The 143,563-nt window shown below is 45.4% G+C and overlaps 2 protein-coding genes across 6 annotated transcripts in view; one reads left to right on the forward strand and one right to left on the reverse strand.

The window, feature by feature from the left end:
* Positions 1 to 15,604, reverse strand: part of NIPSNAP1 (nipsnap homolog 1) — an 18,541-nt gene extending 2,937 nt beyond the window's left edge. Inside the window, exons 1-8 of the mRNA XM_056859049.1 lie at positions 15,149 to 15,604; positions 11,256 to 11,280; positions 9,803 to 9,973; positions 7,269 to 7,314; positions 4,730 to 4,824; positions 3,216 to 3,286; positions 2,435 to 2,575; positions 1,935 to 1,966 (exon numbers count right to left, since the gene is read on the reverse strand). Of these exons, the coding sequence (XP_056715027.1) occupies positions 1,935 to 1,966; positions 2,435 to 2,575; positions 3,216 to 3,286; positions 4,730 to 4,824; positions 7,269 to 7,314; positions 9,803 to 9,973; positions 11,256 to 11,280; positions 15,149 to 15,604 (1,037 nt within the window). The remainder of the gene's footprint in view (positions 1 to 1,934; positions 1,967 to 2,434; positions 2,576 to 3,215; positions 3,287 to 4,729; positions 4,825 to 7,268; positions 7,315 to 9,802; positions 9,974 to 11,255; positions 11,281 to 15,148) is intronic.
* An 11,562-nt stretch (positions 15,605 to 27,166) lies between these two features.
* NF2 (NF2, moesin-ezrin-radixin like (MERLIN) tumor suppressor) lies at positions 27,167 to 114,159 on the forward strand. 5 transcript variants are annotated; one of them, XM_056859417.1, is made up of 17 exons: positions 27,167 to 27,330; positions 43,297 to 43,422; positions 45,604 to 45,726; positions 48,110 to 48,193; positions 56,704 to 56,772; positions 57,786 to 57,868; positions 60,993 to 61,068; positions 61,440 to 61,574; positions 64,099 to 64,173; positions 66,424 to 66,537; positions 71,266 to 71,388; positions 73,405 to 73,622; positions 76,300 to 76,405; positions 87,280 to 87,410; positions 88,418 to 88,577; positions 94,057 to 94,116; positions 113,995 to 114,114. In XM_056859417.1, exons 1-16 carry the CDS (start codon positions 27,217 to 27,219, stop codon positions 94,090 to 94,092), a joined length of 1,773 nt encoding a protein of 590 aa, XP_056715395.1. In that variant the 5' UTR covers positions 27,167 to 27,216; the 3' UTR covers positions 94,093 to 94,116; positions 113,995 to 114,114. The 5 variants fall into 5 exon arrangements, with proteins under 5 accessions (XP_056715395.1, XP_056715397.1, XP_056715396.1 ...); XM_056859419.1 differs by having other exon boundaries at positions 87,283 to 87,410; XM_056859418.1 differs by having other exon boundaries at positions 94,057 to 94,101; positions 113,995 to 114,099.
* Positions 114,160 to 143,563: the final 29,404 nt, after the last annotated feature.

Below are 143,563 nucleotides of genomic sequence, written 5' to 3' on the forward strand. Positions count from 1 at the left end.
AACAAACACCCATCTATCTTTTGAGTAGTGTCTACAATGCTCAGATTGAGAGACTTCCCCAAGAACACACTGTGAAGTAGGGATTGCAATTGACACACTATCCACCAGGCTTGTGGACTCATGCCGGAATAATCCAATTACTTAACAGCTTCTACTAACACCTGCATCACATGTCAACACACAAGCTGGTGCCCATAGCAAGCCCCAGACAGCAGCCATTTGGATGGTTGTGCGAGCATGCCACCAACTGGCAGAAGTATCAGAAAAAAGGGGGGAAGCAGGTTCCTCCCTTCCCAGCGTTTGAATCCTGGATTAAACTCTAGTTTAGGACCCTGATACTATCCTGCTTTTCTCCTTGATTGGGGACCAAATGTGGTGGATGGGTGGGGGGAGAAGTGACAAATAAAATATATGTGCAACCCAGTTGTTATTGGGTTTGCTCCTTCCTCCACCCCATACTGAAAATCGCAATTAAATACCAATTGCAGTTGCACATAACTTAATGAAAGTTGCCATCATCCCAAATGATATCAAAATTCTGGATTAAATTATTAAACTCTACTTTAGGATCTTGGGGGGGGGGTGATGATGACAACTAACTCTGGTTAACCCACACATCTGGATTCATATGACCCTGGTAACCAGAATGTTTGACAATGATTCTCAGCATGAGAAGGGTGTGAAGTCTCAACAAAAAGCTAGGTTTTTGCCTTAGCTATAATGCAATGGCTGACTGCACTTTTTTGTTCATTTCATCTCACCCTTCCGCTTCCAGTTACAAACTGAAGCAATCCTGGGTTTTATTTTGTTTGCTTACGCAATGCAAAACTTGCATACATCCTAACCCTCCCGATAAAAGAAGTGAATTATACAAATTAATGTCCCTAGTAAATCTTGGTCTCATAAAGCTGATCTATGGTTGTCTCTTGGGAAAAGAAGAAGAGTTGGTTTTTATATGCCGACTTTCTCTACCACTTAAGGAAGAATGAAACTGGCTTACAATCGCCTTCCCTTCCCCTCCTCACAACAGACACCCTGTGAGATAGGTGGGGCTGAGAGATCTCTAAGAGAGCTGTGACTAGCCCAAGGTCGCTCAGCTGGCTTCATGTGTAGGAGTGGGGAAACCAACCCGGTTCTCCAGATTAGCATCATCCGCTCATGTGGAGGAGTGGGGAATCAAACCCTGTTCTCCAGATTAGAGTCCACCAAACGACCGCTCTTAACCACTGCACCACACTGGCTCTCTGTATCTCTTTCCTCTCCGAAGTGCACACATTCAGTTCATTTCTATGAGGGTATCTGGACACAGCAGACCCAGCAAAGTATTGGGATGGTGGCTTAAAGGGTCTTTCACACAGAGGTTTTGCTGTGGTTTGGGTGCCCAACTGCAGTGGTTTTTTTCCTCACAACATTGTTGACCATTTGTTGTCTTTTCCTTTCTGTTCCTGTGCGTTTTCTCAAAACTGGATCAACTATGGTGTGAGAAAGCACACAGAGATGGCAAAGAAAATATGGAGACAACAAATGGGAAACGGGGGGGGGCAGAGGAGAAACAACGCTGCAGGTCAGTATGCAAGCTGTGGTAAAAACCTCCATGTGAAAGACCCAAAATTTATCAAGCACAAGCAAATTGCCTTGTTGCAATCCCCCAGCACTATACAAATGGATAAAACAAGATATGGGAAATTGCTGCTTGTGCAGACAGACGCGGCTCACTGAAATGAGGAAAAGTGTAAGTTTGTAGAGGGGATGAGCTCCAGGGAATTTCAAAGTGGAGGAAAACTTAAAGCATAAATCATGGTATTGTTGCAAGTGTAGGGCAGCCCACAGTTCCGTCACAGACCACCAAGTGATGAATCCATCAGCATCTTCCTTTAACACATCTTCCAGGCAAAGGCGCTTTTAAAAAGTTACTCGAAAGATCCGGGGCTTACCAGTTGTTTCCCCACTCAATCATGGTTCCTGGCTGAAAGCAAGAAGAGAGAGAGCTACAGGTGGTATCTGGGGTTTCAAAAGGGCATCCCCCCTCCTTCCTAGAGTTGCAGCAAACTCAGCCAAACGTCAAGTGTTGGGGGACAGATTTAGGAGCTGGTCATTAGGAGTGCTTTCCCCACATGAGACCACCCAGTACCCAAATCTAAACTGCATTTGCAAAGACCATCCTGGGCTTCCAGGCCTCCACGCTCTGGGGCAAACATGCAGGCATCGCCACCACACACTAGAGGCCCATTCTGGAACCAAACTAGAGCCTGCATCTGCTCTCTGCCTCTCCATCCACCAGCCCAAAGAGGGTGCTGCTGTGGAATGGAAGCTCCCACTTGCTTGCTGTCCGGAGGCAGGTACCTCAAGTACCGCTTGCTCCTTTGTCTTTGGGATGGGTCCAGCCAACATCACCTCCAGCTCTGAAGCCTCGAGGCTAGCTGCCCCCACTCACCTTAAGCTTGTATGACCTCAGCTCGTAGATGTTGGGTCCAGCCCGTGGCAAAGGCTCATTCCAAAAACTGAATTCCAGCAGCAGCTGGTTCCTCCGGGAGAGCAGCATCTTACTCCTCTCCTTTTGAAAATCCCGGTATGACTATGGAAGGGAAGCGAAGAAGGCCTTAGAGGGGCAGGCACTGTGCAGACCCTGGACTTGTGTAACCTTGTAGCACACCAACTGGTCCATTTGATCCAGTATAGTCTAGTCTAGCAGGCAGCAGCTATCCAAAATCAGGAGAAGAAGAGTTGGTTTTTATGTGCCAACTGTTTCTGCCACTTAAGGAAGAATCAAACCGGCTTACAATCACCTTCCCTTCCCCTCCCCACAACAGACACCCTTTGAGGAAGGTGGAGCTGAGAGAGCTCTAAGAGACCTGTGACTAGCCCAAGGTCACCCAGATGGCTTCATGTGGAGGAGTGGGGAATCAAACCCAGTTCTCCAGATTAAAGTCCACTGTTCCAAACCACCGCTCTTAAACACTACACCACGCTGGCTCTCCATGCTGCCCTCTACGAGGGCAGAGGAAATGGGATAGAAGCCAGAGGATGATGGCCAGCCCTTGTAGCTTAATTCTGCTTAGGCAAACAGAAGAGATTAGCACAGAGCCGCTTAGGGACCAGGGGTACAAATACCACGTTGGCTGTAGCCACCAGAACATGCTGGCTCTTGTCAAAGAGCGCACCTGGCTGCCTGGTCATCTCCAGCATTTCGGGGAAAAGAAAATCACGCTAAATACCTGGTTCTGTCGCAGCTTGTTCATGCACTCCATGAGGGCTGGGTAGCCACCGCTGAATCGCCACAGGTGCACTGCAGTGAGAAAAGACAAGCCTTGTACTCTTGCAAAGCCAGACAAAGCCCCAGCTAAGCTCCCAGTGCCATCTCCAAGCTACATTCACTTAAATTGCCACTCAGAGGCAGCTCGAGACATCTGGAGGAAGAGTAGGAGTTGGTTTTTATATGACGACTTTCTCTACTACTTGAGGAAGAATCAAGCCGGTTTACAATCACCTACCCTCCCCTCCCCACAAAAGACACCTTGTGAGATAGGTGGGGCTGAGAGAGTTGTGACTAGCCAGCGTGGTGTAGTAGTTAAGAGCGATGGTTGGAGCAGTGGAGTCTGATCTGGAGAACTCCTCCACATGAAGCCAGCTGGGTGACCTTGGGCTAGTCACAGCTCTCTTAGAGCTCTCTCAGCCCCACCTACCTCACAGGGTGTCTGTTGTGGGGAGGGGAAGGGAGGGCAGTGTCTCTGGGCATGTACAGAGTGCCTCTCCCTTCAGCATTCTACACTTACCCAGGTAGCCAGCATGGTGTAGTGGTTAAGAGTTTGGAGCAGTGGACTCTGATCTGAAGAACCGGGTTTAATTCCCCACTCCACATGAGCGGCGGAGGCTAATCTGGTGAACTGGATTTGTTTCCCCACTCCTACACACGAAGCCAGCTGGATGACCTTGGGATAATCACACTCTCTCACCTCACCTACCTCACAGGGTGTCTGTCGTGGGGAGGGGAAGGGAAGGTGATTGTAAGCTGGTTTGAGTCTCCCTTAAGTGGGAGATAAAGTCGGCATATAAAAACCAACTCTTCTTCTTTTTCAAGGTCACCCAGCTGGCTTTGTGTGTAGGAGTGGAGAAACAAATCCAGTTCACCACATCAGCCTCCGCGAGTGGGGAATCAAACCCGGTTCTCCAGATCAGAGTCCACTGCTTCAAACCACCACTCTTAACCACTACACCACGCTGGCTCATCTGTGGATGCCCAAGGCAGAAAAGCGAAGTGCCGTGCTCCCCAGCTGGTAAAAACATAAACGATACAATCTGCTGACCTTCAGCGATACACCAAAGAGCTACTACGTGAGGCAGGTGACCGCCTGCTAAATGGAAAGGCTGTCCTTGATGCCACCTTTCTGGCCCCAGAGAACATCCAGGCCACTGGGCAGAGTTCAAGTACACAAGCCACTAGCAATTCACACACTACCCAGAACTGCCTTCACTCCTCACTACTTCCCATCCTGGGCAATAAAATGGAAAACTGAAAGAGTCTATCCAGCTAGCTAAATCCAAAGCTCTTGAAAAAAGGGGTATACCGCCTCTGTATAGACAGCTTCCACTTAGTTATTGTGGTTAAACAATTCCTGAAACTTTTTTTAAAAGCTACATTAACAGGCCTCAGGTTAGCCAATGAGCGTCCTGCCAAGGTGAAGTTAGAAGCACCTCAACCCAGCCCTGTTTGGTTGGCCCCTCCCCTCACCTGCCTGGTCCTGTTCGCCATACCAAGTATTCCAGTTCCCAACCAGGTCGCAGGGGTAATCCGGATCTGAGTGCAGCTTAGGAAGGACCTCCTCCCTGCAAAGGAGACATGGAATCAACAGGAAAATGTGGATTTGGCTGGTTGTCAATGCTCATGTGTAGCGGGGACTGGTGGGGTCCAAAGAGCCACAAGGGCTCCTCATTAGGCTCCTTCCCAAGATTGCAATATGCTGTTCTTCTCCCATGATCTGATAACAAGAGACGCTGCCCATTTTGCATCATGGGAAGAGCCCACATGAATGCCAGAAGAGGGCCACAATTTCATCCAGGTTAAAATACACTCAAGGTTACTATTATCAGGATAAGGGACAGCAGCTATATAGGTGTAAGAGGTGCCCTGCTGGATCAGACCAATGGTCCATCTAGTCCAGCATCCTGTTTCACACAGGGGCCAACCAACTGTCCTGGAGGGCCAACTGTCCTGGAGGGTACAGAGGCCAAGACTTTTCCCTAGAATCCTAGATGTTGCCTCCTAGCACTGGCATTCAGAAATTTACTGCCTTTGGATGTGCAGGTTCCCTATAGTCACCGATGGACTCATCATAAATCTTCCTAAAGGTAAAGGTCCCCTGTGCAAGCACCAGGTCATTCCTGACCCACAAGGTGATGTCACATCCCGACGTTTCTTAGGCAGGCTGTTTACGGGGTGGTTTGCCAGTGCCTTCCCCAGTCGTCTTCCCTTTACCCCCAGCAAGCTGGGTACTCATTTTACCAACCTCGAAAGGATGGAAGGCTGAGTCAACCTTGAGCCGGCTACCTGAAACCGACTTCCGTCGGGATCGAACTCAGGTCGTGAGCAGAGCTTTTGACTGCAGTACTGCAGCTTAACACTCTGCACCACGGGGCTCCTTTAAATCTGCCTAACCACCTTTTAAAGCTATCTATACTTATGACCATGACTATGTTCTCTGGCTACAAATTCCACAACTTAATTAAAACAATTCTCCGGAATTGAAATTTGTCCAATGCAGTCACAACACATCCTGGAAATTTCTAACTCACTTGAGAAAGTCATTGTCCCAAAGGTGTTTCTTTTCCCTATTGCTCTTGCTATGCCTGTTCAGGATCACTAGCTGTTAGTGGGGGATGGGTCATCTCCAGACCTACTGTATCTTGTGCTTTGCACCAGAATTTCTTTTAGGCCAAAAATAAAAAAGACTCTCAAAGATACATGTGTGCAAATAAGAACTTTAATATTTATTCACAAAATATAAGTAGTTTCTGCTTATTATTGTACCACTGGATCTTTTGATTTCTCTTTGGAAACCAGGCTATAGCTTTTCCTTCCTCTTTATGCACACACACACACACACACACACACTTACACTTCATGCATCTGGCAAAGTGATTCTGGCTATACAAGCTTAGGCCACAATACATTTGATAGTCACATGAACACATGAAGCTGCCTTATACTGAATCAGACCCGTGGTCCATCAAAGTCAGTATTGTCTACTCAAGACTGGCAGCAGCTCTCCGGAGTCTCAGGCAGAGGTCTTTCACATCACCTACTTGCCTAGTCCCTTTAACTGGAGGTGCTGGGGATTGAATCTGGGACCTTCTGCATGCCAAGCAGATGCTCTACCAGTGAGCCACAGCCCCTCCCCAAAAGCTGCCACAAGACTGCTGATTGCTTATATCACAAAACAAAGCAGCTCTGTGCATTTAAACCACACCTCCTTGCTAACCACTTTGTGTTGTCATCTTCTACAAGGCACCGATGACAGCAGACAAAAGATGGCCTACCCTCCATTGCCAATTTTTTTCTGACAAAGCCCGGGCTCAGTCAGATTCTAGAGCACCATGTCAACTGGTGCAGGGAAACAGTTGAGCCCTGCAAACTCTACCCTTCATGAGAGAGTGTGCACCCCCCCAAAAAAATAACTTAGCATATTGGGGGGTATTCCCTATTACTATGTATGGGTGTGAAAGCTGGACATTGAAGAAGGCTGATAGGAAGAAAGTAGATTCCTTTGAAATGGTGTTGGAGGAGAGTGTTACGGATACCGTGGACTGCCCCCCCCCAAAAGAAAAAAAACCAAATCAGTGGGTTCTAGATCAAATCAAGCCTGAACTGACCCTAGAAGCTAAAATGACTAAACTGAGGCATAGAATCATAGAGTTGGAAGGGACCACCAGGGCCATCAAGTCCAATGCCCTGCACAATGCAGGAAATTCACAACTACCTTCCCTCTATCTATCAGGCTATCCTATTTTGGTCACATTATGAGAAGACAAGAGTCACTGGAAAAGACAATAATGCTAGGAAAAGTTGAGGGCAGCAGGAAAAGAGGAAGACCCAACAAGAGATGGATTGACTCAATGAAGGAAGCCGCAGCCCTCAATTTGCAAGATCTGAGTGAGGCTGTCAAAGATAGGACATTTTGGAGGACTTTCATTCATAGGGTCGCCATGAGTCAGAAGCGACTTGACGGCACTTAACACATACACTGGGGGTGGGGGGGTTTGCAGGTACTTACGCCAGGCTGTTGTAGGCATCCAGACATTCAGGTTTCACATTGTGGACTGAAAGGAGAGAAAAAGAAGCTATGTCAGAAAAGTTGGAAGCCACCCGCAGCCTGCAGAGGAGAGAAACAGTGTGCAGTGGCTCAGCTTGGGCTGAAAAGTAACCTCAGGCCAGTCTAGCAGCTTCCCTCAACAGCACAGCTGGGGAACAGTAAGCTGGGAAATGGCGATGGTGTTGCACCAGCATTTTTTCTGCACACCAGCCCAAAGGCTGCTCAAAATCCAGATTCCAAGAAAAAAAATTACACAGATTGAGTGATGCAGTTTGCTTACCCAGCATACGCTTGCTCATCATCACATCTGAGTTACTAGAATCTGTACTTCAAGCAACAGCACTGGTGATAGCAAAAAGACATGGGCATTAGAGGGCCATGGAAGCTGGCTTGAGTAGTGGACAGGCAGCCAAGGAGAGGTTGTGCAAGCTCCACCCCTCGAACAATACAGGCACACCTCGTTTTATTGTGCTTCACTTTATTGCATTTTGCAGATATTACGTTTTCGAGCAAATTATCAGCGCCATTTCTCCAAAAGCATGGGCTCACCTCTGTATCAGATTGTGGCAATTCTTGAAATATTTCAAAAATTTGCATTATTATTGCAGTACATTTTTAGACATAATGCTGTTGCACACTTAATAGACCACGCTATATTGTAAACATAACCTTTATGTGCACTGGGAAACAAAACAAAAAATTCATGTGACTCACTTTATTGTCCTCTTATCCCGTGACTATAAAGTTTGCTTAGCAGTCTTTGGTGGGGGACTTTGTCAGAAGCTTTTTGGAAATCCAAATACACAATGTCCACAGGCTCATTCCTGTCCACATGCTTATTGACGTTTTCAAAAAACTCTAATAGGTTAGTGAGACAGGACCTACCTTTACAGAAGCCATGTTGGGTTTTGCTCAGCAGACCTTGCCCTTCTATATGCTTGACAATTTTATCTTTAATAATGCTTTCCATCAATTTACCCGGAACAGACATTAAGCTAACTGGCCTGTAATTTCCTGGATACCCCCTGGAACCTTTTTTTATAAATGGGTGTTACATTGGCCATTCTCCAGTCCTCTGGTAAAGAGGCTGATCAAAGGGACATATTACATATCTTTGTTAGAAGTTCAGCAATTTCCCATTTGAGTTCTTGAAGAACTCTAGGATGAATACTGTCTGGTCCCTGTGACTTGTTAGTTTGCAGTTTGTCTAGACCAGGGGTCGGCAAACTCATTAGTCAAAAGAGCCAGTACAACGATTGAGATTTCTTTTGAGAGCCAAATTTCTTAAACTTAAACTATATAGGTAGGTACACTGTTTATTAACTTAATAAACTTTAATTAAAGTTTTAAGTCTTAATTAAACTATAGGTACACTGAATAAAACTTGATATCATATTTAATAGTGATCTTATTTATTGATAAAAATTAAATTGTAAGTCCCTGCCATTTCCCCCTCCCCGTCCGGAGTCCTCGTCTGGAGGCCTGGCCTACCGCCATAAAAGCCTGTTGGTAGACCTGGCCTCCGGCTGAGTCCCATTGGGAGGCCAGGTCTACCCACTGGCTTTCTTGGCAGTAGACCTGGCCTCCGGAGGCCCATAGAAGCCAATTGGTAGACCTGGCCCCTGAAGGGGGACTTTTTCCCCTCCTCGGAGTCCAGGTCTACTGCCAAGAAAGCCAGTGGATAGACATGGCCTCCCAATGGGACTCAGCCAGAGGCCAGGTCTACCAAAGGAAGCCCACCCCACCCAACAGCTTATAGGCGGGGGGGGCCAGGAACCGCCGAGCTGCCCGCCCAGCAATCGCGCGGCTAGAGGGAAGGGGAGGCTTTAGCCTCCCAACCATTGAGGGCAAGGGAAAGGGGGACCCGGACATTCTCCATGGTGGGTGGGGGGGGGAAGACAGCGCGCCCGCTCTCTCTCTCTCAGGCGCGCCAGCTCCGCAACCCGGCTGCCGGCGCGAGCAGGCGCAAGAGCAGGGGCGCCGAACCAAGTTCGGAGAGCTGCACTCAACGGGCCAAAGACGTTCTAGGACTTCCTGCCTTTTTACCACTATTTGCCTCAGTTCTTCATTCTCCCCTCTCCAAAATCTCTGTTCAGGAGAAGGAATCTGCCCTGTATCTTCAACAGTGAAGACAGTAAATTCAGTTTTTTCCACAGTTGATTACTGTGAAGCAATTGCATAAGTATCAAACTTATTGATGATAAAAGTTGTTGAACTTAATGCTTTCAAAATAGTTGACCAATATTTGACCAGTCAACTGACCAAATCTTCCTCCAACATCCAACCCTAGTATGGACCATTCATCACCTCACCTGTACTCACAAGATGGGACAAGGTCACAGTACAGAAGACAAGGAATTCCTATCTTCTTGCAGCGGCTACAACCCTTGTGTACCCCAAGCCCTACATGGCAGATCCCTCCCCCAAAGCAACACAGTGGTTCACAGTAACCACAGAGGGGAAGGGAAGGATAAGGACATGCAGTGAAGGCTCACACTGGATCTTGTACAGGTGGTTGGTCTCTTTCTTGGACAGAAGATTGGAATGAGCATCTTTTCGGGGATCCACTTTGTGGACAAAGAGGGAGCGGAACCAGCTACTTTCGTTGTCTTTGGAGTAGCCCCTGGAAAAAGACACAGAAGTAAAAATGGTGGCACACAAGAGGACTAGGCATGGTAGGGAGGTGACTTCAGGTGGTCTTGGCACTAGAACATCTTTTTAAAAATAAAAATTAACTTATTTTATACCACAACTTTCTCCCCGATGGGAACCTAAAGCAGCTAACGTCGTTTTCCTCTCCTCCACTTTATCCTCACAACAGGCTGAGAGTGTGTCACTGGCCCAAAGGCACCCCGGGAGCTTCCATGGTAGAGTGGGGATTCATACCTGAGTCTCCCAGATCCTTGTTTGACACTGTAACCCAGGGGTGTCAAACATAAGTCCTGAGGGCCAGATCCAGCCCGTTGAGAGCTCTTATCCGGCCTGCGAGCCAGCCACACACCCCTCTCAAACTGGGCTGATGAGGCTTGGCCAAGTGACGTTTATGTCATATCCAGCCCTAGTAACAATTGAGTTTGACACCCCTGCTCTAACCACTACAAACCACTATGCACTTATTTACCTGGCTGCCTCTGGTGAGCTAGAACTACCTCCAGGTGACCAGGCATGAAAGTTTTGCAAAAGGTGATCTTTTCATTCTTTTAAGGCCTCAAGTGACTCTTCTAAGTACGCAGGTCAATATTTTTACAGGTTCGTGCCTTTTGTAAGACTTATTTGACCTAGTCCAGTGGTTTTCAAACTTTCCACTTTCAGGAACACCCTTCTCGGACAATCTTCCTCATTTTTTAAAAACTTACAATACTTTGCAAACTTTATTTTAAAAAGGAGTGAGCAAAATTAAGAATTAATAGCCTTGCCTGACCTCAGATGGCTCAAAAATAGGGGTGGACAGACTGTCCTGTGAAGTATTGGATATCAACCCTGGCTATTGCTATGGATCCAGTACTCTGCCAAACCATGATCTTCCTCTGTTTGAAGACAAAGATTAAAAACAGAGACATACTTTCTATGGATCAAGGCCTTCGCCCCAAAACTAGTCATTCATTAATCTCAGAAACAAATGGTAAACAACCCTTTGCAGAGGTTATCAAAGTTAACCCTGTACATTTTTCGCCCCTTGTGGGGTTCTGGTTGCTTGAACACCTATCATCCAACCAGCCAAGGGCTGCTTGGCATGTCTCTGCATGAATCACTGTTCTAGACTGGCTTCCTGGCCATTCCTCCGGAGTGGAAGAACACCAAGTCATACAAAATACAGACATTTCTGAGAGCAGAATTCTTAAAATGTCAGCTCTGTCAGAAGCCCATTTCCTGCATGCCTCACACAACCCATGAACTTAAATCTTCCCCCTTCTTCCCCCAGCTTCCAAATTTATTTTAATGCCCTACCTAGCACATCTACCAGCAGGTTCAGCTGCAGGACAGGACAAACTAATCTGGCATGAGCAGACTCTCACTCAGCCTGCCTGCCTTGCCCCCTGTCAAAGTCCCTCTGGGGCCAAAGTCTCTTAGCCAATATACATTCTGTCACACAGACACCCAATCATAGACAGCCTTGAAGCAAAACCCATCACTTATGCTCAATACCGAGACAGTACAAAGTAAAATCACTGGGTCCCTGCCCCCAAGCTATTACAGCTCATAACTAGTTTTTTCAACGGACTGTGTTCTTAGTACAAGCCGGGAATGATTAAAATACCCAGTCCCCATTTATACACAGCACACCCTTCCCCAGAAAAGAAGGATGAAGAGGCTTCATCCACCAAAGAGGCTTAAATGTCACTCCTAAGCCCATTGTCTTGTCACTTCTTAAATCCATTTTCTTGGCAGTCAAGTTCCACCAACGTCCAACGGAATTAACTTCTAAGGAAGAGTGAAGAAACACCCCCCTGTCGATAAAGACCCATTCTCCACCTCTGTCTCAGAACAAGGGGGAAAACATGTAAGGGTGGTGATGATACAAGGTCATAAGAACAGGCTGGCCTTGGCTAAAGGAGGTCCAGGCACAGAAGGATACGATGGCCAAGCCAGATGGGCATGCGCATAGCATGGGAGAAGGCATGGCAGCGGCAGAAGCACCAATTCATCGAGAGCCAGAACGGAGGCACACAAGCAGGAAAAGGGGTGAGGGGTGGGAGATTCAAACAGAGGGAAGCCCCATTCTCACAGGGCTGCTCTGTACTGCAGACAGGGACCCCACACGATGGAACGCTGCCCCATGGGGGTGAAATCCCCCATATTTGGAGAAAAGACTAGCTTAGTCTTCTCTTGGTCACAATAGCTTCCAAACTCAGGAAATTCCTGTGCATGGAGAATCCAGTCCTGTGAGCCCCTCGCCTGCTGTTTGAATTGGTAAAGCCCAGACAAAGTGGGGAAGACAACTCCAGTTTATTTAGAACATGTACATCCAACCTTTTGGGACACCTGCTTGAAGAGGCTTGAATTGCAAAGGTAGAAACACAGGCATTTGCGGGACATGTGGGCCTTGCTGAGTAACGGAGGGAAAGGTTACAGGCAGGGATAGAGGGGAAAAAAGGAAAAAGGGCCACAATCCCAAAATGGCACGTTGACTTGTATTCAAGTCCTACTTGCAATTCATGTCATTTAGAGGTTCGATAGCAGCAACTTTCACCTTGGCACTTCCACATGGGGTCATCCCCAATTAGACGCCCATGTACAATCGGGAGACTTCCCCCCCCCCCTTTCACTAACAGCAGACACCAGGTTTGACCCTCCTCATGCTTATGGATGGGGAAAAAACAGTGGCTGGCAAGAGGGAATAAGCGCCTGAGGAATAATTAACTTTTTTATTAAGCAGCGAATAAAATGGTATTATACAATGGTTAGAAAAGCCCTGCCCACAGGCATACAAGAAAATTATAGGTATTGAAAAGCACTTGATTTGATGCCTGGTTTTATGGCTGCTATGGTATTGTTTAGATTTAAGTGCCGCTGCTTTATTGGTTTTACGCCTTTAAATTGACTTATGTCACTTTGAGTGCCTTGGCACAGAGAAAGCGGCTCACCGAAATTGAATTAGGCAGTGAGCAAAAAAAGCAGGACAGAGAGGACACACGTGCGCACACACAGGCACAACTACTACTAGAGGCCCCGGGGCCTAATCCAGCCCCCACCGCCAAGGCAGTACTTCCCCTCCCCAGTGGTCAACGTAGAGGCACAAAAGGCATGTAGAAAGTTTCCGAAGCTGGTTAGGATGGCAGCTGCGACATAAGGACCTGGTGGCACTCCTCAAGAGGCAGATTTGGCCCAAGTGTGGACCAGTGATCTGATCTCTAAGAATGAGTTAATGAAGTCTTTAAAAGTGAGAAGGTACCGCCCCCCGCCCCTGAAGAATCATAGAGTTGGACGGGACCACCAGAGTCATCTAGTCCAACCCCCTGCACAATGCAGGAAACTCACAACTACCAGAGAGCCAGCGTGGTGTAGTGATTAAGAGCGGTGGTTTGGAGCGGCGGGCTCTGATCTGGAGAACCTGGTTTGATTCCCCACTCCTCCACATGAGCGGCGGAGGCTAATCTGGTGAACTGGATTTGTTTCCCCACTCCTACACATGAAGCCAGCTGGGTGACCTTGGGCTAGTCACACTCTCTCAGTCCCACCTACCTCCCAGGGTGTCTGTTGTGGGGAGGGGAAGGGAAGGTGATTGTAAGCCGGTTTGATTCTCCCTTAAGTGGCAGAGAAAGTCGGCATATAAAAAACTAACTCTTCTTCTTCTACCAACCTCCCACACCCCCAGTGACCCCCCCTCCATGCCCAGAAGATGGCCAAGATGCCCTCCCTCTCATGATCTGCCTAAGGCCATAGAATCAGCATTGCTGACAGATGGCCATCTAGCCTGTGCTTAAAAACTTCCAGGCAAGGCGCGCTCACCACCTCCCGAGGAAGCCTGAGAAGAAACCACCTGAGGCAGGGAGGCAAGGCGCTCCAGACTTGGATATGGGAAGGTGCGGCAGAGGAGGGGCAGGCCTGTTTCTGCGCCAGAACCGGGACCATTGCCAGGCCTGGGGCCTTGAGTACAGGAACAAGCAGTAAAGGCCAGAGCCAGAATGGAGGCACCCAAGCAGGAAAAGGGGACACAGGGTGAGGGGATGCAAACAGAGGGACGCTTGTGCAACTTTGCCTCCTCGCAAAAAAAGTCACAGGCCATTTATGCCTGGGAGGTTTTGCCTTGGATTTGCTGCTGTCTAGATGCACATTTTCCCCATCTGAATTCTCAGATCTCGACAATAAGCCCCCCCAAATGCACAGTTCTTTTAAAACATTTTTTTTATTTTTCATCATTTAATATATCCATAAAAACAATATAGTAATGATAATTAAAAAAAACTAATATTATTCTAGTTTAACAATCAAATGACTTCCCCCTCTCCCGTCTAAAATTAAATTGTATAATCTTTTGCTAACAGGACTAATCCCAATATTATTGTAATTCATCGATTCTTATCATATCCAACATTATGAAATCAATACCTAATATAAAAGTTAACACAGAATATGAATAAGGGATTAATGTGTGTGTGTTAAGTGCCGTCAAGTCGCTTCTGACTCATGGCGACCCTATGAATGAAAGTCCTCCAAAATGTCCTATCTTTGACAGCCTTGCTCAGATCTTGCAAACTGACGGCTGTGGCTTCCTTTATTGAGTCAATGAGTATCCTTTAAATCAGTGGTTCCCAACCTTTTTTTGACCAGGGACCACTAGGACTTTTTTGTTCGGTGCAGGGACCCCAAGGTTCAAAATAAAAATTCAGAGAATTTGAAAATAAACTTTAATCATAACTGTTAAACATTAAACTTAGAATAATATTTGAATATATATATTTTAGAATAGAAAACTTTTAATTGAAAATATTGATTTATTATGGGTTTATAACTTTGTTTCGCGGACCTTAATTTAGTTCTCGCGGACCCCTGGGGGTCCATGGACCCCCGGTGGGGAACCGGTGCTTTAAATGGTCCCATTAAAAAATAATTTTCACAATACATTCTCCAAGCCTCCCATTCCCCCCCCAAAATTGTTCATTCTCATTTACCAAAGCCGTAAGTTTCACCATCTCAATCAATTCCAGCACTTTTTTTTTTAATCCAGCCTTTTTTTACCTGGCGTCTCAACTGCCTCCCCTTGAGCTGCAGGTATCAACCGAGCAGCCGGGGCGGCTCCCCCATGCAGTTTCGAGAACCCAGGTGGGACCGATCTGCACCTGGACAGCGGCCAACCCAAGGCAAAACCTCCCCGGCAGAAACGGCCACCGACTCCCCACCCGCCTGCCCCAGGTGGGAGGCTGGAACTTGCGGGCAGGGTTGAGCCCCGGGCCCCTCTCCGCGGGCGGGAAAAGCCCCGCCTTTGCAAAGAGACCCTGGGCATCCGCGCAGAGAGGGGCCCGGGAAGGGAGCGCAGGCTCCAGCCGAGCCCCCGACTGCTCACCTGGCGCCGTCGAATCCTCCGCCCCGCACCAGCTGCAAACCCCGCGCTGGGATCCGGCACGCCCGCGCCGCCATTCCTGCTCTGCAGCCGCCCGACTCCTGCAAGGCGGGACGAGCCGCGGGACTGGGCGGCTCTCCGCCGCCGCCGCCGCGCCCAGCTCCGCCCCACGGACGAGCTTCCCCTGCGCGCTCAGTTCGAGCCCCGCGCTGAAGTTTCCCACTGGAGCCTCCCGGAAGGCCTCGTGCAGAGCGACCTCGCCGGGCTGGCTCTGCAATAGGGAAATGGTCTGCATTATTGTATTAATGTCCAATGGCAATAATATAGTAGGGGGTTGCGAGTTCAAAGCAGTCTGTTTATTAAGCCCAACCTGTGTGTGTGTGTGTGTGTTAAGTGCCGTCAAGTCGCTTCCGACTCATGGCAACCCTATGAAAGTCCTCCAAAATGTCCTGTCTTTGACAGCCTTGCTCAGATCTTGCAAATTGAAGGCTGTGGCTTCCTTTATTGAGTCCATCCATCTCTTGTTGGGTCTTCCTCTTTTCCTGCTGCCCTCTACTTTTCCTAACATGACGGTCTTTTCCAGTGACTCTTGTCGTCTCATGACGTGACCAAAATACGACAGCCTCAGTTTAGTCATTTGAGCTTCTAGAGTCAGTTCAGGCTTGATTTGATCTATAACCCACTGATTTGTTTTTTGGCAGTCCACGGAATCCGTCACACTCTCCTCCAACACCACATTTCAAAGGAATCTATTTTCTTCCTATCAGCTTTCTTCATTGTCCAGCTTTCACACCCATACATAGTAATAGGGAATATGATGGCATGAATTAATCTAGTCTTGGTGGCCAGAGTCACATCGTTACACTTCAAAATCTTTTCTAACTCCTTCACGGCTGCCCTTCCCAGTCTCAATCTCCTTCTAATTTCTTGGCTGCAGTCTCCCTTTTGGTTGATGGTGGAGCCAAGGAATAGAAAGTCTTGAACAATTTCAATTTCCTCATTGTCAACCTTAAAGTTGTGTAAGTCTCCTGTAGTCATTACTTTTGTTTTCTTGATGTTCAGCTGCAGTCCTGCTTTGGCACTTTCTCTTTTAACTTTCAGCCCAACCTACAACCTGTTTATTAAGCCCAACCTACACATTGCCCCAAATGCGCAGGACAATTCGCGCACTAGAACAAAGGATGGCAACAACATACTGTCTTTTCTTTTCTTTTGCAATTTTTAAAAAATTTTTTCACATATTGTATACAAGCAATTAACATTATCTATTGGTCTGTTCCAAGTCTAATTTAACCTACGATATATATTTCTCATATCCTCTTCTTCTGCTGTGACTTCCCCTCTTCCTTCATCTATCGCTAATTTATCTTCATAACCCTCTTTGCATTTATTTTCTAATTCTATGTATAACATTCAGTTATTTAAAAAAATGTATATATAACTAATTAGAATTAGTCTAGGTCATAACCTTTAACATTTTGCATATTAAGTTCATACAATCCATGCCTCCCACTCCTTAATATATTCATCTTTGTCTGTTTGATTTACTAATGCAGTCAGGCAACAACTTATTGTCGATGGCTTTCACGGTCAGAGTTCATTGGTTCTTGTGGGTTATCCGGGCTGTGTGACCGTGGTCTTGGTATTTTCTTTCCTGACGTTTCGCCAGCAGCTGTGGCAGGCATCTTCGGAGGAGTAACACTGAAGGACAGTGTCTCTCAGTGTCAAGTGTGTAGGAAGAGTAATATATAGTCAGAAAGGGGTTGGGTTTGAGCTGAATCATTGTCCTGCAAAGTATTAAAGGTAATGTGCAGATCATTGTCCTGTAAGTATCAAGATAATGTGCTAATGAGGGTGTGGTATGTTAATATGGAACTATTGTATCCTGAAGTGATCTGTTAATGTGTGAAATCCAAAGCTAATCTGCATGGCTATTGTTGACTGTAGAGACACTGTCCTTCAGTGTTACTCCTCTGAAGATGCCTGCCACAGCTGCTGGCGAAACGTCAGGAAAGAAAATACCAAGACCACGGTTACACAGCCCGGATAGCCCACAAGAACCAATGATGGCAACAACGTTTATAACTTCTGGTCAGGGTTGTAGATTCACTGCACATTGGTTGTCTACTTCACTCTAATTAGCATAGCGTATTAGATATTGGCTGAAGCTGTCTCTAAGCAAGCACTAGGTCTTGTGATCTAGAAACCACATTCCTAAGGATGAAGGTAAGATACTGTTTTTCTCTACTGGTGAAAGGCCGTACCAGGCAAGCAATGTAGTCTTTTGTTCTGGCCGCTCATAATGGCGTCTGCCAGACTTATGCTAACTTAAATGATTACAATAGGTCACCCCTTATACCTTTGGGCTGCATGTCAATTACATACATGTGCTCTCACATGGTATTGTGCTAGATGCTAATCCTTATATCCTGGGCTTAGCATCTTTATAAGTGCGAGTATGCGGACTGAGCATAAAAACATACATTTCCCATAGTATTTAATGATTTCAGGCATTACAATAACACACCCTTCAGACAGCGTGTATACCCAGCGACCCCTTAACATGGTTTAACATGGGGTAGCAATTGCCCTGACCTGGATGGCCCAGGCTAGGCTGATCTCGTCAGATCTCAGAAGCTAAGCAGGGTCAGCCCTGGTTAGTATTTGGATGGGAGACCACCAAGGAAGTCCAGGGTTGCTGTGCAGAGGAAGGTACTGGCAAACCACCTCTGTTAGTCTCTTGCCATGAAAACCCCCAAATGGGTCGCCATGAGTCGGCTGCGACTTGACGGCACTTTACACACACAGCAATTCTGTAAGGCCATTTATGCATGGGAGGTTTTGCCGCTCTGTAGATGCACATTTTCCCCATCCAAGTTCTCAACACTCAACAATAAGTTCCCCATGAGAATTTGGACGGAGCGGCAAATCCAAGGCCTTACAGAATTGCTACCCCCATGTTAAGGGGTCGCTGGTATACACACTGTCTAAAGGGCGTCTTACTGCATAAATGGCCTAAGAGAGCCAGGGTGGTGTAGTGGTTAAGAACGGTGGACTGTAATCTACAGAACCAGGTTCGATTCCCCCCACTCCTCCATATGAAGCCTGCTGGGTGACTGAGCCAGTCACAGTTCTCTCAGAACTCTCTCAGCCCACATGGACGCAGTCTACGGCAAACCACCTCCAAACATCTCTTGCCTTGAAAACCCTACGGGGTTGCCATAAGTCAGCTGTAACTTGATGGCGCGCGCACACAGCAATTCTATACAGGCGATCACCACCACGCTCATTGCATTCCCTTTCTAGTCTATTGAAATCAGGGAAGAGAAATATGCATTTATTTATTCATTCCCGGACATCCAGGGATTTGGAGAGAGCCACCACCAATAAGGAGGCTGAAGTTGATTCCCAGTTTTTAAATTGTCCTCAATATCATTCAGGAAATAGGAAACGTGAATAAGGAACTGGGAATAGGGAACGAACTGGGAACCAACTTCAGCCTCCTCCACCAATATGTGGGTGACACCCAGCTCTGGTTCTCCTTAACAGCAAAGCCAAGTGGGACGGTGGAAATCCTGAATTAGAGGCAGGTCTAATGAAGACCTGCCTCTCAAGCCCTGCTCTCTGTGTCCCCACCTTCAGAAGTGAGGTGGGAGGTGACTAGAGGCAGGGCATTTTCGTTGGTGGCCCCTCACCTTTGGAATGCCCTTTCCCTTGAGGCTCACCTGGCACCAAACACATCTTTTAACCCAGGCTTTTAATGAGGGGCTTTATCTTAGCAGAATTGTAACAGTCTGCTGTGTTTAATGGACAGTTTTTATGTTGTATAGGTCTAATGGCTCGTTTTTAAATTGTAAGCTGCCTCAAGCAAGACCCTGAAGAACTGGGACAGAAATATTCTAAATAAATACATAAATTTATTTGTGTAGAACTGGGAAAAGGCCATACAAACTTTGTAGAGACAAAGTAATGGTAAATCAGGAGGGGCAACTACGACTTCTAATTATCTCTTACATCTTATGCCATAGGGTCTAGGGCAGGGGGAGATATGTAGTTACCGTGGAGTCTCTGGAATTCTGCTGCCCTCGGCAGTTTCCTGTATTTTTATAGCCTTCACCTGGCCCTGATTATATTCATTTTACTTAGGACTAATTTAGATGCCACTGTGTGGCTGCACCCAGACCCAATTATTTAAAAATCCAAAACTGTAGTTTGGTCCTAAAGCCCATCTAACTAAGTGTATTTAGAAAGGCATAACCCTGTTTAAGGTTGCACTATAGAACGTCCAGCACCTCACCTGATATGTTGAAAAGGAGACAAAGTTGATCTTTAATATACTGTTAGCCTCCTTAGGGATCCTCGTATGGGAATAGAAGGAATGTTTTTACATAAGTAAACTCAAAGATAAATAGTTGGAACTAAAAGGTCTTTAGTGAAGCCTGAAATATTTGTTGGGAGGGAGGAATCAGCACGTAGGCACCGAGATTTGAAAAATGCAGTCTGGCCAAACAACTGCATTTTAATTTAAACAAGAGCAAAAGGATGTCTGGGTACCGGGAATAAGTCTGACATTGATGCATCTTATTTCTTTGCTTTCCTGAGAACAGAAGTGTTTCAATTTCTCCAGCCAAGCTCATGAGAAAATGAATTATCTTTCTTCCTACAGAAGGTGACCTGCATTGAGTGATCGGCCAGCAAGGCAGGAGGAGTCTGACCCTGCAAAGACTGGCGCTTGTATCTAGGACTCTTATGAGTTTGCAGAATCTTGACAACTTAAATCCAGCTATTAACTCCCCTATTTGAAGGAGAAGAGACTCGCAGCTCAGTATCCTATCATGCCTGTACCATGTCCTTACTAATGTTTTGTTTTTATTAGTGTTTCTGTTTGTTTTTAAATTGGTATTGATTGCTTTCGGTCTCTAACCTGGAGAACTGGGTTCAATACCCCACTCCTCCACTTGAAGCCTGCTGGGTGACCTTGGGCCAGTCACAGTTCTCTCAGAACTCTCTCAGCCCATGCAGAGAAGAAGGAGGAGGAGGTTGGTTTTTATATGCCTTTCTCTACCACTTAAGGCAGAATCAAACTGGCTTACAATCACCTTCCCTAACCCTCCCACAACAGACACCCTGAGAGGTAGGTGGGGCTGAGAGAGCTCTTAATAGAACTGTGACTAGCCCAAGGTTACTCAGCTGGCTTCATGTGTAGGAGTGGAGAAACCAACCTGGTTCACCAGATTAGCTTCCGCCGCTCATGTGGAGGAGTGGGGAATCGAACCTGGTTCTCCAGATCAGAGTCCACCGCTCCAAACCACCGCTGTGAACCACTACACCATGCTGGCTCTTGAGGCAGGCAATGGCAAACCATCTCTGAATGTCATAAGTCAGTTGCGATTTGATGGCACTTTACACACACACACACACTCACTCACTGGCTGCTTTGGGAACTCATTTTAGGGGGTTAGAAGTGTGGAAAATATCTTGAATGAAATATAAGAGAATATGACAACAACAAAGCAAGTGCAAAATCCTTCTTGAGTATTTTGGGTGGGAGGGTTGTTCCCTATAAATAGTGACATATGAATGTATACGCTGTCGAGTTGCTACTGACTTCTGGTGATCCCACAAGGCTTTCAAGTCATGAGAAGCAGAGGTGGTTTGCCATTGCTTTCCTCTGCAGAGTCTTCCTTGGTGATGCCCCATCCAAGTACCAACCCTGCTTAGTTGAGACTGATGAGACTGGGCTATACCATATGATTCCACATTTCAGTCGTGACATAGTATATCCAAAATGATGTAAATTAGTCTTGCTAATTAAAACTGGCCTTCGCTGATTGGCTAAATGTCCATTTGATTAAGACCACGATCCTGTGTTTCCTCTTATCTGGGAGTAAGTACCATTGAATGCGGTGGGATTTATGTCTCTCAACTTTCAGTATAATCCTAAACACACTTTCCTGGTAGTGATCCCATTAAATAGACCTGAGTGGAATGAGTATACCTGCTTAAGATGAGAGTGTTTGCCGTCCTGTAGCCCATAGAGACTTCTGATACAAAAATAGAGGTGGTAAGAGGCTTTTAAAGAAAGTTTTCATCCTCTCTTTATGTCCCCCATAAAAGCAGGAAAAATGAGAAGCACAAAGTCATATTTTATCTTTAGAGGTTACCTTTTAAGATGATTCACTTTGATACAGAGACAGGCCATGGTTTATAATAATGCTTAAAATCATATATTTGGTTTCATGCCAGGCAACAGAACTTTACAATCTGGAGGAGCAATGATGCATGGTTAAAAAAACCAAAATCTGCATTCTTCATGGTTAGGGGTAGGTAAAAATTGACTTGGCAGCATCTTCCCTAAAACTCTAGTTCTTTGCGCATGGCACTGCACAACATAAAGAGGGCTCAGGCAATGGTTGCCAGCAGGCCTGGAGAACAATTTCCTGCCCCTTTAATCAAGACTTTCTCCATCACTTCAGGAAGAATCAAACCTGTTAACAATCACCTTCCCCTCCCCACAACAGACACCCTGTGAGGTAGGTGAGGCTGAGAGGGCTCTAAAAGAGCTGTGGCTAACCCAAGGTCACCCAGCTGGCTTCATGTGGAGGAGTGGGGAATCAAACCCCATTCTCCAGATTAGAGTCCACTGCTCTTATCCACTATACTACGACCCCATGGAAGCTTTTAATCTCTTTGATTCTCAGGTTTTTAAATGACCCAAGATGACAATTTGGAGGACAGAGTGCCACTTTATAGGCTTATAGAGCTGCATGTTTTCTAGATATCAAGAACGTGTTCTATTAGCAGGTGACAGATGAAAGAGCTATAGACAAACCAGGGATATCATTGGATTAGTTCCCTTGAGCCAGGTTTAGGGAAGGGTTGGCTTGAAAGTAGGCCAAGCCCAATTCTGCAAAGAATCTCAGACGTTCTCACCATGATTTGTACGCAGAATTGGTAAAACTAATACGTTGGGCAAACTTGAGTGACTTAAAGCAGTTCAACTTTGTGAACTTGGGGAGCTATTTAAAGATTGTGTAGCCAATGTCTGTCTCTCTGATTAAGAGCCAGGTTATGGAAAGGGATTAAATTAATCTTGGAGCATGTGGTGGATATATGCAGAGTAAACATTTCCAAAGTAGTTAGAGTTGCAGGCAACTGGATTTACTATGTACGGGCGTGAAAGCTGGACATTGAAGAAAGCGGATAGGAAGATAGATTCCTTTGAAATGTGGTGTTGGAGGAGAGTGTTACGGATACTGTGGACGGCCAAAAAAAAAAACCAAATCCGTGGGTTCTAGATCAAATCAAGCCAGAACTGACCCTAGAAGCTAAAATGACTAAACTGAGGCTGTGATTACAAAGGCATGTAATCACTGTTGCCAATGAAAGTCATCGGAATGCTGCTCTATGAGGGGGGAATTTACCACTTCAGAGGGAAACCCAGTTCTCCAATAGTTAGCTCTGGCAGAGAAAATTGTCAGGTAGGATACCGTGGACTGCCAAAAAAACAAATCAGTGGGTTAGAGATCAAATCAAGCCTGAACTGACTCTAGAAGCTCAAATGACTAAACTGAGGCTATCGTATTTTGGTCACATTATGAGAAGACAAGAGTCACTGGAAAAGACAGTCATGCTAGGAAAAGTTGAGGGCAGCAGGAAAAGAGGAAGATCCAACAAGAGATGGATGGACTCAATAAAGGAAGCCACAGCCCTCAATTTGCAAGATCTGAGCAAGGCTGTCAAAGACAGGACATTTTGGAGGACTTTCGTTCACAGGGTTGCCATGAGTCAGAGACGACGGCATTTAACACACACACTCAACTGGATGCCGTAAAGGAAAAAAATATCTTTACAGCTTGATCTGATTCAAACTTACTTGGAAGTCCCACTTAAGACAGTAAATTGGCATAAGAGTGCAATGTTAAAAAGTTAAGCAAACAAAAAATGTTGACCTAGGAGGGGATTACTCATGGAGGATAGATGTCAGCGACTGTTAGCCATGACCTCCATGTTTAGAGTCATAGACTGTTGGACATGTATTTTTCCAGTACTTTTAAAAAGCCATTTAAACCAGTAATAGCTGTTTTAGGGTTAAAGAAGTTGGTCCAAAATAAAAATTAAAAAACCCAGAACACAAGCCAGGTAATACCTTTTATTAAGACCAACCAAATGATATATAACAGTGGGCAATCCTTTGAGTTCTCTAGAACTCTTCTTCAGGCTGTATGTTAACAATAAAAAAATTAAAAAAGGAAAATGAAGACACTTTAGGGCATGGTGTAAAATCCTGGTGTAGTGTGCATTGTGTTGTAGATGTTAGATGCAAAGTTGACACTGGTATTTACAGGGCAATCCTATGCAGAGTTACTCTGGTATAAGCTCATTTAAATGAATGGCCTTAGAGTGGAGTAACGCTTCTTAGGATCACAGTGACCCCGAGCTTTTTGTGAGCAAAAGGCCATAAAATGGTTACATTCCACACAAAAAACAGAACAGGAAATGGTCCTTATGCCTCCCTCCGAGTCCCTAGAGAGAAGTGAACTAGACCACAGTGGCTTTGTTACCGTCTGATGTGCATGTGTTAAGTGCTGTCAAGTTGCTTCCGACTCATGGCGACCCTATGAATCAGTGTCCTCCAAAATGTCCTATCTTTGACAGCCTTGCTCAGGTCTTGCAATTGAGTGCTGTGGCTTCCTTGATTGAGTCCATCCATCTCTTGTTGGGTCTTCCTCTTTCCCTGCTGCCCTCCACTTTTCCTAGCATGACTGTCTTTTCCAGTGACTCTTGTCGTCTCATGGCGTGACCAAAATACGACAGCCTCAGTTTAGTCATTTGAGCTTCTAGGATCAGTTCAGGCTTGATTTGGTTGTGGTTTTTTTTTTGGCCGTCCACGGTATCGTAACACTCTCCTCCAACACCACATTTCAAAGGAATCTACTTTCTTCCTATCAGCTTTCTTCAATGTCCAGCGTCCGATAGGAGACTTAAAAAAACCACGCAACAACACCACAGGTGTGTGTGTGTGTGCGTGTGTTAAGTGCCGTCAAGTCGCTTCCGACTCATGGCGACCCTATGAAGGAAAGTCCTCCAAAATGTCCTATCTTTGACAGCCTTGTTCAGATCTTGCAAAGTGAAGGCTGTGGCTTCCTTTATGGAGTCCATCCATCTCTTGTTGGGTCTTCCACCACAGATAGGATCCGCTTTTGCAATTTGGCCCACTTCCGCCTTTTCTGGTTGCGCTAGTTACACTAGTCGAGAATGTCCCTCATTCGTCCACTAGTGGGCGCACAGCCCTTCCCTCCAAGCCCAACCTCATGCTTGCTTTCTGGCGGCTAATCTTTTTCGCTAGCGGAAAGGCGGGAGGCGCTCTAGCTGTACTCTATGGTCAGCGGCTCGGCCCAAGAAAGACGCGCCGGACGAGAATGGCGACTGCGGGGGCCAATGAGAGGCCGAGAAGAGGCGCGCGTCGAGGAATTCCCGACCTTGGTGCCAAAGGGGCAAACTCCGTAAAACACCGTAACACTTCCGGCTTCTAACTGAGTGCACGTGCGTGGTTAGAACAGCCGACTTAAAACATATGTAGGGCTTTGCAGATTTATACTTGCCTTTCAGCGAGAAACAAAAGGTCTCGAGGCGGCGCCTTCTATGCAAAACCCTAAAACAAAATTACAGAGTTTTTTTATCTATAGCTTTTGGCTGACTCGTTAAATCTCGGATCATGATGGGAGACTCTGTTGTGGGGTCAAGTTGGATGGTCGGGTTTTGCATTAACAAACCAAAAAAGAAAACATGGAATTTGTGGGAGAATGGGAGGCACGGGCAACATACTGTGTAAATGAACTCAACTTGGGAAATATGAAGGGATATGTTTTGATCCAATTCAAATTGTTTGAAGTAATTTAAGATGCCAAAGTTAAAGATTAGATTTTAAGATGATAAATGTGGGTTATTATAATGAATTAGACTTTAATTACAAAGAGAGAAATAAAGATATTAAATGGATAGAGGAGGGGAGAGGGGAAGTTAATTATATACTTTTTTTTAGTGATAAGATAGAAATTGTTCATATTCTATACTACGATTGGAATGATATAATTGAATGTGAATAAGTTTGAAAAATAAAAAATGTCGAAGGCTTTCCCGGTCAGAGTTCATTGGTTCTTGTAGGTTATCTTGTAGGTTACCACGGTTACACAGCCCGGATAACCTACAAGAACCAATTAAAAAAAAAAGTTGGATGGTCGGGTTAGCTTGGGCGCGAGCAAAGCACAAACGCTAAACTTCCCTGATGTGTTTTTCCCCCCTTTATCTTTTCTGTACCCCATATTATAAAATAAAAATAATAATAAAAAACAACACAGAGTTTTGAGGGGATGGGGGTGAGGGGCTTTTTTCGCCTCTCACGTGGCGGCATGGCAAGGAGCAAACCGGAAGTGCGAGGCTGCGTTGCCACTCTTCCCTCTCTCTCTCTCTCTCTCTCTCCCCCTTTCGGAGGCGGGGCCAAAGCGGTGCGGCCCGTCCCCGTCGGCGTCTGTCAGCCAATGAGGAAAGAGCGACTGGGAGTGGCAGGTTAGGCAGTCATGGCTGAGGTGAGGGGTAGTTTCCCAGCCCGGGAGGGGGGTGCAGAGTAGAGGCGCCGCTCTCCCCGAGGCGGTTCCTGCCCCCCTCGCTTAGCGGGCTATAACGAGGAGTCCCCCCCCCCACTCCAAGCTTGCCTGCATAGAAATCCCTCTCACGACCCCTCCTTTTGACCCCCCTCCACCAAGTAGGCCCTTCCTTCGATAAATAGAGCCCCAGGCCCTTCCCTTAAGTTTGCATTAGGAGTCCGTACCCCCCTTGCTCAATTATCCCCTGTCTCCTCTTTAAAGTTTTCCAAAAGAAAACTTTCCCTCCCTCTTTCCGTAGATAGGCACACCAACCCTTCCCTTGGCCCCAGGTTCAGTGGCCCGCCTCGTGGTCTCAGAAAACACCCCCCTCCCCCATCCCCTCCCCCCATCCCCTCCCCCACTGCCCTTTCTGGCTCGTCTCCCTTTCGCCCCCCACCTCCCAGCCACACACACAATCACACTGAACTCCCCTAAGGTACTTGATGTGAAAAGCACTTCGGCTCCCCTTGTAAGAAGTCCTGGGGCTGCATCGCCTGATCTGGCTTTGCAAAGGGCACCCCGGGCCTTCTGTCCTCTGCCTGGTGGAGGGCAGTTGTTCCTGCATGCTTTCCTCCCAACTTTCTTCATTGCTTTTGCTGCTGCTGTTCTCCCTCTCCCCAGTATCCCACATACTTGGCCTTTGCCTGAGGGTCAAATGCCCACCTTGCAAAAAAACAAAATAAACCCATATCCTCTGACAAAGCCACGTTTTGAGATAAAGCGTAGGGAATCTCAACATATTTCAGCTCCTTCCATCAAGGGTTGAGGCAACTTTGGCCAGTTCTGTCATATCTCCTCCCCACCCACCCCATAGAACTGAGAATCCTTCCGACCCTCTTTAATGAAAGTCGGGCCACAACCAAAGCTAAGGGCCCTTTGATATCTGTGAAAGACTGGCAACTAGATGCTTGTCATCCATGCTTTGCCTCTTTTGTATTTAGGTAGTTTCCCCATTAAAGTGTCAAGGAAACAGTAATGAGCAGGGAGTGTGTTTGTCCCTATAGAAGTTTTATCTAGGCAACTTACTTTGATACCTCAACATTTCTTATCAGGGATAAAATATCAGGGCGAAAAACAGGGCTCAGAGGCATGTTAGGGGTGCTAGTGCGCAGCCTGTTCCTCCACGGAAGGCCGGAAGAGGCCAGGCAGGCACCCTAAATTTCTTTTGCTTGGCTCCTGCCTGTTGCAACTTCTTGTTCCGTGGCGCAACAGGGTCTGATTGTGCCCTTTGTAGCTTAGCTGACTTTCCAGGCCTTTTGCCATGGCTGGTGCCATAGCATCTCGGATGAGTTTCAGCTCTCTGAAAAGAAAGCAGCCGAAAACCTTCACAGTGCGGATTATGACCATGGATGCAGAGATGGAGTTCAACTGTGAGGTAATGGTTGGTTTGCAGCATGTTGCCCCAGAGTCAATTTATTAATTTTAGCGAATGGGTTTGCTGTGGCGAATCATGGGCCACCCACAAATACATTGTGGCTGAACCTCAGTGGCTACTTTTTATTGTTTTATCTGTTGCATTCTTATCCTGCCTCTCAAAGGAGTACAAGGCCCAGTATATGGTTTTTAATTTCTATATTTTCAAGAAAAGCCATTTTAGAAGGGGTCGGTTTTGAACAGAGAAATGCCAAGATGTTGCCTTAACCATTCCCCTATGTGCTGCTTCTCTCTGAATTGTCCATCTCCCAAAGCTCTTTTTTAAACTCCCAACTGCTAATTTGCAAGGAGTGATTTAGGTTAAAAGATTTTTAGGATACAAGATAAAATGTGTATTGAGTTGGATCATTAGCAGATGAGAATCAGAGGAAGAGTTAATAGCAATTACAGGTGTAAAACTGTTCAATAACAGTTTTAACTGAAACAGTTGTGAGAATTAAGAATTAATGCCTCTTTCCAGCTGGTCCCCTTTGCCCTGTTCATTTTGTAGCTAATAATGCTAGCTAGCCTGATTGATCAAACTGTGCACTGGTCAAATGAAAATTAAGGGTAAATTAAAAACAAACAGACAGTCTTACATGAGTCCAATTATAAAATAAAGGACTTCTTAACAAAGATGAATGGTGAGTCTGTAGAGTAAAATATTGACTTAGTTGAATGGCCAAAATTAGGGTCACTATAATTGAGGCTGACTTTCTTTTGACGTTTGTAGCAGGTTTGGGTGTTGCAGATGTCTCTGTCTATGGGTTAATTTTTCCCCAAGAAGGTTCATAATCGCTGAAAACGATAAAGCATGTCTTGTGGTGCTGTTAAGACTTAATTCGTTGTGGCATAAGCTTTCATGGCGCAGAGCTCACAGCATCAGATGCATGTGGTGGTCACCTAGGTGGGTAGGCGTATGTGCTGCAAGTACAAAGAGAAGTGTGTGTATATGAAATATTTTGTTTATAAAACAAAATTAGGTAATATCTCAACCAGTGCTACAGATGTGTCAGCACAATGCAACATACAGTTGCCTCGCCAGCCCAGATCAGGACTGGTGGTGTGGGGGGAAGGGATAGCTGGCTTGAATAAGAGCTCTCAAGGGGCTGGATCTGGCCTTTGGGCTGTATGTTTGACACCCCTGCTCTATGCTTTTTTAAAAAGGAGATCTTAATATTGATTTTGCCAAATCAAAACAGAACATCATTCACAATAAATACCTGCAGTCACATAAGAATATGCATACAAATTCTTTGGTCACATCAGAGCTCTTTACCTAAAAGCAATCTTTGAAAATGGAATTATGTCACAGCCCTTTCTTTTAAGGGCCCAATGAGTAGTAGGAATTTAATAAGATTATCAATGCAAGGAATTATTCCTGTAATAATTGTATACCTGGATGGAGCTGACATGGAAGGATCAAAGTACATTTAAAGGAAATGCAAAGACCCCCCCCCCCGATATATGTAAAGGAACAAAGGGCGTTTTAAACCTGCAAGATTTTGACCTGTCAATGTCATGTTTCCTCTTTGCCTTCTTCTTCTTTTCTTTTTTACAGAAAATGGTTTCTGTTTGTCTTCATATCAAAGCTTTTAGAAATCTTTCATCCATATGCTTGCCATCCTGAGGCTGCAATCCTCTGTATGCTTCTGTAGTCTTCTGCATGTCTACCCAAAAGTGAACCCTGCTTTGTTCAGTACAGTTGATGGATTGCAGTCAAGTTCCATCAAAGAGTGGGACTTACTTTTGAGTAGGCATATTCCAGAGCAGACTGTCAGACTCTTACAGTCCAGCTAGAAGTATGTTTTTGGACGTGAGATCTGTGTGTGGGGCTCCAGATGAATACTTCTGTTGATTAGGGAAATAGCATTTTAACGCCTTCTGCCTCTTCTATGAATTTTGAGCTCTGCATTTTCATTCTGTGGAGATGCCACTGGCTGTCCCAGCTGATTTCCTGACCTTTAATAGTCTTGACAGTGAGTGCTTTTGTAGGTCTTGAGTTAAAAGTGAATTGGAAAGCTTTACCAGCAGCAATAACGGGGGACAATTTTCCACTGGCAAATACATCAAGGCTAACCTATCTTATTACCAGTTCGGGAACTCACTGCCAGCTTTGGGCTCTGGAATTTGTTACCTTCCTTTGTAGCTGATAGATAACTATTTGTCACAGATATATTTACCTGGCACAGAAGTGAACCAAAAGCATTCATTTTCTGGCCCTCTGTAGGATCGGGTGACCTTCACTTAAGTCACACAAGGGAAGGAATAACAGTTCTTGTGTTCTGTTCCTGCAAGTGGAGGGGTGATTAAAGGAGGGATGGTGAAGCATTATTCTATGCAGGTCACAGGAATTTCCATTAGTCCTCTTCTCATCTTCAGGTGTATACTGCAAAAGCTGCTGAAATGGTAAAGAGAGGGATGGTCTATTTCAGGATTCTTGGGGACCACATGGTTCTTTAGATAATAGTTGCAGGGGAAACATGTATTTTGCCGCGTAAACTGACCCCTTTGGGGTGCTGAAGCTTCATGATAAAACTGCTGCCATTAACCAGTTTGAGCTTTATAATTCTAGTGAACATGTACTCAGGCATAGCTTGGAAGTTCATATTGCAATGTCCAAAAAGTCAAGTATCATTAGACCAGAGGTGTCACATGAACACGTCTTATACTGAATCAGATCCTTGGTCAGCCAAAGTCAGTATTGTCTACTCAGACTGGCAGCAGCTCTCTAGGGTCTCAGGTAGAAGGTCTTTCACATCACCTACTTTGCTTAGGCTCTTTAACTGGAGATGCTGGGGATTGAACCTGGGACCTTCTGCATGCCAAGCAGCTGCTCTACCACTGAGCCACAGCTCCTCCCCTCAAATTCAAAAGAGTCTGGTGGCTATATTTGCTAACAAGCAGGTGCCTATAGTTGTTCACTAGAGAGATATTTCCATCTGAATTTGACATGAAACCATGCATTCTATCTCAGTTAGATACTAAAATGGGGGGGAATTGCAGCTGTAGTAAATTATATCCAGATGGATGTTGGTAGCTGCAAAATTGAGAAGGAATCCAGTTTTGACGTATCACAGTCAAAGACCACCAGAATGTTATATATCCCACCCTTCTTAAATACTAACATTTATTACAGTATTAGTTTTGTGAGTTAGAGCTTACTTCATCAAATACATACATCCCTTACCCTCCTAGATGATGAAATTTGCTTTGATGAACAAATGCTTATATTGGAATCAATTTCAGTAAGTTTTCTATTCCTGTAGTATGAACATGATACTCAAATATGCAAATTTGCATTGCTCTGTCCTGGAGACCTCAAGAGTGAGCATTTCCATTTTGTGGCATGTAGTAGCAGTTCTTGCTTGTTTGTTGCAGCCCTGAAGTTGGTTCAGTAATTCATGCGTACTACTAGGAATGTTCCATGCCACCTTTGTTCCTTCCCCCAGAAGGCCCGATGTGACTCTAGGCTTTATGTTTGATGCCCTTTTTATAGCTTTAATGATTTTCCCTGTTCTGTAATATTCAAATAATTGATTAAAACTTGGTAGGGCTTATGCCCAGACCTGGATAACCCATGCTAGCCTGATCTCGTCAGATCTCAGAAGCTAAGCAGGGTCAACCCTGGCTAGTATTTGGATTGGAGACCTCCAAGGAATACCAGGGTCGTGGTGCGGATGCAGCCGATAGCAAACCACATCTGAACCTCTCTTGCCTTGAAAACCCCATGGGGTCGCCATAAGTCAGCTGTCACTGGATGGCACAAAAGAGCGGTCTTATAGAACTTACTTGGCTCATGGGATGCCAGTCGACCATCCCTGATACAGTGGACTAGAAGCATGCTAGGTCCGTAAGATAGGAAGTGCAGAAGGAAGTTTAATTTTTATTTGACTAGGCAGTCTTGAAAATATTTGAAGCAAGTTTTCTAGCTCCACACTTTCCCCCTTCATGTTTTTTAGAGTTTAGAGAGGAAGTAAAAAATAAGGTAAAATGATATGCCTAGGCTGTTGTAATCTGTATGCATTTTACATTAGAACTGCAAGTGCAGCTGTCAATGTCTTTCAGGTATGTTTGGGTGAATGTCCACAACCTGTTAAATATTCTTCTTTTAATGAAATGCAGAAGCACTCTGAGATGTCAACTGTTAAATGAGCGATGGATATCTCCCTCCTACCCATCACAGTGATTTAAACATTTCCTCATCCTGTTCTGGCTTTGTTGAATTACTGTGGCTGAACTTGTAGTGTGTGGTGCATGTCCAATCATATTTTTATTGGTCTTACCTCATAATACATGGAAGGGATTTCACAGTTCAGGAAACGCAATTTACAGATCCAGACATTATATACAGTTCGGGAATTATTTTGCTTGAGAAGCCTAACCAGCTCAGCATTGCGCCTTTTAAAATAAATTGTCTTTTGCACAGCATAAAAATGATATTGGTGTCTGTGCTGTCTTGTCTTTGTCGGAGGGAATTCTCCCCACCTAAGTTCCTCTTTCCTTCCAGCCCATGCCCACAACTGAAACCAGAATTTAAGAAACAGGATCACTAGAGCCTTCCATTTTCTCTCAGTAATTCCCCCCATCCCCCTTCAACTTGATTTCACTGGCTCTTGTGACCATTGCCAGCTTGGATTAAAATGAAACTGCATACACTATGAAAGAAATTTAAGAGATCTTAGGAGTGTTTTTGAGGAGAGCCTTCTCCCATTTATCCCCCACCCTATGAAGGGAGATCAGGTGGAGAAACATTGCTTTGGGATTGCAGTGAGACTGCCCTCTACCAGGAGAACACATGAAGCTGCCTTATATTGAATCACACCCTTGGTCCATCAAAGACAGAACTTTCTACTCATACCACCAGCGGCTCTGCAGGGTCTCAGACAGAGGTCTTTTACATCACCTACTTGCCTAGTCCCTTTAACTGGAGATGCCAGGGATTGAACCTGGGGCCTTCTGCATGCCAAGCAAATGCTCTACCACTGAGCCACAGCCCCTGTAGTATGGTACACCTTTCTAAAGGAGATAAGGCCAGGGTAGATCTATTGAAATTATTGATATTTTCTACCATCTGCCTGTTTATTTTCCTCTGTTTTTTGAGAATGTGTGTGTTAGGCTTATAGTTTAGTCTTTCATTTCTGTGCTGACTGATTTTAAGCATAGATTTACAATGGTTTTATTTGTGCTTAATAGACCCCAATTTCTAGTATGTCTGAAGATCCAGGAATTAGATTTGCCTTTCTATGACAGTAATGCTCTTCAATCTGAATGAAAGGCAACTGCAGAAAGCATCTGATGTAGTCTGTCTCCTTGTTTGCTAAAAAGTCAGAAGCTGTCAACTTCAGTCAGTCATCACTGGAAAAACAGCGGGTAATCTGGCAAGATTACCATGCTGAAAACTTAAATCTTGATCTTAAATAAGCATCCCTTCTTTACTGTGTGTTCTGCAATGTATTGTGCCTACTACACTATCAGGATTTGATTGAACATGTGAAGCAGCCTTACACTGAGTCTGACCATTGGTTCATCTACCTGGGATTGTCTCCTCTAGCTAGCAGCTGCTATTCAGGGTCTCTGAAAGAGAGGGGTCTTTCCAAGCCCTGCTGCTTGGAGATGCCAGGAATTGAATACAGTGTCTTATGATCATTATATGAACCTTCCTTTCTGTCATCTTCTCTGTCAATCTCAACCAGATGCTAAGACACACTCTCAGTAGCTATACCTTGGCATGTTTACTGCCTCCTTGGAAGTTTAATAGAAATAGCTTTTAATTAAAAAGTCATTATCAAGTTGTCATGCAGCATAAGTAAATAAAAATAGCTTTTGCTGCTTCTGCAGGTGGCTCTGCTAAGTGGCTCTTTACATTTTTGACATCTGTTTGTTAAAGGAGGAAATTGAAGGGACTCTCTCTATTCTCTCTGTTAGCTGTCCATGACTTTAAAAATATTGTGGCTTCTCTACAGTTGCTGCTAATTTAATTCCTGCTAAGTTAAGCAGCGTATTGGGTTCTCATTATATCTTGTTACTTGTAAACAGATGTATTCCTCAGAATCATAATTTCTTTTGTGAATTTTTCCAGCACCTTTTCAGGCAATGAGAAACAGAACAAGGAGAAACAGAACATCTGCTTGTTATTTAACAGAACCTCTAGATGCATCCAGATATAACAAACAAGGTTTGTTGTTACCCGCCCTGAGCCCGCCCTGGCTGGGAGTGAGGGCAGACTATAAATTTGAAAAATAAATAAATGAACAAGACCTGGAATTCCTCAGGCTCACGTCTCTCTCTTCCCTCAGCCTTCCCGTACATGCTGCTTGGATATTGAAAACTTCCTTGTTCAAGGCAAACCGTGATTTGTCACAATGTTCAAATCAGATGAAACAACAGACTGTGGTTTGTTCTTTTAGCTACAAAGCAGGGTTAAATTGTGGTATGGAGCCATGGCTTGTAAGCAAGAGTACAGACCATTCTTTTATCATTTGCCAATTTGACAAACTATGATTTATTGGGAAGCCCTACAAGGGGAAGAGGAATGGGGAGGTGTGAGCCCGAGGACTTCAAAGCTCATTCCTGATAAATGAACCATGATTTATCATTATGTCTGACTAGAACCCTTCTTTTTAAGGGCCACAATATTTTAACAGTTCTCATTCTCTGCAAGGTCAGCTTGCTACTCTTTCATATTGCTGAGGAGCCCTGCTTTAAAAGGGGTCTTTCCCTTTATTCCTCCTATTTCTGCCTGCTGTTTTAGAACATGTTGGTGCCTCTTTCCATCCATTTTTCTGTGAAGGAGAGTGAGCATGCTTTCTTTGAAAGGAGTTCTGTTGGGATATAATGTGCAGGCTGGGTACCTTTAAGTGGTTGTCTCTGGCCTTGTCAAAGGAAGTCATCAGTGAAAGCAGTATAGTGCTAGACCAGTGATAGCTGATGCCCTGTTTTAAAAAATGTCAATTGGAAGCATGCTTCACTCTTAGTGCATGTATAAGAATTACTGGTGTTTAAATGGCCCTGTGTTTCTGCATGAGTTATTAGAATTCAGAGCACTAATCCATTCAGAGACACAGAGGGCAGCCTCCTCTGTGTAGTTTATCATTGTGATTTTAATCAAACTTCTAAGCTTCTTTGAAGACTTACAGATGGAAGCAGCAGTAAAAAAGAGCAAGAGTCCAGTAGCACCTTAAAGATTAACAAAATTTCTGGCAGGGTGTGAGCTTTTGTGAGTCACAGCCCACTCCTTCAGATAACTCTGAAGATACTTCTGAAGAAGTAAGATATATTATTTTTAAATGGATAAATAAATGCATTTGTTCATTTATATCTTGCTTTTCTGTTAATTTCCTGTGGAAAAAAATACTTAATTTAATTTACCTACACACACACACACACACACACACACACACACACACACACAGAGTTTAAAAAGATCAGAGTTCTTGCTTTGAGAGGAAGCGAGGTACAGTGGTTAGTGTGTGTTGGATATGGATTAGGAAGACCTAGGTTTGAATCCTTGGTGAGCCTTGAGGCTCCCTTGAGCCAGTCATACTCTCTCAGCCTAACCTATCTCACAGAGATTTTGTGAGAATAAAATATAATACCCCTCATATATGTATTCTGAGCACCATGATGTAGGGACAGGATAGGTGAAAAAAGAACAATTTATAGTATAGTTTACTCTGTATAGTTTACTCCACTTCATTTATAAAAATGTAAACTATTTCTGTGCTAATATTTTGTTGCAACTTCATAGCTGTAATTGCCTGAGAAGCACTTGTGTGACACTTGTAGGAAGGACACTATACTCATATAAATTGTATTATTGGAGTGATGCTTGGGTTGGCTGCCAAGTGCAAATAACTCCTGTTGCAGGTTAATAAATAATGTCTCCCCTGTTAATAGGTTCCCCCCAATCTGACATCTCAGGATGGTAAATGCAATTGCAGCAATCACCTGAGCCGAATGCCCCCCTGTTCCACTGAGCGGCTTCTGAGTTTTAAGTGCTTACTTCTGTTTACTTAAAACATTTGGTGCTGATAAATTGCAAGCACGCTGCATTTGGTAAAGATCATAAATCCCCGGTCCGCAAAATAACAGCCTTGCAGCACTTAGCTGTGTTTATAAGAGAGTTTGTCCACGTATTCCTCCAAGACTCGCAAATATATCTAACAAACCATGTTAAGATAAAGCTAATGGAATATGACAGGGCCACCCTATGACAGAACATTCATTCTCTTGCCTCTGGCTCAATAGGAGCATCGAAAGGAAGAGGGAGTGTGGGTGCGCCAAGCCCCATTACACGCAGACGGTATCAGAGCTATTGCAGTCCTGCGTTTAAATTATGGGTACTCCTCTAATGCAGTTCTTATTTTGAGGATTTAGCTTTATTGTATCATTCCGGCCACAACTCTAGGTTACAGCAGTAGAGAAACTTTGCTTTCAAGCCTTTGCTTTTAGATGGCAGTGACCTTCATCAGATATTTATGTACTGAAATCTTGTCACGAACTCTGAAAGAAGAAGAATGGTGATACAGCGTGGTGCAGTGGTTGAGGGATGGTTAGGAGCAGTGGACTGTAATCTGGAGATCTGGGTCTGATTCCCCACTCGTACACATGAAGCCAGCTGGGTAACCTTGGGCTAGCCACAGCTCTCTTCGAGCTCTCTCAGCCTCACCTACCTGTTATGGGGAGGGGAAGGGAAGGTGATTGTAAGCCAGTTTGATTCTTCGTTAAGTGGTAGAGAAAGTTGATATATAAAACCAACTCCTCCTCCTCCCCCTTTCCTGCAGGCCATTTGTCCAATGTGGAGCTTTTGCTTGGGAGTCTCTGGCTTTGCAAAATCTTGATAATGGTACTTGCCTTTGCACACATTGTGACATGACATTATTTTTATCCTTCCTTTCATCCCAAGAGCTTACATGGTTCTGCTCTATCTTCTTCTCACAATGATCAACAAGGGAGGATTGTGTGAGAGATGGTGATTGGTTCTTGGGCATCCAGTAAGTTTTACAGTTGAGCAGGATTTTCACTAACATAGCTTAATGATTAGAGTGTCAGATTAGGATCCAGAAGACCCTCTGCTGTGAAGCATGGTACGGTGACCTTGAGCCAGTTACTCTCTCTTAACCTACATCACAGGGTTGTGGTGAGGATAAAATGGAGGTGGGGTGAATAGTTTATGCCACCCTGGTTTGAGGCCAGCATTCTTAACCCCTGCATCACATTGGCTGTGGAGATGTAAACCCAGACTTGTACATACAGCAGAGAGCTGCAGCCAATCATGCTGCCCCAAGAAGTGTACCTGTGGGGTGCATACTTTAGTTGGAATGCAGCAAATATATCCTAAGCTCCTACTGCAAAATAGGGATACTGAGCGATCTAACTTCCTTGGTAATATCATCTCCCATTTCTCCGTTCTCAGGGAGCAATTTAGAACTACAAGGATGGGGTCTATAAAGAAGATGCTTTATAGTCATCTAGCTGCCCATACGAAATTTGCCCCATGGTTCAAACTGATAAAGAAAGATCATTTTAGAACCTCCTACCTGGCAGACATGACAACATACAGCCTCAGAGCAGCCCTGACATCACTACATTTCCAAACTATGCCCATGGAGCTCCTTGCAGGCCGTTTAAAAAAAAAACCTCTGGCTCAACATATTTGTTTATGTGGTGGCTCAGTAGAATGTCTCCCCCATTATGTCCTGTCCTTTATATACTGAGTCCCGGAACAAGTTTTTGGCAAACATTCTTTTGCGTCACAATTATCATCTGATGTTGACAGATCAATTTATTTGTTATCAGATATGGACCCTTATATTTCCCCAAAAATGGCACTGTATGGCCTGGTGGCCAAGAAAATCAGGGCGAAGCAAATCACAAAAGGTGGTAAAGCTGGATAGAGCCGAATGGGCGCATTTTAATTTCTTAATTTTGTATTTTTTTTAATGATTCTGGTTCTGTACATTTTAACCTGTTGTTATATTGTTATACCTTTTTGGATTGTAACGGCCTATTGTCTTCCACAATAAACTTGATTTGATACTAGTATTTGATATTGTATCCTAAGTGTGTGGAATGGCCCAGAGTTGGTTGGTGTCTTTGGATCTAGTCTAGGCACATCATATGGATGAAGTCTTTTTATTATGTGAACTGGCTAAATAATATTTTTTACTGCTGATAGGTTGGGGTTTGTCATGGGAAGATGTATCTTCACAGTAGGCTTAGTGTCAGAAGGGACAGAGAACGGGTTGAGGGAACCCTTCAAAGAAAACTTAAGGACAAGATGTATGATTGTTGGTGGGAAGCATTGTGGAGTGGCACAGAAGGCAGAATTTTCATGCACTGATTTGGAATGCCCTGCCAGGTGGTGCTTACAGATCTCCACATATAGAGATATTTACCACCTTTGTTCTATTTTATGCCTCTCCTTGTAGAGTCTGGTCTCTTCCTCAGCTAGAACAAGTTTAATTTCAACTAGGAGCTATCATTTTGTAGATCTGGAATGTTCTTCAGATAACATCTATGCTGGGCTTCCTTGTGACAGCCCCATGGTAATGCTGCTTGTAACCAAACAGGTGTTCAGTGCTGTGCAAATCACAAAGTTAAGGCAATGTGTGGCAGGCTACCAAAAGTGTAGATGTGGCTTTACAAGCTAAAGGTAGTCATTAGGAGGTCTTGGCTTCCAATCAAGTAGTAATTAAGATTACAAATTCCGGCAAATTGGATTGAAGAATAGACTGCTTCTGAGCATGTGCAAAGGATAACTGTAGCCAGAATATACTAGGGTTTTGAGGCCAGGACTAAGCTTGAATTCTGCATTTCTTTCATATGTTCCAGTTGTTCCCTTTGTCCCTTGCCGGATTGTTGCTGTTGGTAAAATGAGCAGTTGTAATATGTCATTAACCTGTGGAAGCGTTGTCTTGTATGGAATGCACATATACATTTCAAAGAGTAATGTAGGGTCTAGTTCACATGCTTATGTTTTTCATGTTATTAAGTCAGTGCACATTTACTCTTTCCATTGACTTTGATGTATTGAACATGTCTTTTAAATGAACATTGTCACATAGTGTTTTAATCCATCTTGGAAAGATTTTCCAGGTGATGTTGGCTTGTGGTCTGGGGAGCGCTGGAGTCCTTCACAGGACCTGCAGTTAAAGTAGTACAAAAAGATAAGTCTGGTTCACTTACCATGTAAAACAGGCAAGCAAACAGGTCATCTAAATGCGTTCTTAGTAACAACAGTATGTGTAATTGTACATAATATGCTGGAACGAACAAAAATGGAATTAAACATGATAATAGTTAAGCTAGTTAAATTACAAAAAATGAATGCTAATGTGGTTTCATAATCAAATTTATTGACACGCGCAAGTCAAACTTGGAGTCTGCGGCTCTCCCAACAGTAGTTAGATTAGTATTACTGCACTTGTGAGTCAAGGCATAAAACTTAAGAGCATAAACTGCCATGTGAGCACTAGTTTATATGCACAGGGCCAAATTGCAGCTGTGGGGGAACAAACGTGCATATCTATGAAATGTTCGCAATCAGTATTTTAAACTAATCTTAGAAGTCATCCTGCCTTGCACCAGCCAATTTCTTCTCTCCTCCCCCCCCCCCCGATCTCACAGGCTAATGCAATATTTAATGTTTTGAGAATGTTATCGCAGGTTTTCCACTGGCTTACATAACACTGCACTTCATTTGCAGTCTGTGGACGGGTTTGAACTCCAGCTGGGGAGGGCCTCTGTTTTTTTTTTTTTGTAGTCTAAAACGCAGCTGGAGTTTGAAAACATTGATTCCACAGGGTACAAATCTGCATCTGTGGATGAAAGCCTCTTGTAGGCAGACTGCAGCAGTGGCCCGCATTTGCAAGTGCCTTCTTTGCTGCCTCTTAAGTGAGGGGATGAATCTCTTTGCACACCGGCTCTCTCATGAATCCTTTGAAACAATTGCAGTAAAGATTGCCTGGCGGTGGGGGAGAGAGAAGAGATCCACAAACTGCTGATGCTTCATGTGATGTAATTTAGTCCCAGTAGGAAATAACCTCATGCTAAATATATTAACCCGGCTTTGCTGTCTGAATGACAGAGGAACGGAAAAGTATTTTAAACACTTCTCTCCTTAAGCTTGTGTGTGGGAGACCCCAAGTTCAGATTCTTGCTCGCTGTGAAACTCTTCAAGTGACCTTGGGTCAGTCGCACTTGGCTATCCCACCTTGCAGGGTTGTTGTAAGGGTTGCATATAGAGAACCCATACATCTTTGGAGGAAGAGGGTGATTAAATGTGATGATTAAAGAGTGCCTGTGAATAAAGGGCAGGAAGCACCATGTTTACAAGCTGTACTATGCCCTAGTGCAGGGAGTTCAAACATAAGGCCTGAGGGCTGGAGCTGGCCCCTTGAGAGCTCTTCTCCGGCCTGCAAGCCAGCTGAGGCAGCCACCCTCACTCTCCCTCTGGGCTGGCGAGGCATAGCCTAGCCCGACCGAGTGACGACTATATCATATCCAGCCCTCGTAACAATTGAGTTTGACACCCCTGCCCTAGGGTAAACATTGGAAGCCCTTCTGGGGCAACAGAAAACAACTTGGCACCATCCTCTATATGACAGCCCTTCAAGTACTTGTCATATGGTGTCGAGTTGTCATATGGTGCCGAGTTGTTTTCTGTTGCCCCAGAAGGTCGGACCAGAACCAACGGGTTAAAATTAAATCAGAAGAGTTTCCATCTAGGCATTAGGAAGAATTTTCCAACAGTTAGAGCGGTTCCTCAGTGGTACAGGCTTCCTCGGGAGATGGTAAGCGCTCCTTCCCTGGAGGTTTTTAAGCAGAGGCTAAATGGCCATCTGTCAGCAATGCTGATTCTGTGAACTTAGGCAGTTCATGAGAGGGTATCTTGGCCATCTTCTGGGCATGGAGTAGGGGTCACTAGGTGTGTGTGGGAGAGGTAGTTGTGAAATTCCTGCAATGTGCAGGGGGTTGGACTAGATGACCCTGATGGTCCCTTCCAGCTCTATGATTCTATTCATTGAGGCAGATGCTTCAGATGGCAACAGTGACTGATGCATGGGATACTGAGATATTCTCCTGTGGAGGCTTCGTTGCAATGAATGGGAGATGGGCCAGAGCCCATGTTTCAGTGAGGGCTTGCAGTGGAGAGATTACTGCTTGATTCTGCTCAAAGGCATTTGTGTGGCGTCAGCAATATCTAAGGCTTGGCCTGGGTTTAATGGAGTTTCAGAACTGCTTGATTGTTAGAGAGTCCAAATATCCACAACCTAGGACTGGGATGCTATGACTTTGCCATCTCCTTCCTCCACTCTTCCCCCCAGTCTAAATTTATATTGAAAACTCCTTGGGACAGAGATCTGACTTTTGCATATGGTGCTCTGTAAAGCATTGTATAATGGGAATTTTAGCCATGTATAAAGCACGACATAGGTAATCAAAAATATGCCTGTCTTCTTTCTACTGCTTTGTCTAATTTCTCAGAATAACTGTGTGTGCATCTGTATTTATCTAAAAGCACTGGCAGTTAGTGGAAGTTGAAATCTCCTCTCCTTGAAATAAGAAGCAGTAGCCAGAAGAGGGCAGTGTGCGATAACAGCTACAGAATGAGTAGTATTGAAGGAAAGCAATCTTTGCCATGTGTGAACATTAATACTGAGATGCTGATGTTATGCAGGTGATCCTAAAAATGACAGATTCTGACAGGTTGGGAAGAGCGATTTTCTGCCATCAGGCTTTTGAAGAAGGGCCATATGTCCTTAAGTGCTGCCTGGGTGTTCTGCCTCCATGAATAGACACCAAGTATTGCTTGCTTTTGCATCTGATGAAGTGGGTTGTAGTCTGAAAGCTGATTCCATAAGAAATAAATAGTCTGATAAGATGCAGTTGGACTGTTTGCTTTTTTCGTACCAATAGACTAACATGACTACCTATCTGGAAGTTTGCTTTACTGAGTCTCTTCATTGCATTGACCTTCTTGTTTTTAGGTTTTGCTTTGTTTAAAGCAAAACCTTCTTGTAATAAGGGTTGCATCCATGAGGTGATGATTTTTCATATTCTTTTTGTTGCAGTGGAATGTCCACATGGTAGCTTTCCCTGCTGTTGCCTTGCCGCAGCCCTGCCATTCTCCCTGCAGAGATAGGTTAGCTTCCAAATTTAAGCCATAGTGATAGGTCAATTACCGGTATATTTTATAATTAACATATACCTATCAATTATATTTTATACTTAGCACATACCTATAGTTTGAAATTGGTAATTGACATGTTGCTTTAGCTTAGTGCTGTATCAGTATGTCAATCATGCCTTTTTAAAAGCCCCACAAAGCCCTCTGGTGGCAGGAGTGGGTGGATATAGCCACCAAAGGGATACTAAGGCAAGGAAAATGGGACTTGCAAAATGGGACTTGCAAAAATGTACACCTTTACATCCATAGAGCATGCAAAGGTTCTGTAACCTCGAAAGTTTGGGAGAGATCACAGCAGAGTGGGGAAGAATGATGAGGTGGTGTCATGTGGATGCTCCAAAAACACTCCAGTTTAGACATGAAACTGGACCAAACTTCCATGTGGAAGCAGCCAAATTGAGGCTGATACAGAGTCCCTTAGTTGGGCTTGGGCTGCTTGTATTCAATGAGCGCCTACATTGTGTACTTCACTGAAATAAATGCTGCAAACAAAGGGTATTTTTACCAAGACAACTTCAGTGTTACCTTGCAAAGCTAACATGGATCCTTATGTAGATTTTTGCTTGTTTAATAACTTTCAGATAAGGCTAGTACTTTTCTTTTTAAATGTGTAGGAATGTTCTTTAAGGCCTGCAAGTTTTTGAGGCGCAAGTATAACTGGTTATATGAATCTAGAAGCAAAAATTACTAAATTGAGGCTATTGTACTTTGGTCACATTATTAGAAGACAACAATCATTGGAAAAGACAATAACGCTAGGAAAAGTCAAAGGCAGCCGGAAAAGAGGAAGACCCAACATGAGATGGATTGACTCTATAAAGGAAGCCACTGCTCTCAGTTTGCAATACCTGAGCAAGGCTGTTAATAATTAGGGTGTTTTGGAGGACATTGATTCAGGGTCGCCGTGAGTCGGAAGAGACTTGACGGAACTTAACACACACATGCTTCACTTCCCTTTTATAAATACCTCCCATAAACACAGTGTTTAAAAACATGTACATGAAAGGCCATCTTCCAGTTACTTATGTATACTGTAGGGGAATGTTAGCTGTTTGTGTGACTCTTTATCCTCAAAATAACCTCCTGGGCATGTTGCCCTAGTCTTCTCCATATCCCCTTGAGCACTTTCCCCTATAAAGGACTCTGCTCTTCTCCATTGCTGCCCCTTACACTTAGAACACCTATGTGGTGCCTCTTCTCTTTCTTATTCAATGGCCACCTTTTCCATGGAGCCAAGTTAACAGAAGGGAAACAAACAGGTATGCAAAAAGTACATCCTCTTAGCTGGGGTATGGTACGAGAATGTTGCAGTATCTCATCTAAATTTGCTGGTGCATCTAAGAATAGGAGGCACTTGCCTTTTTGGAGTGAAACTACCACTGGTGGTTCCAAAAGGGACCGGATTTGTTAATGAATTCCAATTCTTCAGCTTTTTACTCCGGCTATTCTTTCTTTCTTTTGGCCTACTGGTATTCATGATTCCATATGAGAATAATCTAAAGAAGTAGTCTGAAACATCTTGGAATTCCTGGGAGGAATTATCTCAGGATGGGAACCCTGAGATGATAACATCCGAACCTTGATAGCGTAAGCAAGTCTTTTACCAATTCGCTTCCACAGTTACATTGTTTTTGCTTTTTCTAACTGCATCGCAATGCCATATACAAACATGAAAATACCTTGATTTGAGAACTGGAGGTTGCAAGTTGATTTACTTTTGTTTCTGTATTGCAGGTGAAATGGAAAGGGAAGGACTTGTTTGATCTGGTATGCAGGACGTTAGGCCTCCGTGAAACTTGGTTCTTCGGTCTGCAGTACATGATCAAGGACACTATGGCCTGGCTCAAAATGGACAAGAAGGTAGGAATATGCAGGGGGAGGACACCAATGACTACACTGGCCAAGCAGGTGGTCTGAGAGCACCCAATAATGTATCATTGTTAAAGCTAAGTGATGTGAAAGCTGCTCACTGTCTAAACAGGAGATTGCTGAGAGCCACAGGCAAGCTGGGCTGAGCATTTTGTGACAGAGCAAGAACTAATAGAATATCTGAATCTGCAAAAAACCTTTTAATGCATTGTTTGGTAGATCTGGGGTCACTTTGAGAGGAATTATGGACGTCTGTACTCCAGATATAGGATTCAAGTTGAAACCCCCTAATCTTCAAAATACATCAGTTTTTCAGGACCATATTCTTATTCGGCTCTAAAACCTTGAACTAATCATAAAAGACCATTTCTTTTCTGCAGCATTAGTGTTGTTCTAGCTTTAATGTGATTAACAGTGTAATTACTAGTACTGCATCTTTAGGACCCTTCCTTCTTATTTTTTCATTTTGATGGGTTTAGTGTTTCACTCCCCTGCTTAGTCTTAATCTAATTTAAATATTCAATCTTTTGCTTTATACGCTTAGATTTATAGGGGGGGCTGTTTTATACATCTCTTCAGGTTTTGAATATCCATACAAGCATCTCATGACATTGAACTTTCATCAGAAACAAACATACTGGCACAGGAGTTCAAGCTGCTTAAGCCAAGACCAGTGCACTTATTTGGGCCATTCTGTGTGTGGCTGTGGTTTGGAATCTTAAAATGTTATTTTTGTCTTATTTTTTTCATATAATAAAGGTGCATCTTTTTGTGTGCCGCACTTCCTGAATAAATCCAGTCAGTTGCTGTGAAATGGCAGCCATCTTGATTTATGTCTAAAACATTGTAACACAAATGTTCATGTTTTTCTCCCTTTCCTTAGAATAAAGGATGGTCACTGATTTTGCTATTTTCAAATCCTTTTCGATACAATTAAATTTCCATTAGGAGCCCCGTGGAGCAGAGTGGTGAGCTGCAATACTGCAGTCCAAGCTCTGCTCACGACCTGAGTTCGATCCCGACAGAAGTTGGTTTCAGGTAGCCGGCTCAAGGTTGACTCAGCCTTCCATCCTTCTGAGGTCGGTAAAATGAGTACCAAGCTTGCTGGGGGTAATGGGAAGATGACTGGGGAAGGTGCTGGCAACCCCCCCCCCGTAAACAAAGTCTGCCTAGAAAACTTCGGGATGTGACATCACCCCATGGGTCAGGAATGACCCGGTGCTTGTACAGGGGACCTTTACCTTTTTTTAATTCCCATTACATTCCAGAGTAGCACTGGCACTTTGCATTTCAAATGTTAACACTTGTGCATTTTAAACTTGGTGTATCCTGAATTTCTAGTTAATTAAATTACAAGAACTAGACAGAATTATTTTAGATAATTGTTAGATTATGAGATATCTTTTAAAGATTTATGCTAGCTTCAGCTGCATGATTTTCATTGCAGTCCTAAGCAGAGTTACACCTTTGACTTCAATGGACTTAGCAGAGTTACACCCTAAGCATAGGCGTACACTGTTAAGAGTTTTAAAAGTTTTATCATACTTTCCCAAATATAATAAGTTATTAAATAATCAGCTGTTTTAACTTTTATCTGTGCTGCAGTTTCTCCAGTAGTTTTGCAGCCAAGTCCTATGCATTTTACTCAGAAGTAAATCCTAAATTCAATGGAATATTTAGTAAGGCTGCTTAGTATGGCAGCTCCTCTCCTGCCATGTTACTCCTTGCTGGGTTCCATGACCAGAAGTAACCCTGTCTGGGTGAAGTGCACCTGGTTTGGGGGGGGGGGGACGGGACACAAAAGTTCAGCACTTTCGTTCTCTACTTTAAATCATCCCCTGTCCTGCTTTATAGCTAGGGGCACAGATAGTACAACCCACCTTCTAAAAAACGAGGCTGTGCCACCATCATGTCTAATTGGCCCCTAAGACTTATGAGCAAGAACTGTGTGTATTCAAGAGTGTTAGAAGAACCAACTTCAAATAGAACAGGGCAGAAAGATACTCAGTCCGTGGTAGGCACAGGTCACAGCACGCTATGTACTGTGGCGTTTTGTTTCTTTTGCATGACCCTTTTTTTTCAGGCTAGGTCACAGAGAAGAATAACATCTGAACTGTAAGAGAGAGAACTTGTGTGGTTTTGGAGAGGCTAAATAGAGCTCTAATCCTGCAGGTCCTGGACCATGATGTTCCAAAGGAGGAGCCTGTGACTTTTCACTTCTTAGCCAAGTTTTATCCAGAGAATGCCGAGGAGGAGCTTGTTCAGGAGATCACTCAGCACTTATTTTTTCTTCAGGTACGTGAGTTTGTAGGGGAGGCTGGGGGCTCGCCCAGGCCAGTGGAAAGTAAACTGGCAGGAGAAATTCTTTTGGGGTAGAACAGAAGATATATTTTTTTCAGCCCTATCAAGGAAGCTACTGTTGGATTTGTTGAACATGTCAGGTGACTTTAAAGCAGGGGTGTCGAACTCAATTGTTACGAGGCCAGATATGACATAAATGTCACTTGGTTGGGCCAGGCCATGCCTCCCCATCCCAGATCGAGAGTGTGGGATGGTGGCTGCCTCAGCTGGCTCGCGGGCTGGATAAGAGCTCTCAAGGGTCTGGATCCTGCCCTCGGGCCTTATGTTTGACACCCCTGCTTTAAAGGATTCAGTATGTGAACCTTGGTGCCTATGTAGTCTGAAGCGCCTGATTGCCAGAAGTCTAAAAAGGCAATGTATTGGATCCTACAACACCTTTCCACCAACAGAGACTCTCCCCCACCCCCCATCAGAGGAATTCTTTCACATCAGAAAAAAGTCATTCTCGTATGAAGTGCTGTGTGTAAGCTATGGATTACTGTGGCAAAATTTAGCACGTATATATTAGAAGCCATTTGGGACTGAAGAAGTCAGATGACGAAACAGATTGCTTCTAGAAGACCGTCTTCTTCTTCTGTTTGGCGTTTTCTGTGATGTACTTTTCGTCTGAGTACTCCACAACGTGCTTTCAGCAACAGGACTATAACATCACTTTCATTTTGGAAAATTATTCCTCTTGATGTTTTTGTCATGTGTTGGTTGTGGTAGGATTGCATGCATTCTTGTTTTGAAACACGATATTTTGACTTTATGAATCTTTATTTGGTCTTTTTAGCATTCATTCCAGTATTAATTGTAATTAATATTGCAATAACTAGACAGTTCATTCAGATATTGTTATTTATTGGATAGTGGCCTGCCTATGTTACTTTACATTATACTCAATTAGGCCATCAGTCCATCAAGGTCAGTATTGTCTATCCAGTATTGTCTATCCAAGGTCTCAGTAGAAGTCTTTTTACATCACCAACTGCCTGGTCCTTTCTAACTGAAGGTGCTAGGGACTGAACCTGGGACCTTCTGCAGGCCAAGCAAGGTCTACCACTGAACCACAGCCTATATTCCCCCCCCCCTCAAAAAAAAATCTTCACTGGAAGAAGTCTTTCTCCTTTAAAGCAAAACATAGCATAAGATAATCACAGGATCCAACTTAGTGGAACGGAGTTACAGAATCCAATCCTATGTCTCTCCCTCAATACATGGGATCCAAAGTATGTATTAATTTGATCCATACCCAGCCCACGCTGATTACAAGGAGCGTCTGAAAATGGGACGCTTTAAAACTTTACTGTCAAAATGGGACAAACGTTTACCTCATTAACTGAAGCCAGCATTCCAGCATAGAGCAGGTTAAGCTCTCCCTGGGGGGCAGTGTGGATCTGTAGGGGTTGCCTTGCTTCTTCAGAGATGGATTTGGAAGAGGGGGTACTTCCGGTGGCAACCAGGACCATAAATGCATAAAGCACACCTCATTTACTAGTACATGAAATGATAGTCCATGAGAAAATGAGATTTATGGGTTGTAGTATACCAATACAATTTCAAAAGGCTTTGCAATGATCTTATTTAAGTATTGTACCCTACTTTTCTCCCTCACTGGGGACTCAAAATGGCTAAAAAAAATGAAATACACATAAAAAAGAACAATTTGTTAAAAAAATGAACAACACAGGTGGCTCCTGATGCTCTCATAAAGCAGGTGATGAGTCATCGGGACATTCCGGGTTGGTGCTGGTCCCACTAGAGAGACACTGTCCTTCATTGTTACTCCTCTGAAGATGCCTGCCACAGCTGCTGGCGAAACGTCAGGAAAGAAAATACCAAGACCACGGTTACACAACCCGGATAACCTACAAGAACCAATGAACTCTGACCGTGAAAGCCTTCGACAATATCTTAATGGTGAATTACTAAGTGCAGCCAACAAAGATGGAGCTGGTGAAAAACTTGGGAACTTCTGTATTAAATGCCAGATGTTATAAATTGATTTTTTCTTAAAGGAACAGGAGCCAGTAAATCCAAATGGATGGTTCTCCTGGCACCCTTCAAGAACATTTTCTGTAGTGCTTATTGGATAAGGATTTTTATTTTTTGCTTTGCAAGTAGCGTTTGCTTGCGTTTTGCTCAGTGAAATTAAGCCATTCTTGTAATCTACTTTTACCGGTGATGATGGAATCCTGGGCCCCAAAGACTTCAAATGTAATTGAAAATAAACAGTCTGGCAGGCAGCTGTGGATGTCTGTTGTGAACCAACTCTGAATGTCTACTGGGGTTGCCATACTTAGCAGTGTTATCTCTGCTTGACTGTTTTGCTCAGGTGAAGAAGCAGATCTTAGATGAGAAGATCTATTGTCCACCTGAGGCATCTGTTCTCCTTGCCTCCTATGCAGTCCAAGCTAAGGTAAGTGTAGGTACTTAATGAGACTTTCCCTCCTCCCTATCTGGGTTAGATTCTGGCCTGGCTTTGTTTCCTATACCTCTCAAATGACATGTCCTGGTGCAAACTTTGACAGTTTTGTCCTCACGGAAAACGATGGCAGGAGCCGCAGTGTGATGTTGTCATTTTCCGTGGATTTGCCTACTCCTTTTCAGCTTTCAACACACTGTTGCTTCCGAACTGAAGCTCCCAGACTCTGTAAACGTTGAGTGCCAGGAGGTTTCCAGTTTTTGCCACTTTTGTCCCATCTATTAAGACTTTATGAGGACTGTATAATACATTTGAGGCGACACAGCTTCAGAATAAAAGGAAATAATGACAGAAGAAGTGCAGTGGGCCCCTAGGTTGTTGTCTGGCATTATTCATGACAAGCTGTTCTAAATTAATTGGCTGTTCAGCCTGTATTTTCAATGAAGCCTTTGGTTGAGGACAAATTGCTCATCTGTGGCGTACATTTGTGATCGCGCTCAAGCCTTTGCCTTGCGCCATCTTGTGGAATGAGCTTTGTCGCCGGTGTGATGTGAGTTTGCTCTTGTCTCCCTCGATGACTTCTTTGATTGCAGTCACACAGAGAGTGGTGATGGTTTTGTTCGCAGCCTTTCTAATGTTCTCGGCTCCCCCGTTCGCTGACAGCTCTGCACTTTCCCTCCTTGCGTCATCTCTTCTTTGTTCAAACAAAAAAAGGCACTACTGGTGGCGTTGTAGTTATGTAGTGAAATGATGTTCTGGACGCACAAATATTGATAAATGGTTATTTTTAACGAGCAGTACTCTTTGTGGTCCTTGTGAGTGGTGACTAATGCACCTTATCTTTTTACCTTAAAATTAAATTGCTGTGATTTTGTGTAGTGAGCTAGCCAGCTAGGGCTGATGAATCTCTTAATAAGTGTTTACAAAGGAGCGTATTGCATTGAACACCTACTGGCCGTTTTGCCATTAGGCTGTAAGGGTGAGCATTTGTCTTGTGGTTTTGCTGTTCCTGCATTATGTTCTCAAGCAGGAGGTATGTAGAACAACTTTAATTGGCCAAAAAACCCAGCTTTGCTTAGCAGACTGTGCCCGCTTCTACCTGTTGAGTTCAGAAACTGCTGCTATAGTGTTGCCAAAGGTGTTTTTCATGCTGGAAAGCTCTTGCCCTTTATTGACTGGCTGCATGCTTGGCAATATGATATTATCTCATGTTTCATCGGGAAACTGTACCTAGGGATCCTTTTCAGGGTTCGTTAAGTCTAGTCGCCTGGTTGCCAGTGACAGGCACCCCAACCTCATGTGCTTTGCACAAAGATTCTCTTATCTTGGTGATTCCCACGTAAATCATATGCAAAGGAGAGAAACTACCTGGAGGGTTCTGTGGGATCATAAATAACGACTAGCTAGCAAACCAAAAGAAGAAAAGCACCAGTGATGACACCTAATAGAAAGAATTAATTAATTGGAGAACCAGCGTGGTGTGGTTAAGAGTGGTGGTTTGGAGCAGTGGACTCTAATCTGGAGAACCGGGTTTGATTCCCACTCCTCCACATGAGCAGCGGATGCTAATCTGGTTGGTTTCCCCACTTCTACACACAAAGCCAGCTGGGTGATCTTGGGCAAGTCACAGTTCTATTAAGAGCTCTCTCAGCCCCATCTACCTCTAGGGTTGCCAACCTCCAGGTATTAGCTGGAGATCTGCTGTTACAACTGATCTCCTGCCAATAGAGATCAGTTCACCTGGAGAAAATGGCCGCTTTGGCAATTGGACTCTATGGCATTGAAGTCCCTCCCCTCCCCAAACCCCGCCCTCTTCAGGCTCCGCCGCCAAAACCTCCCGCCGGTGGTGAACAGGGACCTGGCAACCCCACCTACCTCACAGGGTGTCTGTTGTGGGGAGGGGAAGGGAAGGTGATTGCAAGCTGGTTTGATTCTCCCTTAAGTGGTAGAGAAAGTCGGCATATAAAAACCAACTCTTCTTCTTAAAGTACAAAATCAGAAGGGTTAGATCTCAAGATAATTAATGATGAAATGTCCATTTTTAAATCTTGGATTAGGTAAGCAAGCTTCTTTAATCTTTGGCCTAGCAGCATTTCTTGGGCTATGTTTAAGAATTCATAGGGTAGAAAAGTGGACTTCTTCTCTTGGTTAGATGTTATAAGAAAAAATAATATGTTCTGGAATAAAGTATAAACAACGAGAAGATGTCTTGCTGAATATAACAATCAAAATACACACAAATTTAAATTAACTGACCAGACTACTTGAGAATATCTAAGAACCTCTGTTCACCCTTGTACAATGTATGGGGCAGTGTCATGGCAACTACTGGATTCAGGCCCTGGAGGAGGGTAGAAAGAATTATAGTCTCATTTTGGAAAGTAACCATATAACAGTCCTGAGTTACAGCTTTCTTTGTATGCTGGGCATGGCAATCTTTCAATCCCTAGGGCTTTGATAATCAACAGATCTGTGAAACAATGAAATTAACTTTAAAATGTTTGCAGTGAGCTATAACTTAACTAGGTGATGTTTTAATAAATGCAAGCAATTAACTGAACTTGTGTTTAGTTTTTATCCTGGAATACCACGCCACAAAAATAAATAAATAAATGAAACTGAAACAGGTTAAACAATGGCAACTATTAAGCAAGGAAAAATCTGTGTTGAAAGGCATTCACTCTAAATCTTCCTGGCTGGAGATGCCGTCCACTATAACAGATGGCCAATAGGAGCAACTTTGCTCTGCTGCTAGGTTAGCACCCTGTCTAGTGAGGGAAGCAGCCCTCATTCCTGGTCCTGCTAACTCATTATACCATAATGAAATGAGAAAAGTGTTGCCGCCTATGCAACAGCATTCTTGGCTTTAGGAAATATTTGATAACTTCTGGGGAGGGGGGAATGGAATATTTTAAAATACTTGATTGTGATCAAATAATAGGCAGCCAGCTAACTGCTCAGTTGAGTGACGTGCTTGCCTTACCTGGGATTAATTTGTCCCAGGATTTAGAATTCCATTCAGTGCCTGAAATCATCTAATCCTCAGCAGAGTAAAAGTACATCTTTAATAATAGTATTAAAAAACAATAGTGCCATTGAGGTAGCTGGCGCTGTACCGAATAACCTAAGTGTCTCTGCCCCAAGGACCCTACATTCTAGAGCCGTGTTGGCGAACCTATGGCACGCGTGCCACTTCCGGCACGCGTAGCCCTCTCTGCCGGCACGCGCGGTTCCTCCAAGCCGCTGGCCTTTCCGGCTCTGCCCCGCCCCGGGTGATCTCCAACCAATAGAGATCAGTTCCCCTGGAAAAAATCGCCACTTTGGCAATTGGACTCTATGGCACTGAAGTCCTTTCCCAAACCCCGCCCTCCTCAGGCACCACCCCAAAAACCTCCCACTCATGGCGAAGAGGAACTTGGCAACCCTAGCCTCTCCCTCTGGGCCCCCTCTGGGGGTGGTATTCAGGTTAAATTGCCGCATTGGCACTCGGCGATAAATATGTGGGTTTTCGGTTGCAGTTTGGGCACTCGGTCTCTAAAAGGTTCGCCATCACTGTTCTAGAGGAAAGGAGTGGGAAGCAAGGGATAATAGAGGCAAGCTGGCAAATGTAATTTGAATCTGGTTGAGTTGTGTATGAGGTCCAAAGGGGTAAATCAGACAGCCGTTTTAGATAAGATCGTTTTTGAGCAATGTCCACTGTGTATTTTGCAAATTGCTTGCCATCCTGCCAGTTTTTGGTGTTTTGTTTTAAGCAGAAAATATTAAAAACAACAACAATAAAGGCCCTTTCTCACAGCAGTAAACATAGTAAAATAATTTTTCTGAGAAATGTGAATCATTGTAAGTGACTATGCTTGTTCTAGCCTCCTGGATTTTGTACTGCCTTGATTCCTGCATGTGCTTTTTTTCTCCTTATTTGTTATTTCCAAAACTAATAACACTTTGGTACCTTGAATATAAATGCAAACAAAATTTATGTGCTACAACGAAAACCAGATGTCTGGTTGATAGAGAAACAATCTACAAGTATAAACAGAAACATGAATCAGTGTTCGTTCAAGAAGAACTGTTTTCCTGACACTTACAGCGATCTAATTTAATTGAAAAGCTTTGTGTACGTTTTCTTTTTGAAGTTTGTCAGATTATTTGAACCAGCATCTCTTGAAATATTTATGCCATTTTAAATATTTTTAGGGGGGGAATGATTTAATTTTTCATTTAGGCTTATTCTTGGTAAATCTCAAACTCATAAGTAGGGATGACAACTGATTAAAGATTTCTTTAAAAAATGGTTTGGCTTTTCACCTGTCAATGAAATTCATATTCATTTATTGTAAAACCTTGATGAATGTGCCTTTTTTGAAGTTCTTGAAGGAAGGTTGTAATTTCTCTTAGATACCTGATAATTAAATGAAGCTACCACTGATGCCTAGGAGGAACAGCTGATTTTTTTGCTAAATTTAGAAGCATAAAGTACAGAATGTGCCTTATATGCACTGTCATACTAAGGATTACACAGCGGCAGTAATTAACAAATTCAAGGCCCCCCAGTATTGTGCAACCCCAGTCAGTGTGCATTAACTTGTAAGTTGTGTGCTGTTTTAATTGCTAGAAGAAAAGGCATAGTAGTTTTTATTGCTAGAAGAAAAGGCATAGAGAACCAGCATGGTGTAGTGGTTAAGATTGGTGGTTTGGAGCAGTGGACTCTGATGTGGAGAACCAGGTTTGATTCCCCACTCCTCCACATGAGCGGAGAGGCTAATCTGGTGAACTGGATTTGTTTCCCCACTCCTACACATGAAGCCAGCTGGGTGAACTTGGGCAAGTTACAGCTCTGTTAGAGCTCTCTCAGCCCCACCTACCTCACAGGGTGTCTGTTGTGGGGAGGGGGAGGGAAGGTGATTGTAAGCCGCTTTGAGTCTCTCTTAAGTGGTAGAGAAAGTTGGAATATAAAAACCAACTCTTCTTCTTCTTCTTTCATCCTAAGATTGAAAAGGAGGAGAGAAATGATCTTTCATAGCTTTATGCTTCATCAAATTTGGCATAGGGTGGAGAGTGCCAGGCCAGTAGGTCTCTGTGTTCTGTGTTGCAGAAGTCTCGTCATAAGTCCAGAATCTACTCTGCTTCTCAGGGTGGTTGATTCTGCCAGCAACCCCAATGTGAGAGTTTTCAAAGGATGCAATAACGCCCTGCTGGCTGCTAACCAGGTAGCTTTTGCCCCATTAGTGACAATCAACCCCTCCGTGGTGGGGGGGTTGTACTCATGGTCACTGCTGTTGGCCTCTTTGTGGACACCAAAAAGACACTATGGCATCCTTTTCTCAGAAATCTGCCTGTTTCTACTGGTTGCCAGTGCCCTCGGGCACTCATGATGGCCACTAGAAGTGTGGATTCAGTTGCACCAATAAACTTGAAACTAAAGCTTTGGTTGCACCGATTGATCTATTTGAAATGTATCACCCCGCTCACAACTTCTACTTAAGCTGGGATCTCTTCATGAAGTTGATTCCAGAAAGCCAAGATTTTTGGGGGGTTGAAATGAAGCTATTTTGGCCGTCCTATTCCCAGCCATGTACTTTCAACATGAGCCGGCATGGTGTAGTGGTTAAGAGCAGTGGTTTGGAGTAGTGGACTCTGATCTGGAGAACCAGGTTTGATTCTCCGCTCCTCCACATGAGCAGCAGACGCTAACCTGCTGAACTGGATTTGTTTCTCCACTCCTCCACATGAAGCCAGCTGGGTGACCTTGGGCTAGTCACACTCTCTCAGCCCCACCTACCTCACAGGGTGTCTGTTGTGGGGAGGGGAAGGTAATTGTAAGCCGGTTTGATTCTTCCGTAAGTGGGAGAGAAAGTCGGCATATGAAAACCAACTCCTCTTCTTCTACAACGATGATTGGGTCCACCAAAAGTATTTAGGCTCTTCCTGGAACCTGCGGGAGCTGCTAGGTGCCTTCCTTGGATCAGCTCTTGCAGCATTTCTTACATGACTCAAACTCTGAGTCAGATGCTGATTGGGCACTTCCTTTGCATCTGTGCTGGCTCCAAATTTGGCACTTCCGTCCTGAAGCCCCTCTTGCCTCGTATGAGGCATGGGAATGGCTTTGCTGCCAAGAGGATACGTATGCAAGTCATGGATGCTGAGCCCTGGCATTTTTGCTCCAACTTTAAATAGAGACTGATTGAGTGACTCCTGGCTTCCTGTGTGCACTCTCTTTCATCATCTGTGTTGCTAAGCAATCCCAGTCTTCCTCCCTATCTGAGCGGAGTCCTCACTGAGGACACAGAGATGGAGAATGTTGTGCATGCTGGGCTTAATGATGAAAGGAAATCGTGTCCTGGCTTTCTAACTGGGCAATGTCAGCATGGTGCAAATCCAGATCAAAATATTTCCGGCATGTATCGCTTGTAGATCACGCACTCTTATGTCACCTCCTCCAAGGTGGCTGCTCCATGCCCCTTTGTACCGTGTCTTTTCTGCACGTTACAGGAGCAGCCAGCCTGAATTCTTAATTTCCAAAGTGATTGTTTCATTGGGTTTCCTGTTGTTTGAAGAGTATTGACACAAAATGATGGATCATATGTGCTAACATGAATAATGATTTGGTGCACTTGTCTGATAACAGTGGTATTTAGTGGCCCAATTTAGGTAAAAGAGCTTTTGGCAGCAGGACGGATTGCTGTCTGGAGGATCTTTGACTGCCCATCTAAATCTTACTTGCAAGGAAAGTTGATGATCAAATGCATTAATGGGGATGCTGATGAGCTGGACCGGAATGGTTGCCGGCTATATATAATAAGGTACCGCTTGGAGGCCGGTTCTTAACAGGGAGGTATTCATGCCGCGTGAAGTAGCCTGATGGTTTGACCAACTCACTGGCAAGCCAGGATGGTGGGAAATTGTACCTTATGGTCTCCGGCACATGGGCCTTTTAGTTGCAATCTGGAACCTGAAGTTCAGTAGCAGAGAGGGCACTATTCTGTTGTCCAAGCAAAGGAAGAATTCAAGGCTCCCAGTATTTATACTAATGGCTCATACAGAGGCCGTGCTGCTTGCCAGTCATAAGAGCTGGTTCTGTGCGCTTTTATTCTCTTCTGGGCTTGGAAGGCTGGTCGCACGCCTAGTAGCTTGCTAGGCTAAGCGTGGTGTAGTGGTTAAGAGCGGTGGTTTCGAGTGGTGAACTCTGATCTGGAGAACTAGGTTTGGTTCCCCACTCCTCCACATGAGTGGCGGAGGCTAATCTGGTGAACTGGATTTGTTTCCCCACTCCTACGCACGAAGCCAGCTGGGTGACCTTGGGCCAGTTACACTCTCAACCCCACCTACCTCACAGGGTGTCTGTTGTGGGGAGGGGAAGGTAAGGTGATTGTAAGCCGGTTTGAGTCTCCCTTAAGTGGTAGAGAAAGTCGGCATATAAAAACCAACTCTCCTTCTCCTTCTCCTTCTCCTCCTCCTCTTCCTCCTCCTCCTCCTCCTGACACCTTTGGAATCTTGACATAGCGTGGTCAGCATAGCCACAAAATGGCTGCTGGAGGAGGTGGAGCCAGCCACAGTGTGCCATTAGTCTCATAGTGAAGATTGTTGTGTTGTGGTGGCAGCTGCTGCCGTCGCCAAACCAACATTTTTTAAAAATCTACACGGCCAATCAAATCTCCACTAGCCTTGTTGAGCAAAGGCCCCACCTGGCCCCACCCCCTTTCTAAGAACACGTGGTGAGCTTCAAAAAAGGTGTTGGTGGTTGCCATGGCACCTACAGGCATCATGTTGGGGACCCTTGCCCAAGGTGATGTCTTCTGGCCCTTCCCCTCAACATCTGTACAAATTCTAATTCAGCCACTAATGTCATTTGGGGGGGGGGGGAGGTAGTTCTTTATAATCCTTTATAAAACCAGTAGCTGATGGACCATTTTCTCAATTCCAGATGTTGCATCATATGATGAATGCTGTCTGGTTATTAAATGCCTCCTTTTTTTATAGGCATGGAAGTCAATTGATGATGAAATCTCAGGCGTCCTAATGAGGGCTAGAATGATTGCCGGAACACAGAGTGTCAGGGTTTCAGTGCCTGGCTTGGCTACTTCTCCCCCTATTACTATCAGAAGTGGAATAAATCATATGAAAGATAATATGTGCAAGCTTAATGTATGGAATTTGAATAGGTTGCAGATGCATCTTACTGTAAAATTTTGATTACCTTGGTACAGAACGTATTGTTTAAGGACATGGCTTTAATATTTGGGGTGGGGAAAGGAAAAATGGTTCAGAAAAATAGAAGGTTGCTGTATTAACACTGCCATATTCCAAGACGCTTTGGCTTGTCCCGAAGGGGAGAGAGTTACTTCTGGCCCTTTAAGACACATGCTGTGAAAGGTGTCAACAAGGAGCTTGCATATTCTCTGGAAACTTGCTGTACCTCTGTAGGAAGGCCCTGTCCATGCTTTGTGAGCTGGTGTGGCATATTGTTACACTTGTTCCAACTCTAAAGTATTTCTGTGTCTTTGCAGTATGGAGATTATGATCCTACCGTTCACAAGCGGGGCTTCCTGGCTCAGGAGGAGCTGCTTCCCAAGCGGGTAAGAAACCAGTTCATTCAGCTGAATGCATCAGCGGGTTGTGTTCCTGGAACCTGTTTGACATAGAGTTGCCTGAAGGATGACTAAGTAATAGGGTTGCCAACTTCCAGGTGGGGCCTGGAGATTGCCCAGAATTACAACTGATCTCCAGATGACAGACATCAGTTCCCCTGGAGAAAATGGCTGCTTTGGAGGGTGGCTGCTTTGGAGACTCTATGGCATTATACCCTGCTGAGCTCCTTCTCCTCCCCAAACCAACCCCTCTCCCCAAATCTCCAGAAATTTCCCAACTTGGAGTTGGCAACCCTACTGATACCATAAAATTTGAATTGTTTCTCTCCTAAATGTGCTTTCGAGATGGGTCTTCAGTTTTGTCAATCTAATTAATTTGTTTGGGCTCTGTTCTGGTCCCCAGTCAACGTCTTCTGTCTTTCCACTGCATTTTTGCATGAATCCAGATTCAGCTGCTGTTGTCATAGTTGTGCTGCTTCATGAGGGTTTGGTGGCTTGACCAGTGTGAGAAACAGGGGTATAACAATCTTTCTGCCTACCTCATTTACTCTTGTGGCATATTTTAATTGCTTATGAAGGATTTAAAACATGCAAATTCTTGTCTGTCTGGATAAAGTGTAACTATCTGTAATTTGATTACACAACCTTGTATTTTCTGATGCAATTAATGTATATGTTTGTTGGGGAAAGTATGTAAAAATACTGTGTGCCAACATCCACACAACTGTCTTACTACTTTTGTTATCATCCTTCGTAAGACATGCAACTGCGGCTGAAAGATTTTGCAACTTCCAGAAGGCCACTTGGTCTGCAGTCCTGCACATGCTTACCTAACAACATGCTCAATGAATACAGTGGGATTTCCTTCTGAGATAACATACATACGATCGGCCTATTAGTGTCCTGCTTGCGGCAGGGTTGGAAACCTGGTCAGACTTGTTGAGGCAAAATTAATAGGCCAAACTGAGTTAAGCTAAGCTTCCATTATGTCCCATTCCCAGGTTATAAACCTGTACCAGATGACCCCAGAAATGTGGGAGGAACGAATAACAGCCTGGTACGGCCAACATCGAGGGAGAGCCAGGTGAGTTTCCAAGAAACACAGCCCTGTGAGAGGTGATTAATGCATCTCAATAGAGCAGCTTGAACTCCCTTTATATGACCTGTGGGCACGATCCCATGTTGCTGCAGTATATAAATATATTTTTAAAAGCTTTAGAAAAACTGACTCAAGGGCGCCCAGTCAGATTCATGACTGAGTTGGGATTTGAACCAGTCTCCCCAGTTTTTCCCAGCGCTCAAGCCACTACATCATACTGGCTGTAATTATTTCTGAGGTGGCTTATGTATGTGTAAAGTGCTGTCAAGTCACGGCTGACTTATGGTGACCCCAGCAAGAGGCTTTCAAAGCAAGTGAGAGGTGGTTTGCCGTTGCCTTCCTCTGCAGAGTCTTCCTTCCGATTACCAGCCCAGTTTAGCTTCCAAGATCTGATGAGATCAGGCTATACCATGCCGCCTTCCCTCCCCCAAAGGTGGCTTACAGTAGGTTAAAACGATACAAGATCGCATCGGCTGGAATATAGCTCTTGGTGGTATAGCATCTAAGAGAGATGCTTGGGGCACATGGTGATCGGGGGAAATGACCCTGAAAGTATGCTGTCGACCTCCGTTGGTTCTAACAGTCTCTAGCTTCTCACCTGGGCCAGATGAGAATGTGTGTGAATACTGCAGCTGCATGTGTGGTGGATTGCGTGGGTCTTTCTCATCTGATTGTCACCCTCCCAGGAGGAAGTACAATAGTTTGGTAGGAAAGGCCCATATGATCACAGCCATGTGGGATCATGTCTTTGGGAAAGTGGATCCAGCATGTGGGTGTATTTGAAAGTTGCTCTTACTGGGTTCCTCAAAAGGTAGAAAACTGCTATCTGTGGAGCTTATTCAATTGTTTTTACATGTCATCTTGAAGTGAGAAATTGCTCCAATTCTTTTATGGTTGTTTGCTCTCTTAAAAGTGGTAGGAGAACAAGTAGCATCTGCTGTACAACAGAATAGAAAAACAGTTACATGAATCTCTCTGCTTTTCTAGAGTGCCCAGCCAAGCCTGGCCTCTCCAAATATATGGGAAGAGCAAATCTTCCATCTTCTGAACTCTGCCCAGGGTGGGGCTTCCTCAGCAATGCTGTCTGGGCCTTGAATCAGCAGTTTTGTGCCTGTTTATGTGGCATTGGAATATTGTTGCCAGACTTGCAGCGTCTCTGTAGAAGAGCCCTGCAGTAGGCTAAGAAAAAAACCGATTATGATAAAAATCCTTAGCTTTATGCATGAAGCTTAAAATGATCTGTTTTCCATCATGTTTCTGATGAAGCTTGAAAACAGTCTTTCTCAAGATTCTGATAAGTTGCAGTGTTGATATGCAGCCTGAATGAGTCATGTTTTGCTTATTGCTAGTTATAGAATAACAAATAGTAAAGAGTAGCAAATCTTAGGACTGATGAATTGTGTAATCCCACACATCCCTGCCTGGGTTCACTGCTGCAAGTTCTAGGTTTGAACTCTGTTAGATGAGTAATTTCTTATATTGGAGGCTGTCATAGAGAATAAGAGATCCGTGGCGCAGAGTAGTAAGCTGCAGTACTGTAGCCAAAAGCTCTGCTCACGACCTGAGTTCAATCCCGATGGAAGTCAGTTTCAGGTAGCCGGCTCAAGGTTGACTCAGCCTTCCATCCTTCCAAGGTCGGTAAAATGAGTACCCAGCTTGCTGGGGGTAAAGAGAAAATGACTGGGGAAGGCAATGGCAAACCACCCCATAAACCGAGTCTGCCTAGAAAATGTCGGGATGTGACATCACTCCATGGGTCAGGAATGACCTGGTGCTTGCACAGGGGACTACCTTTACCTTTTACATAGAGAATAGCTAGTCTCCCTAATTCCCCTTACATAGGCGAATTCCCTAATTTACCTTTTACATAATTTACCTCCCTAATTCCCTAATTTACCTTTTACATAGAGAATATCTAGTCTCCCTAATTCCCCTTATTTCACCTAACTTCCTTGACTGGAGAGTCAGTGTGGGGCAGTTTCCTTCATTTTTACCCTGCCTCTCTCCCTAATAGGGACCCAAAGCAGCTGATATTATTCTCCTTTCCTCCATTGTATCCCCACAACAAGGAGCCCCGTGGCGCAGAGTGGTAAGCTGCAGTACTGCAGTCAAAAGCTCTGCTCACGACCTGAGTTCGATCCTGACGGAAGTCCGTTTCAGGTAGCCAGCTCAAGATTGACTCAGCCTTCCATCCTTCCGAGGTCGGTAAAATGAGGACCCAGCTTGCTGGGGGCAAAGGGAAGATGACTGGGGAAGGCACTGGCAAACCACCCTGCAAACAAAGTCTGCCTTGGAAACGTTGGGATGTGACGTCACCCCATGGGTCAGAAATGACCCGGTGCTTGCACAGGGGATCTTTATCTTTACTTATCCCCACAACAACCCTGTGAGGGGGGTCAAGCAAAGAGTGTATGACTGGCCCGAGGTCATCCAGTGAGCTTCCATTGCAGAGTGGGGGTTTGAAGCTGGGTCTCCAAGATCCTAGTCTGACACGCTAACCGCTACACCGCACTGAGCCCCTATATGTAGTGGTTAGAGTTTCAGACTAGGATCAGGGAGACCCAGGTTCAAATCCCCACTTTGCTGTGGAAACTTGCTGGATGACCTTGGACTAGATTCTCTCAGCCTCACCTACTTCACAGGGTGATTATTTTGAGGATGAAATGGAGTAAGAGCGAACAATGTTATAAGCTGTTTTGGGTCTCCACTGTTGTGGAAAGTGGGGTATAAATGTCTAGATAAATAAATAAGTAGGCTTCTAACAGTGGGAATAAAATCTTCCTTTGTCTTCATATCCACTGCAGAACGGAAGCTTAGGTTGTTCAGGAGTAGAAGATTACTTTGGATCTTGATGGGGAAAGGTCAACATTTTTGTCATCTCTCTCTTGCTGTATATCCTATTGAATGGACATTAATATGCAGTAGACTTGCAGGCTGGGATTTGTTGTAGATCGTTATTGATCTTGCTTGTAAACAAAAACTTGATGCCCTGAAACAGAGACACTTCTGGCTCTGGTACACGATGTGCTGGTGAAGCCAAGAAACCCATCTTGCTCCCTTGTGACCCGTTTACAAATGTAAACTTTTTTGCCCTCTGTCTATATTGCAGGGACGAAGCTGAAATGGAATATCTGAAGATTGCTCAGGATCTAGAGATGTATGGTGTGAATTACTTTGCCATTAGGGTAAGATCCTGGGTTTCTGAGGTGCTCTGAAAGCATGTCCAAAAAGAAAACTGAGGCAGTTGGGCAGGTCTTCAGCTCTGCAGATTGTTGCCAGAAGAAGCTACTGTGTCGCAGCGGGAGAGTTTTGTGCAGAATGTTTGTTGTGCTGGCACATTTCCAGTTTCACCTGCAACCAGGAAGGGCCTTTTGGAGGTTTCCCAAGGAATGAATGAGTCACTGCCACTGCTGCTCGCTTCTGCCTGCCCCCTCTGCCCAGGAACAAGGATGGATAGAGCTATATGGATTATTTCTATGTATCAGATCTGCTGTGAAGCCATAAATGGAAATCTTGTGTATGTGTTTTTTTTCTCCCCTTCGTCTTTTCTTTTTAGAATAAGAAAGGGACTGAGCTACTGCTGGGAGTTGATGCCTTGGGTCTCCACATATATGACCTGGAAAACAAGTTGACCCCCAAAATCTCCTTTCCGTGGAATGAGATTCGAAATGTCTCTTACAGTGATAAGGAGGTAGGCATATTTCATTGCCCCTCCCTGTCTCCCCACCTGTCTACACAAACACTAGTGAATTAAACAACAGTGGATTCAGGTATCTTTCATCGCTTGCTTGACTATGGTAAACTCAGTCTCGTCAAGGCTCCATTAGATACTTAGAGTTGAGAGTTGTTTTTTTATATGCCGACTCTCTCCACTATTTAAGGAAGACTCAAACCGGCTTACAATCACCTTTCCCTCCCCACAACAGACACCCTGTGAGGTGGGTGGGGCTGAGAGAGCTCTAAGAGAGCTGTGACTAGCCCAAGGTCACCCAGCTGGCTTAATGTGTAGGAGCGGGGAAACCAGCCCAGTTCACCAGATTAGCTTCTGCCGTTCATGTGGAGAAGTGGGGAATAAACCCTGTTCTCCAGATTAGAGTCCACCACTCCAAACCACTGCTCTACCACTACGCCATGCTGGCTGTCTACACCACTTTGAGAAGAGCTCTTAACTTTAAGACATGTAAAGACTACAATAAAAGCACTCAGTCTATTTTTTATTGTTCAACAGCGTATTTGTATATGTATGTATTTTAACATAGCCTTTTAAAAATGAAACTGCTCCTGGTGTACTCAGCCCAGCCAAGGCTAATAGCTCAGCTTTTTCAGGTGCCTGCACTACTTTGGTTGTGTTCTGCCTTCTAACTGCCATTGTGTGAGGGGCAGAGCCTTTGGATCTTATCCATCTAGAAGCACTGCAGAGAATTTGTGAATTTCCTGGGCTCTGCAGCTTTTAAAATCAGAGGCACAAGCGCAGTTTTAATATGAATGGAGATTTTATACCTTCGTGATGTGCTGCACAACCCTGACTTGAGTTTCCTTTCTTTAGGGCTGAAATTTTCAGATCAACACTCACACAGAAGAAATTAGCAATGGTTTTTTTTTTCTTTTTGAAGAAGTGGAAATGGGGAGAAGGATCGGTCATCTTTAAACATTATTTAGCAACGGCAAAAAGCTTAAAACGTTCCACGTCGGTTGCGTTTATTGCTCAAGCCATAAGCAATTAACTCATGACGGTCCTCCTTTAAAAAAATCATCTCTGAGAAATAATCTTACATCACTTAAAAAAAAATTCTTTGGAGATCTTTCTGCTGCCTTTATGCAGTGTAAGCTTCCTGACTGTGCATTCCTCCAGGAATTGAAGGGCTGAAACCTCATCTGCTAGGCTTTGAACATAATAGACTGTAATAGACCTGCCCCTTGAGGGAAGGATCTGTCATCTTTTATCCCGTCAATAATGCTCATAATAATATGGCCACCAGTAAGATCTGACATGATAGTAAGCAGGCTTAATAGTTGCACAGCACAGCTACACTGACACATCAGAGGTGTTTAATCTGCTGTGGAAATGATCAGCTTTTTGCCTGGAATAGGGATAGTCCTCCTATGTCCCATTGTCAGCAGCAAGGGCAGGAATCTTTGCAATAGCTGAATCTGAAACAGTGAGTCACATTCCTCGCTCTAAGGCTGCCGGTCACCTAACACATGAAGCTGCCTTATACTCAGACCCTTGGTCCACCAAAGTCAGTATTGTCTACTTAGACCGGCAGCGACTCTCCAGGGTCTCAGGCAAAGGTCTTTCACATCACCTACTTGCCTAGTCCCTTTAACAGGTGATTCTGGGACCAACATGGTGTAGTGGTTAAGAGTGGTGGGCTTGGAGCGGTGGACTTTAATCTGGAGAACCGGGTTTGATTCCCCACTCCTCCACCTGAGTGGTGGATGCTAATCTGATGAACCGGGTTGTTTTCCCCACTCCTACACATGAAGCTAGTTGGGTGACTTTGGACTAGTCACAGCTCTCTTAGAGCTCTCTCAGCCTCACCTACTTCACAGGGTATCTGTTGTGGGGAGGGGAAGGGAAGGTGATTGTAAGCCGGTTTGATTCTTCCTTAAGTGGTTGAGAAAGTCGGCATATAAAAACCAATTATTCTTCTGCATGCCAAGCAGATGCTCTACCACTGAGTTACAGCCCCTCCCCATTTTCTTTGCTAAAAACCAATTGTTCTAGCCCTCTCTTCTTTCACGGATGAATAAAGCATTTACTCAGTGATGTCTTTGGGCAAAAAGTTACTGTTTGTAACTGTCTTCGTGTGTTCCTGAAGAGCAGACGAAGAAGATATGAAGGTACTGATTGGGATCTGTTAGAATTGCTGCAACTGCCGTGGCTGCTGTTTTTCTTCCAGGCATTTGCTCTTGCCCTCCTTTAATGATCTTCCCCTTGTGCTTACTGGTCCCACAGATCGGCTTTAATGTGAGAGCTAGTTTGTGAGCTGTGAAAGTATTTGAAGTACACAAGATGCTGAGCGTTCCCATCCCAGGGGAACAGTTGTCCCTTGATTGACTCTGCTTTGGCATCTGGCCTCCAGCCTGTTCCTTTAACTCTCTTCCGCCTTAGTTTAACCCTCATGCTGTACTTTCTTCCTCTGATTTGTTTTTCCCACCCTTTTCTTTTTTTTTTCAGTGTATGAGTTTGACAAATTTTGCCTCTCTTACAGTTTACGATCAAGCCATTGGATAAAAAAATTGATGTGTTCAAATTCAACTCCTCAAAGCTGCGTGTGAATAAACTGGTAAGTCCATACTGAGACAGCAGTAGTGGCCACAAATAGCAACTCCTTGGGACCATTCCAGATCAGAAATATGATGTATGGGGTTGGAGGAGAGGCTTAACCCCCTTCCCTCTCCTGTGCCACAATCCTGATCCAACTTGGATCCCCACATGGCTTACTTTTAGAGGGGGGAAGGGCTGGAAGTTGTGTTTAAAGAATTCCCAGCGGCCCACCTGTTTGTGCTTTAATGTAGCTGCATTCGCTCATATTTATCCTTTGCCATCCTTGGCTGCTCCATTCCTCACTTCCTCTCCCACTCCTGACTGGGTTTTATCCTCACTTCCCCCCTCTGTTCCATATGTTGTCTTCCTCCCCTTTTCTAAATTTAAACTGCAGTCTCCTCTGAGTCAGGTACCTACATTTTGTTTTTTATTTGCTAAAGTGTCCTAGAGTGGGACACACCTAGTGCAATGGAAACAATTAATGCTAAAAGGTACTGAGGCCATACAACAAATTGGCAATAAAAACACAAGCTCGACCACGGTTGCATGCCTCCCTTGAAAGGGATATTTCCCTGAGGGATTTGAAGGTGGACAGGGCAGCGGTTCTCTGGATGTTTGTGAGAAACTTCTTGTCTTGCATGAAGGGCCTGCTTGACAGGGAGCAAGACACAACTGAAGCAGCGGAGTGGCTTTGTTTGACTGGTTGGCAGGTCCCACTCAGAAATTGGTCTCTTGGAGCACTGAGGGTTCCGCCTGCTTCTCCAGGGCCTCTATTTTACTCTCTTTGACATCTGGCTATTTGCTTAGAACCCAATAGTCACAGCTCTGGTCTAGTGGGCCTTATTGTCTTGAGTTTTTACTGTGCTGCCCCACTAGCACTTAACATTTTCTGATCAACAAACACAAATTTACCTGCTGTTCTGCATACCTTGAATCCTAAAAGCAATAGCCTAAACACTTGGAGAATGTTTAGCTGTAAGAGTAGTCCTTCACCAGAGCCATAACTGCTCTTAGTGTCCATTAATGCCAGGGGAACTTAATCTGTTTTGCCTATTAAAGGGCATCTAGAAAATAAACCAGGGATTGATTCTGTAAGGTATGATATAATTTTTATATATCACATTTGAGAATCTAACTGGAGACCCTCATTTCTGCACTGGAGTGTTTTCTTGTGATCCTAGTATAGAGGATTTCAGAACTATGAACTACCCTTCCTTAGAGTCCACATTTAGCACAGAGTGGGGGACCTTTAGAAGGCTTTGGGTGTATTTCTCCCACAGTCGCACAGTCATAAATGCTCACCCATGGTTGACTTCCCCCTCCAATTTTCCTCCCAGTCTCTTTGGGCTTCATAGATACTAAGGAGCTGAGGACTGTGATCTGCTAGTGAATACTAAATAAAAGAGTGACAAAATTCAGTGGAACGTTACTGTAGTTGAAACCAAGGAATACCCAGAGAACAGACAACCCTCAGAATGGAAGTAGGGAATCTGTTTATGGAAAACCCTTCAAGAAATTAGGGCCTAGAGTTCTCTGAAGGCACCCTAACTAATCTTGATGCTCAGTTGTGCCCTCCCCTTCTTCATTATCTTTTTATTTTTGTCAAATGCATCTGTGGTGAGAGGCATCTTCAGTGAAAGGCTGGTGAAGAGCTGGGTTTGGGGCTGTTTCTGGTCAACATCACAACTCCCATCCATCACAACTCCCATCCATCACAACTGTGTTTTGATTTGCAAGGGAAATGATATAGATACCAGCATATTTTCTCTTGTGATATGAAACCACCTGAATCTATGTGTGCTGGGTTTTTTCCGCGGGGCGTGGGGTGGGGAATGGCCAGACATGAAAGAGTTAAGGAGACTCTTGCCCTAGCTGTTTTGGGTTTTAAAAAAAGTCGGGGTGAATATACACATGAGCGATCTCAAACAACTATGAGAACAGCAGGAATAAGCCATTATGTAGTCGCAGTGGGAATGTAAAACTGGTGTACACATTGCAGTTGCCATGCAAATGCTGCCTGAAACCATTTCTACATCAGCTGTTCCATATGGCAGCGGCAACACATAAAATAGCTGCCCACATGGATTGCCCTCATTGTGCAGAGGGTCTCCATGCCATGGCTGGGTGTTCTGGTGAGAGCTGCATGGAAATTCTTCTCGTGGAGAGTTGCCATGCAGTTCTGTGATGCAAGTGGAACAGAGGTGCTATTGAGAAGCTACGCCGTGCTAACGAGTATTCCGTTTTATCCCCTTGTTGTTGGGTGGAACAGATCCTTCAGCTGTGCATTGGGAACCATGACCTGTTCATGAGGAGGCGGAAAGCAGACTCCCTTGAGGTCCAGCAGATGAAAGCACAAGCCAGGGAGGAGAAGGCCAGGAAACAGGTGAGAGAGCTTTTTGGCATCCATTGAAGGTGTTGTCCCAGGGCCAGGGAAGATCCCAAAAGGGATCTGTTGCCATGTATATGTTACAATGAATGTCTGAAGTTTTGGGGAATGTTGACATTGACCATTTCAGTTAAATTTTTCTGAATGTGCAAAAGCTCAGAAATACCTATATTTGCATCCGGACAATAGTTAACCCGAAAGATATAGCAATGTTAATGTAGCCTGCTTGGTTAAATTTTACATGAGAAAGCGTGTATGTTTTCTTGTTTTTTAATACCCTGTTTTCCCTTTCCTCTTTTTACCTTTTGAACCTGAAGGGAAGAGACAGACAATTCTGTATCTTGAATCCTTGGAGAATTACTCTGCCTTTCCTCAGAGCACCCAAGGTTTTTATTAAGGATATTACAATCGATAGCAAAGGTCAGGCAGTGATTATACAATGGAACTTAGGCAAGGCATACCACAATTAATTATTAATAAGATCAAAAGGAAAGAGAGACAATGACACATTCCATCTTGAAGTCAGCATCCTTAGAGCAAACACTGGCTGTCCGTTACATAGGATGAGTGGATTAATAGAAGCTAATCCCTTTAAAGTTGCTCCACTGAGGTCAGGAGGTCACTATACAGTCAGTAGACTTTGGACAGTATATATCCAGAGATGAGACCCAGAAATTGTTATGACAATATTATAAGCAATGAGGGTGTGCCCTACCATTGCAATATTCCCACAAGAATTTCCTACATGTACCCTTAATAATTTTTTTAAAAAAACCTCATAAATACACAGATAAGTGTTCCTAGTGGCCTAAATGTGATTGTTAGCATTCACATACGGATGGTGGGAAAATATGTATCTTTAGTTGGTTTGTGAGGAATTGTAATTTGGGGGGGGGGGGGCGTGACATGGAAATCACACCCTACCTCTAAAAAAAACCCCTCCAGGATCCTGAATGTTTTGAGGGGTTTAAGCAGGCCAACCCCCGCAGTGCTTCCACACCACTTTAACTGACTTTCAATGCGTGGTGTAGTGGTTAAGAGCGTTGGTTTGGAGTTGTGTTCTTTAATCAGGAGAACCAGGTTTGATTCCCCACTCCTCCACATGAGCGGTGGCAGCTAATCTGGTGAACTGGATTTGTTTCCCCACACCTACACACGAAGCCAGCTGGGTGACCTTGGGCAAGTTACAGCTCTGTTAGAGCTTTCTCAGCCCCGCCTACCTCACAGTGTGTCTGATGTGGGGAAGGGAAGGTGATTGTAAGCCGTTTGAGTCTCCCTTAAGTGGTAGAGAAAGTCGGCATATAAAAACCAATCCTCCTCCTCCTCCCCCTCCTCCCCCCCCCCGTATATGTGCAGCAGATTTCACTTTGCTGTCTCAAAGTTGAAGGGAAATATTGTGTAGCTAGCAACTACATAAGCAAAGAGGTCCCCAACATGTAAATTAAACCAAAGATCTGACTTTGTTTGGACCCACAAAAATCTTTTCTGGTTTCTTTCTTTTTTTTACTTACAAAATGTTCTTTGAAAGTTTCCATGTTGTAGCTCCTTCCTAGTCAGGGAATACCTCTTCTTTCCTTTCTTGACTTATCTCTTCCAAGAACACAAATGGAGAAAGTGAGTGTATAGATGTTAATTGTATGTGTGCACACTCTCTGTCTTTAAATGTATATGTGGTGCAAGATCTGTGTAAGGACTTCAGCATTAGCAAGTCCATGGGGTCTCGGGGAGTTTGGTTGCAGTTAAGATGGGGCTGGGAGGGAGGGCTGTGCACTTGCGTGTCCTAATTAGATGGTGATGGAATGCATGCCGACATCCCGCTGCATGCTGCCTGCATGCTAATTTTGGGCCTGGCCTCCTTTATTCTCTGCAGGTCAGCCCAACCAGCAGCCACAGCACATTGCAGGCAGCAGCGTGGAGCCAATGAGCACATATCAGCAAATTGGATTGTATGAATCATTGTTTTCTACTTGTAGACCTTTTCTACTTGCTGAAGCCCACACAGCTAATCTGTATGGTGCTGTTCAGAATATAGATTGCCACTTCTTGGTATGCTGCTATATAGCAATAGCTCAGTCTGCTACTGCACCAGGAGAGGCAAAGCTCATTGGAGCACTAGGTTAAAGGGCCGTGCTTAGATTTGCCCATGTCAGAGATGTTACTCTAGATTTAGAGTTCGGTTCCTGGGGAAGCCAGTGCAGCGACGGTCTCTTCGGGCTTTCCGAAGAGAAGGTTTGTGTCTGGTTCAACTTGAGCTGCACAAACCAAATCTGTCTGAAGAGAATGTAAGGGCAGCACGCTGAGCTGTGCATGTGTGTGGAGGGAAAATGCTTGTCTCAGCCTGTCACTAGGTCAGTCAAGTCATTATTTTGACTAGCTGAAAGGATTCTTTTGCAGCCCTTTGGAGGATGTCAGCTTTTAGATGGGGGGAGGTGTCAGTGAGAAATGAATCATTGCTTCGAACTTGGCAGATGTTTTTAGGGAGAGGGAGGCCTGTCTGAGTAGTGGCAACTAGAATCAAAGCCTTGTGAAACAAATTCAAGGGCAATGGAAATACCAGAAGGGTGGTTGTTGGCTCCCCTGTAATGTTTAGCATGTCTCAGATGCCGAAAGCTACTGCAGGTAAGGAATGGGTTATAGTACATACCCAATAAGACTCTTCACAATTCCTATTTTGTGTCTCTTCCTCTTGTGAACTTGTCTCCTCCCTGTCCTTTTTTAGTCAGTGCAGTGTGATTCCGTGGTGTTGGTTCCGTGTATTAGTTCAGAATCTGGCGTCCTGAAATTCTCAACTTCGGTGTCTATAAAAGAAGTTCCTAGCCCTTATGGTTGAGAGAAACTTGAGAGTGTATGGGAACTGGCCATAGAGTTACTTATGTCCAAAGATCTCGGTATGCCCAATAGGCTCTGTGCCTTTTCTTCTTCATACTCACTCTCCTTGCCATGCTGTATTGCAGACTGCTTTGTTAAAAGTCCCCTCACCTTCAAAAGGGGCTCGATGTCTGGTATGTGGCAAGTACTGCCTGTGAAGCACAAGCCCAAAGTCCCCTGGGGCACGTGGAACTATTTGCACAGCTCTTTGGACAGTGAGCAGCTGCTTGGAACAGCTGGACTACATGTTACTCCAGTGATCCAGGAGGGACTGTGGCTCAGTTGGCAGAGCATCTGCTCGGCACGCAGGAGGTCCCAGGTTCAATCCCCGGCATCTCCAGTTAAAGGGACTAGGCGAGTAGGTAATGTGAATAGACCTCTGCCTGGGACCCTGGAGAGCCGCTGCCGGTCTGAGTAGACAATACTGACTTTGATGGACCAAGGGTCTGCTTCAGTATAAGACAGCTTCATGTGTTCACTTCCCAAAGTATATTTTAATGTTTAAAAAACAGCCAGGATAGAGTAGCGTGATCCCAGATTGTATTGGACTGTGGCCATGGGTGAGGGGGAGTTAACCCTTTCACTCTTGCCATTTTCCTGATAGAAGCGCGTCCCTCCCCCAGAAGGGAGGCGCTGCTGTTAGCCCTTTGTGCTTGTCTTTTTTTCGGTACCTTAGAGGAAGGCACTGGCAAACCACCTCTGTTAGTCTCTTGCCATGAAAACCCCAAAAGGGGTCGCCATAAGTCAGCTGCGACTTGAAGGCACTTTACACACACAGGTAATGGTAGCTCTTGTGTATGGGGTGGGGGGCATGGCAGTTTCTATTGAGGAAGTGGTTTGGAGGAAGACTGCTACTCCCCCTCCCAGGCTGCTGTTTACCATTTTAAAAAATGCATCAGGCGATTCAGTCACAGAGCTCTCATGTTGCATGCGGTTCTGCCCTTAGGCAGTTGCTTGGTGACCTTCCGAATTCCATATATAGTATGCTTAGTTATCTAATGTCTGTTAAGAATTGTAGTAAAAGCCCATTTCTCTGTACTAATAGATAGCTAATAGAGGTTAAATGTCCATTGTCTGTGTACAGAAAAATTACCAGAACTCTTGTTAAGGATAACATAGGAGTTTACCCATCAGTTAAGATCCTCAAAGGCCTTGCTTAGTACTGACTTGGGTTGTCTTTCAGGATGGAGACTTCTGTGTGATTGTTCCTCATCTTTGGAACTCCTTATGGCCTTTCTTGTTTACACAGGATTTTGGTTGATTTTTTCTGTTTTTCTTCTGACTTGTATTACCTATTGGTTGTTTGCTCTGGTGGCCTTAAGGAATATCATTTGTTTTCACTGGCTGTTTTCTGAATAATATTTTGTTGATAATTTTATTCATTCTGTTTTCATTGTTTATGACTTTGGATTTCTTTGTAAAAAAATTTATTCTTGGGATCTGCCTCAAGTATTGTCGGCAGAGAGCAGTAGGGTACATTGGTTCAAATAAAACAATGTAGAGTTAAAATGTTAAGTCTGTTGAGTGCATATTCAGAAATCTAAGGGTGCCCAGTTTTGGGGTTCCCCTGACACTTTCACTGTGAGCTCTCTCAAGGCTGCTACTGGCAGCAGTCACCTTTTGGGAGGGGGGTAAAGAGGAGGGCAATTACTCCTCTTTACCCAAAAATATATATTATAAGTCTTTGTTAATCTGCTTCATGGAAGTAGTATCAGTTGTGCCCCATAAACATATGAATGGTATTGCTTCCATAGCTCTGGAAATTGGATTTATTTATATGCAGAAAACAGGAAACTGAGCTGTCAGTTGCTCTTAATAGCTGCGACTTCTTTTCTTCATCCCTCTCTCTTCCCCTAGATGGAGCGCCAGCGTTTAGCCCGAGAGAAACAGATGAGAGAAGAGGCTGAGAGAACGAGGGATGAGTTGGAGAGGAGGCTGTTGCAATTAAAAGACGAGGCGACAATGGCTAATGAAGCCCTGGTAAGTTCCTGCAGGGGCTGATTTTGCAGGCCTCTTCTGAGCCATAGTCCCTGACACACCAAGTATGTGTTGATGCAGGGTGTGTTCACATGACTGGCTTTCACATTTTGTAGGGGCGTCTGCATGGAACTTCATTATGGGAAGGGCTCTCATGTATGTACAAAGATAACACCATTTCAACAGTGAGCCTGCTGTTAGAAGAACACTCATTGCCTATTGGACATGCACATGGCCTTATTCCGAGGACTGGTCTATGTGGGAAACCTGCTTTTCCAATCTATAGCAAAAAACAGATATGTCCATTTCTGGTGGGCTGGCCTTTGTGTTGATCGTGGAACAATTTTTTTCTTTTTTACAGCTGGGTTGTACACAGTATGGATTGGCTGGAATCATCATAAAGTCATCTCTTTTCCTTCCTTCCTTCCTTCCTTCCTTCCTTCCTTCCTTCCTTCCTTCCTTCCTTCCTTCCTTCCTTCCTTCCTTCCTTCCTTCCTTCCTTCCTTCCTTCTCTTCCTTCTCTTCCTTCCTTCTCTTCCTTCCTTCTCTTCCTTTTCTTCCTTCCTTCTCTTCCTTTTCTTCCTTTTCTTCCTTTTCTTCCAGATTTCAAAATTGAATTTAAAAAGCTTTAAAAATAATAAAGCGCTGAATGGATGCTGGTGAACATAGACACATTGGGAACTGTGTGTGCAGGGTTAGGGAGCCCAATAACAAAGTGAAAAGCAGACCTTGAAACGTTGTATGTGTTTGTGCTTTTGATCTGGAAGCTGTTGAGCAAAGGCAGGAGACAGCAGAGCTTGCCTTGTAGCTAAAAACCTGCATTCATTCCTTTTTTTGGAGGTTTGCCTGTATGCACCCATAATATGACATAACTGCAATTGTTTTGAAAAATGGATTGTTGGAATCTGTGCATTCCAAATTGTAGGGCTGATGAAAAGTGTTTCTACTATGATTCCTTCTTATTTTGTCTCCAACCTGCCCACACTTTCCTCTCAAGTAGTGGGACCTCTTCCATGTCCAGTGAGGTATTGATTTTACCATTAGTTTCTTCCTGCTTCTGCCATAAAGGGGAGGGACCATGGCTCGTGGCAGAACATTTGTTCTGCATGTGGAAGGTCCCACGTTCAATCCCTGACATCTCCTAGTTAAACGATTAAGTGTGAGGTGATGTGAGACCTCTTCCTGCAATACTGAGAAGCTGCTACCAGTCAAAGTAGACAATACAGACCTCAAAAGACCAATGGCCTGACTTAGTGTAAGGCAGCTTCATGTATGTGTTCACTTGCCTTCTGGATGAAGGTAATAAGCAGCCCCCAGGAGCAGCAGGGCCAGCTGCTGCCTCTTCCTGTCCTGCTGGGGCAGCCATCAGTATTTAGGGGAGGGGCTGTGGCTCAGTTTGTAGAGCATCTGCTTGGCATGCGGAAGGGCCCAGGTTCAATCCCCAGCATCTCCAGTTAAAGAGACTAGGCAAGTAGGTGATGTGAAAGACCTCTGCCTGATACCCTGGAGAGCCGCTGCCAGTCTGAGTAGACAATACTGACTTTGATGGACCAAGGGTCTGATTCAGTATAAGGCAGCTTCACATTTTAAATATTTCTCCTCCTTCCTGTCTGGCTGACCACCACCGGTTGCTTGTTCACCCTCCTGGGCTAGCAGTCACTGGTAGCCAGGAGCAGCAGCATCAACCACCTGTTCTTGCTCCCAACTTTTTTCCCACTGGGCGACTGCAGCAGGGAGAAACAGCTTATGCTGCCAGCACCAGCGCTGGACAGTGGATGGGAAGGATGCAGCGGCCCTGGTGGATGGAGGGTTACACAAGAGTGAGGGAGGAAGTGGTGGCAGGGCATTTTGCCAAGGGTTCCTGGGCTGATCTAAGATTATGTGGCAGTGGGTTTCAGATTTGGCCCTGGAGAAACTTTCCTGGACACCAGATGCTGCAGCAGTCCATTTGACCAGCGGTGGATCCTGGCAGATGTATGTCAGACCTGGCGGATGTAAATCTCCATCCCTCTTCCACAGATGCGTTCTGAAGAAACAGCAGACTTGCTGGCTGAAAAGGCCCAGATCACAGAAGAGGAAGCAAAACTCCTGGCTCAGAAAGCAGCTGAAGCAGAGCAGGAGATGCAGCGGATCAAGGCTACAGCCATCCGGACAGAGGAGGAAAAACGGCTGATGGAGCAAAAGGTGCTGGAGGCAGAGATGTTGGCACTGAAGATGGCGGAAGAATCTGAACGAAGGTAAGATTGGGTGGAGGGCAAGGTGAACCTTGTTGCATACTTTACCTGCTCAGATTATTTTGTTCAGGACTAATTACTTTGGGATTGTACGTCAGCAGTGTTATGTGCATGTGCTCGCATTCTCTCTCCCCGCAGCACTCCCAAAATATTTAGCCTTTACTTTGCTTCTGTTGTTTCCCGCAAATGAAAGACCAGAGTTCCCCACCCCCACACACCACTGCATTCTGATAAATCATTATGAGCGAAATAAGTGTGCTTATCATAAGAACTCTTTTGCTTTTTCCTTTATATCTCTGAGTAACTCAGGAATATGAAATTATAGAGCTGGAAGGGGCCATACAGGCCATCTAGTCCACCCCTTTCTCCATACAGGTTAGCCTAGAGCATCTCTGACAAGTGTTCGTCCAGCCGTTTCTTGAAGACTGCCAGCGAGGGGAGCTCACCATCTCCTTAGGCAGCTGATTCCACTACTGAACTACTCTTACTGTAAAAAATAAATAAATTCCTAATGTCCAGCCGGTAACATTTCTGCCCGTAATTTATACCCATTATTGGAAGTCCTGTCCTCTGCTGCCAACAGGAACAGCTCCATGCCCTCCTCTAAGTGACAGCCTTTCAAATACTTAAAGAGAACAATCACATGCCCCCTCAATCTCCTCTTTTCCAGACTGAACATTCCCCAGACCCTCAGACTCATAGGGCTTGATCTCCAGGCCCCTGATCATCCTCGTCGCTCTTCTCTGCTCCCGCTCCATTCTGCCCACATCCTTTTTTGTACTGAGGCCTCCAGAACTGCACACAGTGGTGTACACACAGTGCACTGCACACAATACTCCACACAGTAAGACACAGTGGCAGGAGCCGAGCACCTGCTAGAGCCACTGTGGGGCTGTGGCAAACCCTGTGTGCATCTCAACTAGTCCAAGTGGTGGATTGGGAATGAAAGCATCCTGTTGATGTACCTGGTTCAAATCCATGAACATTAAGTGGTTTTAAGCCACTCTTCCCTTAGCCCCCTGACTTTGATCCCAAATCTGCCAAATGGGAACAGTGATACTGAAATAGTATACTTTAGTATTGTACTGTTTTGAAAGAGGGGAGAAATACTTAAATTGTGTGGTGGCGGAGGAAAGTGTTGTCAGGCGACCCCATAGGGTTTTCAAAGCAAGAGACATTCAGAGGTGTTTTGCCACTGCCTGCCTCTGTGCAGAGACCCTGCAGACCTCTCCCTCTCGCACTCTTCTTTGGCTTAGTGCTACAGTACAAAATCAGGCACAGAGGAAGCATCTTGTAGGCAAGCCCTTAGGTTTCAGCGTCAACTGATTATTCAACTGCTCAGCGAACACCGAGCTGTATTCTCCAAAGCATATAGATGCCATTAATTAAGTTTTTTGCCTCTAGATATTAAATTGAATTAATTACTTCCCCCCCTTGTTCCACTATCTCGCTCTACATCTCTCCCTCCCCTCCTATTCACGAGGCTCTTCCTGTGCTCCAGGCCTCTGCTTTCCCAATCTTCGGGGCATACGAGGGCCGCTGCCGAGGGCTCTTGTCATAAATCGCATTCATTAATCGGTAAATTAACAGTAGTGCTAATTTCATTCTGGACTCCCCCCCCCTCCTGTGTTCGGGCTTCCGCCTTCTCTTGTTCATTATTTCTGCGCCCGCCTTGCCAAACATCTCGTTCCTTTTGCCAGTTTTTTGTTCAGAAGAGGTGTCTTACTAGCATTTCTCTCTGCTTCTTCGCCCCCTCCCGCTTCTCTATCCAGGAAGCTTCCCAAGGACCTGTCAAATATGAGGGGTGTGCAGCAGTTCTTGTACTCTTGAGTACCCTAATTAAGTACTGCTTATCCTGTCTGGAATCGGTGGACTTAACTGCCCTTAGTAGTAGCATTTGATTATCATTTAGATTAGAATATAGAAACTTTTGTTCTCTGAGCCAAAATGTTTCTAGAACTTTCCCTGAACCACAGCTGGGCTGATGAGGCCAATGCAGTTTCCTGCTGGTTTGGGAATCATAGAATCACAGAGTTGGAAGGGACCACCAGGGTCATCTAGTCCAACCTCCTGCACAATGCAGGAAATTCACAACTACCCCCAGACCCCCAGTGACTCATACTCCATGCCCAGAAGATGGCCAAGGTGCCCTCCTTCTCATGATCTGCCTAAGGTCATAGAATCAGCATTGCTGACAGATGACCGTCTAGCCTCTTCTTAAAAACCTCCAGGGAAGGAGAGCTTACCACCTCCCGAGGAAGCCTGTTCTACTGAGGAACCGCTCTAACTGTTAGAAAATTCTTCTTAAAGTCTAGACGGAAACTCTTTTGATTTAATTTCAACCCGTTGGTTCTGGTCCGACCTTCTGGAGCAACAGAAAACAACACGGTACCTTCCTCTATATGACAGCCCTTCAAGCACTTGAAGATGGTTATCATATCACCTCTCAGTCTTCTACTCTTCAGGCTAAACATACCCTCTCCTTCAACCTTTCCTCATAGGACTTGGTCTCCAGACTCCTTATTATCTTTGTTGCCCTCCTCTGGACACGTTCCAGCTTGTCTACATCTTTCTTAAGAAAGGAAGGATGTGAGTGGGGGATCATGATGACTACAGAGCTGGTTTTGATCTGTTGTTGCCCAGCTCTGGCCCTTGACTTGTTTTTTGTCACTGTGCACAGGGCAAAGGAGGCAGATCAGCTCAAGCAGGACCTGCAGGAAGCTCGTGACTCTGAGCGGAGAGCCAAGCAGAAGCTTTTGGAAATTGCCAGCAAGTCGTCTTACACAGTAAGAACACTCTGTATTTACCATCCTGTGTCCCCCCTACCTTGACACTCTGAAACCTCAGAACTCTGCAATGCCAAGACCTGCATGCTGCATTGGAAATTATGCAAACTGAGCAGATCTGTATCAGTAAATTTGCATTCCTTGTTCAGTTTTCACTATTGAGACTAGGAGAAATACACTAGCAAGACCAGGGAGATAGAGGTGGAGAGTGTCTGATACCTATGCCAAGTTAAATAGTCCTTCCTTGGAACAATAAACAGAACCTGCCAGCATTCTCTCTCCCCCCCCCCCCCCACAACATTCTATAGCCAGGAGGGAAATATAGTCAAAATGTATTTATTTGTTGCCTTTCTTCCCAGCGGAGCTCAAGGTGACTTACAAACATATATAAAATCACATCAAATAAAATTCATTAAAAACATAAAGCCAACATTTAAAACCATTACTTAGGACTGTTTCTAAACTTAACCAAATGCAGTCCTAAATAAAACCATCTTCAACTGCCTCCTAAAGATCAAAAGTGAAGGGGTCAGGTGCACCTCCCTGGGGAGGTTGATCTGTAATTATGGGGCTACCACTGAAGCGGCCCTCTTTCTGATTGATGGGACAGTCAGGAGGGCCTCTCCCTGTGGTTTTAATTCCTGGGCAGGAACATATGGGAGAAGATGGTCCTTCAGACACCCTGGTCCCAAGCCATGTAGGGCTTCAAAGGTCAAAACCAACAGCTGAAAATTGGACTCAGGAGTGGATTGGTAGCCAATGTAATTGCTGTAATATTGGAGTCACATACTCCTCACAGCTGGCCCCATGCAGCAGTCTCGTTGCAGCTTTCTGCATTAGCTGGAGCCTCTGAACACTCTTCAAGGGTAGCCCCAAGTAGAGTGCATTGCAGTAGTCCAGTCTGGGCTGAGGGCTAACTAAGGCATGGATCATTGTGGATAGATCTGATTGACCCAGGAACGGATGCTGTTGACAGACCAGCCAAAGCTGGGCAAAACAGTCTGAACCACTACAGCCACCTGGTTTTCTAAAATGACTGCTGTGTTGCGTAGCACTCCCAAGCTGCAGACCTGGCTTTTCAAGGGGAGTATAACCCCATCCAAGACAGGAGAGACCCAAAGTCTCTGGTCTGCTTTTCTACTAACCCAGAGAACCTCTGTCTTGTCAGGATTAAGTTTCAGCTTTGTTTCTAGGGATTTTGCCTTCTGCTGCTTGCTGAATTCCACATTCAAGGCTCTCTTGTGTATATGTTCAGGGCTTATAGAAAAGGCCATGACAATCTTCCTCTAAAAAAACCAAATTCTGTCAAGAGAAGTGTTTGTGCTCCTTTCTCATCTTAAGGACCCGTACAAGGTTTCCCTGCTGTGTGGTTATTGAGTGTAATCGGTCAGCTTTGTGTTAGTGAAATTTAGGCATCTGCTCCTAGGTTTTACCTGGTGGTTGACTCAATAAATCCCTTTACCATCTTCTCAGTAGTAGAAAAATAACAAGACACCTAATTAAATGGAAAGGCAGTGAACTCTTTAAGAGGAGCAAAATCTGTTCATTGTTAAACAATCCCAGTTATTAAGCAGCGCAACTTACTGTCATGTAGTGTTGTTGAGCTAAGGTATTTCCCTCTGCAGGTTCAGGATTTATCTGTTCTGTTTTGTTTATAACCTGCCACATTCTAAGGTTTGGAGTAGATGATAGGATTGTAAAGGCAGTGACATCGTGTCTGTCTTGAAGGTTCAAAAGAACTTGGATTACCAAGGGGAGAACAAGGGGAAAGGGGTGAGCTAAGAACCAAGACACACTTCAGGTTACTCTTGTGGGTTTCCAAGAGAAAGGCTACCAGCCTTCCTTCTTTTGGGCGTGAAGCGCACAGCAGGTGCAGAGACGACCATATGACCATGTGGCCTTGTTTTGCAGCTGGCCGTTCTACTATTCTACCATTAAAGTGGGACTAGTCACCAAGACTGTCACTGATACCGTGGATGGCCAAAAAACCAAAACTAATCAGTGTGTTATAGATCAAATCAAGCCTTAACTGACCCTAGAAGCTAAAATTACTAAACTGAGGCTATTGTATTTTGGTCACATTATGAGAAGACAAGAGTCACTGGAAAAGACAGTCATGCTAGGAAAAGTTGAGGGCAGCAGGAAAAGAGGAAGACCCAACAAGAGATGGGTTGACTCAATAAAGGAAGCCACGGCCCTCAGTTTGCAAGATCTGAGCAAGTCTGTCAAAGATAGGACATTTTGGAGGACACTGATTCATAGGGTTGCCATGAGTTGGAAGCGACTTGATGGCACTTGATACACACAGTCACCAAAAAACAGGCATCATTATACTGCCTCTCCTTTTGAGGTTAGTAGACCCGGTACCAGTTATCCCAGGAAACTCCAGTTGCACCCCCCCAGAGCTGCTTGTCCGTTGCTGTTCACTGGAGTAGTGGGTAAGTGATTTGGGGAGAAGGGGGCCACAGTCGAGGTGAAGTTGCATTAGAGCCCTGTTTCTATTGGTGAGCAACCCCGATTTTCTTATGTCAGTTTGATAAAGGCAGAATAGCATGGGAAATGGGAAACAGAACTTGGAATTTCTCTCACAATCAGGGGCACATGAGCGGTGCATTTTAAAAATACCCCCTCCCTCCCATTTTGTGGGATTCCTTTGCAAGTGTGTTAAATCAAAGCTTTGGAGTGTGTCTTTAAAAAAACAACCCCTCAGCACTAAACTGTAGGCTCCTTTAGTTGGGGTGGGGGGAGTTTGTTTGTTGCTGTCACAAATAAACCCTATAAACTGGTCCCTTTTACAGCAGCTGCCATCACAACTTGTGTTTCGGTACTGCATCACCCCGAGTGAGTGTTTAAAGAAGCAGAACAAAGGTGGCTTGAATTTAATGGCTTTCCCCCAGATTCTCTGAGGCTCTCTGCAAACCTTCAGAAGCTTTTAAGGGGACTGACTGCAGTGGGGAAAACGAGCCTGGCATTTCTAGCCAGAGGCCCCTTGAGCTAAGCACTGGCTGCTTGGATGCTTTATTGGAGAACTGTTTGGAACAGATACTCTTGGCTCTTTTTTTCCTCCCGTTGTGCTAACTGTCAGGGCCGCTAATTTAAGCAGGCTTGATGCCAGCGACTGGGTTATCGGGCCAGTTTCCTTCAGTCCTTGATGGGTTTTGTTGCTGTTCCATACACATAGCTGGTTGGGGACTGAAAGTGTCGATCTGGCATGAGGGTAGGGGAGAAGGAGGAGAAGCCGCGGGAATGGGTGGGTGCCTGCTGGCCCTAAGAAAGAAGGTACAGAAGAAGAATAGGTTTTTATATGCCGACTTTCTCTGTCACTTAAGGGAGAATCAAACTGGCTTACAATCACCTTCCCTCCCCACAACAGACACCCTGTTAGGTAAGTGGGGCTGAGAGAGCTCTAAGAGAGCTGTGACTAGCCCAAGGCCCCCATCTGGCTTTGTGTGGAGGAGTGGGTAATCAAACCCGGTTCTCCAGATCAGACTCCACCGCTCCAAACCACTGCTCTTAACCCCTACACCATGCTGGTCTATAAAGGCTGGTTTATAATTATAATATTTAAATAACATTTTGGGGGGGCAAAGTGCTCAAAGTATTCAGCGTGCATTACGCCTGAAATACTTAAAACAGTCCCATAGGGGGAGGTTAGCGTTATCATCTCATGAGAGCTACTGCAGCATAGTGGCTTAGAGACTAGGCTATGAGCCAGCAAGTTCCTGCTGCAAATCTTACTTCTGCCGTCGACTCCACTAAATAGCCTCAGCTTCAGCCCATCTGTGACATGGGAATTCTCTCTTTTATTTTTCAAAATGTTTGTATCCTACCTTTCCATTGGAAAATAGCTTGAGTAGCATTGAAACGGCAATGAATCAAAATCAGAGCAATCAAAAATCAAACCACCACAGTCAAGTGAGAAGAATCAGGAGGAGGAGATGAAGAACACACATCAGTCCTAAAAGCCTTCCTGAGTACCCACTTTTCCACTGCTCACTAAAAAACGGGCAGCATTAAGGCTGTGTCACATTAAGCCATGGTGCCACAGCCAAAAAGTCCCGGCTTGCTGCGGTTCAGAAGAATTCAGAATATGGCATCAGATTTGATCTGACCGTTCATGAGGAAGGAGGTGACTCTAAGTGTATTATATCTTAATTAACTTTACCAGGTGGTTGTAAGGATTCCTGAGACAATTCATGTGAAGCTTGCTTTCTCCATGCTAAGTATATCACAGATTGGGATGTCTGTGCTGAGGTTTACTTCTGTTATTAAGGCCACGCAACCTGTTTGATACTGAAGGTGACATTTTAACCCAGGGCTCTAAATTGCTTTGCTATTGATCTTGATGCTGGAAGAATCCTGGTTTATAAGGCTGCTAGCTATAGCAGCTTAACACTTCTGAGTGCCATCAGGCTGCTATGTCCTTGGCTAAAATCTTATGGAACAAAGGAGGCTTATTGTGTATGCACCCCATGTTCTCATTGGGAGCTAATGAGCAGGCATCACAAGTATATTTTTGCCTCTGGAGCTGAAGTATGATTAAGGGGAACATTGTGGGACAGAAGTGTAGCTCCACCCCTCCAGCTGCATCAGTCCCAGAAATGTTCCATCGAGAATGGCTTCTCCTTGTTATACAATTGGCTGCTGCGCTCCCCAAAGGATTTCAAAAAGGGGTTCATTGCAAGAGCTCCTTCTTCTCCAGCAATGGAGGAATTTTTTAGATCCCCTGAGTTATTGCTGCATAGTTGCACTCCCTTTTAAAGGCCACAGTCTTCAACAGCAGCAGTTGGAGTTCAAGACAATGTCAGAACCACTGCATTTCAAAGGGCTTTTAAAATGTGTGTCTCATTGTCCCTTGCTTGTCCTATGAAAAATCAACAAAGGCAACAGCACTTATTGAAGGACACATGTAGAAGAAAAAGAAGAGTTGGTTTTATATGCCGACTTTCTCTACCACTTAAGGGAGACTCAAACCGGCTTACAATCACCTTCCCTTTCCCTCCCCACAACAGACACCGTGTGAGGTAGGTGGGGCTGAGAGAGCTCTAAGAGAGCTGCAACTTGGTCACCCAGCTGGCTTTGTGTGTAGGAGCGAGGAAACAAATCTAGTTCGCCAGATTAGCCTCCGCTGCTCATGTGGAGGAGTGGGGAATCAAACCCGGTTCTCCAGTTCAGACTCCACCGCTCCAAGCCACCGCTCTTAACCATTACACCATGCTAGTTCAAGCAGGCGCACTTACTCATGAGTAAGCTTACTCTTACTAGTAGATGCGCAGTCTGCTGCTCAAACTGGAAAGCATACCTGACAGTCAGTTAGTTTGCAGATATATGTGCTGGACAGTGGAGACACAATCTCTTTCATGTTTGTCACGGGAAATTGCAAGTTGACATACCTACCTGTGAAAAGACTGCAAAAAGTTTAGCAGTTCTGCAGTTGTGTGCAGAAAGTCATTACCCTTCAACGTTCAGATGCACACTCTACTCATAACTCTGTTGCATAGGAACATTCCTCAGTGTCAAAGAGCAGGACAGTCCGTGTATGCTTGCCTGCATGTGCACCAGAGCCACTGTATTGTGGGCGCATGAGTGCAGATTCTTATATATAATTTCACATAATGTAGCACTTAAACTGTAACAGAGATCAAGCAAGGGCAAGCTGGTAATTGGATGGAGGCATTTTGCATTGCCACAATTGGTGCTAGTGGTTTGGTGTGGATCACTTCCCTTTTGCAGCCAGAACTAATGATCTAAATGACTGTGACTCATGGTAATTTCTGAGGTGTCAGACTTTCAAGTGAATAGTAAAATCCTTTCAGTCAGAAGCACCGTTTGTCTCAGCATCCGTTGTCCAGCAGAGTTATGGGACCAAGTCTGCTGTCCTGACCAATTTGTAATATGGGTTTCCATTGCAGCTTCCTGCTTCTAGTTAAGTCCAAGATTCATGGACTCAGAAGGGACCCAAAGGCCATGTGGTCCAAGTCCCTGCTGTGAGGCAAGATTATCCATCTACCAGCCCCCCCCCCCTTCCTGCCATCATAGTGTGCCCTGCAGAAAATGCTGGCGGATCAAAATAGCTCTTGGTGATTCAAGCAAATGAGTTTAGCCACAGGCTCTGTGGGAATGTAAATAAAACCCCAAGGTCACAAACCAGTCTTGAATGCCTTCCCAAGCCCAAATATAGTAATTGGAATCTGAGAGTGAGCAAAATCCATCTAGATTCATCCCACAAAAATTGTGTCGGATACAATTTGTGTGCTGCCCCAAATGTTGTTTCAGATTTTGGGATTCTCAGATGCCCCAAGAAAACCTCTAAGGTTAGTGTTATTGTTCCCTAAACTTTACTGTATACCAGGCATTCATAATACTACAGTGGCCATCCAATGAAGTGAAGATTGACTAGTCCAGACTGGTACTTAGGAGTTGCCTGTCACTGGAAAGGCCAGAAGGGGAAGTCATAAAACCCTTCCAGCTCCAATCTAAAACTACTCCAGATCATTATATCTAATTGTAAAAGGTCTAATTGTAAAAGGGTGCCCCCAATGTAGATAGGCAAGCCAGCCAAGGCAGCCCCCCCCCCTCGATCTGGACTGGCAAGGCATGACCCGGCATGACCAAGTGACATTTATGTCATATCCCGCCCTCGTAACAATTGAGTTTGACACCCCTGATTTAGGGTTCTGAAATCTTAGGAGACCCCAATGTTTTCAGATAATCTTTTTTTTTTAACCAGTTTTGCAGTAACTGGGCATACATTGCTATTAACACGTTTTTTAAAATCTGCAAACCAGAGATCAGTCTGCATTTTGGTTAGCAACACAAAATGGCAGCTGATGTTTCAGTATCCGTGATGAGGAGATAAATGGAGAGAGGAGCTGGAACCAGCTGAGGTGAATTGAGGAGGGAGAAGGAGCTGGAGCCAGTGGGGTGGGAGGTAGAACTGGAGCTGGCAGGAGGGCAGAAGCAAAGCCAGAGGTCAGTGAAGGGGGGAAGTGAAGCAGAAGGAAGGAGGCAAGCCAGCAATGAGGAAGGGCAGAAGCCAGAGCCAGTGACAAGGGAAGCTGGAGCCACAGGCAGAAGTAAGGGCGGAAATGGAATCTCCCTTCCCCATCCCTATAAGGGGAAACTCCAGGCACGTAGGGAAATATGTGATTTCAGATTAAACCCATAAAATGAAAAGGAAGGGAAATCTCTCAAAAGGGAGGGGGGAAACAAGTCCTAAGCTGTGTGGTGCCATTATCTACAGCCCTGGTAGCTTTAGAGCAGAGTTCAGGCACAAGTCCAGTCCCTTCCTGGTGGCCATTAAGGGAAGCAAAAACCTTATAGGTTGCTTCCCTTAAGCCAGGGGTGGGGAACCTTTTTCCTGCCAAGGGCCATTTGCACATTTATAACATCATTCAGGGGCCATACCAGGTGTAGATCTCCCGGAGGGTGGGGGAGAGGCTGGGGTTGCCAGGTCTCCAGCCACCACCTGGAGGTTGGCAACCCCACGGGAGGTCACACAGAGAAGAGCTGCAGGGCGCCCCCACTCCCCCATCCCAGGTGGGAGGGCAGCCAGCGGTGTGCCTGAGCAAACGAGGTGCCAGGGGGGCGCAGCCCACAGTCAATCGGCAAGGGAGGAAGGGAGGAAGGAAAACAGAGAAAGAGGAAAAGGGAGGGAGAAAGAGGGAGAAAGAAAGAAAAGGATGGAGGGAAAGAAAGAAAAGGTGGAGGGAGACAAAGAAAGAGACAGAAAAAGAGGGAGAAAAGAGAGAAAAGCCTTCCCCACACACACACACACACCGCGCACGCCGGCCCCGCGCAACCGGGCCCCAGCCTCCCCACACACACACACACACCCAACAGCGCATGGAGCCCCGCGACCAGGCCCCAATTTCTATTCCCTCCCCCCCAGAGTCCACAAAAGCCCACCCCCAAAGCCCAATCGGCTTCCGCATGCATGCTCTGCCGCCGGGACCCGCCGGCCTCTTCCATCCCCACCCCCACCTCCCTCTCGTTGCTCAACAGCCGACAGGCAGTGAGAGGGGCTTACAATGTGCCGCGGCGTTCCTGCATGCCGCCGCTGTAGGGAGCAGCCTTGGGGGACGCGTCCCTCCCCCTCCCCTCCCCTCTCACTGACCAACAGCCGACAGTCGGCGAGAGGAGGTCCAAAGGACGCTGCAGCACCCCAGGAACACCCTCGGGGAGGGCCGCCCTGCGCCCCGCCTCCACAGTAGGGCCCCGGAGCTCCCAAGGGCCACAAAAAATGTCCTCGGGGGCCGCATATGGCCCCCGGCCCTGAGGTTCCCCATCCCTGCCTTAAGCTGTGGGATAAGGATGTGGGTTTCTCAGCCCTCCTTCTGTCCAAGGATAAGTGTTAAGGAATCTCCGTCTCAGCACTGAGTGGCAGAGGAAGAGGCAAGGATATGATCTGCAGCCCATTCTGGACAATGGCATTTCTCTTTCACAAACAAGTTGCTTACACACACGTGTGTGTGTGTGTGTAAAGTGCCTTCAAGTCGCAGCCGACTTATGGTGACCCCTTTTGGGGTTTTCATGGCAAGAGACTTAACAGAGGTTGATTGCCAGTGCCTTCCTCTGCACAGCAACCCTGGTATTCCTTGGTGGTCTCCTATCCGCCTTCCTCTGCACAGCAACCCTGGTGTTCCTTGGTGGTCTCCCATCTGCCTTCCTCTGCACAGCAACCCTGGTATTCCTTAGTGGTCTCCCATCGAAATACTAACCAGGGCTGACCCTGCTTAGCTTCTGAGATCTGACGAGATCAGGCTAGCCTGGGCCATCCAGGTCAGGGCCGCTTACATACATATCTCCTAATTTAAAACGGCCACTCACCTGCAATGATGAACCCCCCCCCCCAGATAATGATGCAGAAACTAGGGCTGCAGCAACCCATCTACCAATTCTGTCTCCATATCTGCCCAGGCAACACTATGATGGTACCTAATAGCCATTAATCTGCTGTCCTCCAGTACAGTGTATGCCAAAATATGCCAGTGATGGCCTTTCTGCTCTACATGTTAGGACAAACAAGTCAGTCTCTATGCAGAAGCATAAACAGACACAAATCTGACATTAAAAAGTATCATTCAGAAACCAGTGCGAGAACATTTCAGTCTCCCAGGATGCTGTGCAGCTGACCTAAAAGTTACCATTATTCAACAAAAGAACTTTAGACTCTAGGCTGAAATTGTTGAACTAGATTTTTTCCCCCCTAGCAAATTCAATTTTATTCAATTAGGGCTTAGTGCGGTTTCTTTTGCATGACTAGTGTTTAATTAGCATAGCATAGCTAGAAATATAGCATTATCATTGGAGACTGCTGCTGGGAATGGGTCACTCTGTTCTCATATTTGGGAACTGCGTGGAAAGGTCACAAATCTACTGCTAACCCTTACATATCAAGCAAGGCCTTTTGCCTGGTTTTACCCTTAAAAAATGTTATGAATTGCCAACTGAGAAAAGCACTTTGTGCATCTGACCAAAAGGTTTCCAGCATACAGAAGTTTATAGCACTATAAATGTGTTGGTCTTAAGGTGTCCTAAAAGGTTCTTTGTCATATTTCCTGCTACAGACTAACAAGACAGCTCTTCTGGAATTTGTACAATTAATTGTTACTGCAGGTAATCTGATATGAGAGCCGGCAGGGTGTAGTGGTTAAGAGTGGTGGTTTGGAGCGGTGAACTCTAATCTGGAGAACCAGGTTTGATTCCCCACTCCTCCACATGAACGGCAGAGGCTAATCTGATGAACTGGATTTGTTTCCCCACTCCTACACATGAAGCCAGCTGGGTGACCTTGGGCATATAAAAACCAACTCCTCTTCTTCTTTTTCAAAAGTACGAAGGTGTGTGTCCCATCAGTATCCAAAAGAAACACCGTATTAGATCTCTCCTTGATAAGAAAGGAAAACCAGCAGAGCAACAGAACCAGGGTTGGCTTTGTTGGAACTTTGTGGAGAGCTGCCAATCACAGCTCAGTCTTAGAAATGTTCTCTTATTGAGTTTAGCTTAATTTAGCAATCCATTTCAGGGTGTTGGACATTGTGGTGTAATGGTTAAGGTGTCAGACTAGGAACTGGGAAACCTGGGTTCAAATCCCCACTTTGCCACAGAAACTTGCTGGGTGACCTTGGGCCAGTCACACACTCTTAGCCTCGACCCTGGCAAGTATTTGGATAGGATACCTCCAAGGAATACCAGAGGCATGATGCGGAAGCAGGCAATGGCAAACCACCTCTGAATGTCTCTTGCCTTGAAAACCTTATGGGATTGCCATAAGTTAGTTGTGACTTGGTGGCAAAACGCACACACTCATGCATTTTATCCCCAGGTCTCAATGAGTTTATAAGCCTGTATCTTGTTTGTGCTACTATGGGGTGCGGGTTGATGTTTATATATTTTTTTTAAATCCCTGGATACTGAAAACAAGAATCTTTGGGAGAAAGTCAGGCTAGAACCCTTCTCCCTAACATGTAGCCAGCGTGGTATAGTGGTTAAGAGTGGTGGTTTGGAGCGGTGGAGTCTGATCTGTAAGGTGGGATATCAAATGTTTAAAATAGATAAAACCAAAAGCAAAATGTCAGCATAGAAAAGTTGTTCTATATGTGTTCTAGAAAGGATTAATTTTTTTAAAGCAGTTTTCGGAAATGTGTTTCCTGTTGGGAGACCAGTGACGTCTCCTTATTGGCATTCAATGAGCTGCAAGATCACAGCCAGTTACCAACGGTGCCAGGCCTCTAGTAAAGCCTGCCAGCTGCTGCCAGTATTGTGTCTTGTTACACAGTGCCAGCTGCAGCCTCCTTGTTCTTGACTCTTCAGGGTCTGGGTAGTCAGCTGACGTTAACCTGCAATGGTGATTAATCTCTGCTTTGTTTTAGCAGCCCATGAACTCAAGTACCACCACACTGCCTGCTGATTTGCCGACCTTCAGCCTCATCAGCGAAAGCTTGTCCTTTGACTTCAAGGATACAGACATGAAGAGGTTGTCCATGGAAATAGAGAAAGAGAAGTAGGTTCCCTTGAGCCTTTGTAGCAGTAACTCTTAAGACCTTGGTAGCACAGCATAGGGCTAAAGCAGGACACCCTCTCTGTTTCTGTGTGAAATTAACAAAGTCAGAAATGGCTTTGGGCAGTGAAGGAACTGGTACCCTGACTCTAAACCATACCACTTAAAATATAGTACCATTGCCTGCAATGGGACATGTGTATAGGATCAGGATCTCAGCTCCCTGTCGTTCAGTTTAGGTGCACTGGATGACACTGCGGATGGTGTTGGAGGACAGGAACTTGGTAGGATGGGGGAAAATAGTGTTTAAAATTATGCAGATAAAATTTTCCTCTAAATAGATCTAATAGTAAACTGGTTGGTCCCACAATGGGTGATAAAAGCTGTAAAACTGAGCAACACCCACACACACACACAGGCAAAGTTGGGGTTGGGGGCCTTCCAAGGAATGCAGAAAAATGTGACTTTGTTAATTAACAAAAAGAAATCTTTATAAGATGGGTTTATGGGAGTGAAAACGCCCCACACTGAGAGTGGCTGAGCATCAGTTAAAGGAAAAAAAGGGTTTCCAGCCTGCTCAAACCTTTGAGAACTTAGAGAATCCTGGTGGGGGAGATTTTGGAAGGGCACAGTGGGATTTTCAAATTACCCACCTCCCCCCCCCCCAATGGACTCCAGCTTGTTCTCTTACTATTAAAGTGGATGGCCTTGTTCCAATTACAACAGCATCTAAGAAGGACCACCTGTATATCTGACAGTCTTTCGTCTCAGTAGGTGTCTGGACTAGATGACATTCGTACTTGTATCACTCCTACCAGTCTGCCAACAGTGAGAAAACCTTGCCTTAGCATAGCTTACTGGTGTAGTTCAAAGCAGTGCCATCAGTTCCATCCTCCCGGCAGTGCTTCAGGGATAATTAAATAAGAAGCCTATCATCTACTTTAGCTGCATCTGCAAAATGTTTTGGTTTCACTGCTAACTGCAAATTTCTTTGTGCGTGTGTTAACCAGGGTGGAGTACATGGAGAAGAGTAAGCACCTCCAGGAGCAGCTGAATGAGCTGAAAACTGAAATAGAGGCTCTAAAGTTGAAGGAAAGGGAGACAGCTATGGATATATTGCACAACGAGAACAGCGACAGGGGAAATAGCAAGCACAACACCATCAAGAAGGTACAGGGTCTTTTCCATGATACTGTTTTGTAGGGTGGAAGTTGCCGTTGCTTGTGTGATGCTTGATTTAGCCCGCTTTGTGCGAAGAGATCTGGCTCAGCAACTGCAGCAGTTGCTTTAGAAACTCTGAGGGGGAGAGAAAGTCAGGAAGAACCCACTAGCATTTCTTATTGTCTTAACTTTGGGTATTAAACAGCGTTAGATATTGTGTAGAATTTCTGAGGTGTCCTTCAAGTCCTTGCTCAGAATCAGGAAATTTGTTCTGTCTGCAACGTTATCCCCAAGTGCAGCAGTTTACTTTTTGGCAAAGCTTTTCGTAAGTTACCCTAAGCTTTATCTTGTCTATACTTCCCCACTACTTCTATATACTCCTTGGTGATCTGTCTCTGAATTTTTTCTCCACCTCAAAGAAATTGTACACCTCAGAGTAAAAGTTGGGGAGGGGGCTGCATGTTATATGTAATTGTGGGGTTGAAATGCAGCTAATGGGGCTACAGTTTGAATTTGAAGAGGGGGCCAGGGTAAAGGCTTCTTAGCCATTGTCCCTCATGCCATTTTTTCCCACTGAAAACCGCTCCCAGGCTGTGAGTGTGTGTACATACACATCCCTGCAAAGGGAAAGGCACAGGTGCCTGTTTCTTTTCCATTTAGGGCAAATTTCTGCAGAAGAAAGTAAGAGGAATAGGATTGTAAAGCCTTTCCTCCCCCCCCCCCCCAACTTGCTCTGTCAATTTAAGATTTGGTGCCTGCACTTAGAAAAAAACACCATAATCCTTGGAAAGAACCATGGGACCTACACACAGCACAAAGTTCTGTCCACTGTTTCCCTGGCACTACACTTTTGACATGCAGTGAACTTTTAAAAAATACACAAAAGCAGTTATTCAGTGGTGAAATCTAACTGGTTAAATCAAGGAACAGTTTTACTACGTGATGAGCTGCTTAGTCTAGACCAGGCTTATGCTTGGTGGTATCTAGCGATTATAATGAAAGATGCTGATAGCGACCAAGTGTCTCTAACGAGCTGAGATAAATGAATTCAAGAGTTGAAGAAGGCAAGCTAGGAAATCAGTTGCATAATGAGAATGCCAAAAGAGCTTGTGTGTTGCTGTGAATAGGGTATTCCTCCTGAAGTAACCCAAAGAGAGAACGATTAGTCTTCTGACCATCTTGAATCCCAAAACATCTCTTGCTAATAGCGCAGTTAATGGGATGAGTACCCTCTTGAGCAGCCTTATTATTGATCATTCTCTCTAACTGTAAGTCATTGGTTTGGGAATTAATTACATGTGGCTCTTTGTCATGCCACCTGTGGCTCTTCTGAGCATTGTGCCACCTACCCCATGCTTCAGGAAAGTGGGCAAGGGCTTTGCCTGGTGGGACCTGTAGTTGACAGGCAGTTCCCACCTTGAAACAGCCACTGCTGGAGGAACAGGTGACCCCCAAGACTCCCTGAGGTGTGGAGGCTTCTTGCCAAGGATGGTCATAAATGTGGCTTTTCTGGTTTATGGTAATTGTCACTCAGTACCACTGCAGTAGACAGCTTTGTGCAGATCTCTAAATCGGCAAAACAGGGTAACATGATCCACGAGTACCGAGCGAGAAAGAGAGTCAAAACCAGCGACTGAACTCGCAGGTTACCAAAAACAGACTCCCCCCTTTTTTCAGAAAAGAGAGAGTAAGCTCCTTAGCTCCACCCACTCCCTGCCAGTTCCCCCCCCAGCTTCTCTCAAAGATTAACTGTTTGTTCGTCACACAGGGCTTCCTTGCCAACAAGACAGAGGAACTCTAAAACATGCAGGAAAAATACAAGCTCACTCATCCTCTCAATCCCCTCAAAGCAGGGGAAAAGAGGGGGAAAGCACATGAGTGATTGTTTTTTTTTTATTCTTACGCTAAACCCTGACAGCACAAGAGAAGTGGTGTTAGTGGCTTGGAGGTGGCCTAGGAAAGTATGGAAGAAACTTCCATGTGGACTCTCTGTTGGTGCTCTGAATGCCTCTGCATTTGCAGTGGCAGTGAATCCACAAGAAGTAGAGTTAGTTTTTATACCCTGAGTTTCTCTACCTTTAACCTTTAAGGAGTCTCAAAGTGGCTTGCAGTCACCTTCCCTCCCTCTCTCCACAACAAACTCCTTGTGAGGTAGGCGGAGCTGAGAGAGCTCTTAATAGAACTGTGACTGGCCCAAGGTCACCCAGCAGGCTTCTTGTGGAGGAGTGGGGAAACCAACCCGGTTCACCAGGTTAGAGTCCGCCGCTCATGTGGAGGAGTGGTGAATAAAACCCAGTTCTCTGGATTAGAGTCCACCACTCTTAACCATTACATACACTGTGCTGGCTCTCAGTCATTGCTGTGTGGGAAGCGACTCGCTTTTCAGCCTGCAGCTGAAATGGGGAAAAGAAACTGAGTTCCCCTGCATATTTCCCAAACCATGCAAATAGTAGAGGATCTTCCAGTTCATTCACTGAGCCCAGGGGAAGCAAGGAACTCTCTGCTTCACAAATGTCCCTCAAGAGAGGCACAGAGGGATCTCTGTTATGACAATTTCAGCCTGAAGGGAGTTTAGCCAGTTGAAAGCTGGCTCTGGTGAACTGACTCAAGGGAAACCTGGATTCAGATCTCCATATTGCCACAAAACTTAGTCCAGTCTTCGTCTCACAATGTTTTGAGAATAAAATGGAGAGGGAGGGAAAGGAACCAAGAAGTACCTTGAATTCCTTTAGGAGAAAGAATGAGATAAAAATCTAATAAATAAATTGTCCTATGCCCTGATAAGAGGGAAGGCAGTATGGTATAGCCCGAGCTCATCAGATCTCGGAAGCTAAGCAGGGGTCGATCCTTGGATGGGAGACCACCCAGGAAGACTCTGCAGAGAAAGGCTGTGGCAAATTACCTCTGCTTAATCACTTGCCTTGAAAGGCCCTTGCTGGAGTCTCATTAAGCTGGCTGTGACTTGACGGCACTTTACACACATGTGCACATGTGTGTGCACGCCCTGGTAACTGCAGCCATTCTGTTAACCCCATTTTGGCTCGTTTCTTATTTACCACTAGACCATGGTAGAATGAAATGCTTGGAACAGGCTTTTATAAGTATAGGTTGTACAATGCAGACAGTACAGTTACCATCTGGCCTGGAGGAAAAGGTCCTGATCCTTTAAATGAGGTTTAATGGGATGTTATTTACCAGGTGATATTATTTACCTCCATGTCATGAAAAGCTTCAGCTGCTCAATGCATTATGTTGAGGGATAGGACATTTTTCTCCAGACTTGTTGGCAACCCTAGCTGAGAGGGAAAAGACCATCACGCTATAGAATCAAACATTGTGTTCACTTCTGTGTGATCTGTTAATTGATTAAGCAATCCATATTCAAGTCCAGAAGAGATTTGCATTACTGTTCTCTGGCCAGAATTTCACCTCTCCATCTTCCTAGTGGAAGTTTAATCAAGTGCTGGTACCGATTATGTTAAATGCTCATTCAGAGAAAACAAGCTGTCTCAGATTTACCCTCCTGTTAGCATATCTAGTGCCATGTCCCCCAGCTGAAAAATGCTTGCTTTTTTTTAAAATTAAATGAATTTATAAAGTTTAGTATGTAAGTATGTAAGTTTAATATGTCACTGAAAAAGACAGGCATGCTAGGAAAAGTTGAGGGCTGCAGGAAAAGAGGAAGACCCAACAAGAGATGGATTGACTCAATAAAGGAAGCCACAGCCTTCAATTTGCAAGATCTGAGCAAGGCTGTCAAAGATAGGACATTTTGGAGGACTTTCATTCATAGGGTCGCCATGAGTCGGAAGCGACTTGACGGCGCTTAACACACACACACACACACACACACACAGAGTATGTAAGTGGAGAGATGTACTGTCAGAACACTAAGAGCTCTGGGATGGGAAACCCTTCACAGGAAGAAAAGAAAATCAGCACTTATTCAAAACTTCCCTTCCCTCATTACTGATTTCACCAGAAGGTACTGAAGCTAAAAATGAGTTTAAATTCAGTTTACTGTAACCTTTCCCTTTTAGGGTGTGCTTACTTATGCTTCCTTCTGTCTCAGAGAATAGCCTATTGCTTGTTATTTCTTCGTGTCTACCTGTCATTTTATAGAATGATTCTATTTGGAGAGCTCTAACCTTTCTATCCCTGCAGAAATGGTGATGTCTACATTTGTAAGCTATTTGCTGTGAGAAAGGGAATCTTTAGATTGCCTTTATCTCTTATAGATCTCTAGGGCCTTTGTCAGCAAGCAATTCCCCCCCTTTAAGCTAAAGATAACAAATCTTTTATTAAAACAAATCCCATAGTACCGAAGGATTGTTGTATACAAGGAACCTAAGCAGCTGCCCCATCTCTTCTGGTTTTTATTTATTTATTTATTTCCTGCTTTGTCTCAAAGGCACAGTGCTTGTGACCGTTCATCTTTATGTCTTTTTTATTGTGGCTCAGGCCTTGTTAGGTAGGCCAAGTCTCTCATCTTCAACCTTCTTCTGCTGAACGCAGTGGTTCCCAACGTTTTTTTGACCAGGGACCACTAGGACTTTTTTGTTCGGTGCAGGGACCCCAAGGTTCAAAATAAAAATTCCGAGAATTTGAAAATAAACTTTAATCATAACTGTTAATTAAACATTAAACTTAGAATAATATTTGAATATATTTTTATAATAGAGAACTTTTAATTGAAAATATTAATTTATTATGGGTTTATAACTTTGTTTCGCGTACCTTAATTTAGTTCTCGCGGACCCCTGGGGGTCCGTGGACCCCCGGTTGGGAACCAGTGTGCTGAAGAGACAGAAAACCCAAGGATTTTTCTTCAGATGAGTCAGCTTCAGTTTTTAAAAATAAAATAAAATTGTGGATGATGTCTACTGCTGCAATATGAAAATACACTCTCAGCCTTTATTGGGGGGCATGTTGACTTTGTTGTCCTTTAAACAAAGCTGCTTTTTGTCCTTTAAAAAATGATTTTTAGCTCATCTGTTTTTATTGTTGCATTTTTCCTGATTTTAATTGTGGTATTTAAAGATTCCTTTCCAATTCTTCTTAACCACCTTGGGGGCTTACGTTAGTCAAAAGAAAGGATATAAATATTTGAAATAAATTAAACTCAAACAGATTGGACCTTACCGACTTCCAGGTCAGGCCCAAGACGTTTTGGCGTTTGGCACCCCATCCGTTGATTTAACATGGAATGTGATATCCTGGGAAGCTGTCCCAGTCAAATGAACAGGAACTGTAGAAAAACTTCCATTCATTTCAATAGGATTTGGACTAGAGAACTTCTCAGGGAGCCTGTGAACTGTAGGTTGCCTCTGTCTACCTTCAGTTCTGCCTGCCACCTTGCTTTGCCCTCTAGTAATTGCCAGCCACAATTTCTCACTTTGGATCAAGTGTTGTAGGAAATCTGGGATGGTGGCACTCTTGATTTGACAAAGGATTTTTGTGTGTCTGTTTTTTTATTTTGCTGGTTTAGCCTCAAGCCCAGGGCAGAAGACCTATCTGCATTTGAGACATCAAAGTAGGCTATTCCAAGGTACTTTGTGTGTGGTGGCGGGATGGTCATGTGTAATACTAACCTGTGCATGAGCTTGCCTGTGAAAATCTGCAGCTACAGCCGGCTGTCAGCACTGCAAACCCTGCAGAGTAGCTTAAGCCTGATGCACCTCAGCAGCGTGCTTTGCGAGTCTGAGACTGTGACTTGCCAACAACTGCTCGGTGCCTCTGCTCCTGTGCAACACAATGCTGGACACAAACACTCCTTTTTCATTCAGTTTTCTGCTTTTGGTGCAGTTGCATCTGGCCAACATGTCTTATTGGGGCACGATCTGTCTTGACCAGAAGGAAACTTGGTATTGGCAAAGCAATCAATGTGGCAATTTTTAAAATTACCCTACTATCTGTTCTTAGTTGGAGACCCAACAAATTAAGCACAAGCCTTTGTTCATATAATTCCAATATGGTTATCTTTGTAGCATGGTGCAAGAGCAGACAGGTGTCCCTTCTCTCTGTAACATATACAACATTATGTAGCATTCATTTATTTAAATTATTTCTAGGACACTCACTCAGACAAAAGTTTCTTAAAGCTGCGGATGAAAGAGTCGTATAACCATACAAAATTCAGATTGCTGTCATTAAAATAAAGATAGTAGTAATACTAATAGCAGCAGCACAAACCTGGAACATGAAGAAGAGTAGCAATAATTTATAATCAGATATTAATACAGAATAATAGCAGTGTGAAAACACAACATAGAAACAGTAGCAAAAATTAGCATGATTTTCCCCAAAAGGGGCAGGAGGGAGAGATTGCTTGAGTTGGGCTTGTTTTTTGGACCCTTATGTAACTCCCCTGTGGCAGGTAAGTGACGGCTGCATAATTTGAGAAGGGGATGATGTCACTCGTGGCCCTCGGGTTTTCTCATGAGTTGTTTTCCCATGCCATCTGCCCCCTACTTTTGCCCAGTGAAGTTCTGCAGTGAGGGGAAGGGGCTCGGGTTGTCTACTCTGTGACACAAAAAGAATTGCCACCTAGTTTGAGTTTCACTTTTGGAGGGGGCTTTGATTCTTTCTCCCTGCCCTTTCAGTCTGCAGCTAAAGGAAATTTGTGAAAAATAAATCTGAAAACGTCTGAAGCTGCCACTTTCCTCTAATCCGGTGCTTCAAAGCAGCTGTGGGATCTTTGGAAGCTTCAGCAAGGATGCTTTCACCTGCTGCTCTGTGCCTTTGCTTCCCAGTCTATTGTTTGCTTAACAGAATAATTCAGTGAAGGAAAAGGAGAGTCGATAATTCAGTGAAGGAAAAGGAGAGTCGATGTCAGCCAGAATGCTGGAGCATCAACTAGCCGCTAAGGATGTTCCCATGAGACCAACCTTAATTTGAAGATGATTGCTGTCGTTGGCAGTTTAAGATGTTTTTACGGGTCCAGAGTCTGCTAATTGTCTGCTGTCATGTGGAATCCTGAATGGCAAAGAATAAGAGGAACAATTAGATTCTTGGTTACCCAGTTGCTATTTCCTGGGGCTTTAATGTTTAAGCATTGAAGATGATTTCATGCTTCTTGGCAGCACTGTTATTTATGTAGGTTGGTTGCTTTTGGGCCATGTGGAGGTGGTTGACCTCAAAGGACTGGATCCTGGGCCCTGATCGCTCTGAGTTTTCCTGGCCTTTGTCCAGTTATTCCATCACATCTTGTCCATCAAATGGGGTACCTTGTTGGCCCAGTTATTGTGACCATATGGAAATATCCTGTAATTGAAGCTCAGCATGGGGCAATGTCCACTCTTTGGAATCCAGCTAGGAATACAATAGTAGGACCAAATGCAGTTGTTACGCAATGCATTATACCACTGATGTTCACTCAGTGTCTCAGGAGCCACGTATTGGTCTTTGACATGCCACCTATGGCTCTTCTGAGCACTGTTCCCCAATGAGGCAGTTGGCCCATATGTCAAGAAAGTGGGCAAAGCCCTCGTCCCATGAGGCTTGTGGTTGGCAAGTGCTTCCCACCTTGAAGCAGCCACCGCTGGAGGCACGGCTAAGCTGCAAGCCTCCCTGAGGTGTAGGCCTCAAGCCAAAGATGAAAATAAATGAGGCTGTTTGGGTTGATGGTATCTGCAGATGTGGCTATTCATGAGCTGCAGAGTAAAGTACCACTGCATTAAACCCACAGAATTCTGCCCTTATAGCATGTTGCTTTTGGTTAAGACCAGGGCTATCTTCAGTTATGTTTTGCATTTTGTCTTTTTCTCACTGCATGATTCCAAAACTAGCCCGTTCTCCTTGAACACCATACTTTTTTAACCTCTGCTGTCACTGAGTCTGCAAAACATGCTTTCCTCTTCAAGTTAAGGCTCCAGTTTTCCTTTTCACCACTGAAGTTGGAGGCTATTGGCATGAGGATTGCAGTCAACAGGTCCCAAGCACAAATCCACATTTGTCATTCAATTACAGTGGTTGTCAAACAATGGCTGATCAGTTTCAGTCTCCTTTATTGGCATGATAAACAATGGCTGATCGCATTACTACTGTTTCACACACCCAAGGTATGACATATGCTGGTAGCATGAAAGGGCTTTCTCATATCAAGTGTCCTTTGTAAAGCTGTTGAGTTGATGGCACTTGATACCCTCCAATGAAAGGTGAGCCTTCTTTCTCACAGGTTCAGATATCCTTAAGTTCCTTTGGACCCTTGCCCTGTTGTTGTTTCTTTGGACTGGATATGTTCATTTGCCTTTTTAAAAATCAATATTCATATTTGTGTTTGTTGAATGCCCTGAGCACTGATTGATTCAGTAGACTGTTTGTGATGACCACTGCTTACTTATGTGTAGGTTTGTGTCTTGGTGCCCTTGTGTTTGAAATGCACCCTAGCACTTTCCTGCTTTTGTCTAAATCGCCAGAGTCACTGAGTAGAAATGACAATCATCTTGGGTGAAGCTGTTGTCTGGTTCCAGTTGTGTGATTGGGCCTGCTGGGCACGTTTGCTCAAAACACAACAAAACTGTGCATCCAGAAAAGCGGCATTCTGCAAACTGGACATATTTGCATAATATCACTAATATTTAATTTTATTCTGTTTCTGCCAGTCCTGGGGTCATGTATGACATTAAAACTTCATCCTCCAAAGAACTGGTAACCTTATTAAGACATGGCAAGCAGTATACACAGAACTCAGTTTCTCAAGACTCTCCGCTTTGAAAAAACAAGTTTCTAGCCCTCGTGGTTATGAAGATAACACCTGCAAGATGTGCAGTGCTTAATCCATTCCAAGCACTGCACATCTTGCAGATGTTAGCTTCATAACCGTGAGGGCTAGAAACTTGCTTTTTTAAAAACTGGAAAGCAGAGTCTCAAGAAACTGAGTTCTGTGTGTATACTTCTTACCATGTCTTGTGCTTTTTTTCTGTGCTTGTGTGGAATTGCGGTCTATACATGAACACATGAAGCTGCATTATACTGAATCAGACCATCGGTCCATCGAGATCAGTATTGTCTACTCAGACTGGCAGCAGCTCTCCAGGGTCTCAGGCAGAGGTCTTTCACATCACCTACCTGCCTAGTCCCTTTAACTGGAGATGCCGGGGATTGAACCTGTGACCTTCTGCATGCCAAGCAGATGCTCTACCACTGAGCCACAGCCCCTCCCTTGCACCTTTGTTGGCGAGCCCTCATTCAAAAGCCAGCCCAAGTTGCTCAGCTTGTCTTGGACACTGGTTGTGCAGTAGTCATGCCTTCCTGTTAGCCAGTTGAGAATTATGAATTTGTGGTTGGACTTTTCAAGATGTTTTATATCCACTGATGGAAACCAGTAGGAGATTAAAAAAACAAATAACCTGTTAGGTATTTTGGATTATTTGTTGTTTTCCAGACTGTGATTTAAAGAATCTGAAAGGTTTACTTTCCTTCTTTTGTGGAATGCTGCATTGAATATCTTTGAAAAGTTCACTTTCCTCCTTTTGTGGAACGCTGCCTTAAATATCTTCGCAGTATCTCCATTTTTCTTTTGTCTTCCTCCCTGCATAATCTGTACCCTGCTCTAGCTAAGCCACGCAAATCAAATAAATGGTTTTTAAAAATTACATCTTTGTCTAGAGAGAGCATCTACAAAGCCTAAAGCCACCATCATTAGCCCTAGAGATTTCCTGCTTCTCTCCTGGCACTAGATTCAGTAGCAGTAATGAGATTTTGCTATTTTATGTGAACTGCACAGACCATTTGGGCTTGTTCTTGGCTAAAGTTAAGTGGCACAAATTGCATAATAGCTGAAGCTTTCTCTGTTCATTTAGACAGCAGTTACCTAATGAAAAAATCCCTTTCCTGCTGGTCTTGCACTTTTTGCCAGTTTGTGCTTCTGGCTAAGGGGAGGGTGCGGTGGAACACGGGCAGGATGGTGCTGCTGCAGTCGTCTTGTTCGTGGCTTCCTAGAGGCACCTGGTTGGCCACTGTGTGAGCAGACTGCTGGACTTGATGGGCCTTGGTCTGATCCAGCAGGGCCTTTCTTATGTTCTTATGTTCAGGTGGTATGTTAGCTAGCTAGGCCTTAGAGCGCATGGGGGAAAGGGGAGGAATGCGAAAGTGGGAAGAGTAACAAGGACGAATGTGAACAAATGCAGCCTCCTGTTTGACCTCTAATTTATTTAGAGAATCTCAATGCCATTGATAGTTTGGGGAAAAGCCAGTTCCAAATTCAGCCAAACACAGCTGAGACGAAAGGAGAACTTTTCTGTTTCTTCCTGGTCTAAGGAACCTCTAACCTGGTTACAGACCCTTCCGTAATTAAGCCCTGATACGCCATGTGCTATTTTTGTGACCTCTGGGTTTTCCCATCAACTGTTGAAAGAGTCTGCTAAGTTTTTCATGTTTAATTATGTGGTTAACATGCTAATCCCTTTTTATGAGCTCTGTGGGCCCAGCACAGGCATCTCTTCTGGAAACTGATTTCCTCCCATCTAGCACGCTGGCAACCACTAATTCCTGCTGGCTGAGCTTCAGGAACACTTGCTGCTTAGACTCTGTAGAAATGTAAAGGTTGAAGTTTTTCTTAACGGGATTCTTTTTGGCCAGTGCCTCAGCAGGAGGAAGCAGATCTGCTTCGGGCTTCGTTTTTTTTCTAATGCAGAATCAGAGTTGGAAAGGGCCAGCGCAGGCCATTCAGTCCAACCAAGCATCCCTGATAAGTGTTCATCCAGCTGCTGCTTGAAGACTGCCAGTGAGGGGGAGCTCACCACCTCCCTAGACAGCCGATTCCACTACTGAACTACTTACTGTAAAAAAAATATTTTTCGTAATATCCAGTAGGCACTTTCCGCCTATAATTTAAACCCATTATTGCAAGTCCTATCCTCTGCTGCCAACAGGAACAGCCCCTTTCCCTCCTCTAAGGGACCACCTTTCAAATACTTAAACAGAGCAATCATGTCCTCTCCTCAACCTCTTCTTCTCTGGACTGAACATTCCAAGTCCTCAGCCTTTCCTCGAAGGTCTTGGTCTCCAGGCACCTGATCATCCTCATTGCTCTCTTCTGCACCTGCTCCATTTTGTCCACATCCTTTTTGAAGCGAGGCCTCCAGGACTGCACATAGTACTCCAGGTGCGGCCTGACCGATGTGTGGTGTACAGGGGGACTCTAACAGGGCTTCTTAACCTTTTTCCACTCGTGACCCCTTTTCGCCTGAGAAATTTTTACGTGACCCCTGCTATATAGGTATATAAAATAGGTATACAAATCAAACATTTACTGATAATAAATCAAATTTTTTACGACCCCCACATTCAGTTACATGACCCCCATACGGGGTTGCGACCCATATTTTAATAAGCTTTGGACTATAACATCTAGCAGTTTGGATGTTATGCTTCTGTTGATACTCTTCAAGACTGCATTAACCTTTTTTGCCGCTTCATCACACTGACTGTTCATGTTCAGCTTAGTCCACCCATATCCCAAGAACTTGTTCACACACACTGCTACCCAGAAGTATATCCCGCATCCAGTATGCGTGCGTCTCATTCTTGTTACCCAGGTGTAGAACTCTGCACTTATCCTTGTTGAATTGCATCTTGTTCACATCCGCAGTGTCATGCCTTATGGTGTGGTTTTGAAGGCTCGCGATGTAGCAGCCTTGTTGAAGCTAAGTGAGGCTGGCTCTGGTCCATGCTTGGATGACAGAGTGCATGCATGGGATACCTGTGCGCTCCACATTGAGTTCCATGGCGAGGGGGTACAAATGGTGTTATGTCCTGTTTGAAAGAGATGGAAGGAGCCATGTATAATTTGTGGCTGGTTATGCTGCTGACCTTTGGCAGGTCTATAAGTTATGGCTTTGATACCTTAGGAAGATGTAAAATAAGACGATAGATCTGGATGTAGAAAACTGAGCGGTATTCATTCCGACATGTGCATAATCCTCCTTATTCAATATTATCCTTTGCAAGCTGTTTAATGGTTTGCTTTGAAGGCCTGGTTCAAGGTATACTATTTTGGTCTTTTCGAGAAAGGGGGGATATGGTGGATTGCCGGGGGTGGGGAGAGATTGTGAAAAGGGTGCATGAGCATGTCTGTAATAAGCTTTCTGAATGCAGAATTTCAATAGTGTCCAGACAATTTTGACTTTCTTCCAATTATAACAGCAAGTACATTAATAAAAAGCTTTCTTTACAAGCAGTGGGGGACCCTGGGAAGTCACTTGAAAGTGGTTTCAAAGGAAGTGGCAAAGATGTCAGGGTGACCTTCTTTCTGCAAAATATGTTATCTGTGCAGTTTGTCAGCGACAGGTAAAGGAGATACCGTTAACTTTTGATGCTGTCAAAATCTAAGGTGATGGTATTGGCATAGATAACAGAAAGATGATTAATGTTAGGGTTTTCAAAGGGCCTCACTGAAAACTGATGTGCACTTTTGCAACAAAGCCCTGATGGCCACTTTAAATGTAAAAACAGCCAAAGCCACTTGAAGAGGGTGGTGGCTTTGAATGCAGAAACTGTGTGTGTTTACGCCTTTCTCTACCTGCTGGTTCTCCATTTCAAATCATCCCTCCCAAAACTGCTTCTGTTTCTCTCTCTCTCTCTGTCTCTCAAAAAAAACAAAAACAAAAAAAAACAAGTCAAGGTTTTAAAACCCAAAGCCTTTGGTTCCCCATTTCATTCTCTTGAGCAAAAACCAGCGCTCTCCGATATTCTTAACACTTCAGCTGCATCTGCTGGAATCCATACGTAGGGCTCTGTGGTGCCTAGAAACTGAAGTGCCCAGCTTGAAAGGAAAAGAGTGTTTGCACCCCCTTCCTCCTCCTGTTATTTTGCCTCCCACTCACCCATAATCTCCAGTTTATTGGCGACGAAGTCTAAATGGATTTGGTGGTCTCATTTCAATTCCATGTAATTTTGCCAGGCTAACAGAAGTTCAGTGCCTGTAGTTATTGAGTTATCTGCTGTAAAACGGCTCTGACTGCAACGGCGTTATTGGTTGTTTGAAATCAAATAACATGGGCACCCTGGGGAATGGAGCGGCCCAGCACAGAGGGGGCAAGGCAGGTTGTCCCTCTTTCCCTTCCTTGGCCCCCAGTCCCATTCTCACTGGTGCTGGCAGCTTAATAGCCCTCCTTCCCTCCTCTTCCCCCCCTTTTCCTTTTGACTTGTCCTGGTAGCGCACTGTAGAGTCCTTTTCCTTCTCCCTCCCTTCCTGCACGAAGGAGATCTTCACACAATACTGCCTTGTGTAATCAATTTTCTCTCTGTGACAAAAATGTAATTTGCTCCTAATCACTCTGATTGGCTTGCATGATCTTGCTGCACACACATTTCTCTTGCATTGCTGTGGAAGGAGAAAAAGAAACTCACATACTTTCCCCCTCCCACCCACTCCCCCAGTTGCACAAGAGGAACAGCTTGTGGCTGATGCAGTGTTTTCCTAGGGAAGGGAATGCCTGGAGGAGAGACAGGCATGGGGGTGGTTGGGAGAAGCGTCTCCTTCTCTTTAACTGCCAGGTTATTTGGATAAGAAGTGCCAAGTGAAAGCATTGGAACCAGCGCCATTGGAACCACTCTTTCCCTGCAGTCAGCCAGGTAGGCAGCGCTGGCCACAGAGGTGTATTATCTGCTACCACTGATTAGCCTGATGCAGGGAAGAACGAAATGGGCAGCTTCCAGAATGACAGGCCAAGATTTCTTGTTGGAGGATTGCCTTGGGACAGAGTGCTCTGCATTTTTTAAAAAGGATCAACACATTAACTGTTTTAAGAAGAAGAGTCGGTTTTTTACCCTACTTTTTCTCTACTTATAAGGAATCTCAAAGTGGCTTACAATTGCCTTCCCTTTACCCTCCCCACAACAGACGCCTTGTGAGGTAGGTGGGGCTGAGAGAGCTCTGAGAGAACTGTGACTAGCCCAAGGTCACCCAACAGGCTTCAAGTGGGGAATCAAACCCAGTTCTCCAGATTAGAGTCTGCCACTCTAATCTGCCAGCGTGGTGTTGTGGTTAAGAGCAGTGGTTTGGAGCGGTGGAGGCTAATCTGGTGAACTGGATTTATTTCCCCACTCCTACCCATGAAGCCAGCTGGGTGACCTTGGGCTAGTCACGCTCTCTCAGCCTCACCTACCTCACAGGGTGTCTGTTGTAGGGAGGGGAAGGGAAGGTGGTTGTAAGCTGGTTTGATTCTGCCTTAAGTGGTAGAGAAAGTTGGCATATAAAAACCAACTCTTCTTAACCACTATAGCACGCTGGCTCTTGAGATTCTCTTTTTGCTGTATCCTGCTAATATTGCCCTTCTGGCTCCCGTTACGTCTCTTTGCCACCTAGCGTCCTCTCCATGGAGGCCCGATGAGACTCTTTTGGGCTCTGATCTTCATGCCGCCAGCCTGGATGTGTTAGCTTTTGTCATGCCATATGCAGCCTGGATGCAGCCAGGATGTAGCAACCTCTGAGCTACTCTGATCCATCCCTCCAGTCCAGTGATTGTCAAAAGCAATAGTCAGACTGACAGGTGAAATGCTATGCAGGACCAAAGCGTATTCACCTGAGCATTTCGCACTGATGTCAGAAGAGCTGGGGAAAGCCAAACAGAGCACAGGCAGCTGCGGGGAGCTCCTCCCCAGTCCAAGGCCAGAGCGTTTCATCTGTTCCGAGCCTGCTGTTTCCACAGCAAGTGTTCCCTGCAGGATCGGAGACGGAAAGTGGCAGCCTGCTCAGTCAAGAGCGAACTTAATTCCTCCGTTGGTGGCAGTGGAGATTGTTTGCACACGGCTGACTTTAATTGGATGTGAGGAGGCAACTGGATGAGAGATGTGGGTCAGCCCCGGCATTGAGTGGAAGCTCCCCAGTTTTTAAGACTGAGCCTCAGGCTGTCGAGAGTCATTGCACACCTTAACTCACAAATAAAAATTGGTTGCAGCAATGTGGGATGCTGGCCAGATCTCCTTGGGCGAAATTGTACCCTTCTAAACGCCCTAGAAGTAGACACCCCGGCAGGTTTGTCATGAAGCTGAATCCAGACAAGGCAGGGGTAATGCTGGTCAGGAAGGGTGTATTCTAGAGCAGTGGTTCCCAAACTGGGCAGTACCACCCCCTGGGGGACAGTGGGATTACCTAGGGGGGCACTAAGAGGCAAGGGGACAGCAGGGGGGCACTAGAGGTGGGCCCCTTCAGCTGTGTTGTTCACTAATTTACAATACATCAATCTATGGCACCCAGTTGGCAAATTTGGTGGAAACTATCAGAATTTTTTTCCAGACTTTAAAGAGCTGGTACCACTGGATCAAGTTCATCAGTTTTGTTGAATAAATTTCAACTAAAAAGTTTTAATTTGATTTTGAATAGATGTTCAATTAATTGTTACTGTTTGGAAATTTTATTGTTGTTATCTTCTTTAGTGCGTCATGCCAACCCCTATTTGAATTAGGGCTGTCGATTCGGCTCGTCCCGAACTGAAAACCGCCGAATTTCCCCCAATTCGGTGGTTTCCGGTTCGGATGGAACCGAACTAAAAAAAAGGCAGGAAAAGGACGCGCCGAATTCGCCGAGTTTGGGCGAATGCCGAATAAATTCGGCAGGTTTGGCGTTCCCCGAACCTGCCTTTTCCCGCCTTTAAAGACCACCCTGCCCGGTTTCCTGGGAGGCACAGATCTGTTTAAAGAGCCCCCCGCGCGCCTTCATGGAAGCCCCGTGGGGGGCTCTTTAAACAGATCTCGCCTCCCAGCTGGGAGGCGCAGATCTGTCCCCCCCCCCCCCCGCGCCTTCACGGGGCTTCCATGAAGGTGTGCGGGGAGGCGCATTAAATAGATCTGCGCCTTCCAGCTGGAAGGTGCAGATCTATTTAAAGAGCCCCCCACGCGCCTTCATGGAAGCCCCGTGAAGGCCCGCGGGGGGGGATTTTCCCCCGAAACTCCGGATCTCGTGCCGAATTTCGCAGATCCGAAGTGGGGGAGTTCGGACTTCGGCACATCCCGAATTTAAAAGGGCCTAATTTTGCCAAAGCCGAACTTTACCAAAAAAATTTTTTCAACAGCCCTATTTTGAATAATGCTTTTATAGGGTAGGGTAGGGTAGGGGGCGCTGGGGGTTGAGTTTGTGGAACCAAGGGGGCGGTGGCCCGAAAAGTTTGGGAACCACTGTTCTAGAGGGATTGAATCCACTTGTCCTAGATGGAGTGGGAATTGTCTTTTTCAGAGCAGTTCAAGAGCTTGGTTGTGCTCATGGACCCTGCCTAGCTGTTTGAAAAGCAAGTTGACTTGGTGTCCAGGGGCGCCTGCTATCAACTTCATCTGGTTCACCAACTCTCTTGTTACCTAGAACCAGCCAATCTGGCCATGCTGATCCATGTAACCTCATGGTTGGATTACTGCAGCACACTGTGGGGCTGGTCTGGAATGCAGCAGCCCAACTATTGTCAGGGGCTAGCCACAGGGAACATACGTTGCCCCTTTTGAAATAGCTATATTGGCTGCCAGTCTGTTTCTGGGTTCAATGTAAGGTGCTGGTTATGACCTTTAAAGCCCTCCATGACCCACATATATGAGAGACCGTCTCCTTCCATATGTGCCTGTATACAAACTGTGGCCTTCAGGCAGCCATCTGTTGGCTATCCAGCATGGTGTAGTGGTTAAGAGTGGTGGTTTGGAGTGGTGGACTCTAGTCTGGAGAACTGGGTTTGATTCCCCAGTCCTCCACATGAGCGGCGGAGGCTAATCTGGTGAACTGGGTTGGTTTCCCCACCAACTGGGGTGACCTTGGGCTAGTCATAACTCTCTTGGAGCTCTCTCAGACCCACCTACCTGACAGGGTGTCTGTTGTGGGGAGGGGAAGGGAAGGTGATTGTAAGCCAGTTTGATTCTGCCTTAAGTGGTAGAGAAAGTCGGCATATAAAAACCCAACTCTTCTTCATCTTCCCTCCACTTAGGATGGCCCGTCTGGCATCAAGCAGAGCCTGGCCCTTTTCCATCATGGCTCCTGCTCAGTGCAATGGCCTTCCCGAGGAGGTGAGGGGAGCCCCCTCCTCGGTGGTCTTCAGGAGGCACTTCAAGCCTTGCTTGTTTGCCAGAGCTTTGATGGGGTTTAAACAGCAAGCATTTTTTTAAGGGGGGGGGAGGGAGGGGGAGGTTTGGGGTTTATTTTATTTTGTTTTTAATTTGAAATGTTTTCAAATTGTTATTGCAAGCCTCCTCGAACCACAAGAACAGGTGGGATTAAAATTATTTTAACAAATTAATTAATAAACATCTTGCTACCCTCACTACAAGGTGACGGAATTGCTCTGAGTGTCTCTCGGGGTCAGGAAAGATGTTTTCCCCTCTTCTCCCCCTTCCTTTTTGGAAAGATGTGGGGAGGGCTTTAGATCCAAGAGCCAAACTTGCTGTCGGTCAGTATCTGGTTGAGAAACCGTTATACCTTTGCCGAGCATATTTCTGGAGGGTAAGTATGCACACAGCATTTTTAATTGGGTTCAGATTCAGGTCATTTATTTTCATTGATAGTTTTACTTGGCTTCTTTTATGTGGTAGCAACACATTTGATTAGTTAATCAAGTTGATAGTCAGATTTCAGGGAGATAGAAGAAAGCATCCCCATTCAAGAGACGATGAGCCTCTCTGAAATTATTTCCACTGAGCCAGGTTGACTGTTGACCTTGGGCTTTTTCTTTTTTTTTCCAATGGTAAATTCACTTTTGTTTGCATTGGTACCCTACCCCTTACTTAAGAAGTTCCAGGTAGCAAAAAGCAGGCTAGGTGAGAGTTTTGTGTCTGGCTGAAGGTCAGCCAGTGACCTTCGTGGCCAAGTGTGGATTCAATTCCAGCTTGGTCCCTGTCCAAAGATATCCGCTGGGCTGGGCTCACTTGGGCAGTCAGCTGTAATTATTCAACATGTGTTCACTGGGGTGGTTCTAGTTTTGGTTTGTGCGATGCAGGTTAATCTTGTGGGGAGGTAATCCTGCTAGGGGGATGGGCTTAAAGTACATGAATTTTTGGGCCCTTTTCAACTCTTTTTTTTTCTTGTTTTATCCTTACAGCCCTTGCAAAAGCTCCCATTTAGCTCAGAGGACCGTCCACGTATATGCAGTGCGGGATGCCTGAAATCTAATTTTGTTGAACTGCAGGAGGCTCCTTTTCCCCTTCTCTAGTCTGTCAGTATTCTTGCTCTCTGAGAAGACTGTAGAGTGCTCTTGGAGAATTGCATGACAGCTGCAGAGCCCTTTCTGTTGATTTTTGGATTTGGAGAGGATGAACGCTATGTACTTTGGCTGGCTTTGTGATTGGCTCTCTTGCCATTTGTGCCCTTTCTTGTTGGTTCTGTGTCAGGCAAGGGCTGGGGAGACCCAGCTTCAAATCCCGGCTCATCTGTTAAGTCACCTTGGGCCAGTCACCTTCTGTTAACCTAAGCCTATGTTGCAGGATGATTGTTCTGAGGATAAAGTGGGAGAACCATGTAAGCTGTCTTGGGTTCTTTGGCCAAAGGATGGGATAAATATGGTGGGAAAATACTCTCTCATTGGCACAACCACGTTTTGTTGTGGGCTAACCTGATTCTCTTTCTGCTTGGCCCTTTGAGAACAAAGGATGGCATATTCCATAGTCCCCTGGCTTACTTAAGGGTGTTTGGAAAATGTGTGTTGGACAAGGACGCTCCATTTTCCAGACTCTATAACTTCCCATCTTTCCTGCTGGTTCCCATTTATGTTCCAAATTGTTTCTGGAGCCTCTAACAGAAACATCACCAGTGCTCATTTGATGTTGTTAAGTTAACCTGCAGCACTGGCCAGGCTGTGCATGTGCTATGATTTCACAACAAATGTGGTAGTGGCTCCATAAGTCAGCTTCCTGTGAATCAAAGCTTTCATTTCATAAAAGAGAACAAGCTTCTTATGGCCGCAAAGATGCTTGATGGTGAGTAGATAACTCCTAGTGAAATCTCAGTAGCCACGCCCCATTTCACAGTTCTTCTGCTTGTTTAGTGTTGAGCATGGACAACGTGGTGAAGTGGTTAAGAGCGGTGGACTCTAATCTGGAGAACCGGGTTCGATTCCCTACTCCTCCACCTGAAGTCTGCTGGGTGACCTTGGGCTAGTCACAGCTCTCTCAGAATTCTCTCAGCCCATGCGGAGGCAGGCAATGGCAAACCACCTCCGAACGTCTCTTGACGGCACTTTACACATACATAGACAGCTTTGATGGTAAAGTTTGTTCCAGCAGTAAGTCATCAAGAAGTTAATAGTGTAAATTGTTTCCTGGGTGAGGTCTCGTGAGAAAGAAAGACTTGAGTTTCTGTTGGGCTTTGATAAACCTACACCCCCCTCCCCCCAGCCCTGTCATCCCCAGAAGGTGCCCGTTTCTTGATTCGGCCGTAACTCAGAGAGCCTTTGATTGCATTCGGTCTTGCAAGCATGCTCGCAGCCGGCTCAGGACTGCCCACAAACCAGAGATGGTACTGTTCTGCTCCCTTCTCAGCAGTTGATTGTCTCCAGAAGTGGCTGAGATTGCAGGCACCCCAGGAAAGTGTGTAGCCCACGGAAGAACAAGAATGGGCAGCTGCTTGCTAAGCTGTCCAAGGCAGCCACTGGATAGATTCCAGCAGAGGGCATTAAGCCTCTGCAGTAATTTCCTCTCCTATTCAGGCTTTCCTAGCGGAACTGGCAACTGTGAGGAATTAGTGAGCAAAAGACTCGCAAGGCAAGAATGGCATGGAGGAAGGCCAGCAGCTTGAGTTATAGGGCTGGATGTTTCTGGGGAGGTGATCCGTCTCCACAAATGCCTGACTCTTGACCTGAGTCGCTCATCACTTAGTTTGTCTGCACTGAAACGTTCCCAATTAGCAGTGCTCCTTTCATTTGCTAATCCTCATTTGCTAATCCGGAAGGCATAATTTGTCCCAGGACGCCTATTACACAGGCTGTAATCAAATAGGATAATTATCTCAGAAGGCCCATCACTGTTTCCTTTCACTTTCCCCTTCCCACAGCGTTACCGGCGAATTCAGGCTTTTTTCTTATAGGGGGCTGCATTCTTCCAGTGCCTGCTGTGCTACTAATAAATTACTCGCTATTTCACTTGCAGGCGGGATGCCCCCTCTGCCCTAACGGAGTTTAAAGTGTGTTCACACTAGAAAGACCAAACCAATTTAACTGCAGCGGCTTCTTCCTAAATATTTTGGAGCTGTACTTCTGTAAAGAGGAAACGGGGGGGTGGGGGGAGATCCCTTTCGATAATTCTTTGGGCACTTGCAAATCTGCCAGCATTCTCTCACGTAGAAGCTTCAACATGCTGGTTTAACCTTTTAAAGTCGCTCTTGTGTCGAGTGACACTTGTGGAATTCATAACCATAATATGTGGTGAGGGGGCCACTGGTTTAGATGGGTTTTTTAAACATCTGACTGAAGTAAGTCTGTCAGTGGCTATTGACCAGGATAGTTAAATGGAACTGCCATGTCCAGAGGCAGTATACCTCTATGGTTAGATTACTGCAGTATTCTTTATGAGGGTCCAAAGACACAACTTGGAAACTAGTTTGGTCCAGCAAGCGACAGCCTGATTACTACCTGGTGCTAGCTTTTTTGATTATGTTTGTCCTGTTTTGAAATGTCTGCATTAGTTCTCTGTTTCTTTGTGGATTCAACTCAGGGTTCCTACTTTTGACTTTAAAGGCCTTCATGACCTGGCACCTACGAATTTAAAGGACCCTCTCTGTGACTCTTGTGTAGATGTGGTATTCTTTCCAACAGCTCCTGTTACCATTTCACTCTTTCTGCAAAACTATTGGCTGCTGTGTGTGTGATCCCACAGCAGCGCTAAAATGTGGGGCTGGGGAAAAGCTGATGGTCCAGATGCAGTTCCTGCTGCTATGTCAGTCTCTGGTCTGGACTGCCACTGCAAGTAAAGGTCCGGGTTTTTACTTGGATGCCATCCCATTGAGTTCCATGGGATTTTAAGCAGCCTCGGAGTTGGCAGGATTTAGGATCAGGATTTCTTTTCATTTAAGTCATTAAGATTTCCTGACAAATTGAAAGGTCTAGAAATATGGCCAAGAAAAATGGCAGACAGAAACTAACTTTTTTCTCCTCCCTTTGTGCAAAGTTATATTTTAAAATATTGTTCGATGTATTTGGACTTCATGGTAGGTAAACCTGACTTCACCCAACAAGGGCAAGCCACCACCGGCCCCTCCTGATCTTCCAGTCTTTAACCTTTGGGATGACTGGCAGGCATCTTCCTGTGGACTCTGTCCATGTACCAGGTCCAGGCAGCGGGGCTTGGATAAGAGGCAGCTGGCCCACAGTTGCGGAATTCCCTCCTTTGGACTCTCTCACACTTGAGTTTGGAGGCCTTCCATACATGCTGGAGGAGCTGTCAGTAGCTGGAATTAACCAGGCATGACATCATTTTAGTAAGCTGCATTTTAGTTAGTGCTTATGACCCAATAAAATACCATCACTTGCCCTTGAAACAGAATAAAACATAAATAATCAGTTATTGATGGAAAAGCAAGCATGGCACCCTCAGAAACCTAGATAGCTAGCAAAATCCACCCCAAACAACCCGAAGCAGAATCCTCACAGTTGAGCAGTCTTGTATTGTTCACTCTTCCCTGCCCCTAAGGGGGTATGGCCAGTGGAAAACTACCCCCTTTAAACAAAGATTCTTCCAGCAGAAGTGCACCAAGGCACATTGTTCAGCTCACTTGCCAGAGAAGGTTCTTCAGCTGATTGGAGTGCCAAAATCCTTCCAGCTCCTTAATACATTGTATCTGGCTGTCAATACAGTTCTATTAAACAAGTAAAAGATACAAGAAAGTCATGATTCCTGGAGGTACATCTTTTATGAAAACACGAGTAGGCACCATGTTGTTGCTGTCTCCTTCCAGTGCACGTCTTGGCTGGTCCAGTCCATTTCTTGTGCAGCTTGTTGGTAGTGGGAAGCAGTTTGTGAATGTGAGAGAGAAAATAAAAATGTGCAATTCCCTCACAGGGTCTCTCCATCCACCAGCTGAGAACATACTGTAAGGCTATTCTGCTTCCTTAATTTTACTGAGGACTATGCCCTGACCTGGATGGCCCAGGCTAACCTGATCTCATCCGATCTCAGAAGCTAAGCAGGGTCAGCCCTGGTTAGTATTTGGATGGGAGACCACCAAGGAATACCAGGGTTGCTGTGCAGAGGAAGGCACTGGCAAACCACCTCTGTTAGTCGCTTGCCATGAAAACCCCAAAAGGGGTAACCATAAGTCAGCTGCGACTTGAAGGCACTTTACACACACATTTCATGGTTAGAGCCCCGTGGCGCAAGGTGGTAAGCTGCAGTACTGCAGTCAAATGCTCTGCTCACGACCTGAGTTCGATCCCGACAGAAGTTTGTTTCAGGTAGCCGGCTCAAGGTTGACTCAGCCTCCCATCCTTCCGAGGTCGGTCAAATGAGTTCCCAGCTTGCTGGGGGTAAAGGGAAGATGACTGGGAAAGGCAATGGCAAACCACCCTGTAAACATAGTCTGCCTAGTAAACGTCGGGATGTGACATCACCCCATGGGTCAGTAATTACCTGGTGCTTGCACAGGGGACCTTTACCTTTACCTTTTTATTTCATGGTTGGTTCTTAAACTGGGGATTCCTTAGCAAAAGCCAGCAGTCATGGCAAATGAGCAGGGCATTTTCTCAGTGCAAGTTCTCCCATCCCTGTGCTCCTTGTCACATGGCAGGTAACCTTTGGTGAGGTGGGGACAGAGTTGGCATAATTGATTTGTAAAAGGACCCCCCCCCCCCAATCTTATTGAGCCTGTGGAAAGGTAGCGAGCACAGCCACAAATGGAGCAGCCATGCTGCGCTGTATTTTTAAAACACCTGGGAACATGTTAAGGGAAGGAGTATTAAATGCTGTGGCTCCGGGCATGGGGAAGGAGGGAGTGCTAATGGCTGAGTGTGGCAGTCTCAGGTGGCCCCCTTGGGGAGCCGTCATGTGCCTCTGCAGGGGCACTCCTTGCAGACACCAAGGTGACGCCTCCTTGCCTCTTCTGAAGCTCATCCTTGCCTCCTCTTAAGCAGCAGCATCTCCTGCGCCGGGGAGCCAGAGGAGAACTAGAATCTGCTCTGTGCATAGGGGAAGAGAGGCTGATCGTTTTCAGTTTCCCAAGAAAGGGGAGGCCTTGCTCCCTGAGAGAGATTCCCCAGGCCGGAACCTGAGAAAATCTGTGGCTGTGTCCAAGCCGGCTGAGGCACATCTGACTGAGTTGAATTCACAGCTCAGCTGTTTCGTTAATCAGTAGGGAGCAGCGCCAAGCTGGCTCTGTTTCATTTCCGTTCAAGACCCCTTGGATTTTGATCTCCAAGAAGCAAGCAGGCACCAGTAAATACACCTGTGGCCGCCATGGCCGTGATCACTGATCTAAGAGACCTGAGATTTCCCCCCCTCCTGCTAAGAACTTGGGTGGGGGAGTGGAGAACCGCAGTCTCATCTTTTTTCATTGGGCATTCAGGAAGGTTGGAGGGAGCACAGGGGATCTTTGTTGCCTCCAGTTTTTTTGGGAAGCCGGTGTAAGAAGGGTTAATTGCAGGAAAGGTTAATGTTGATGTTCTCTGTTGGAGTGGACTGGGAGGGGGGGTCGATCGAGAGATGTCACTGTGTCCAGACAAATGGCACCCTCCTGTGCAAGATGATGATGAAGAAGAATTGTTTTTTATATGCTGACTTTCTCTACCACTTAAGGCAGAATCAAACCGACTTACAGTCACCTTCCCCTCCCCACAACAGACACCCTGTGAAGTAGGTGGGGCTGAGAGAGCGTGATTTGCCCACTGTCACCCAGCTGGCTTCATGTGGAGGAGTGGGGAAACAAATCCAGTTCACCAGATCAGACTCCACCGCTCTTAACCACTACACCATGCTGGCTACATCAAGATGGCAGTAGCATTTTCCTGCTTCCCTTTGGAGGAAGTGCTGGTAGATCAGGGCCAGAAAAAGGAGCATATTTGGGCTGCCTTAATGAGCAGAGCAGGGCTGAGGAGTCTCCCTTGCAGGGTCCGTGTTTGGAGGCCATTGCCCCTGCATGACTAAGAGAGGAGAGGGACGGAACAGGTGGCTGTCCATGTGCATCTGAAGCTGACCCAGTCAGCCCACTTTGTGAGCAGATTGGAGAGCAGCTTTAGAGTTTCTGGTATTCCTGTTAAAATCCCTGTGGAAATGTGTTCTCTTGTCATCCCCTCCATTATCATACATATTTCAGTGCTTTTCTCTCTCTCCTTTTCTTTCCTTGGGTGACTGTTTTTCTCTTAGACAGCAAGACAAGCCAGGCACAGAAGAAGGGTGGCAAATAACTCTCTGAGAGATCCCAGCCAGCATGGTGTAGTGGTTAAGAGTGGTGGTTTGGAGCGGTGGACTCTGACCTGGAGAACCAGGTTTGATTCCCCACTCCTCCACATCAGTGGCGGATGCTAATCTGGTGAACTGGATTTGTTTCCCCACTCCTCCACATGAAGCCAGCTGGGTGACCTTGGGCAAGTCACACCCTCTCAGCCCCACCTACCTCACAGGGTGTCTGTTGTGGGAGGGGAGGGGAAGGTGATTGTAAGCTAGTTTGATTCTGCCTTAAGTGATAGAGAAAGTCGGCATATAAAAACCAACTCTTCTTCTTGATAGCACTGCCGGTTCTTACAAAGTCATTTGCCATTTGGTGGCTACCATGGTGTTCCTTTTGACTCCCAACCACGTTAGAGGCCAGAGCCTCTGATTTGCTAGCTTGATGAGGAAATAAGAGGCAGAGTCACCCGGTCTTTATCAGGCTTTCAGATTAGTGCAGATAAGACTAATTCTGAAATGCTAGGTGCTTTGCTGGTGTCCAGTCATACATGTATATCTGCTTGTCCAGGAGCACGTGGAGGAGCAGGTGTGCACTGATTGTAGTCTAGGGATCAGCCCCAGTATTAGCTCTGGCCCTGTCCCCTGTGCAACAGGCGTTCTACTCTCAGAGAAGAAGAGGACAGGATGGCGCCTTCTTGCTCTTTAGTAAGATTCTTCTGTATTGTATATGGCAAGAGCTGCTGTAGCATTCGGGCTAAGCAACTGAGCTGTGAACCAGAAAGGTTCTTGTTCAGATTTCACCCTGCTGTAGTGGCCTTAGGCAAGCTACTCCGTTTCACACTGTACGCCTCTCTCCAGTATGGGCTTCCACGGCTTTGTAAGGATTACTGAATGAATGTATGTGAACCCTGTTATATCAATAGTAATGCCCCAAGCTGCCAAAATAAGGACTCCCTCTTTATGTGAAAGGGAAACATGATGCAGAGAGGCCCCAGATGCTTCCCATTCCTTACAGACTTCAGCAAGCACCGGGGCCTGTTTGCTGCTGCCAGGGCCCCCTTCTCCTAGGGTAAACAGGGGAAATTCCAGCACCCTGTTTACTTTATGCTTGTGTCTTTCTTTTTCTTCCCCTCCCCTTCCTCAGCTCACCTTGCAAAGCACAAAGTCCCGTGTGGCCTTCTTCGAGGAGCTGTAGGAAGTGAGCCAGCACTTATACTACTGAGCCAGCTCACACCCAGTGGAACCCATTTGAGGACTCGGCTACAACCTCTGCCTGATTGCCATCTGGATCGGGACCTGCTTCACGTGCAGTGGATTTCGGCATTTGGCTGTCTGAGGAGTCCGGCGTGATGCTCTTTAGCTTAGTACATTGTAGTTTTTAATAACCTTTGTATAACACACAGCTGTGATATATCCTTTAGCTTTTTAAAGTGTTTGTATTGACTGTAACTTGTATTCTCTTCCCAAGGCAAAAGGGCATTGTAGCATTGTTCTTTTCCCCAGCTGGCCCTCCTTAGGAGTGCTGTGAATGATGCTTCCCCCTGCAGGCAGAGAGGGGTGGCCTTTTGCTGGAGCTCCCGTGTACAGATTTGTAACCTTAGTGTCTACAGTTCTCTCCGAAGAGCCATAGTATGTTCTTAGTGCTGTTGGAACGAGATGAAATCTTTACCAGGATCCTCATCGAACTGTGCTGGAGTCTGAACTGGGAGCGCTCCCAACGTCTTTCATGGACTATCGCCCTCCTCCTTGAGCCATTTCAAGGCGAGTGATGTGCTGAGTTTCGAAGGAGCCCCGATTCTTGGTTTGTGTTTTACTCAAAGAAGATGAAATTCTGCATTAAGGTTGGTGCTTGGAGTGCACAATTCCCAATTTTACAGTTTGCTGTATTGGGATTTTGCTTTTTTTTTTTTTTAAGGAGGAACTGGGATAGAGGCTGCCAAGGAAGAAGGGAGAGTATGAGGAATTAGGAGTTCGGAGGTTCAGCAGTTCTGATGTGGTGCTGTGCAGGATGCAGAATGTATCTCTATGCACACACAAGCCTCTAACACTGAGCACTGGAAGTCCTACCTCCCACACTCCAATCCTCGAGGGGTTTTGACCTTTAACAGACTTATGTTGGCATGTCTCCCCTCCCCCTCCAACTACCAGAGCTGGAAGCTTGAGTTCATAAATTTTAAAACAAAAGCACAAATGTGGCTGGTTTTATACTTCTTGAAACATGTAGCCACGCAGCATGCACAGCCCAAACCACTGTGAGATGCTTGCCTAATGGACAAAATAGGTACACTTCCCTGCTCTTCTTTTGCAAGCATTTTTTTTAAAAACACAAATCTCTAGTCGTTTTAAAAAAAAACAGAAGACTCTTGTCTTTTTTTAAAGTCTTAGATAATTTTCTACCTTTCAGGCCATGAAGCCTCCTTTTCCATACATTTAGCAAGGGGCATAAAATATAAGGAGTTCGAATTTGTAAAGGTAGAGTTTCTATACGGTTCAAAGCTGTATTGTTAGTACAACCTCCCCAGCAGAAATAGCTTCTCCCCCCACCACACCCATGAATGCAGTCCTGCTAGCTCAGGCACCATCTAATTTGTCTGCAGAAACTAGCAGAAGGCTGCACTTGTTAGCAGAAGGTGTGGAAAGATGCTGGGGTTGCTGATAGAAGCACAGCTCTTCAGGTGACTGGTCCACTCATAGTCTGAATCTGGGTACCCTGAAGAAGAGAGTGAACTGGTATGGGCAGATTCACAGGGTCATTCAAACAGTTGCCTGACTCAGCTTTTTGACTTGGCTTCTGCCTCACCCGAATAACTTAAGCATGGCTTCCTACTTAAACTTTCCTGGGTGCCTGATGAGATGGGCCTTTGGAATAAAAGAAATTTGACCCTCCCACAACTATCTCTGTTGCCATTAATGGTTATATTTGTAATGCTACTTTTGGATGCCCATTAAATCTAACATCTTCTAAGTCCTGGTGTTTTTCCCCCTTCATGGTTGCACCCTGCATATGCATCGAAGCCTCAGTGTTGTATCCTGTATCCATCTGGGAAAGCCACAAGCCTTGCGGTAGGATTGGTTTTAGTTGTCCAAGATGGTTGTCTTGGGTTTTACTGAACTGATGTCTGGCCAGTCTTAACTGGACCAAGACAACCAAGATGTCTCCTTCCAACCATCCTCCTGTTTCTTTCAATTCAGCCACTATTACTTAAAATGTAAACAATCAAAATTTTATCCAAGCCTTTCAGATGTTACTTGTGCCTGCTCTGCATTCATGCTTTAACAGACTATCAATTTGCTCCTTTTTTATTAGCATTGTGATTGGACTGGATTCGACTGGGTTTGGATAACTCCTGTGGTCACAGTACTTAATTTTATGCCAGGGCTTCCCAGCATTATGCCTTCAAAACGGTTTCAGAAGTGGTCCTGGAAATGGGGGCTCGCTCTGTGCCTTTTTTGGTTGTAGGGGTGGAGGTGCAGTATGCTTTCCCCACAACCACCATGGAGGGATACTTTGCACTTTATGCCTTTGGGAGCTACAACATTGCCTCTGGCTGGTGTGCATCTTCCTGTCAGTAGCTGGTTGCTTTTCAACAAGCGCACCATGAGTCAAGTCAAGAGCATAAGAGCGGCTGCTCTAAGGGACATTGCACTGCATATGCTACCCCAGCACCTTGTTTTGGCTTTTCCTCTAGTCCAGGGGTCTCCAACGTGCTGCCTGTGGATGCCATGGCCCCCACCATATGGTGGTGTTGCCAACCTTCAGGTGGTGGCTGGAGATCTGCTATTACAACTGATCTCCAGCCGATAGAGATCAGTTCCCCTGGAGAAAATGGCCACTTTGGTAATTGGACTCTATGGCATTGAAGTCCCACCCTTCTCTAAACCCCGCCCTCTTCAGACTCCACCCTCCAAAATCTCCAGGTATTTCCCAACCCAGAGCTGGCAACCCTAAGATATGGCCAGGTGGGGCTTTAGCCTAGCAAGGCCCCTGGAAATTTGATTGGCCGTGCAGATTTTTGAAAAGGTTGACTTGGCAGCAGCTGCCACCAAAGCACAAGGATCTGTGCTGTGTTACTGAAGGTAAGCTATGGCAGTCATTTTGTGGTTGGCGCCGGCTCTTGCGGCAGCTATTTTGTGCCTGTGCCCGCCACCCTGCGTCAGAATTCCAAAGGTGGCCAAAGGTCAAAAAGATTGGGGGGCCCTGGTCTAGCCTGTGGAACCAGGGTGCAGATAGTAGCACAGCACTGAACTAGGAGTGGAAACTGGAGTCTGAGGCATGTTGAGGTCTTTGAGCCCTTCTGCTGACCTCCAAAAGGGCCAAAAACCTGTCTGCCCATATGACTTCTGACACACATGATACGAGTTGGTCCTCCCATTTTTAAAGATAAAGGTCCCCTGTGCAAGCACTGGGTCATTGCTGACCCATGGGGTGATGTCACATCCCGACATTTACTAGGCAGACTTTGTTTTACGGGGTGGTTTACCAGTGCCTTCCCCAGTCATCTTCCCTTTACCCCCAGCAAGCTGGGAACTCATTTGACCGACCTCGGAAGATGGAAGGCTGAGTCGACTGTGAGCCGGCTACCTGAAACCAACTTCCATCGGGATCGAACTCAGGTCGTGAGCAGAGCTTTTGACTGCAGTACTGCAGCTTACCACTCTGCGCCAAGGGGCTCCCATTTTTAGATGATGATATATCATGACACAAGCTTGAGGCAGCCCTGAACTCTGTTACAGAACAGGGTCTGTGGCTTGGGGGTGCCATAATCGCCAGGTACGTCTGACTCCTGGCACTCTTAAGCATTGACACAAGGTACCAAGCGTATGTTTGGCCCAGATGCTCAGCCCACAGCTCAGTGCAGTAAAACCTACTTGTCCTGACTTGTTCTAGCAGTTGGGTTTTCTCAGTACTTTTTATTTTTAATGACGTCCTCATCTGTACTGAATCTTTGGGGAAAGTATGTCTGAAATTCAGATGTCTGAAGCTGCCTCCCCCCACCCCTGTAATCATTTTTCCTCATACAAGATCTGGTACAGGAAGACCCTATTTTCTATTTCCATGGGTTGCTATATACTCTGCAGATCCAATTGTTTTCTCATTTAGGTTTAATAAAAATGCTGAGTTTTTGGAGGGAGAGAGAAGTTGTGGTGTCCTTTCTTGGTGGGGGGGGGGATGTTCTAAAAGGGCAGGAAAGCGCTTCATTTAGACTATTATTACCCAGCATTGCAAGGTGGTTTTAATGGCGGAAATGAGCCTTCATCCCAGAATGCTGAAGGTAGCACCTGTGAATTATTTGACGCTCAAATCAATTCTACCCCACATATCCCCTCTGTAACTCGGGCGCAGAACCACAGCTGCAGGCATCCTTCTCTGCCACTGCTACTAAAGCATTCTAGGAATTTCTGCCAGTCAGAGGTGATTTTAACTTGTTTGGTTCCTTTTGGAATCATTCCTGTGAGTGTACCATGTTAAAACATTGGCCTTTTATGCAGGGACGTTACCCCACGGTCACCCCACCGACTGCTTCGGGGCCTCTCTATTATGCAGGTGTTTTGCGACAGTCAGAAGTCGCCTCACTCTCCCCTCGCGTTTCCCCCGCATTTTCAAGATTCGGGTTAAAACAGCATCTGGACAAAGAGGCAAAGAGGTAATGTCCCTGCATGAAAGGCCATTGAAACAGATTATTCTGGGTTACTTATCCTCCTTTAGCTCTACCATCAGAGTTTGCAGGACTCTGATCCTATCCAATATCTGGTGAAGGAGGGAGATAGAATCTCATGGAGAGCTGTTTGTAAGTGGGACCTCAGAGTCCCCTCCACCCAGTCTCTTTCCTGGAGAATGGGGTTGAGATCTAATCCTGTTGGGTTATCAAAGGCAAGCAATCAGTTGTGCTCCTTGCCCTGTTTCTCCTCTATGCACTGCAGTATTTTTTGGGAGTGCAGAAGTGTCTCGTTTTAGCCTAGGTTCCTTGAAGGGTTTTGGTTGCGACTGTTTCTATTGCAAAGAACTGCCTTCAAAAAGCTCATTCACACTTCGCAGAGGCTTCGTGTCCACCATGTGGCTGCTCCAGACTTGTTGACCAGATGTTCTCTGGAAGTTCTGCACTTGGAACTAAATTCCCAGGCGCACTCAGGCTTGATTTGGATCAGCCAGTGGTGCACATGGAAAAGGCCTCCCCCTACTGTTCTCCAACCTGAAACTACCTTGGGAAGTTGTTGTTATGTCCCACTGGGAAAACCTATGTACACTGATGGGTTACATTCAACAGGGCAAACTGGAGCTCCCCAGAGTCACTTCAGGTTGGGAAAATAGTGTGGGAGGGAGAAGGTTTCAGCCCCCTTTTCCCGATGCACCAGAGTCCTGATCTGAAGTTGGCCCTGCACGCCTGGGAATTAAGTTCCAAGCACAAAACCCCCAAGCCACGTCTGTTGACAGGATATGTGTGGGATACGAGGGTTTTATAATGTGTGAATTGTCCCAGAGTTGACATAAAGTCGTCATCTTCAACCTTTTCAGGACTGTGAATCACAACTTGCCACATAGCTTGAGAAACCACAAGTGGGTCTTGCTTGTGTCTCTGATGTAATCAGGTGAAATAAGAGAAAAGGACTCCTGTGCCCTTAAAAGATGCCAGGAGGACCGAATGTGATTGAGGTAGAGATAAACTGTACCCTGCTGTCATTCACTCTTCTGCACAACTATTACATGTGCCTGGGGCCTTTCCTCCTTAGGTTCAGGCCAGTTTATGACTAACTTTTAAAAAGCAAAAAGAAAATGTTGCCGCTGACTCACTTTAAGTTGGATTGTGATCCACTTTGGGGTCCTGACTCACCCACTGAAGGCCAATGACATTGGGTGGTATTCAAATGCAATATCTGACAACTGACCTGCGATGACTCATTCGGTGCACTCAAGTCATGACAACGCCGCAGTCCCCGAGGGATGAATGTGTGTGAACTGGTCCTCCGGGACTCCACTGAGCGTGCAAATGGAATCCACTGAAAGGCCGTGTCTGTTGAAGCAATGCAAAAATTCGATCTGTAGTATCGACCAGGAATGGCTCACTCAAACGTGCATGTCACTTTTTGATGCTAGTGAGGAGAGGCATGCCTAAACCAGCCGGTGTGGGGTGGATCCTACCTCTATCCTACCATTTCAGTGAGCAAAGTGTTTTACTTAAAATATTTACAGCCCACCTCTCCTTTGGGCTCAAGTTTGAAGGCTTCCTCCAATCAATGTAAGCCTCTTCCTCCAAATTAAGCAGCTCTGCCATTAAGCTGGAAGAAGGCTGGATCCATCCCAGAGTCTTCGCCTAGAAGATTCCAGAGGAATAGCTCTGCTAGTCTGTTGTTGCAGCCAAAACAGCGAATAGTTGTGCGGCACCTTTAAGACTAACAAATATATTGTGGCAAACACTTTGTCAGATGTCTGGCTGACAAAGTGGGCTCTGGCCATTGAAGCTTATGCCAGGATTAACCCAGCTGTTCTCCTAGAATCAGTTAGCCTAACATAACTGCCAGTGCCAGGCAAGTATTAGTGACAGCAATAATTCCTGAAGAAATCTTGAATTGATGTCCTTGGCACACCTTTGTGTCAGTTCTCTTGCTAGCTGACTGGTGGGATGGAAATCTCCCTTGCTTACCCATCAGACCTGGCTCTCGGGCTCATTATCTCTCTTGTCTCCAAAACCTTTCTCAGATTCTTGTGTTCCTTTTTCCTTGCCCCCGAATACGCGCATAATCTTGTTTTCCCTGTCAGACGCCTGCCCCTTTGCACACGGAAGGGAGCTGTGTCTCTCTGCCAGATAATATACTCCCTGTGGGTATTCCCCATCTAGCCAGGAACTGCTTTGGCTCCGAAGGGAAGCAATGCTGCATCAGTCAAACGTTCTTGGGGAGGGGGGGGGAGGCTCTTGCGCCAATCCTGCTTGATAAATATGAGACCCTTTATGAGACCCTCTTGTGACACTGGTAAGTCAGGCAAAAACTGTCCATTGTCTCAGGGACATTTTGGCATTGGTGGATCTTGAACCCGTATCTCTTAGGGTGTTAAAGAAAATCAAATCACCAGATTCTGCTAGGCATGGTGGTCATGCCCCAGTTAAAAGCCAGGCCAAACATCCTATGGCAGTAAACCTAAGTTTGCCTCTGTTCGTACACCAAGTGTGGCGCATGATCTTGCAAAAAATTTGGGCTCAAACATAAAATTCCTGGGATGACCTTGAGTGACGTGTGATATCTCAAGCCTAAGTTACCTCCCAGGGTTGTGAGGATCACTGTGAGGGATGGGGAAATTGTGGGTGCTTCCCTGAGTCCCTTGGAGAAAGGGCATGGTGCTATAGGTAATGAACCAATACGAAGCCTCAGACAACCTTAGCTTGCCCCTGCACGAGTACTATTGGAGGACCTGCACTCTCAAAGATAATCCATTTAGTTAGGCTGGGCCCTTGGTCCTTCTAGAAAAAGGAGGAGGAGGAGAAGAATTGGTTTTTATATGCCAACTTTCTCTACCACTTAAAGAAGAATAAAACCAGCTTACAGTCACCTTCCCCTCCCCACAACAGACACCCTGTGAGGAAGGTGGGGCTGAGAGAGCTCTAAGAGAGCTGTGATTAGCCCAAGGTCACCCAGATGGCTTCGTGGGTAGGAGTGGGGAAACAAATACAGTTCACCAGATTAGCCTCCGCCACTCATGTGGAGGAGTGGGGAATCAAACCCGGTTCTCCAGATCAGACTCCATGGCTCCAAACCACCACTCTTAACCACTACATTATGCTGGCTCAATAACCAGGTAGTGGTTCTCTATGGCCTCAGGGCAGGGTCTCCCCCAGCCTTACCTAAGTGTTACGCCAAGCACAGAGGGGGTCTCCTTTTATTTGGGGAAATTAGCTGGAGACTAAATAGAGCTTTGCAAGAGGCTGGCGTGGTGATCTTTCTAAACCAATTCTGCCCCTAGGTGAGCGAGCCAAAATGGAGAGCAACCCAATAATGAGGAGGCTTTTATGAATTTTAAGGGTTTTATTAAAAGTAATCAAATAGGGTAAAAACACACACACACACACAACCAATTCCCAACACACAGCTAAGAAAGTAAAGGGTTGAGATTCCCAAGCGGTTCATAGTCACCTTTCCTGCAGAACGAGGTTCCAGAATAGCAGCTGCATGAGGGAAGGGGAAAAAGGACTACACGCCAGGTGTAGGACTCACATCTTGTATTCTGGATCCAAAATGAGAAGCCACTGACATGTGCCAGGGCTCTCTGTTTATAGTCAAATTCTGCCCCAGGGGCAGACTGACTCACAGGGCCTGTGAGCAGTGGGGCACAAAGGTAAGATTGCTTCATGAGTGGTGAAAGATTATGGGTGAAAAGGATTGATGGCTGTCAAGTATCAATTGATTGCGATATTGACAGCTGGCCAGGAGTTAGGAGGAGGAAAAGGGGAAGGAGAGAATGGGAACATGGAGTTAGCATGTAGTCAGACTATCCCCGAGAAGGAATGCAAAGTGAGGAAGGGAAACTGTCCTTGTTCAGAGTCCAAGGTCGTTAGGCAGATCTTGATATGCTGGCCGTTTCTTTGGTTATGCAAAGGTGTCCAGGAAGGCAGCTGTTCCAGGGGTGAGTCCCTGGCAGGGAGGCTCAGGAGCACATTTTGGAGTTCTCTGTTCTGCTCTGCATTCACCTCCAAGATGGAGTTCAGGCTCACTTCCCTTCTCCGGGTCCAGGTGCTGTGTCCCATTTGCAGGTCCCTGCTGGCTCCATACAGCAACGTCCGGTGGGGTGTTGGATGCTCTTGTGCCTTGGAGCGTGGTGCTGTGTCTTGCTGTGCCTCCCCTGCTATTCAGCAACAGTCCCAATGTACAGACACGAGAGTCCAAGGGTGTCCATATTACAGGGGGTATAAAAGGGTATCATTACAGAAGATCCTTCCAGGATGTTGCCACCCCTTGTTGCCACCCCAACATATGTGACCTGTTTCTCATGAGCTATGTCAGAAATGGAAGCGATGCTTTTAATATTCGTGTCTTCCTGGCAGGGCTTGCTTGTGCTTCTAGGGAAGGCACAAGGCCCCTTGCAGGCAAGCAGGCACGGCCTTCTGGGGGAGCTGCCCAGCCTTGGTTTGGCTGTGTCCTGCTAATCCCAGCATCCCCATTCTCAAAGTCCCAGGTTTGCCGGTGTCACTTAATGAATGTGCCACCAGAGTTGTTTATTTTCTCTGTGTTTGCACAGCCTGGCAGTGAGAAGAAAGAAAAAAAATCCCCGGAGATTAAATTTAGCTTTTGATGAGGACTCGTCCTAGAATGATGGTTCTGTTCGCCAGATTTTATGCACAGCCTCCCCCACCCCGCAGTTAATAATTGGCTCAGAAGATGGCTCGAGCTGCCCTCTTTCTCTCTTCACCTCCTTCTCTCTGATTCTCTGTTCTGCCCTGGAAACAGGAATGTGCTTCTTTGGTGACAGGAAAAGTGGGGAAGCCGGGGAGGGGGCAGGACAGGGAGATGCCTGAAATGCGTGTTCTGTTAAGCAAAGCTCGGAAAATAAAAAGATTAAAAGAAGAATGGCTGACCCAATTTCAGTATCAAGCATAGAGAGAGGGAGTATCCTTGTTATAAATAATGCATTTTTTTTCCTGCATTTGAGTCTGTTTGACGGAAGATGCAAGAAAGCTGGACTCTGCTCTTGGGGAATTAAAGCTCCTAAGCAAAGCTGCTTTCTCAGTGTTTTCCTTTCTGTGAAATAACTTGAGACTCTCTTGCATTACCGGGATATCATTTAGCAAGGGTAAGGGGGGAATTCCTGCCCCTTCCATGCTTTTATTACTCAGTATTTTAAGCTCATCAGCCTGTAAAATGGGGATCCTGCTGACCTGTCTCTCAGGAGTCAGGGGAATGTTAATAGGATTATTATTTGAATAGCTTTTAAAGTGCTGTTTGACTTTATGGGCCTTCCTGCAGTCTTAGCACATCTATGAGCTATGATCGTACATAATCCTCCTTTGCTCTAATTGACTTGGGAAAGTGGAATACAATGCATATATCTTTCCAGATACCCTGGTTCCTAGAGAAATCAAAATTAGGGGCATTTGCACAACTGTCCTTTAAAACAGGAGAGACAAAACATGCCTTCTCACCAGCTGAAATTTGGTATATGTAGCCTGGGACTTCTGAACTACATTTTTAAAAGTCTCAAAGAGGTATGATTGAACACCTCTCTGGCAAAATGTGAAGGGATTAAGAAGGCCTTGCTTTTAACGGACACTAACCTTGCCCCACAAAAGATAGTAGCTGAGCCCTCTAAACAGATCTTAATCTTCAGAGGGCTCATGCTGGAGAAGGCATTCCCTGAGATACTTTAGTACCTCAGGTCTTGTATTTCTTGAACAACTTTGGTCCCAGGCCTTGTAGGGCTTTACCGAACTAAGCCAATAGCACCTGGAAATAATGCTGGAAATTACTTATTATCTTGTAAGAGTGGTGTAAGATGATCCCTTCTGCTTATACTTGTCAGAACCCTCTTGCAATTATATATATAGATATGTCTGTGTTATTAATAGGGTTGCCAGGTCCCTCTTTGCCACCGGTGGGAGGTTTTTGGGGCAGAGCCTGAGGAGGGCAGGGTTTGGGGAGGGACTTCAATGCCATAGACTCCAATTGCCAAAGCGGCCATTTCCTCCAGGTGAACAGATCTCTGTCAGCTGGAGATAAGTTGTAATAGCAGGAGATCTCCAACTACTACCTGGAGTTTGGCAACCCTAGTTATCATGTTTATCACAATCTAATTTGGGTCATAACTGAGTTTGTGTAATAAGAAGAGAAGAAATGAAAATAAGAAGAGAAGAAAAGAAGACAGGAAAAGAAATGTTGAAAACATCCAATATTATTTTTAACAGGCAGTTTTTAATGTATTAGTGAGTTTATTACACTATATTCTGGGTGCCAAGGAAGAAACAAACAAAAGAAGAAGAAGAAAATTTGAATGTATTGTATATAATTCTTTTTTATCTTTTCCTAATTTCCCCCCTTCTCTTTTCTTTTCAAATTATCTTTTTCAAAAATATTTTTTTTTAAAAAAAAGAACCCTGATAGCAGTATTTTGAATTCATTGCCACTTCTAGATATCCTTCAAGAGCAACTTCATGATGGACACATTGCAATAGTGGAACGTGAAAGTCACCAGGCTGTGGTCGGATCTCTGTGTTTTAAGAGCGTGTGTAGCTGTCTAATCACCTGAAGCTGAAAGCGGTGTACTCAAAGAAAAGGCCTGTTACTGCATTCCAGTCCAAGATTTACATCTGAACAAAACCGCCAGCGCTGCTATAAAGGACTCACATCCAGCAATTGAAAAGGAACACTAAGGCACCAAAGGACAGCACCTCTGCAGGGAATTAGCCAAGAAGATTGTCCGGGATTGATCTCGGGCCTTTGAAAAATGTTATGACAGCTCCCAAGCAAACTGTATTTTATTTTTAAACCACCTAAAGCAGTTCATCTATACCAGATCAAGACACGTGGACATTAAACAGGCAAGCTCACAGGTGACTTGGAAGCCACCTCACTTGTTCTCTAGTACTGTTGAAAAATTACTGGCTTTGGGAAGAGCTATCTGGGCTGCCCCTAAACGAATCTGAAAATGGTCTAATTTGAAAAAGGGACTCCCGGGAAGGTGGGCTGGGGGGGGGGGAGTCTTCATGAAGCCATGCGGGTAGGGCTTCATAAAGATGCATGCTGCCAGCCTTGGCAGCATGGATCTAACTGAAGACCTCCCTGCCCTGGGAACGCCAGGAAGGCAGATGGGGGGGGGGGGAATCTTCATGAAGATCCATGCTTTGGCAGCATGGATCTTCATGAAGCTCCCTCCTCCTGCCTTCCTGGGAGTCCCGGGAATTCAGGGAGAGCTTCAGCTAGACCCTTGCTGCCAGCCTTGGCAGCCTCAATCTACATGAAGCCCATCCCCCACCCCTGCCCCAGAAAAGGCCTGCAGCACAGATCGGGGAATTGCCAAATCCTAAATAGCCTGAATGCTTATTTGGGCAATTTTGGGAAGGGGCTATCTGGCTTTGCTGGGATTCCCCTTTTCTGTATTCGGAGTAAAATAAAGCCGAAATGAGCCAAAATGGCTTATTTCGGGTTTATTTTCAGCTCGGTAAAGCCGATATGCACAGCCCCAGAGGTCAGCCATCCCCAAATTGGTGCTCCCTACAGACCAAAGGTGATACTTCTTGGGGTCTCACCTGACTGAAGCAGTTCCTAATCCCGTGAGGCAGAGGAAAGCCAAGACTGGCTCTTTGATTAGAGATGTCATGAGTGGGGGAAGAAGAAGGTGAGCACCAAGAAACACAATGGTGGGAGCCATGTTAGGGATCACTGGGTTAGAATGGCCAGGACTGGGGAAGCCCAGGTTCAAATCCCGACTTTCTCTACCACTTAAGGAAGAGTCAAATCCATGGTGGCTTTTAGCAGCCCTGAAGAAGAAGAAGGAAGAAGAAGAGGAGTTGGTTGTTATATGTCGACTTTCTCTACCGCTTAAGGAAGAATCAAACCGGCTTACAATCACCTTCCTTGCCCCTCCCCACAACAGACACTCTATGAAGTAGGTGGGGCGGAGAGAGCTGTGACTAGCCCAAGGTCACCCAGCTGGCTTCATGTGTAGGAGTGGGGAAACAAATCCAGTTCACCAGATTAGCCTCCGCCGCTAATGTGGAGGAGTGGGGAATCAAACCCGGTTCTCCAGATCAGAGTCCACCGCTCCAAACCACTGCTCTTAACCACAAGACCACGCTGGCTCTCAGAAGTTCCTGGTGAGCTCCCGCCAATGAAGGACCTCCACCGCCTTTTCATGCTAGTAAAATAGGTTTGGGGAAACATAACAAAACAGCTGAGAGGTCTGGATTTGACATACTCAATTTGTGGGCTGGATGTTTAATAAGGGTTTATTTTGTTTTTACAAAAACCCAGTAAAAACTGGACAGATCCCAAGATGATGGAGTCACATCAAGGCCATTAACACATCAGTGAGAGGGGCATGCAGGTGGGGCTCTTATAATGAATGCATGCATTAGAGAAAATAATCCTTGGCAATGTGTTAAAAGAAATCCGCAGTTGCCAAGACATTATCAAAGAAGCACTTTTTATTCTTGCCTTTCTGGACACAAAACTGCAGATGTAATGAGAAAGGGGATGAACAGATGAGTATCTGAATCCTTCATTCACTCTCCCAATTTAATGTGGACCAGAGCCTGAGCCGCTCAGAGCCATGTCAAACCTCTCTTGCATTTTCAGAGAAGGTCCCTCGGATGCCTGTAAGGGCTCCATTAGATCCCACAGCGGCTCCTGGCTTGCTTCTCGGATTAAGCTGAGTCAGCAAATGAATGATTCAAATACACTTAAAATAAATTCATTCCTTACCCTTTAGGTAAGAGATATAAGAGAAGGGGAGGGGGAGGCAGGCTAGAAGTATCTGACCTGCTTGCTCACTAAGAAATTAACCTCCTCCTATTGCCCAGAATAACAAACATTGCACAAAGATGACCAGTATTTAATTTTTACTAAAATTCCGCTTTCATATAATTATCAGAATCTATTAGATTGCTTCTATTACCTAATATCCACACCCTGGTTCTGCGAGAACACTTGGGATACACCTATGTGGAGCCTCCATGTTCATGAGAGGGAGGGCATCTTGGCCATCTTCTGAGCATGGAGTAAGGGTTACTGGGTCATGAACCTCAGTTCATGAGAGGAAGGGCATCTTGGCCATCTTCTGGGCATGAAGGAGGGGTCACTGTGTGTGTGGGGGGGAGGTAGTTGTTAATTTCCTCCATTGTGCAGGGGGTTGGACTAGATGACCCTGGTGATCCCTTCCAACTCTATGATTCTATGTACAGAGGCAGTATACCTCTGAATGAAAGCCGCTGGAGATAAATGACTTTAGAAGCCTGTTGTCGTCATGCCCCGTTTGCTGGCTTCCCAATGGCATTTTGCTGCTGGAAGCAGAAATCTGGGCTAAATGTACCATTAGTCTGATCTCGCTTGGTGCTTCTTAGCCATGTTTACTAGGCAGAATCTCCATGTTTAGAGGCAGTAACTCTCGGAATACCAGTTTCTTGTGGCACCTGAAGGGGGAGGGCTCTTACATTCACATCCTCCTCGTGAGCTTCCCAGAGGCATCTGGCTATCCACTGTTGGAAACAGGATGCCTGCCCTTGGTCTGTTCCAGGAAGGCTCTTGTGGTATCTTACAATTATCCACATTTCAGCCCCAGCCAGAAGCAAAAAGAGCCAAGATTAGGCCAAGTTAATGTTCTACACGATCTCTATACTGCAAAAGAAAGCCGTCGTTAAGAATTTAAGAAGGGAGGAGCTCAACTGGATCATGCGAACTAATCTAGCATTCTGTTTCCAAAAGTGACCAACCGGATGCCTCTGTGAAGCTCACAAGGCATTGATTAACCCTCTCCTGCTGTTGTGTCTTCAGCAACTGGTGTTCAGAGATACATTGCTGCTGAAGATGGAAGCTCTGTTTAGCTGTCACAACAAATAGCTGCTGATAGGCTGTTTTTCTATGACTGTGTGTGGCAGGACTGGGTGTCTCCCAGGAGATCTGTAGTACTGCAGCCTGTAGCCATCTGGGCAAGGTCTATAATTCATTGGTCCCATTCCCCCAAGCACATGCAGGACTCCCCAGTCAGTTCAGCCCATTGTTTATTCAGTCCTTCAGGCATACAGTGCAAGGAAGTAGTTGACAGCACTCTTCCTCCCTCACGGCTCTGCAGTTCCCCTCACGACTCCTCCTGCTAACCTCCCAGCAAGCCTCTCCTTGCTGTTTTTAAGCCTTGCCTTAACAAGCACCCTGGCTTGGCTGATCTGCTGCTCCACCCAGCCCTAGCTGTCACTCATGGCTGCTGGCTCGGCCTGTAGGGTTGCCAGGTCCCTCTTCGCCACCGGCGGGAGATTTTGGGGGCGGAGCCTGAGGAGGGCGGGGTTTGGGAGGGGAGGGACTTCAATGCCATAGAGTCCAATTGCCAAAGCGGCCATTTTTCTCCAGGTGATCTGATCTCTATCAGCTGGAGATCAGTTGAATTAGCAGGAGATCTCCTGCTACTACCTGGCAGCTGGCAACCCTATCGGCCTGTCTCCAGGGTTGAAGAAGAAGAAGAGTTGGTTTTTATATGCCGACTTTCTCTACCACTTAAGGAAGACTCAAACCGACTTACAGTCACTTTCCTTTCCCCACAACTGACACCCTGTGAGGGAGGTGGGGCTGAGAGAGCTCTAAGAGAACTGTGACTAGCCCAAGGTCGCCCAGCTGGCTTCATGTGTAGGAGTGGGGAAACCAACCTGGTTCACCAGATTAGCGTCCGCCGCTCATGTGGAGGAGTGGGGAATCAAACCCAGTTCTCCAGATCAGAGTCCACTGCTCCAAGCCACTGCTCATAACCACTACACCACGCTGGTTGCTAGCCCTCACCAGCTCCGCCCATGGTTTGTCTTGCCTTTTCAGAGGAGGCTTCTTAGAGCTGCTGTTGTACCCTTTTGCTTCCAGCCCTGCCTCAGGGCTTTCCTCCTGAGGTGTACCTCCTGGTCTGCGGTAAGGGGGTGGGTCCCTTTCTAGCCTGTCCTTCTCCCACTGTGTATAACCCCAGAGTGTTGTATGAAGATTTTTTTGCCCATCCTGAATCCACTGCCAATCAATTTTATCTGGAGACTCTGAGCTCCAGGGTGGGGACAGGTAGAGAAGAAATCCTGCCCCCCCATTCATAATTTAATAAACCTTCATCCTATATCCAGACATGACAGAGCTTTATACACTTATAAATGATATCACTAGATCTCTGGAGCTTCCCAGAATTATGGCTGTCCTGTCCTCCACCCTGCATCTTAATCCGGATTAGCATCAGTCATGTTATTAATGTGACACCCTGTCACATTACTTCATTCTCTGCACCAAGGGAGTAACATCAGTGCTCATATAGCAAATGGGTTATTGGGCTCCCAAGGAAAGAAAATTGCTGTAATGGGTACCATCAGGGAGCTGGTTGACGCCATCTCTCCCAGCAGACCAGGGTGCCGCTACTGGGTTGGCTGCTTTCCTAAGGCAGAGAACACTTTTGTCCCCAGTGCAATATTTCTCAGAGCCAAATTGCTTCTGACACCAGGGATCCACTTTCAGATCCCCAGATAGAAGAAGAAGAGTTGGTTTTTATATGCCGACTTCCCCTACCACTTAAGGGAGACTCAAACTGGCTTACAATCACCTTCCCTTCCCCTCCCCACACCAGACACCCTGTGGGGCTGAGAGAGTTCTAACAGAGTTGTAACTTGCCCAAGGTCACCCAGCTGGCTTAGTGTGTAGGAGTGGGGAAACAACTCCAGTTCTCCAGATCAGTCTCCGCCGCTCATGTGGAGGAGTGGGGAATCAAACCTGGTTCTCCAGATTAGAGTCCACTGCTCCAAACCATCACTCTTAACCACTACACCATGCTGGCTCTCTAGATAGGTAATTTAGGATTGATTCCCACATTTCAAAGTCCATGTATCCCCCAAGTGGACTTTCAACAGATGCATCCTGGGAATTCCCAAATGGGAACTCAGTTCCTAGGCACACAGGGGCCTAATTTGGATCAAGACTGCAATGCATGGAGAGAAGGGCTTAAACCTTCCCCTGTACCGTTTTCCTGAACTAGAACGGTCTGTTGGAGCCACTGCGTGCCCACTATGTTATATCATCTACATGCAAGTTTCTCCACTGAGGCAAATACTAGCTCCCTGGAGCCAATGGAAGGGCTTATGCCCCTTCACTCTGTGTGCCCCAATCCCAATCAGGCCCCTGTGCACCTGGGAATTCCCAGCACAAAACTATAGGTATGTGTCTGATCCAAAGTCCTTGTAGCTGCCACCATGTGAACTTTGTAATGTGTGAATCATCCTTTAGTTGCATCACGCAGTCTCATGGTGGGAGCTTCCTGGGGATTAAGTCCACAGTGCTGGAGAATGGCTCTTTAAGCCCCAGTAGGGAAGAATGTGATAAACCTAGCAGGGACGTCCATCTTTTCTCTACTGGAAATCTGCCTAGGAGAAGGACCATTTCCAATCAGGGAAATGGCACATTTCCTTTCTCCAGCCCTGACCTTGACATCTCCAGTTAAAGGCTTTCAAGAAGCAGGTGTTGGGAAGGATGTGTCTCTGCTTGAGTCCCTGGAGAGCAGCTACTAGTCAAGCTAGATGGACCAACCTGATACAAGATGACTTCTTGTGTTCATGGTAGAGTATAACCTCATGGGCAGTGATGTACAGCCTGCAGCTTCACCTGATATACTGACTCCTGTTCTGGCACTCCTCTAATGCTAGCTTTAGCAGAGGAATAGATCGAGGCATTTCTGATGCTTCCCTCTTGCTAAAATCCCATCAGGGAGCTTTCACAATAGAGCAGAGGCTCTTCCTCACCTTCCTTCTTTTCCCAGTTAGGTTGGGATAATGATGGGTGAGAGATACTTTCTAATGCAAATCAGGGAAAATCTGGGAATCAGGGAGCCTATTTAAATATGTATTTTAAATCAATTGCTTAAGCAATGTGCCAAGCAAAGAAATGTGAATGATTGATAGCCTTTAGAAACATGGATCTCTCCCCCACCCCTCCGGTGCAATTGTTTGGTGGATGATCATTTTCCTGTTTCTGGTCAATTGCAGGTCACCTTTTTTGGTTTATAATGTCCGGTAACCACGATCAAGAATCTCAGGTTAAACAAAGGTTTATCTCCAAGGATTCTACTATCAATTATAATACCAAGTGCAAATTAGTACTACACATGAAGCTGCCTTGTACTGAATCAGACCCTTGGTCCATCAAAGTCAGTATTGTCTACTCAGACCAGCAGCGGCTCTCCAGGGTCTCAGGTAGAGGTCTTTTACATCACCTACTTGCCTGGTCCCTTTAACTGGAGATGACAGGGACTGAACCTGGGACCTTCTGCATGTCAAGCAGATGCTCTATCACTGAGCCACAGCCCCCTTCTGTATTCTGAATTGGAAGTCCAGAGGCAAGATCAGCAACAATACCTTTCAGGGACTTTGCAGCTTGAACCAGGAATTAGGCCAAACTTGGGACTTATCCAGAGATTCACTCAGAAGGGTAGAGGGAGGCAATAATGGCCCCTCCAGTTGGCAGACAGCATAAGGCCTCCAGACTGGCCAGGCAGGATACAAATTCCAAGAACCTGCCTCCCCACCCCCCCGCCTGTTTAACAGCGCAGCACCTTCTGCCTTCTGCACTTTTAGTGTTGGCTGAAGTGTCCAGTTCTGGTTCCAGGCAGCAGCAGAGAGCCTGGGTTGGAAAACCTCCCTCCTGAGTCTGGATCTGGGTATGGACTTGGCCTGGCCCTGATACCAGCATGGGCCCAGGGGTCAAAAAGACATGACAGCCAATAGCTCAGAGCACATGTTCTGCATTTATAAAGCATGTCGTGCACGAGGGCTGGCTAGTGGCACTGCCAAGCCCCAGCTCTTTAATGTGGCTAATTCTAATTAATACGGTGCTCTTCATTTCCCCAGCCTTTTACACACAGAGATTAAGGTAAATCCCTTGCTCCAAGAGCTTGGCTTCCAAGTTAAGCAAAACCAAACATCCCACAGGATGAAAGATAATCTTGCCCGGCTCCTGTTCATTTCAGTAGGTCTCAATGCGAGAGAAGCTCTTGAGGGATTGTGCCTCCCAAGGCTCTGGACTATCTGTCTTCCTGCTACCTCACCTTGTTTCATTGTAGGGCAAGCCCTGGACTCTCAGCAGCCATCTCTGGCGTGGCCTGGTTTCCCTTTTGCCTCTCCATCTTTCATAAGCAAGGTGAAATACAACCCTCGCAGCCGATCAGTCTCCCTCTCTAGCAGGCAGGTGAATGTTCGTGCAATGTTTTACCATGGAGGCTGTTATTTATTGTTTGGTCTCTAAGCCCATCAAAAGCCCCAGACATGGTAAAAAGAAGAAATCAAGTTTCTGTCCAACATTCTCCATCGCTTTTCTTCCTACCTTAATGCCCTTCTCAGCCTTCATAAATCCATAGGCCATGGAAAATATGCAACAAAGCTGGAAACAGACAGAAAAACATTTTAGTGAGTTGGAAGTAGTTTGAGAGAGCTTTCTTGTCCTGTGGTGTGTACATGCACACAGTGCTCTCCCCCTTACCTTTGGTTAAACAGGTTTTTGGAACAATACCTGCAAAACCTATTCACCAGAAGCAAATAAAGATATGGTCTACTACACACCATAAGCAGCAGTTCCTCTTTTGCATGGTCTTCAGATCCCTTAATCCCAAACCTAAGACATCTCCTGGGCCATTGTTGCATGGTCAATTTTGATGCTCACTCAAAGCTCTTTTTTAAAATGCAACTTTAAAAAATGATTTTTACGGTCCCGACGCAAAAGGAGAAGTTCCACTCCCCCCACTTGCCTGCTCCTTTCCTGTTTGCATAGCTATTAGCATATGCATAGCTAATGCACCTCTGTTGTTTTGCATTGTTCCTTGAGGGTGATTCTTCCTGACAAACACCAAAGGTCGGGTTAAATGGGCTCTTTGGTAATGCAAAGCAGGTAAGCGCTGGCTTCACAGTCACTTCCAGAATGACGGTTCAGTGTGCAAAATTAAAAAAAAAATACCCTGGGCAATTCAGCCTGGAACGTGCTGCTAATTACCATGCAAAAATGGCCCTGGTGTACTGGAGGTGGAAGGGGCGGTGGAGGAGAAGGTATCTGCTGGTATGGCAATCCCTTCATGCTAGCGGTGCCAGCCTCCGGGTGGGACCTGGGGATCCCCCTTCAATTACAGCTCATCGCCAGACTACAGAGATCAGTTTTCCTGGAGAAAATTGATGCTTTGTAAGGTGGACTCTATGGCATTGTACCCCACTGTGGTCCTTTATCTCCCGAGGCTTTATTGCCAAATCTCCAGGAGTTTCCCAATCTGGATCTGGCAACTCTACCCTCCCATTCACTGCCGGTAGCCAGGGGGATCTGGCAACCCTACTTCAGGCATGAAAAGTTGTATGGATGAGCAGGGATGGTCTTGGGAGGAGTAATCAAATTGTCTCCAGGGTTTTGGGGGAATTCTATTGAAATCTCTTTGTTTTAAATGGAAAATTAAAACTGGCAAACATTAAATACAATGTGTACATGCACACGCCGAGATCTAGTAGGGGCAAAATGGTCTGAAAAGATGGCTGATGAATTAATTAGAACCTTCCCCCCAGTACTAAAATGTGCAGAATTTTTTAAAAATCAGCCTGTCAGTAATGTTTTCAGCTCTACTTCACAAGTATGGAAGCTATCCTTTTGCCCCCCACCCCCAAACAGAGCTCCTGCATTAGGCATGAGCTCAATACACTCCAGTAGCCAGGAGACCGAGAGCAGCATTCAGTTCTTTGCCTCTTAATTAAATGGAGTCATACAAAGATGTTGTGATCCACTTGTCCCAACTCTCCGGCTGCGTTTCCCTCCACGGCTGGAGGCCTCTTGAGATCTGACCTTCTGCATTCTGCTCACATCCTCACACTTCTTATTCTCTGCAGCTGCCGCTGGCAGCAATTTCAGACCAGAGAAACAGCGAGGGGGCACGCAGAAATACAGACTGCGAGGGGACGCGGGACAACTCGGGTTACCTGATTGGTGATAGGACATTTATTGACAGTGTGGTTGGGAGATGGGAAATCACCTGCCCCCACCGCCCCCCATTCTGGCTGCTCATTGTTAGAATGCAGGCAAAGAGCAGACAATTATGCAACCATCTCCCAGCGTGAAAAGAAAACCTGTGGCTATCCGAGGGCTCTCCCGCTGAATTGTGCATGTATTTAGAGAGAGCTGTTAACTTCCAGTGCAGCTACTTCTGTAGGGTCAGTTTCTGTTTTACCTGGCATACTAGCCACAAATAAAATTTATTTATACTGGTTATACAGTGCAGCTACTGAGCCACAGTAGAAGAAGAGTTGGTTTTTATACCCTGCTTTTTCCTACCACTGGTCTTTTATGCATGGCTGTTTCACTCATGGTCACCCCTCCGACAACTTCGGGTCTTTGTGTTGATTATGCGTGTGGTTTCCGACCGTCAGAGGTCGCCTCGCTCTCCCCCTGCGTTTGCCTGCGTTTTCAGAGACCTGTTTTATCTCAAATTTTAAAGCGCAGTGAAACGCGGGGAAACGCAGGGGGAAAGTGAGGCCACCTCTGAAGGAACGGCATGCATAATCAACACAAAGACCCGAAGTCATCGGAGGGGTGACCGCGAGCGAAACAGCCATGCATAAAAGACCGTAAGGAGTCTCCAAGCGATTTACAATCACAATCCCTTCCTCTCCCCACAACAGGCACTTTGTGAGGTAGGTGGGGCAGAGAGAGTTCTGAGAGAACGGTGATTAACCCAAGATCACCCAGCAGGCTTCATGTGGAGGAGTGGGGAAACCAACCCGATTCTCCAGATTAGAGTCTGCCACGGAGACTGCTGGAAGTGAGATTGGAAACTGGGAGAGCCTTTGCAATTTCGACCTCCCTCTATGTGTATTTTCATAGGTTGCATGAACAACGATCTGTGCACGCTACCCTAATCTTCTTATAATAAAGAAAAAGCATCTAACAATCCATTGGAGAATGATTATGAAGCTGCCTTTCCCGTAGTGCAATGCACTAGCAAAATGAGGGAAGTTAAAAACAAATGCAAGACGACATTTTCAGCTTGGAGTGGGAGGCATGATTGTTCTGCACATCCCATACTAAATGGACCTTGAGCTTCTTGGAGAAAAAAGTAAAGCCTCCTTGGCTCTGCCCTCTTTTGGAAGCCCTTGCAGCTTCAAAGAAGAAGAATAAGAATTGGTTTTTATATGCCATCTTTCTCTACCACTTAAGGAAGAATCAAACCGGCTTACAATCACCTTCCCTTCCCCTCCCCACAACAGACACCCTGTGAGGTAGCTGGGACTGAGAGAGCTCGAAGAGAACTGTGACTAGCCCAAGGTCACCCAGCTGGCTTCACGTGGAGGAGTGGGGAAACAAATCCAGTTCACCAGATTAGCCTCCACCGCTCATGTGGAGGAGTGGGGAATCAAACCCGGTACTCCAGATCAGAGCCCACTGCTCCAAACCACCGCTCTTAACCACTACACCACACTGGCCAGTAGCTGTGCTGCCAGGCTCGAATTTTCATCCTCTTCTTGAGCTGAGAGGCCTGCTGTGTCCGGTCTGGTCTCATCCTGTCAGTGCACCAAGGGGGAGGTGAAGACAAGGGAGGGTGTCATTTAAAGCCTGCCTGGTCCCAATTAGAGCTGGCGGCTCAGTGCGAGGCAATCTCGCCCAAGCAGGTTTCGACAAATTGAATCAACTCCTCAGGCACTTTACTGGCCGTTACTCTGATTGTCAGCTCACTTTATCTCCCCTGCCAAACGTTCGCTGTTTCCTTGCCTAATAAGGGAGCTTCTTCTGCTGCTTTCAGTTTACAGGCGTCTCCCAGTTTTCATTCCTTGGCAAAATGGGCCCTATACATTCTGTACCCATAGACTTGGGTTCTGTGCCAGGAAAATCCCCAATCCTGCAACTTGTACGAGTGATACAATATCCTTTGCAACTCATAGGAAGGAGCAAGGATTTGCAAAGCACTGAAGCGCTACTCGCTGACTCCTGGGAAGCCTACCCAGCTCCTCCTCTGGCATCTGACATGCCACTGGGCATTGCTAACCTAGCTCAGTTGGAGCAAACCTACTCAATGTGCCAAGGGTCCAGATTCAATTGTTGGTGTTTCCAGGTAGCAGGGCTAGGAAAGAGTCTGTGCTCATGCTCTTGGGGAGCCTTTGCCAGTCAGTGCAGGGTTTAGTGGATACTTTGGCTCCATATAAGGGCCTAACAACATCTTCCCTGGGTCCATGCCTTGAAAGGTGTGTTGAATGTTCAATACTGGGAATTTAACCCCAAGCTTGTGTGGGGCCAGTGTGGATCAGCACCACAGTTCACAAGGAAAGCAGGCTCAAAGCCTTGCCCAACAACTACTTCCCCAATGGAAATGGCCCCAGGAAATGAGGTTCCACTTTGTTTGTGGAACCTCAAAGTACCCCGTGTGTGCATGTGGAGCCCACAATGGGGAAAACAGCACCCCCTTGGACCATTTCAGGTCCAAAAAACGGTGCTGAGGGGAAGGCTGGAGCTTGCTCTCCCCACATGCCATGGTGCTGATTCGAACTGGGCCCACATTGTTAGGATTAAGTGCCGAGCACAAAACTCACATTATATGCTTGACCAGGGAAAGATGTACATGTGTATAGTTATGGCAGTTTCATATGCTGGTACCTCTGCCTGAAAACTTACATGCTGTTGTTGTAAGATACCTGAAGGAGTTTTCTGTGCATTCCTAGGCAGAGGTGCACCCTTCCATGGAGGTGAATGTGCTTAGAAGATGTAACTCTGCTTGTGCATTCTTGGGCATTCAAGAAGCGCTACATAGATGCTATTTAAAAACCAACCAACAAATAAAAACAGCTTCCAACAAACTCCTGGACTTTTCAGAAATAGCATTCCAGTGCAATATTCTTTTCTACAGAAAATTTCATTTTTACCTTGAAATTTGAACAGTCAAAAATTCTAGTACCATAGGGTACCATAGTACCAACTGGACTGGAGAAAAATGTCCTGTCCCTTTCATAGACGCTTAATATGTGGAGATGGGCAGGAGAAGTTTTCATGGCATGAGGAGTAAAGAACCCCACCCGATAAATAATGTCTCATTAAATTTCTATCAAAGGGCCAGGACATTTTTCTCCTGGCTAGTTGGCAACCCTACCTAACAGAAATCATTTCCCCCTCCCCCAAGATGCCACTCTCCCCAGCGAACCTTCGGTAAAGATTCATTAATGGCTGTATGCCCTGTCTTCAAATTCTACATATTCTAATTTCATAAAAATTGTTAAAGGTATGCAACAATGAATGAGGTATTTTCTGTGGATAAAATAGCCTCAGCCCAAATTGCAGAAACCGTCAAAGCATTGATTCTATTCAGCTTCACAGTACATTGTGCCGGCAAATAGTTAATGAATTGTTTTCTCTCTGTCTCTCTCTCTTTTTAAAGGACTAAAATACATTACAGTGGATAATAAGTATCATTTTAAATATTCCATTGAAGAGGGTGATAATTGCGTTAGAGCCGCAAGAGGGTGGAAATGCATACGTGAAAGAGAGAGAAAAAAGTGACCTGGCACATTGAGCCTTTTCTAAAACATCTCTTCAACTGGAGTATGGTTGTGGGTTTTTTCTTTTTCTTTTTGCAGTTTTGCAGTTTTGCACAGGAGTGCTATAAGTGGTCATCTTGAGTAATCAGCCTGACCAATTTCACATAGTTGGAAAATGGTAGAATTAAGCCTTGCAGAAGCAGGCTCAGCTTCTTCTGCTGGGCACCGTGATTAAAAGCTTCTGCCAGAACACTTCCCCTCCCCGCTGCCCTCACAAGACTGCTGGTCAGTGGAGATTACAACCAAGTAGACACAGAAACAAGCTCTTATACAAATGTAAGAAACTCTATATTATACCACAACAATTCTAAACATCATACAAGCTTACAAAAGTGCAAATACACACTTCAAAATACAAAATACAATTTTCCAAATCCAATATGGTATGCAACCAGCACATGCAATATTGCTACATCCACAAAGGTATGTACTTTTTCTTCAAGTGCAAACAGGTATGTATCATCTCTATTTTACATAAAATTCTTTTTTATAATTTTTTCTTTTCTTTTCTTCCACAGGTGCCTGGTAGAAAAGGAATACGATCGTTTCAGCTCTTTCCTCAGTTCCTTCTCAAACCCTTAAACTGCAAGTTGGTATATCCTCTCAAATATTTTCACATAGCTCCCATGGGGAGCATTGGTTTCATATTATCTGCCAGCAAGTGGCTAGCGTACTTCCATATATTCCTAGGTTCCCTCCTGGGTCAGTGGAGATTGGCAGAGGCCCTTCACCAGGTGCTCCCCCTCCAGTGTCTACCAGAGACACGGCCTTTGCTGTGGTTGCCCACACCTTATGGAGCTCCCCCTTGGAGGATTCTTGCCTGGAGCCATCTTGGCTGTCATTTAGCCATCAATGTCTGTCCCCTTGAAGATGATGATGATGAAAATGAAGAAGAGTTGGTTTTTATATGCCGACTTTCTCTACCACTTAAGGCAGAATCAAACTGGCTTACAATCGCCTTCCCCTCCCCACAACAGACACCCTGTGAGGCGGGTGAGGCTGAGAGAGTGTGACTAGCCCAAGGTCACCCAGCTGGCTTTGTGTGTAGGAGTGAGGAAACAAATCCAGTTCACCAGATTAGCTTCTGCTGCTCATGTGGAGGGGTGGGGAATCAAACCCGGTTCTCCAGATCAGAGTCCACTGCTCCAAACCACCACTCGTAACCAGTACACCACGCTGGCTCTCAACCATGCCATTGGTGCTTAAATATTTTTTTCGCCAATGCAATCATGCTGCCTTTCTTTTACCTAACCAGAAAGTGTGTTTCCATCTACCAGAGGGTGCCAGTGAAGCTCTTGTCCTGGTTTGCTGTGTTCCAGAGCACATGAGCTTTTCTCTGGAGACCACCAATATTTCTGGACCGTCCGCTGGCTCTATACTGAGCCTGGGGTTCACACAGGAAGCCTAAAAGAGCCTCCAGGAGCCTCCAGGTGGTCAGAAAAACATATGCCCAGCTAGAACCACTATTAATTTTCAATGTTGTTACAGGTTGTTGGAGATCCTAATTTCTTCTGGCTCTTTCTTTGAACAGCTACCCACCGCTCACTCTCCAGAAGGCTGAGGGTTCCTCTTGCAGAGCCAGAGAGGGGCAAAGCAGCCACAGAATCATAGCACTGTCCTTGTTCCTTCTCTGCTGCAAGGATAACCCCTATCTAATGGACAGAGGGGGACGGGAGGTAGAGTGGTATAGCCCGATCTCGTCAGATTTCAGAAGTGGACAGCTCATTCCTGAGCTTTGCGATGGCCAGGGACGGCGTAGCCAAGACACCACCACGGCACCTCCAAAGAGGTTCCTCGGCTGCCAATGGGGCTTTTTTCCCTGTAGAAAACAGTGAGGCTGCCCCAGGATAAACCTGGAGCAGCAACACTGTTGCTGGAGGGGGCATTCCTGGGCTGGAGGGGCTTTGGAAGCTGACTAACGTCAACTCCACCCTTGGGAATGTCCCACACACTGGCACCACATTTCACTTCTGGGATTTAGGACCCGGAGAGACTGCGGCATCGGGGGAGCGGCATGCAGCTCCGCAGTGCCCAGGCACCGATGGAACTGCCCCTGCTGCCAACGTAAGTGCCTCTTATCACAGAATAAGAAGCACTTACACTGGTGGCGGGGTCACACTGCCTCCTATGCACTTTCAGCCCATTTCTTAGAAATGGGCTGTAAGCAGGGTCAGTACTTGGAAGGCAGATCACCCAGGAAGACTCTGCAGAAGAAGGCAATGGCAAACCACCTCTGCTTCTCACTTGCCTTGAAAGCCCCTTACTGGAATTGTTATAAGTCAGTTGTGACTTGATGGCACTTACCCCCCCCCCCCCCCCGCGCGCACACACACACACAAAAGGGACAGAGGACTGTTTGGAATCTGAAACCCTGAGACTTGGGGGAATCTGGTTTAGTGGGGAAGCCTGGTGGGGTAGACTGCAGTGGCACCTACTGTCCCTTGAGCCAGGGTGTCAAACCTAGCAGTGCTCAGGGACATGGAACGGAAGCTATCAGCAACAGCTCTCATCAAGCCATGTATAAAATAGCCAAGTCCTTTGGCTCTGAACAGCTGATTAGCACTATTATGGATTATTTACCTTTATGGATATGTAAAGGTATGGATATATTTATCTGCTGTGTCTGCTTGCAATTAGCCTAAGTTACTATTATGGCAGTTCAGTGGACATATATATTGCTCTTATATGCCAAACACAAAAATTCCTTTGCATGAAAAATGGGGTGACTTTCATCAATGTTGTCATTATGGATTACAAAGAAAGTGACCATAACACATTGGGCGAAAACGCATGATCGCTTTAGCCTCCTTTATTCCCTTTTCCAGCCAGGATTCAGCCAGGATTGAATGCATGCATTTCGCCAAACGTGCGTTCGATCCTGGCTAAATCCTGGATGAAACAGGGAATAAAGGAGGCTAAAGCGACCATGCGTTTTCGCCCCTTGCCATCTTCTTCTTCTCCTTCTTCTCCTCTTGCCCCTGAATGGGGTGAAAACAAGAATGAGTTTTTGCTGAACTCCCCCCAATATTTTTGCCAATCCCCCCCTCACAGAAATCTGATTTTTTATCATCATTTTTATTTATGTGTGTCTGTTTTCCTGAAACAAGTCAAGGCATGGAACAACATTTCCAGTACCATGGACAGCAGTATAAAGACAAAGCATGTCGCGCACAAATCAATGTCTGACCTAGGTCATTTATGCATGGGAGTTTTACCTGAGGTTCATTGCTTGCTGGACCCACACTTTCCTATTGGGAATCTATGCACCAGCAGTCTCCAAGCTCAAATCAAATCCCCTCCCCTTTAAATGCTGCTTTGCAATTGGCTTACTTTGTAAAGCTTACAGTGAGAGAAAATCCCCCCCAAACCCAATTGCTGCATAAAAAAGCATTTTTAAGAACAAAAAAATGGAGCAATCTGAAAGGTGGGGGGGGGGAGAAATCCAAGCCTCGGTTTTAAAAAGCCTTTCTTCTGCTCAGAAAGAGCTCCAAGGAAGCAGGAAGCATTTGAAACCCCACCTCTTTACATGCTGCTTTGTAATTGGCTGTGAGAGAAACAGAGCTTGCTTGTCCCCCACTTTGCCTTATGCATGGGGATTTCACCCAGGCTGAGCTCAAGGGAGAGGGAAGAATTGGGTTAACAGAGGAATGGGAAGTCCTGGGATTTGTGAGGGCTGGCAGCAAGGTCATCTCTAGTGGACGGAAAACTCATGCATAACTCCAAGGAACAACCGAGACAGACCGAGGGTGAACGTGAGTGAAAGTACCCATGAATAAATGACCCTAGTCAGTGGCTGGGCTAACTCTACCTCTTGCCACTGTGAGGCCTTGTAATTAGAGCATGTCGTGGGCGAGGTAGGGGGAGGAACAGTCCATGGTGTGGACCTTCTCTTTCATGCTAAATGAGAATCTAGGTAAATCCAAGAGTCTTGGGTTCTACAGAAACCTAGTTGCAAACCCTGAAAGAGTTTGCAATGGCCCCTTTTGATAAAAGAGGAGGATTTGACTGGGAACTTTTAGTTAAGATTAATCTTATGCCCATTGGAACAAAGGACTCCGCTGAAAGATGGCAAGCTGAAAGAGAGCTTGACTGCGCTCCACCACCTGACTCTGGACAGCCTAGATCTTCTTGGAGATGATCTCCTGTAATTGGAGATGGCTCTGGTTTGATAGAAGCCACCACTGGGGTGGATATGTTTATGGGGGGGGGCTGCTTCTCCTGACTCCCCCACCTTGTCCCTCTTGACCAGGATCCCAACCCCCATCAGTAGAACCAGGGTCTCTTTATGACTGGATTGCTCAGCATCTCCTGATGATGTCAGCTGATACCAGCGGCCTCCTGTTTCTGGTGGCCCTCTGTTTGGCTTTCTCAGGAGACTGTAAGGCAGTATATTCGTGTGGCAGATCCTCATTCCTCTTCCATAACAGGCCGGGCATCACAGAGCTAAGGGGAGAAGCCTCTGCCAAAACACAGAATTTATGACTAGTGGACAACCAAGTTATCATTCTTTCTGACAGACACTCCTCTCTTCCTCTCCTTCTCATTTCCTCAACTTTTATAAAAAAGGGTCAAATGAAGATCACTTGAGGGCTAAAGTGAGTTTGTGTGCAAATCTGTGTTACCAGTTTTTACATTCCTTGACATTTAATTTTATTTAACATGAAAGAACTGATACTGACCTTCTAATAGTCAGGTGAGTTTTTAATTTATAACCATATGACAAATCTCAATTGTTATGTTGGCTATATTTTCGGATCGATCGAAGAAAATAAAGCAATGGAGGTTTTTAAAAAATACCATGCTGGTGCTAAAATGTAAGCTGTGAAAATGAATCCAGCCAAAAGAAATGAATTCTTGGTTCATAGTAACCAAAGTAAATGCAGGGATTTTGCAGTCTTCCCATTTCTCATAATGTTTATTTCTTGGTAACATAGCAATCTTAAGAACTCTTTCCTGGGAGTAAGCCCCACTGAATAAAATGGAACTTACATCAGAGTAGACCTTCTTGGGCTTGCTCCCATAACCCCTTTGATGGCTTTTATTTCTGTTTTTGAGAAATATCAATTAAAATGTATCAGAGAGATACACAGTAACCTACCATCAAGTATCAATAGTATCATAGTATTAGCTTTCAAGATTTGAGAGCTGGCCAGAACCAAAACAAAAAACAAAACAAAACCAAGGACAAAATAAGACCTCACTATCAAAGTTTTTTTTTAACCAGAATAAAACATCAAGTCAGGCAGATAATAAAAATAAACCCAGTACAGATTGCTAACATTTTTAAAGCTCCAATCTAGCTGGGAATGGTAAAGTGCTAGAAGGCAACTGCAGGCAAAAGCACTTACTATTGAAAAAGAATTTTTACAAAGGCTGACAACCAATTAAAGAATTAATTGAAGGGTGTGAGAAGTAACTTACAATTTAATAAACAAAAGCTGCCACTCATTGTTAGAAAGAAAGGACAGCTTTAAT

The sequence above is a fragment of the Euleptes europaea genome, chromosome 13 (assembly GCF_029931775.1).
Source record: "Euleptes europaea isolate rEulEur1 chromosome 13, rEulEur1.hap1, whole genome shotgun sequence".
NCBI lineage: Eukaryota > Metazoa > Chordata > Lepidosauria > Squamata > Sphaerodactylidae > Euleptes > Euleptes europaea.

Excerpts from the sequence above, each read along its gene's own strand:
- NF2 (XM_056859415.1), top strand. The coding sequence starts at position 27,217 with ATGGCTGGTGCCATAGCATCTCGGATGAGTTTCAGCTCTCTGAAAAGA. Across the intron at positions 45,727-48,109 it reads AGCACTTATTTTTTCTTCAG|GTGAAGAAGCAGATCTTAGA; the intron begins GTACGTGAGTTT and ends TGTTTTGCTCAG. Across the intron at positions 61,575-64,098 it reads TCTCTTACAGTGATAAGGAG|TTTACGATCAAGCCATTGGA; the intron begins GTAGGCATATTT and ends CCTCTCTTACAG.